The following is a 105010-nucleotide window of genomic DNA, read 5'->3' as shown; positions in this document are numbered from 1 at the left end:
AAAGGAGAGCAAGTTTAACTATTCCTAAGGTACCTACGATTTCTAAAACTGTCTTGTAAAGAGCTTTCACTCCACTTTACACAAATAAAAATTGATTTTATTATTCCTTTGTGGTATTTCTTACACAATAGTGAGTTATGTTCTGGAAAATATGTACTACTAAAATTTGTAGATATGATGATAGTTAAAGAAGCTAGATTGCAAACTTTTGTTTAATAAAACACCTGTTATTTTTTCTAGTTTTAGTCGGTCATTTGCTTAGTTTTTGAAATAATTTGATTTTTTTTTATAATACACAATTTTTTCACCAAAACTGAATAATAAAAAAAATTAGTATAGGATTTTTAGAGACGAGAAATTAATTTAAATGGAAACACTTTTTTTATTTTAAAGGAATTTGGTCTTTAGGGTAGTGAAAGTTTTATTTTCTTAATATTCTTATTTTTTTGTTAGTAAATGATTATTCTATAAAATAATTATTTTAAAATAAAACTCTGCGGACCTGTTTCGACCTAGGGTATCCTCAGACACAGCTCTGGAATAAGTCAACTTGATTTTAGTTAGTCAAACATTTTTAGATTGATTATATAAGTTATACAAGTTGTTTTTTCACTTTAACTTATTCTTATCAAAGTACTGTAAACAGAACTTAAAATAAAACTTCAAAACATAAGCTTGTTTATTTTCCAAAATTTTCTTAACACTTGTTCATAGAAAATAATTGTCCTGAAATAGTTTTTTTTGTATTATTTGTTGTATTTTTGCATTTTTTTATATTTTTTATTTTTTGTATATATTTTTTATAGTTTTTGCATTATACATTTGTAAGGGTAAAGGTACTTGTGCTGTTAAATAAATTATTATTATTATTATTATTATTATTATTATTATTATTATATTATTAGGGTAATAGTTTTTTGTGTAATACATTTGCAAAAATGACTTAAACTATCCGAAGTTTAGTTCAAAATCCTCAAGGTATGAAAAGCTACCTCCAAAAATATTTTTTTTAATTTCTCATTTTTTTGTTGGCAAATGATTAGTCGAAAAATTACTTATTTTAAAATATAAATTTGCGGACCGGTTTCGACCTAGGGTATCCTCAGACACAGCTCTGACATAAGTCAACCTGATTTCAGTTAATCAAACATTTTTAATTTAATTATATAAGTTATACAAGTTGTTTTTTCACTTTAACGTATTCTTATCAAAGTACTGTAAACCAAACTTGAAACGAAACTTTGAAAGACAAGCTTGTTCATGAAAAATAATTGTCCTGAAATAGTTTAGTAGAGTATAGAATGTTACTTCTGGGCCAGAACATTTGGCGTCTTAAAAATCAAGGCAAAATCTTACAAATTTAGCTGTTTGTCCAAAAGCAAACAACCGAATAGGGCCTAAAACCTCTCAAAAATCATGAATTTTTATCCACCCCAAAAGTTCCCAAATATGTGTAGGCCACTAAAAGTTGGGCACACGAAAAACAGGGTAGAATCCTACAAATTTACTGTTTTCCCAAAAGTAACCATCCGAAAAAGATGTAAAAAACTTACAAAATGCCTTGATTTTAGACACTCCAAAAATAGCTTTTCATTTCTGGACCAAGCCTATTGGCGCATGGAAAAAATCAATGAAATACAACTTAAAGCGACTTAAAATCCTCGACACTCCAAGTAAAATTACTTTAAAAACCAGGAAAAACCTTTATAAATTCCCTAGTTTTTAGATACGCCAAAAATATAGCTTTTCATTTCTGGACCAAGCCAATTGGCGCATGGCAAAGGTGTTAAAAATGATTACCAAATAAATTTTGCATACCCCAACTGTATTCAACTATTATACGCACATAAAAAAGATACACCTAATTGTTCGAAGTCTACTAAAATATCTGAACACTCCATTATGGATTTTCATTTAGAGATCGCTATTAAAACTTTAATGTTATCGTAAACATGTTCGGTTTGTGTCTTAATTATCAAATTCAACACCCCAATATTCGACTATGCCTTCATGATAATTCTTGGATTCAGAATATTTACAGAATTAATAAAAATAAGTGCAAAACATTCCCCGTTTTCATTCCGACTTATTTTTACAGCATCTCCTCTTTCACGACAGCTTATACCGTTTATAGGTATGTGTCTATCGAGGAGAATCATCGGCACGACCATCAATCCTGAATTCGTCTTCGACTCATGAGCCTTTGGCCTTTGGCGAATCAACAGGACAGTAAAATTAGCTGAACTTGGTGAACAAACCAAGCATTTGGAAATTTAAATAGAATTTTATTATTAACACTATAAACAAATCATTAGCAGAATAATAAAATAAGTATTAATTTTTTTAACATAATAAATTATAATAGTGTATCACTACAGACAGATTTACTTATTCCTTCAGTTCCAACTTGATATGTTATAAAAACTTTCTTCTCCTTTGTCTCGAATGTCAAACCAGCGTAAATCTTTTCTGAAATGTGTTTATAGTCAGGTTCATCAAATTTAGTGTAATATTGCTTCTCAAAAATTTGTTGTAAAGCTTCATTTGCAGACTTGGAATTCATTTTGTATTCAAAAATGATTCCAACGTTCTTACTGATTATCACCACATCTAGGGTATTGGCTATCCCTGGTCCTTTTCTTTTTTTCTTGATCTGGACCTCACTGTGTGTTTCGAAGTATCTAGAGTTATATGCCAGAGTATACAAGATGTGATGAAGTTCTTTTTCGTTCATGATCCCCTGTGATTCAGAGAGTAATACTAATACGGCGTTTGCAAGATCAACAAATGCCCTCTCACTTGTACTTTGTAATAGTAATTTCAGAGCACTTACATAATTTTTAACAGATCTAGCGGTCAAGTGGAATTCACATATAACTGCCAGTGCTTCACTATAGCAAAGGTTGCGGACATGTTGCTTAATTTCAAAATTAGGTATTTTTAAAACACAAGATGTCGAGTCATTTTCAAAATCAGCCCATTCTTCTATATCTTCATCTTCGGTGTTTGTTTCAATTTCATCTGTTTTCTTATCAATTGACAATATATTAAAGTAACCAGAATAATCAGCCAAGAATTGCAAAAATAACTCCACATTTTCCTCCGATATTTCATCAAACTCTAAAGAAATCAGTTGCTGTATACTCTTTAGATGTTGGACATTGACTGATGTAACTGTTCTTATTTTTATTTCACCAACAGAAATAAGTTTCTCAATGTTCTGTCGAATTAAGGGTTCTGCAAACAGTTGCTTCAGGTTTATTATATGACCTGTATCAATCCAGAAAGAGGAATATTTGAGCGTACCGGTTGTATAAACACTTTCCAAAAGGTTCAAGACTGACCAGCTACTGAATATTTTCAATGGGCTATTAGATACCATATATCCATCATACCATTTCGTAATTGTTTTGAATGTTACTTTCCCACAAGCAGCTTTAACTTCTGGAAGCTCAAGTAGCTGCTTTACCTCCTCATCCGTAAATCCTAAGTACGGTGCGTATCGAAGATCACTTAGGAACGGATAATATCTTATAACTCTTGCTGCATCCCCTGAGAAGGCTCCGGCCAACCGAACACAAGCAAAAATTAATGAGCGTTTTATGAAATCATTGAATTTTAGCGTATTAGCCATGAAATCTTTTAAAAAATCATTAATTAATCCAATGTCATCTTTATTCGGACAAGACTCGAATACCAGGCCTACCGCAGGAGCATCGTACTCATCGATGAGTACGAAAACATTTTCCTCATAATGTGTATGTAAAACTTTCGATAAAAATCTTAAGCTATGTTTCAAATCAGCTGCTCTTAATGTGACACACTTTTTTGTAACGTAAAAGTCTTCGAATCTTTCAACGTCAATGCTAGACATGTTCAACTTGTCGCTTGCCCAGGCTAAAGTACCATCATCAGTCTTCTTCACCAGGTATTTATGTTCTTCGAATGTACAATTTATAGCCAACGCCAGTTTGTGTTTAACTTCAGCAAAACTGCTACCACGAACAGGCCCGAGATCAATATGTATAACAGGATGAAGTTTGCAGTGCTTTGAAAAAAATCGTATTTCTTCAGTACAAACCTTAAGGTTCTCAAATAAACTTCTTTTTCCCAGTAGAAACTGCTTCAACATATCCATGAGGGTAGTTTTTCCAAAAGCTCTAGGCGCCGTTAGTAGTACTATTTTACTAGTATCACTTAAGAGACATTTGATAAACAAGGTCTTGTCCACAAAGGTAATTGTCTCTTTGATTGTGGCGAATTCATGACTTGCCAGTTCGCACAGCGACTTTTCTGAATCCTAAAAACAGAAAAAAATTACAACTCGTTACTAAATGCATTAGCATAGTTGTTATAAATAAAGTGATTAGAATTATTTTTGTGGTTTTTAAATTGAAAGTTTCTGAAAATTATATTATATGTACTTATTATTACTAATAATAAATTATTGCCACCGTTAATTTCTAATACAGGAGAGTTTTACTAATGATTGTGAATTCCACCAATAAACCTGACTGACTCACCTTAGAATTATTTAGAGAAGAACTCTCGTTCATTTTTACTTTGGTTCGGCTACAATCTGTAATACAAATAAGCATATAAATAATTAAGTCTTTTGTCAATGAGAGCAGTACACAAAAGAAAAGTATAGAAAAACCTCAACAGCAGCCTATTAAAGTGTTGTATTTTGTTCTGAAATAAACAACTGTATTATTGTAAAGTGGAATTTTTTACTCGTCCTCTGAAGTTCCCCACACCCTAAAAGATAATGAAACAAAAAGGAACAAGCAAGGTCATTGCGTATCAATCTTTTACTCGCCAATTAAATTGCACAGATGGAAAGACATCGCGCAGACCACTAGAAACAAACTGGTTGATACTAACTATGAAGTAAAACTTCCATCACCAGTGTTATTATTGCTAATTTTTTAATTCAACAAGATTAAATTAATAATCAAATTAAGAATTTTTTTCAGATTTGCTTGTAAATTTTAATTTTTAAACCTCGATGAACTTATAAATTGTGCAAAAAGTACTTTTTTTTCACATTTAAATACCTGTTTGAATTACGATTTGTTTAATTGCTATTTCTTACATTGCTTGCAACAATAAGGTTTTATATTAATTTACACAATAAACCATATATTTGTTTATTATAATCCGAGTAGTATGAAATAAACTGCACAATAATTCTTTTTTTCTATATCAACATTTTTTTAAATTACAGAAATATTCACTACTATGTTGGAAAATACAACGTTCAGTATCTAACGAGTAATACAAAAATTTCTACAATAAATTAAAAAATGACCAGTACTAGAGAAAACAAAATTGTAGCAGAATATTATACACCATTAAAAACAAGACAACCATCTGAACTCCAGCAATTTAAAAATAGTTACAAATCTTTTACTCAAGATAAAAAACTAAATATACCAAAAAATATCAATGAAGTAACTCAAATGAGAAATCGTAACTTTGCTATCGAATATCTCAATTCGACTGTAAATAAAAAACTAACAAAGACAGAATTTTGCAAATCTAAAAGTATTTCCAGAAATTCCCTTAATATGAGACTAAATTCAGTTGGAATTAAGATTGCATGTAAATGAGTGGTGCTCCTCATCGGACGCTTTACTCGCATTGGGGCTTGTGCTCGTACAACGGACAAAATATGCGGCTCCTGAAACCAAACATAACCTCACTTACCGGCAAACAACAAACCGGGCGTTGTTAACCCGTAAAATTGTAAACATATTCCAATTGATAAATATTTGCGTTAGGGCCAAAACAATTGGAAATTTCCACATGTTCTTGGACCTAACCCCACTTTCCCTCACCTGTTTTTTTACGAATGGGGCGCAAAGAAACGATAGGGGCACACGTTAGGTGCCTTCGGCCGCTCAAAAAAACACGTTGGAGGGCAATTCGGCCCAAATTTGCCATTCTAGCCTGGTTTTTTGCTGGGTATTCTAACCTAGAAATTTCTGGCAATGGTGCGACCTACCATACCGACTGTTTTTTTCCAAAATCTAAATTTTCAATTCCGGGGGTACTTAACACGAAATTGGCACAAATAGTGTCTAATTGATTGTTACGCACTTATCACTCAAAATTACGGCTTAATTGTAATTGGGTCACGTACAGTTTGCTTTTTTTGAGTTTGGTGAGGTGCTGCCCCCCGCGGACGCGGCAAAAAATATCGTTTAAATGGGTTTTTTTGTTAGGGGCTTGAAGGCGTTTCTTTTGTGAAGGGGTTGGTTGTTCTCGGGCGATTGCACTGGAATGCCCCATCGGACACCTCTTGAAAGGGTTCGCTCAGCTCACATATCAATACTTCTTTATCCATTTTGTAAAGCGGTGTTTGGGGCTTAAAAGATTTCGTCCCGTAAAGGCTTAACCAAGCACGAATTTCGCTTGGTTGCCGTCACACTTGTAGATATCCGGGGCCATCTGCGGAGCAGCCCTTGAGTTGTATCACGTTTCCGAGAATTTTAAATGGTGTTTAAGCGATAATTATCGAGGTGTTCTTGAGGGCCTATTGTCCGGCGCCAAGTGGACAGTGGCCATATCATTAATAAAATCTTAACGGCCTACAGCAAGGACTAAATATTCGGGGGTGTAGGAGCGGACAACGATCAACTTTTGTCACCGAAGGGGTTATAAATGGCCCCGTAAAAGGAAAATTTTGAAAGGGAAAGCAAAAAACACAATAGGACCGGTAGCTAAGGCATTACACGACAAAAGGCGCTCATAAATCATAAATACTGATTCCGATCGTGCAAAAAACGTTATAAGTAGATATGCTGTGCCGGTTCAAATTCACTTCGTCTGCGCATGCGCCATTTCAGGGATTCCCCCGACGCAAAATATGGGAATCCCCTGATGTTGTAGCTATTTTAGATCATGATGTCATGGCTATTTTTGGATCATGACGTCAGGATAAGAACTGTGCATGCGTCACTTTGGGGAATCCCACATTGAAAATTATGTGAATCCCCTGATGTTGTAGCTATTTTTAGATCATGATGTCATGGCTATTTTTGGATCATGACGTCAGGATAAGAACTGCCCATGGGTCACTTTGGGGAATCCCACATTGAAAATTATGTGAATCCCCTGATGTTGTAGCTATTTTTAGATCATGATGTCATGACTATTTTTGGATCATGACGTCAGGATAAGAACTGCGCATGCGACACTTTGGGGAATGCCACATTGAAAATTATGTGAATTCCCTGATGTTGTAGTTATTTTTAGATCATGATGTCATGGCTATTTTTGAATCATGACGTCAGGATAAGAATCTCCTGGGAAATCCCACATTGAAAATTATGGGAATCCCTGCGGTCATTGCTATTTTTCGAACATGACATCAGGACTAAGTTTAGATTATGATATCATAGTTATTGTTGGATCGATAAGTCATTGCTATTATTAGATTGTGACACATTAAGGTAAGCCCTAACGCTTCGTGGGAATCCCCAATGTTGATGCTATTTTTAGATGATGATGTCATAGTTTGAATTTGTATGCGCATGCACCACTTTGGATAATCCCACATTGAAAATTATATGAATCCCCGATGTCAGTGCAATTTTTGTATCATGATGTCATAGTTATTTTTGGATTATGACGTCAGTATGGGAATCCCCTTTTGGTATTACCATGATCTCATGGTTGCTTTTAGATTATGATGTCACACTTATTTCCGGATCGATGAGTCAATGTTTATATTATATTATGTATAATATTACAATTCTTGGCCTACGACATGATTAATATAAATTAAGCTTTTTTGGTTTCCTTAATTTGGTCCATTTAATGAAGAAAATATAAGAGAATGTATCAGGATCATATAAGTTGCAACAGCGTGGAGTATCCAGCAGCAGGCATGTGATAAAGGCGTAAGCGGTTATGGCGTGGGCGGCGGTGACGAGTGTCTTTCATGTTTATAGTTTTAATTGAAACCCAATCACATTTCTTTCGATAAGAAACTATAACGGCTGGATTTCAGTCTTTAATTACAATTAAATAAAAAAGCAGGTAAATCCCCCAAACTGGATCATGAGTAATCGTATATACTGATTGAATATTGTATATTGTGGTAATATGGGCTCCACGGAACTGGATATTTTTGGGATATACCAGGAAGACAAATTCGACGACGTCGTAGACAGGTATTAACACTTCAGGATCTGCGAGCTGCTCTGCAAGAAGATTGGGAAAACTTACCTCAAAAAGCGATTCAAAATTTAATTCAAAGTATGACACGCAGGCTTGCGACTGTAATAAGAGCTCGACATTAAATTGACACAAAACCAATTTTAGTTGATCCTTATTTGTCCCTTTTTTTTCCGAATTACCCACTTATATCTCTTATGCAAAAAATACGCTTAAAAGCTTTACTAGAATGACACTTTATTGTACTATTGCTTTAAAAAAGTTTAAATGTCACTTATATGACTTATGTACGCCCCAATTTAATTTCTTTCTTTTTCTTTGACGCTTTAAGCCTAGATTTTCTGCCGGTCAGTGTAGTTTACATTGGTTGGCGCTTCTACAATTCGATATCGGAGAGGTACAGTTGGAAAAATATGTACTGCTTTTCCATTTCTATATGAAGATGATACCAAATTGCAATGTATTCATAAAGCGTTTACTTTATGAATTTTAGCTGCAAAGGAGAGATGTGTTTTATATTAGGTTTTAACATAGTTGATGTAAAGCCTAATATACTAGCTTCAGTGAAATCAATCGTTATTTTTTATTTAATTTCTACTTTTAATGTGTTTGTGTTCGATTTTATTGATAAAATAAAAATACCTCTTTATTATCTTCACTTACATACAAGAATTTATTATTGGTGTGATCAATATTCAGAAATGAATTATAAGTTTGTAGGTTAGTTATTCCAATCACATAACTGCTGTCATTTTCTAAGGCTATTGATGGGCTATATTCAGATGTTAGAATTGAACTGTTTCCAGTTAAAGTAAATGTCATTGACATTTTATTGCACTGATATATAGGTCACTAGAGGTAGCACGTATTAAACAACCTTGCTGATCACAAGGTAATGAAGACTATCACTGAGTGTCTCTGATAATTTTACGTCTTTAAATACTCCGTTTACAACCGATTGTTTGTTACGTTGATACGCACATTTTTTGAAAGGTCGTTGTGAGCGTTGCAAGGTTTTAGATTATACAGCAAGTTACAACTACGTTTCACCTTGCAGAGTAATATGAGAACGAAATGTAATCAAAGAATCACTTGCATTTGTAGTTGTTATTATTATACAAGAATTGAAGGCATAGATGTCCACAATTAACCGTACCATATTTTTGAATTTGCTCATGATTGTACAGGATTTTACAAGGCCCATTGCTTTCTAAATATTTAACTAGTTCTCGTGGTGGTTGAAGATTACCATAACTATCAAAATATGTAGCTTCTCGCCTACGTTTTACGTAAGCTGTCCAATGAGTACCCCTACCACTTTCATCATCTAAATTTAATATACCACATTCATTGATTCGTACGTTTTGAGTCAACAAATCTCTAATAAAAACACCTCTAAATTTTTGAATTTTTAACATTTTACAATATTTACATAGATCTACATCAGTAAGAAAACGTCTGGGAAGCTTTATCAGTATTTCTTTTGTAAATTTTGAACGATCTAAAAAATGACCGAAGCTTGTGCACGCTTCGTCTAATTTATTAATATCACGACCTTCTCGCTCTAGTCGTTTTTTTTGATGCTCTTTCTTTCTCTTCAAAGCTCTACTACGATTGATAAGATAAGTTTTGATCATTTTTCTAACATTTATATTTCTTTACTCTCCACGGATGCATACCTAATATTTAATAACAACTACAATGTCGTGCGATTGTAGACTTTCTATTCCGATGAGTTAAAGTTGAAATATTTATACTTGTATCACATTCTTCTTCTGTTATGTTCTCTCTATGTTGCTAATTTTCAGTTCAAGAAATGGTTTTAGAATCATTTCTGCATCACGAATTCGTTTCTGAAACTACATTCTATCTCTTATTCAATAAAATTTTTTATCTTCATCAGCGTCATTCTAACTTGAAGAGTAACAACTACGTTAAATCTTACAGTGTTTGAGTTATTTATTTCTGAATGTGTAATTTGGATAGATTAGGTCAATGTAATTTGCCTAAATAGAGACCATTTTGCATATTATCTGCATAATTGTGTGAGGAAGATGAAAACCAACCGTTACTATTCCTTCTTATCAAAGAAATGTGACTCGAGTTCATTCAAACACACACACATGAGTCTGGATGCAGATACTACAACTTATGCGATCCTGATACCATCTCTTAAACTTTCTTCGCTAGATGGAACAAATTTAGGAAACTGATAGGGGTGAAAGTCTTAATTTTGCTCCAAGATCCTAAAATAGACATGATATATATCATGATCCAACAATGGGTGTAACTCATTGATCTTAAAATATCCATGACATCATAATTCAACAATATCAATTACGTCAATAATTCATCGAAAAAAGCGGTGATGTCATGATCTAAAAATAGCCATGTTCACATCAGGTGGTTCATTATACATTACATAAGGGGTTGTGGCTGCACACCAATTTTCAGATAAATATCATTATCAGAACTTTCAATACTTCTAATGGTTGTATAATTTTTACTTTTTGTTTTTGTACTTTGTGGTTTTAACATTTTAATATTCAACAATATTCAGATATTCAACAATAACTCTAGAAACATAATATAAAAAAAGATTGTTTGATTTTTGTAGTGTTTCCTATCGCTTCTTTACTGATCATAAATAATTTGTTACCATTTTTTATTTTTTCATTCAAAATATCAATTTCTTCATCGCTGAGGTGCTCAGTAAATCGAAATGGTAATATGAATGAAAATCCCTCACATTGCACCATAACCTTCATTCCATATTTTGTTGATAGTTTTTGAAATGCCTTTACGCAATGTAACATTTCATAAACTTTAATACTTTCAACACTATCAAATGATTCCATTTCTAAAATCTTGGTTTAAGCTTTCAAATGCTGCACTACTCATTTTAAATTCTTGAATAGTATTTCTGTTTTTCTTTTCTTCACAAGCACAAAGTAATAAATTTTTATTTAATTCACACTGATGTAACTAGTACTGAAGATGTGGTTAAACAGAATGAAATTTTAAGCTTATGTCGTAGTTTATATTGAATAAATGTACGGTTTGAAGGGTACGGGGTTAATTTCACTTAGAATTATTATGTCATAATCTAAAAATAACCATGGTATTATTATGCAACAAACAATAGCGGTGATTCGTCGATCCAAGAATAGACATGATATCATGGTCCTACGATGGTGGTGACTCATTGATCTTAAAATAACCATGTCATCTCATAATTCAACAAAAGCAATTACGTCAGGGATTCCCTGAAAGAAACGGTGATATCATGATCTAAAAATAGCCATGACATCATCGTAATTTTATCATGTGGTTCTCACAATTTGTATTCAGGAATTATTATTTAAATGTAACTTAAGACTGAAAGCTAGCCGGTGCTATCAAAAGGAATGCGATTGAAGTAAACATATGCCGCCACCTACGCCCACGCTGCGGCCGCTTGCATCTTCATCGCATGTCTGCTACTGGATACACCTCTATGCAGTTGCAACTTATGCGATCCTGATACCATCTCTTAAACTTTCTTCATTGAATGAATCAAATTTAGGAAACCAATAGATGTGAAGATCATGTCATAGCCCAAAATTTTAATACTATACATGATACAACAATACTGATGACTCATCAATCTGGAAATATCTATGATGTCATAATCTAAATACAGCCATGACCTCATGATCCAAAAATTGCAATGCCAGCAGGGTAATCCCATAATTTTCAATGTGTGATTCCCTACGAGATTTCCATCCTGACGTCATGATTCAAAAATAACCATGACATCATTATACAAAAATAGCACTGACATCAGGGTAATCACATAATTTTCAATGCGAGATTCTCCAAAGTGACGCACGCGCAGAAAAAAACAAGCTATGACAAAATAAAATTGACCTATGAAATAGGCGGGTTGTCATCCCTTCCATTTCAAGTTTGCGTTTACTAAATAAGTTTCAATTCTTATTGGATGAATTTTGAGAGGTGGAGCAAATTAAATGCAACAAGTGTAAATTGTAAATTCTCATCTTTTTCTAATATAGCTTCTTTGTCACAAAACTTCCTATATAAACATACGGAAACTTCTGCAGATTTTATCTTAAGTTAAATACGAGTTCTTTTCGAGTGACTTAAGTTAGACCTTTAAAAAGATGAATAGTCCAATAAGAAAACCATCAGCCAGCTTGTGCACTGGTAAGTCTAATTTAAGGTATTGTGTCATTTATAACTTAAAGGTAATTGTTTATGTTGTAGAGGATATGATGACATGTCTCTATAATAACCTACTAGCCTATGTATGGCACAGGATGGCCAAACACATTTTTAAGTGTCACAGAGAAGAGGACGCAAAAAGAAAAAGAGAGTCCGAAAATAAACAAAACGTTGAAGATCAGACAGAAAGTTGGGATAACGAAAATTATCTTAATAAAAATAAACAAAACGCCGAAGATCAGGAAGAAAGTTGGGATAACGAAAATTATCTAACTGAAAATAAACAAAACGTTAACGATCAGGATGAAAGTTGGGATAATGACGATTATCTGACTGAAAATAAACAAAATTCCGAAAATGAAGAGGAATGTTGGGATAACGAAAGTTATCTTATGTATTAATACAGTATAATTGTGGAACTTTGGTAAATGCCCTGTATAATTAAATAAAAGTAGACTCATATGAGATCTAAAACAAAAACCTGTTCCCATTTCCTCATCAAAAAGTATGTGCCCTTTCTCACTGTTTACACGCAAAGTTTCACCTGCAGTCATTACATCCTTAAATGGGGTTGGAAAATATTTGAATAGTGTACTAGCATAAATTTGTCAAAAAATTGTACAACAATTGTACTTCAAAATCATCGATACAATCTAAGCCCAAAACGGTATTACGATCATAATAATAAATTTGTATACTTGAGGTAACACTTATTATTCTTTAATCAATTTAGGAGATTGAATCTTACTTTTAACACAAGTTTCAACTGGTTCAACATCTCGACCGATATGAAGTTCCGTGGAGACCATATTACCACGATATACAATATTCAATCAGTATATACGATTACTCATGATCCAGTTTGGGGGATTTACCTGCTTTTTTATTTAATTGTAATTAAAGACTGAAATCCAGCCGTTATAGTTTCTTATCGAAAGAAATGTGATTGGGTTTCAATTAAAACTATAAACATGAAAGACACTCGTCACCGCCGCCCACGCCATAACCGCTTACGCCTTTATCACATGCCTGCTGCTGGATACTCCACGCTGTTGCAACTTATATGATCCTGATTTATTCTCTTATATTTTCTTCATTAAATGGACCAAATTAAGGAAACCAAAAAAGCTTAATTTATATTAATCATGTCGTAGGCCAAGAATTGTAATATTATACATAATATAATATAAACATTGACTCATCGATCCGGAAATAAGTGTGACATCATAATCTAAAAGCAACCATGACATCATGGTAATACCAAAAGAGGATTCCCATACTGACGTCATAATCCAAAAATAACTATGACATCATGATACAAAAATTGCACTGACATCGGGGATTCATATAATTTTCAATGTGGGATTCCCCAAAGTGGCGCATGCGCATACAAATTCAAACTATGACATCATCATCTAAAAATAGCATCAACATTGGGGATTCCCACGAAGCGTTAGGGCTTACCTTAATGAGTCACAATCTAATAATAGCAATGACTTATCGATCCAACAATAACTATGATATCATAATCTAAACTTAGTCATGATGTCATGTTCGAAAAATAGCAATGACCGCAGGGATTCCCATAATTTTCAATGTGGGATTTCCCAGGAGATTCTTATCCTGACGTCATGATTCAAAAATAGCCATGACATCATGATCTAAAAATAACTACAACATCAGGGATTCACATAATTTTCAATGTGGCATTCCCCAAAGTGTCGCATGCGCAGTTCTTATCCTGACGTCATGATCCAAAAATAGTCATGACATCATGATCTAAAAATAGCTACAACATCAGGGGATTCACATAATTTTCAATGTGGGATTCCCCAAAGTGACGCATGGGCAGTTCTTATCCTGACGTCATGATCCAAAAATAGCCATGACATCATGATCTAAAAATAGCTACAACATCAGGGGATTCACATAATTTTCAATGTGGGATTCCCCAAAGTGACGCATGCGCAGTTCTTATCCTGACGTCATGATCCAAAAATAGCCATGACATCATGATCTAAAAATAGCTACAACATCAGGGGATTCCCATATTTTGCGTCGGGGGAATCCCTGAAATGGCGCATGCGCAGACGAAGTGAATTTGAACCGGCACAGCATATCTACTGTTATAAGCATGTCGAACAGTAACAAACCCTTACCGTTCTCCATACTTAATATACTATAAGAACAATTTCTATAACGGAAAAAAAATTGATTTTACAGTAAACCCGTTTTTTAAACGAGTAGGCCGATGTGTCAGCGTATTTTTGAAGGATACCAATGCTCGACCATCGACCGTCTTCTGTTTAATAAAAACGCTCAAAACTCAAAATGCGTTATTCGTTATTAAATTTTTAGGCGCTGCACGATTGAGCGTATTCAGCGTATTACGTGCGTGCTTACCCTTAAAAAATAAACTTAATTTGGACATAATAATTGTTCTGTACACTAGTGCGTAGCATGCAAAACGAATTTCATTTTTTTAATTAATAAGAAAATTAGCATAGACAATATAATATATTCAATCCAAAAACGACTGAAAATCCATTATAGACGTGTTGGTAAGATATTCGCGTTCAATCCTAAGGGTCTCGGGTTCGAATTATGGCGAATCCAAGTTTTTTTTAATTTCGTAATATTGCGCAATTTGATGTATTATTGTAGCTGATTAGAAATTATAATGGACAAGATCTAAATAGCTCAGTTAGTAAAGAGTTAGACAGATAATTACAAGGTTTTGAGTTCGATTCGATTTCTATCGCCGCCTTTTTTTATTGAGAATGCAGTTGTTCTTAAATCTGAACTGGTGAGATCTCGAGTGGCCATAGAGATTGAGGACCCACGAAGATTGACGGGCAACTGAGTGCTGCCAAATATTCTCAAAACATTTCTCGGTTTTAGGACTCTTCCATCTATTCATGACTTACAGTAATATCGAACAACAATGACCTGTCTGTCCTGTTGATTCGCCAAAGGCTCATGAGTCGAAGACGAATTCAGGATTGATGGTCGTGCCGATGATTCTCCTCGATAGACACATACCTATAAACGGTATAAGCTGTCGTGAAAGAGGAGATGCTGTAAAAATAAGTCGGAATGAAAACGGGGAATGTTTTGCACTTATTTTTATTAATTCTGTAAATATTCTGAATCCAAGAATTATCATGAAGGCATAGTCGAATATTGGGGTGTTGAATTTGATAATTAAGACACAAACCGAACATGTTTACGATAACATTAAAGTTTTAATAGCGATCTCTAAATGAAAATCCATAATGGAGTGTTCAGATATTTTAGTAGACTTCGAACAATTAGGTGTATCTTTTTCTAGCCTGGTTTTTTGCTGGGTATTCTAACCTAGAAATTTCTGGCAATGGTGCGACCTACCATACCGACTGGTTTTTTCCAAAATCTAAATTTTCAATTCCGGGGGTACTTAACACGAAATTGGCACAAATAGTGTCTAATTGATTGTTACGCACTTATCACTCAAAATTACGGCTTAATTGTAATTGGGTCACGTACAGTTTGCTTTTTTTGGTTTGGTGTGGTGCTGCCCCCCGCGGACGCGGCAAAAAATATCGTTTAAATGGGTTTTTTTGTTAGCGGCTTGAAGGCGTTTCTTTTGTGAAGGGGTTGGTTGTTCTCGGGCGATTGCACTCGAATGCCCCATCGGACACCTCTTGAAAGGGTTCGCTCAGCTCACATATCAATACTTCTTTATCCATTTTGTAAAGCGGTGTTTGGGGCTTAAAAGATTTCGTCCCGTAAAGGCTTAACCGAGCACGAATTTCGCTTGGTTGCCGTCACACTTGTAGATATCCGGGGCCAAAGTCCCATCTGCGGAGCAGCCCTTGAGTTGCATCACGTTTCCGAGAATTTTAAATGGTGTTTAAGCGATAATTATCGAGGTGTTCTTGAGGGTCTTTTGTCCGGCGCCAAGTGGACAGTTGCCGTATCATTAATAAAATCTTGACGGCCTACAGCAAGGACTAAATATTCGGGGGTGTAGGAGCGGACAACGATCAACTTCTGTCACCGAAGGGGTTATAAATGGCCCCGTAAAAGGAAAATTTTGAAAGGGAAAGCAAAAAACACAATGCCTTGGTTAAGGAATTATTTAACCCATTGTGGGGCCGGACCTGCACATGGTTATACTCATTACTGATTTTACACGGAGATTTATGCTCTCTCTTATGTCACCAGACACCGGTCCAACAGCTCACAATACGTGACGGACATAAAGAACCTCCCGTTAGCTACACAATTGTGCAAGAGATCGCCAACATTTTTTGGGCCAAAACCACTCTTGATAGACATTCAGAAAGTTTCAACTAATTTCCCCACAGGCGGTCTAATTTAACTTTTTCAATTAATTGCAAAACTTTATATGATAAGAGGCCAAATTAAAATACGTGGAAATGAATCCAGAAATAAAATCTCCGCTTGATTTCGTTAATTGAACGCGCAGAGAGCGCCGCCGAGTCCTTTCGGCACGACTCCGAACAAAGCGGCTTTGTTGCTTTAGCCGGTAATCCCCCGAACACAACACCTACAATAACCAAATGGTGTTTGGAAACCTGATACCACTTACAGATGTATGCAGTTTATCAGACTCCCACATATGGACGAAGACTATGTGATTGGTAAGTGGTACCAGGGAGCGGCGGTACTTTCAAGGGTTTGTAGGTGAGGAGGATTGTCTTTATTTGACCGTTTACACGGCCCACTTGAATGCTAGTTTTGATGTGGTTGTGTACATTCATGGTGGGGATTTCGCGACTGGTTATGCCAGTGTTTACGAACCTGACTATTTTATAGACAAAAATATAGTTTTCGTAAACTTGAATTATAGATTAGGGCCGTTAGGTTGGTACCACCAAATCAAATGATGAGATAATACAATCGTACCACTAGGTTTTTGAGTACTGAGGATGACGTAGTACCTGGCAATAATGGGCTCAAAGACCAAATCCTGGCCTTAAAATTCATCAAAAAATATATCCGCCATTTTGGTGGTAATCCTGACTCGATCACACTTTTCGGAGATGGTACTAGTGTTAACTTCCATTACTTATCGCCACAATCCCGTGGGTTGTTCCACCGTGGTTGGTCCATGAGTGGTACCATGCTAGTACCATGGGCCCTAATGGAGCAACCATTGGCCCAAACGAAAAAACTCGCCACTGTCGTGGGTTGTGGTACCGATGGGACAATGATCAAGTGTTTGAAAAGTAGACCAGCCAGGCAAATTACGGTCACAATACCAGAGTACCAAGCTTGGTGGTACCTGCCATTTGCCCAATTTGCGCCCGTGGTTGACTCCTGGGCCACTCAACCGGTACTATCAGCCCATCCTTACCAAATGATCAAAAATCAACAAGTCTATGACGTTCTTTGGATCGTTTCTTTTACAAACTCTGAAGGCTTGTACGCAATTAACGAGATCTACGATAATGCACTTTTGGCACTTCTTGATGACTACTGGAATGAGTATATTCCACCAATTTTGTACTACAATTACACCGTGGATCGAGATTTGCAAGATGAGGTGAGTCAGAAGATTAGGAAGTACTACCTTGGAGAGAAGAAATTGTCGAAGAGGACGTTTCGGGAGTTGGTGGCGATGTTCTCAGACCGGATTTTTATCAACGATATCGTCAAAACCGCCAAACTGATGGCAAAATCAATGAAATAGCCCACCTATGCCTTGAAATTTGAATACAGGAGTGGGAATAGTTGGTTCGGGCTTGAAACAGAGACTGGGAGGAATTTTGGAGCAGCTCATGCTGATGACCTCCTCTATATTTTCAAGAGGGATCCATTTGATACAAGCGGAAGCCAACGAGATAGAGCTATGGTTAAAATTTTTGTCGATTTGTTGGCATCGTATAGTCACACGCGGTATTAAATACAGTTAGGGGTTTCAGGGGAATCAACTTTTTTTTCATGGTTGTAGCATTCCAAAAGTAAAAACAATGGAGTGGCTACAAGTACCAAAAAATGCCACAGATGACTTGACTTTCCTAAAAATTGGAGCCCCGAACGATGTGACTGTGGAAACGTCAGTCCAAGGCAGTGCCCCATTTTGGGATTCGCTACCAATCAAGGAAAATGAAAAGATTCCATAATTTTGAAATAAATTGTACATCAGTTTCTTGTTTTTTATTGATAACACACATCATGTCATTGTATAATTGTAATGTTGACATTTTAGCGAAATCTTAAAAAAATCATATCTTCCTTATTATAAAAGATACACTTTTGAAACAAAGACATCATACAGGCACTTTTTTACAGAGAATTTAATAATGTTATCAGCGATTTTTTTTTGATTATTCGTTTAGCTGTAATAACATAAAGTTGTATTTTTTTAAATGGTAATCATAGTTGGCTATGACATTTTCGAAAGGCTTATTTTTTTCTGAACTCAAAACAAGAAAAATATATTTTGATATTTTTATATTTTTTTGATAAAAAATATATTCAAATATTTGAAAATAGTTGGCCATGGAAAAATTATTTCACATAAAAGGTGTGAATAATTTAGAAATTTTGTGAACGGATTTAAAGTAAAAAATGTGAAATTATAAAAATAAGTTAAAGTTATTTTCAATTGAACAAATATACGAGCGTCGCAGATTTTAATTACATAAAAAATGTGCAGAAAATTGCAAACGATGTGTCACTACCACTTGATGCCACTTTTTTATGATTTAGTGCAATGGAGGTGACGTTGATAATGTTGTGTATTTTTTTACCGCAGATGGAATTTGATTTTGGTGTTTGGATTGACATTTTTTTGTAAAATAAAATTTTATTGATACGCAATCATACAATTAATAAGATTTTTCTTCGTCCGACATTTCATGTTTAAAATTGGAAAATAGAATGACAACGTAAGCTTGCCATTTTAAATATAAAAACAAATAATTTTTATTAATTGCAAAAATTTGATCTAATAAAAATTTATTATGCTGTTTTTGAATTATTTAGGGTTTAAAAAATCATTAAATTATAAATACTTGTTGGGTAATACAATTTTCATAGTTTTAATTAAAAATCCAAAATTTTTTCATGGCCTACTATAAAGAAAAAGCGAAATGTTTTGTTATATTAAATATTTAAATTTAATGTATTATACAAATAGACATATCAAATCAGAAAAAAATAAGCTTTTCGAAAATGTCATAGCCAACCATGATTCCTATTTAAAAAATACAACTTTGTGTTATCACAATTAAACGAATGGTTGAAAAAAATCGCTGATAACACTATTAAATTCTCTGTAAAAAATGCCTTTACAGTGTCTTTGTTTCAAACGTGTATCTTTTATAATAAGGAAGATATGAATTTTTTAATATTTCACTAAAATGAAAACTTTTGTTTATAAGTCGAAAACAAAAAACGATAGCGAGTTGCGGTTTTGACCAAAATTATTTTATTAAGAAACGGACCCGAGAATGTGTTACTTGTTTTTCTCTAAACATCTTAGGAAGATCCCCTATTCGGACATCCAAAATGCAACACCCTGTACTTGGTTTGAGAGATCTTCTTATCAATGCCAAAAATCATAAGAACGATTTTTCAAGTTTGTGTTTTTCAAACAACAGTTTATGTTTCAAAGATCTTATTTATAAAAAAATAACGATTTAATTAAGTTAAGGCCAAAAACTGCAAAGTTGTCTTTTCCTTTTTTATAAAAAGTCGGTCATTTTTGGAGATTTAATTACATAGGTTCTAAAGCTGTAAAGAAAATCCAAGAACGAGTTATAAGTTTAATATTTGCAAAATTATTTTTTGGAATGTGTTATTTTACCTATAAAAATAAATTAAATTAATTAAAAATTAATAAGACCCAAATTTTGAGTACCGCTGAACTAGAATTAGAAAAATTAGGGTAAATTATCTTCTTGGTCCACTACGTTATTGTTCTATTTCAATTTGTGTTTTGTTATAAAATTTTATGGAAAAAAAATTTTTTTGCCAAGTCCGAGATTCGAACCTCCCACACAAATGAATATGTTAGCCACAATTTTAAAAAACTTTAAAGACGCCTACGCGCCACCATCTCCATTTTGTTTATTGAAAAAATTAACTTCTAATAAAGCACAGAGGCTCTCAACGGGTGGATTAATAAAAATTTCTGAAGAAAGTACACAATGTTTTTTCAAACACTGATTTTTACGATTTTGGGTTTTAAAAATACACGTAAAATCAGTTGACAATTAGTAAAGAATAAAAAGTTTCTTAAACAGTTCAAGGTGGTGGATAATAACAATGTTTATTTATGACAAAAAAAAGAGGTCGAGGAAGTAGAATTGTGTCTAGTTTCCACCAGTGCTTGTTTTTCTTCATTAAATGAGTTAATGATCGCGAGTATAAATTCAAATGAGGCTGGAATTTTTTGCCGAAATTACAGTTGAAAGAATGTGTTCAGGTAGTAAAGTTGGTCCGGGCTTTGCGAGCTTTGAAATGTGTTGCCTCCCATTCGCTATTTCCTAGAATCCGGTGTGCTTTTTACAGTGAAATAGCAGTGTGACGTCACATCCCGTCCTGACCTGGGTCAACATGACGGAACTTGCCTCCATCCATCCACACATGTGTCACACACAACTTCCTCAACCAGCAGGCCTTGCCTCCACTTTAAACTCCCTCCGCGAATGTTCGAATATTTGCCCGTTTGCGATAATTCGACATGGAATGGACGTTGTAAAAATAAATTGGGTTATTATATGGCCGAGCGAATTTCTCCTGTTATAAATATTTAAGTGGACTGTTGGAAGTTTGGGGAAAAATGACGACGACAATAAACAACTTTGACTTGTTTATTGCGTTGTGTTGCGGCCGATTTGCATAATTTCGGCGTCTTTACGGACGATTTTTATTGTATGGCTGGCAGGTGACGCAAAATAACGACAGATGTTGTAAATTAGAAAATTTCGAAAACGAAAGCACGCCGAAGGCCGGAGCGAATCGCAAGATGCTATCGGCTTCCTAGAAAATAAATAATCAATCGGGTTTGGACTCAAATCATAATTCAGGGGGCTTTTGCTTTTAGAACACGGAAAACACAACCAAATTTAATTTTCTTAAGTTTAAAGTTAAATGTCTTTGTCATTATTTTATATAATTAATTATTTTTTCACTGAAAGGAGGATTTCTAAAAAAAATTTTTTGCGTCTTTTTTACCTCCTTGTAGAAGTTTGCTTTATAGAAATTTTACGAAATTTTCCAAAAGGAAATGTAAGTAGAATCTTTAATTTATTTTCTTAATGCACGAAACAAGAAAGGAATAATTATATTCTCGCACGTTTCTTTTATCCGTTCACGATTGTTTTAAATTCTCAGCAAGCGTAGATATATTTTGTTAGGTTGGCGTCAGGTCCTGTCAGGTACTGTCTTTATGACGCTGTCTTGTCAAAAATTCGCTGTGTTGTCAGTTCTACTGCTTATTAATTTAAAATATCGTAAATAATTTCTGTTGATAAGAAACTGTGTATCAAAAGATGCTCTGAAAGATGCAAGAAAGACAGACCCGACTTTTTTACCAAATGATAATAAGTAGAATAACAATAAAAACGTATTCAATTATTTATTTAAAAAACGAAGCAAAGTGGCAACAGTCCTTGGTTGTCATCAATTCGGAAATAAAATTAACTAAACGCCCTCTGGTGATGACTTTTGAACTATGTCGAAAACAGTAAAGAAATTTTCGTAATGCCACATTTAACTGATATTTAATGAATTGTTCAACAATTTAGCGTGTATAGTGTTAATTACTTACAATAGAAAGAATTACTTTAAAAGTACGTGGTGGTAAATACTAGCGTTGACTTTGGCTCTGTAGTTTTTCGTGGTATAAAGTGTTTATTGTTGGAACTTGAAAGTGGATAAAAAGTGAAAAATATTTAAATTTTGATTACAAAGTGTTATCAAACAGTTGTCTAATTAAAGATTATAAGTAATGGATCACAGCGAACACAAAGTTTGGCTCAAGAAACCAATAAATTAGTGAAGTGTTATGAATTTTAGGTTAGAATTTTCCACTGAAAAAATCATGAAATGCTGCGGTAAATCTACAAAACTACAATAAAGATTAACAACTGCTGATACATTTAAACGTAAATTATGCCAAAAGGTAGGCTTTTCAATGTCTTTGTAATAATTTTCCAATAAAGAAAGTGAACCAAACAGTCATTCGTTATTCGTGTTTTCCTCGTCATCTCTCATTTGTCAACATAAGTTTCTTGCATCAAAGATGCAATAATCACTCCGCATAGGCAATGTAATAATTGTGAAGCCCCAAAATTCGTACAACGCTCAAAATATCCGAATAAACATTTTCCCACCATTTATGGTTACTGTTTTCGACCTAGCTCAGTGGCGCCCCCAACGGTAATTTTATTTCCGAATAACCCAAAATAAATTTCTTATGACAACTCACAGTACTGTCAAATAAAATGTCAGATTTTCATAGATAGTCCGAATTTGAAACAATCGTGAACGGTGTACAATTTTTCTCTTATTTTATTGATTTTCTTATTCTTCTTAACTAGTTTTATTACCTACTTATTCTAATTAACTCATAGAGTAAATTTTAGCAAAAAAATACAAAATAATAAGCAATTTTTTTAACTCTTTGTGCGATTTTTATTAAAACTTTAGTCTAGATTATCTTCCTAATCTGACTTGACTGCAAAAAAAAAATTAACAACTCCTTTTCACTTAAAAAAAATATTATTAAATGTGACTAAACACTGAAAAAAGACAGTTTATATATTGACAGTTTTGACATTTATATTATAATTGAATTACTTGTAAGCATTAGAAAGATATTTCTGTATAAACCATTGGCTTACAGATACACATTATTATAGGGGTTGTTGATTACCTATTAGACATTACTCATTATTTACTGAATTAAAAAAAACCTATTTCAAAACTTCAATTTTCCTTACATTTTCGTAACGTTGAACTCAAAAAATTTCATCATATAGAAAGCGAGTTTGTAGGCAGGTTGTTTGAAGCCAACATGTAAGGGCGAAAGAAGTGAGGGGCAAGAGGAAGCATACTTCTTGTTCAATGGCAGCTCGTAGTCAAAGGGCAAACAATTAAAAAAACATTGCAAGTTTCAGAAATAATTTATGTATACGAGTTTAAAAAAATGCCTTAGTTAAAATACTTTTAATTCTACCTTAAGACATGCGCTCAGAATTATAATATTCAAAAATATTCAGTATCACAGCGGAAAATCAGAATACGTTACGACGCCACTGGTGTGTTTCCATATTTAGGTTAACACGAGTAGTTTCGTTCTTACGGATGACATTACCGATGAATAAGCCCTTGTGGATACTTTCTCCTGTATATTTCGACGTAAGAACCAAATTTTACCCATTCTCAAGAAACTTTAAGCCCAAAATTCATAATCAGAGAAGGGATACCTAAGGGTCAAATTCGCGTACCAAGCCTCATTTCCCCTTGCCCCACCTGCACATGTTGGCTTCAAAACAAATCTCACCTTGCCCAGTCTATATAATATATGGTGGAAGGATGGACTGCGCTTGAGATAAAGATTTTGTTGTCAATATAGGTAGCCAACACATCAAACTCAATGGTGGCAAAATGAAATTTTTGGATGTAAGTTTGTATTGTGCAGCCAGAGAAAAACGGGTTTTTTGGAATTGCTAATTTCTATATCTGTAGTGTTGTGAATTTATTTAATAATTTTGTTAAAAACAACAAATATTTACTTTACATTCTCACCTAAAACATTTAGGCAGGACCACATGAAACGTTTATTTCCGTGAAGCAATCAAGGCGAGGGTTTAGTAACCATCCTACTGCCGCCAAATTCGAAGGCTTACAAAAGGCTTATATTGCACGCAGAAATATTTGCCCCATCAGGAGCAAAGTCATAGTCCAAGGTAATAGTATCAGCGTTTATCAGTTTCGAGTGCACTAGAGACAGTGCACCTCAAAGTTGTTGATAATATTTAGTAGGTACACCAGTTGTTGAGAATAACGATGATTTTGTTGTTTGGGAAATTATTAACTATTATAATTTTGTAGCTGATATGGTTGAATAATTATTAATATGTAAGTGGATTTGTGTCTCGAAAAGCTGGACGAATTGTTAGTTGCAGTCATTGTTTATTTTGTAAAAGTTTAGAATCAGATTTATTAAATAAAAAAGTTCAAGAAGGTTTTTGTAAAGCTTATGCCAGTGTTGTCATCAAGTATTTTCCATTCGTTTATTGTGTTTTGTGATTTGTGTTTTGCGTTCCGTGTGTTTTTGTTTTGAGTTCCGTTAGTTTTTCTTTTGCGTTTCGTTAGGTTTTTGATTCTGCGTTTATTAGTTCTGGTTTTGTGAATTGTATTTTTTGTGATTAATTAATTATTTGTGACCAATATTCAAAAATTCCTTAGGATTAAACAAGTATTAATGTACTTATGTTGATATTAAAAACTAAAGTAATGAGGATCAGCTCTTTTATTCTACTCAAATCTAATTACAGTTGCAAAAAAATGTTGGTAGATACTTTTCATTATTCTGTCACTAGGCCAAACGCTCTATAAATGATGAAATAAACATGGAAATTACATAACCTTACATATCGTGTGTATACCACAGATATAATTTACTAACTCCTGGTGCGTATAAAGAGTCAATAAAGCCTACTTTTGTTAATAAGCATTCACACAAGAGTGATCTTCTAGTTTCTAGATAGTCAAAATTACAAGTTTGGTGTTCATACTTTTGCTTGTGGTAGTGGAATATGGACCTGCATATTCAGTTTCAGCTTTCAGATCTTGTTACTTGTCACCTGCTGAAATGCAAAAAAATCTTTACAGATTACACATTACACACGTTATTTCAGTACGAAATTTCTTGTCCATACTCTTTTTATGTTTATAGTAAATGTATTAAATAAGATACTTTCGTGTACTCCCACTTTAGATACTGTTCTTTACAAAATCCATCTTCTAAGGGTACCAAAAATTGTGAGTTTAACTTTACAAAGGTCGAACCGTTGAAAAACTTGTTAATTTTATATTGGCGTAATAAACAAGACATCTAGGAAACAATTTCTAATACATTGCACACAATTTTAATTGTATTTTAATGTATTTAAAGAAAACGACACCTTCACCACCAACTAAAAATCCAAAATTTAAACGCTATAACCTCAAAAAATATTTGAGAGTTTGTTACCGCTATGATCCTGCTATGTAAACGTAGTGACAGAAATGTCAGATGACGCACACGCAAATGAAGCTGACCGCTACCATACTAGTGAATACTATACAAAATTTTGTAAATACAAATAAAAACTATATATCCAATTTTCTAGTCGTTCCAGTTGTTAGAGGATTCGAAGCATAGAAACAACCAATGCTGGATAACCATTTATCAAAAACATTTTGTACAAATGTGTGTCTTTGCAAACCTAAAAATGACTTGCTGGTGAATTGAAATCTCTTACTGGGCCGACATGGGTCGTACTATAGAATAGAATTTTACATAGTACTACTCTGTGCCAACCCAGTACTAAATTTACTCAAAAAAAATAAAAATAGCAACATTGGACTGAAAAATTTGTAAGACAGTATAAATTTTCGTCTCTTGAATTAGGATTCGTTATTAAGCTGGCATAGGAAGTACTGTAATTATCATGGTCCATAATACCACTCCATACCAACTCAACAATAGATTCCTGCATCGTTGCCTTTTCAATAAATGCTCAAAGAAGATTTATATAGGTTTGAGAAACTACTGCAGGGTCTACTTAGCCCACTGATAAATTAATAATTAAACAAACATCAGCCAAAGCAGTGATAGACCGAACAGAGATTTAATGTTGAAATTCAAATCGATGATACTTTAATACGTTGAAAAAATCATTCAAAGACAATTTGTTTTACCTAAATACGGTCATATTGTCATTCATGATAATATCAGTATCTGCATTCTGAAGCCAGTCTTTTCTTAATTTAGATTAAATATCAGTTGTAATATAAACTATATATATCAGTTAACACTTTTGTAAAAATACAAGAAAACTTCTATTTTTCTTTCTTTTCAGATGTCTCAGAAATCGAAATTATGCAATCACTAACCGTACTGTGACAATAAAATATCATGGAAACAATCAATGCTCACTGACTTTCGAAAACATTTTACAGAAAGGTATAATTAAACAGTCAAACGAGAACTTACCGAAGTTCGACTATAATTGTCCTAGCAGCCTCATCCGAAGAGATAACTTACAGGTAGTTTCACTTGTATCTAGGAATGACCACAAATTTTAAAGAACTCTGTGTTACCGACTCCTACTGGGCTCTATCCAATCCTCTGCTGCTAATGTCATTAAGTTTGAAGAACAAGTCACAACCGACCTATATACGGGGTTTCAAATTTGGGATGGGTGGGAGTTATCTCTTCGGATGAGGCTGCTAGGACAATTATAGTCGAACTTCGGTAAGTTCTCGTTTGACTGTTTAATTGTCCAGCGCAGCCTCATCCTCAAGATAACTTACAGGTAGAAGTTTAAAGAGAAAGGTTGTGACAACGTAGAAAAGGGGCCCAATAACATCAAAAGTTTATTTGAGCGTCTACATTGTAAAATGAAAGATAAACAAAACATATATTCTTTTAATAACGAAAAGGAAAAAAGGCACATGACTCATTGCATAATTGCCTTGGCAAAATCGGTCTCTGCAGCTAGAGGCAGATTGTAGGTTTTGACAAAAGTTTGTGACTTTTCGGACCAACCTGCAGTCTTATGGATTACATCCAATGAAATGCCTTTGTGTAAAGCTGCAGATGATGACGCATGTCTAGTTGAATGAGCTGAGAAAATACTAGTATTAATTCCAGCCATAGATAATGTGGTTTTTATCCATTTACTTAATGTTTGTTTATTAGCTGCTTTATGAGGTGATTTTATTGTCAGGAACAGAGAGTCAACATCTTTACGAATCTGAGCAGTCCTCTGGATATAGTCTGATAAGGTTAGAGCAGCACAAACTCCAGGTTGTTCGTTAAAGAAAGGGATTTGAAGGCACGGTTCGTTTTTTGTCAGTAAAGACGTTTTAATGTTTTCTGTTATTCGGATCTGAATTTTGGTATCCATCTTAAGAATATTTGATAATTTAATCAAGGATAGTGTTTGAACACGATGTCCAGTGATCAGTGCTAACAGCGTGATCAATTTGTACGTGAGTTTTTGCAATGAAAGGTTGGTCTTAGGAAACAAGTTATTCAAAAAATCTAAGACCTTACTGGGATCCCAAGTAAAGTCGTATTTGCGACGTACCGGGCAAAGTCGCGCTATCCCCTTCAAAAATCGTTTTATGTAAATATTAGTTCCAATATCAGGAATGATTAAAGATAAAGCTGAGCGATGGGAATTAAACGTCCCATAACTATAATTTTTTGAGGTAAATATGTCCTGCAAAAATTGTAGTACCTCATTGGAAGTAGCAGTATAAGGACATAGATTGAACTTTGAACAGAAAAGCCACCAGCTGCTGTATGTGCAGTCATACTGCTTTAAAGTCCCGGTCGACAAAGACTGCAACATTATGGGGATTGATTGTTCGGGTATTTTTCTTCTGAGAAAAAACTTCCCTGACAAAAGTGTGGCAACCAGAGTAAGCCTCAGAGGGTGTTGTTCGTAACTATAAGGAGAAGAAAGTAGATGAGGATTTGCTTCTAAATTTAAAGGGGCTTGAACCAGCAATTTAGATAGTAAGGGATACCACGGCTGCGATGACCATTTGGGAACAATTACTATCCCCACTCCTTTATCACATATGATTTTTGTTTAAAACTCTTAAAATGAGACTGAATGGCGGAAAAGCATAAAAGTAATAATCACTCCAAGAAATAGTAAACGAATCAGTTGCAATACACATATGTGTCACATTTGGTGTTATAAAAGGAAGCAAATAGATCAATTTCAGGTTGACCAAATTTATTTACCACTTTGGTAAATGCCTCTTGTGATAGCGACCACTCTGTTTCTACAGGCAACTTTCGAGATTCCTTGTCTGCTATATCATTACATTCTGAACGAATGTACGAGGCGTGTAACCATAAGTTACGATTTTTGCATCACTGCCAAATGTCACGAGCAAGAGAACTTAATTTTGGATATTGTACACTACCCATTTTATTTATATACGACAAAGCTGTAGTGTTATCAGTACGAATAAGAATATTCAGATTCGAACAATTTCTCGCAAAACATCTTAGTCCATGAAAGATTGCTAAAAGTTCTAAAAAATTAATATGTTCCCGCTGTAAGTCCATTGGCCAGTTGCCACTAGCAGATGTGCCCTTACAGTGTGCTCCCCACCCTGTCAAAGAACTATCCGTAAATATTTCTAAATGAAATTCATCATTCCTTATTCTGTTCTTAGATGAAGGAATCGTGTTAGTCCACCAATCGAGATCCTTCAAAGACTGGATGGAAAGCTGCATATATGATTCATAGTTGCCCTTAGAGTTGCTTAAGGCAAGGAATTTATCCCGTTCGAGATGTTTGGTGTATAACCAGCCATACGTCACTGCCGGACAAGCAGATGTTAAATACCTAAAAGTTGAGCCATTTTCCTAATTTTTAATTTCTTACAAACTTTAATCTGTAAAATTGTCTGTAAAATAGCTTGCTTCTTGTCATGCGGTAATTCTACTGTTAGTTCACTTGAGTTAAACAAAAAAACCTAGAAATTTGCAATTTGTGTTTGGAAGTATACAACTTTTATCTTCATTAATAATGAATCCTAAAGATTTTAGTAAAGATAATACTAGGTGAGTATTTCTTAGACCAACTTTATAGTTTTCTGATAAAATTAAAAAATCGTCTAAATAGTTCACACAAAAAACTCCCTCCATACGTAACCAGTTTACAACTGGTTTGATAATTTTTGTGAAAACATAGGGAGCAATCGACAATGCAAAGGGCATGCACACAAACTCAAATAGGTGATTTCTAAATTCAAACCTAAGATATTTCCTAGAGTTTTCGTCAATAGAAATAAGAAAATAAGCATTTTTCAAATCAATGGATGTCATAACCCAGTTCTTTTTTATGAGTTTGATAACTGTTCGCATATCCTCCATCTTAAAATGGAGAGGATCCAGGTGTTTATTTAAAATTTTTTTTTAAATTCAAGATAAAGCGGTTCTTGCCATTCAATTTTTTGACCAAGAAATAATTTGATATAAATTGGTCAGTGCAAGGGTGACACTTACGAATCACTCCTTCACCTAAAAGTGTATCTATGGAAACCGACATTGCATCCATTTCCTCCTTGTTTAATTTCGCAGGAGATGGTGGTCGATTCTGAATTGGCTCGACTACAAAATGGATTTTAAAAGATTTAACCCATTCAAGAACTTTGTGATTATTAGTGATTTTTCGCCATTCAGTCCTGAAGTATGACAATCTACCTGCTATTACCTCTAACGTTTGTTGGAGCGTGAGGGACTGCGACTCCGGTAATTTTTGTAACTCTGATACGGTCGAGGATCTCGCCCTTTTTGTTTCAGGTCCCTCGTTGACCGAAACGAGCTCCTCGAGTTTAAAGACCTGGAGGTGGATGGGTAATTAGTTGTTCCTCCCCCCCCTCTTTTTTGACTGATTTTAGGGGATTTTACTATTAATTTATCTGGTACCGCTTTGAGGTCCTGACTTGACTTTTGTAAAGTCTTTGCAGATTTAATGCGTTCACTTAAGTCCTCTCCAAACAGAAAGTGACCTGGTGTATCTTTCTGGATTATGTCCTTCATAGACTTATTAAGATTTTGAGCAATGTTGGCTCTTCTAGATCGGGACATATTAAAGAAAAGATCTGTCAAAATTTTTCCGGAATCTATTAATAATTTCAATAATTCCTCATTTCGGGAACCACTCTCCTTCAGAAGAAGGGTCAAAGCTTCACCTAGTGAGGTGAGACCCACGCCCAATTGAGATTGACCTAAACGTTGATACTTATCCTTCTTGATTTGTATATCGGCTAATGCAGGTAGAATTTCTGGTGCTTTGAGTAATTCGCAATTGATTGGTGTTTGGTATTTCCCCAATAATGCTGTTTTTACCTGAGCATCCAAACCTCGTGTGAGGTTATAGTTCCAACGCACAGTTAGTGCTTCATGAAGGTGAATCTCCTCAGATTTTTCTGATGGGTCATCCCCTAACAAGGCTAAAACATCTTTTTCGAGGTCGGGTTCCAAGCAAACAAGTACATCAGGCTCGCCACCGTTGGTTGGCAGAGAAATAGGGGTCGGGCATCGAGAAAATGTGCCGCGATCAAACCCTTCTGACTCCTTGCTGCTGTGAAGAGGACTTGTTCTTTCCCCACGTTCATGTGTATGACGTGGAGAAAGAGATGTGGAACGACTACGCCTGGTGTGATGTTTCCGGGCGTGACGAGATTTGCGGACTTTCCGTTCCAAATGGCGTAAACGCCTTTCGAGGTCGGATTTGTCTCGATGGCTTCGTCTATGAGCGTCCGTGCTGGAGACAGAACTAGATCGAGAGGAAGATCTGTGCGATTTTCCCATTTTCACACTATGAGTGCATAACGTGATCTAACCTCCAAATTTTTTCAGTACCTATATCTATAAACCGAGTACTTACTGCAACCTAAATGTCTATGACTGTAAAAATAGACCTAAAGCAATTAGGAGAGTAAGAAATTGAACGATATTTTACCTTTTATAAGGGGAAACCGAACGAAAATTAGCAACGCGTGGTCAATTTCCAAGCACAAGGAAACGAATGACATTAGCAGCAGAGGATTGGATAGAGCCCAGTAGGAGTCGGTAACACAGAGTTCTTTAAAATTTGTGGTTATTCCTAGATACAAGTGAAACTACCTGTAAGTTATCTTGAGGATGAGGCTGCGCTGGACAATTATTTGTTTTGTTTAGAAGCTCTTCGCTTTCTCCACTTGCTGGAATTGTAATTTATTACTGAGTCGGCATGGGTCGTACTATAGATTCAAATTTTTCATGGTACTACTTATGCCAACACAGCAATAAATTCACTAAAATTTAGCTTAAAAAGAAATACCATTGGATGTAAAATCAGTTATACCTTTTAAATTACCATGATTTTAGAGTTTATTCAAATTCAAATGTAATTTTGTTTTTATGAATACCTAGTTCTGTGTAATAAATTTAAATCATACAAATGTCGGCATAACGTAAACATTCTTTTCTGTAATGGATTCCAAAATAAGGCAACTAATGTGAATTTTGGCCATATTGCTACTATTATTCGATTTTGATAACATCCATCAAGATACTCTGAAAAACTTTGTAAATACAAAAATCTTTGTTTTCCAATTCTTCATTCCCCTCAGTTGTAACAGAATTTAAAATTTTGCGAACATTGACCATGCTGTGACCACAAAATAACACAAAACAGTCAATGCTAAATACTGAAATAATTTTTTACACTAGACACAAATGATGACACAAGCAGAAAATTTTTGTCTAAGAAATGTTACTGGTAAGGTGAAACCTATTTCTGGGTGGGCATAGGTCATACTATGGGTTAAAATGCTACATGGTACCACTTCAAGCCAAACCCAACACTACATTTCTAAAATTTGAGAGTGTTACGGGAAGTACCATAATAATAAATTAGTGAATTCGAAAAAGACTTGAATGTTGCGATAAGTATGCATAACTATCGATATACCCTGGATATCGTTTCCAAAGTCTTATGCAAAAGAATACCAATCAAGTTTAAGAAGCTAACAACAAACGTGCTTTATTATTAAGAAAATCATGGAGAAATTGTTACTTGTCAATAATAATGTAGAATATCACAAACTATCATCTTTCATCCAACAATAGAGGTTGGTAACGTTTGTACTCAATGATACAAATGGGACTATATTTTTTTAATTATTTTTTTAAATATAAACAAAAAATACAATACACCTACATACTTAATTGCACCTATGTTTACCATGGGCACGAATTAAAAAAAATAACAGAAAACAAATCTTGCCTGCTTATATTGGCTTACCCCCCAGGGATAATGGAGTGTGGGGTTGGGGTGAAAGTTACTTTTCTGCCTTGCAACAACAAATTAACAAAAAGTTTTGTAATGTTTTACTATTTTTGTAGAAAATAAGTTAGAAAAAAAAACAAACTTTTAGAAATTATCTCAAAAAATACGTAAAAATGTCTTTTGTTTTTTTCAATAATTTATAAAATTATGCGGCAAAAGTGGTTTAAAATAAAGAAAAACATGTTTACAACTCGCAACATTTCAAATTTGTTGCTTTTGAAACGTCAACTTTATTATTTTAATAGTTTTTTTTTTTAATTAAATATGTAGCTTTACAAAAAAAATTATTTATGATATTTTAGTAATTTTGTAGAAAATAAGTTTAGAAAATATTAAGTTTATTTAGTTTTTATTCATTAATAATTTGTAGTTAGTAACTCCCAACTCCATATAAAATACGTAGTTTGTTATTTGATTCATTTTTTTATTTAATTATTCATGCTTAGTACAATAGTAACTAGGTACAGACACCATATTTTCATATAGTACCTGTGTTTCCAGTGTTTTCAAAATATAGTTTCAATTTTTTCTATTATACCAAATTCATCTATTTTAAATTTATATTATAAAAAATAATACTTTAAACAAAGTTTAATTTTAAAATGTTTTTAACAATTAATATCAGTAGGTATTTCTAATAACATGTTACTGGAACTTGTTTAACCAACTTCGTTTTTGGATTACTAGGTATCTGTATCCTTTTTTTAATTTTAAAATCGTATGTAGGAACATAAAAAATTATGCCTATATTATTATTATATCTTTTATTTAGTGTCTTCAAAATTGGAAAAAATACTCTCAGACTCCATAAATGATAAGTTTGAGTTTGGAGAACTTCAAATGGCCACGACTCAATATTCCAAATGGAATGCTCCAATTAATTATATTACACTAGGTAAAAAAATGTTTTGCATAGACCTGTATTTTAGAATCCCCTACACTTATGTCTGATAATTTTCAAGATGTGGTGTTTTTTTTGATATTACGTAAGATTCCTTACGTTACAGCTCTTTTTATAATAGGCTGCTTTAAAGAAATATTTTTCATTGAATAATGGACGAGTAATGATCACAATTTTACTGTTTAGTTCTGTTAAACTACATAAGTTCATTGAATTTACGTCTATAAAACAAAATTTTTCATATTTTTCTCTCGCTTTAATGACAATCTATTAAAAAAATGGCTAATGAACTTCTTAGTGTCAACAAAATACTATAACTTGAAACCTACTAAAAATTAGTAAAATTAATGTTAATGCAGATTCAAAGAGAATTAAATTCTCTATCATTTGAAATTCTGCAAATTTGGGTTTTTTACCATTTGTATCAAATAAATTTAAAAATACCAAAAAAAGCTCTACGCTTTTTCTTTTAACTACCTAAAAAACGATTTTAAAATTACAAAAAATAGATATGTTACTGATTTTCTTAGTTGAAGATCCGAATCTAAAAAATTTCAAAAAACTCAAATTACTTAGAAAATGGCTAAACCTGAATAGTTGAAATAGCTTGCTATTCTTACTTGATTTTATTTTTGTTTCTTTAATTATTTAAAGAACTTATCTCATCTCGTATAAAAAATAATATTGAGTAAAAAACAGATGTGACAATCAATTGTTTAACCTAAAGTCCTAAAACTCCCTGAAGTGAAACCACAAATACAACTTTCACTTAATCCCTATCTGTTAAGCGGATTAGCACTAAGTGAAATTTTACAGTTACCTGCGCGTTAACTTCTTCTCAGTATTTGTGTAATTTCTAAGAACAGACGTTGGAAATATTTTACGAAATAATTTTAAACAATTATTTTGGGCCTTGAAGGATAACAAGTATTAGCAGACGAATATTTAAGATTATACAGAGTGTTCCAAAAAAGTGTCACGTCGTAATATTTTTTTAATGGCATGCTTAATTTAATTGTCTTCGTTAGCTACGAGTACGTATACATCGCTATTTTTTAAAGGGTTTACAGATTATTGTTATATTTCTGTTATAAAACCTACTTCAGAAAGAATTGTTCAAATCGTTTCCGAATTCACTATTGAGTTGGCATGGAGTAGTACTGTATGGAATATGATAATTATTGTACTTCGTATGGCAGCTTACTAATGAATTCAAATTCAAGAAAATGATTCATATTTAAATACTTGAGGTATACGAGGGCAAGGTAAGAAATTCTTGACCAACCATAGACTTAATATTGTCAACAAAATTTTTATGCTGGAGCAAGTCATCATGTGTCATAATAGAATCCCTCAAGATTTTTTTCTGAGCATTTTTTAAAGTAAAAGTGCATGTCTGTTTTGAACAACGGATAAAATGGGGAATTTCGCCGTCAGTAAATTCTTTGTTTTGGGGACTTATTGCCAACAGACATTTATCGAAAGTTGGTGAAAGTTTATATAGAGTCAGCCTCTTTATATTCTAATGTAAAAAATGGCCAGCTGAATTCGAACGTGGTGGCACATCTCTCAATGATGAGTTTTGTGAAGGACGACTAAAAACAGTAACCACGGATGGAAACCTCAAAAAAATGCACAACTTGGTATTGGACTATCGGCGAATGAAACTGATTGAGATAACTAAGGTCATAGGAATATCTGAGAAAGGAGTGTAGTCTATTTTGCATCAAAAATTAGATACAAAAAAACTGTAAAATTGCAAAAGAGTGCCGCAAGGGTCCAATACACCCGCCCACAAAGGCGCTGTGGTAATGGAAACATTGAGGGATTAAAAATTTTAATTATTAGAACTATCTTCATATTCGCCTGATTTGACTTCCCCAGACTTCCAACAACCACAAATTAAAAAAATGTGGTTAGGAAAAATTATCACTCGAATGAGGAGGTGATTGTGACTGTAAACAAGTATTTTGCAGACTTACTAGAAAGCCACTTCAGGGATGGGATTAAAAACTAGAAACACATTTCACCAAGTCCGTTGAACTAAATAGAGATTACACAAAAAATAAATGCATATTTGAATCAAAAACCGAAGGCATTCGTTATTAGGCCGAGAATTTTTCATCTTGCCCTCGTAGCTTTACCGATTTTACGATCAGCTATGTTACCCTAATTTTTAGGTTAAATTCGAGAGAGTTGTCAAAACATCCATACAAAGAGAAAAAAATTAACAGTTTCGCAGAATAAAAAAAACTATTTTCAACTGTGGTGGTAAAGTATAGAACGGAGCTCGAGTTGTAAAGCAATTACGTACTCGTAGAATTACTCGCTCCTTCATTAATCTTTACTCGTATGTATCTAATTCCACCCAAAAGTAAATGCTATTTAGAAGTTAAGTATAATTACTTAATTAAGTAAGAATTAAATATAATTAATTAATTAATTAAGTATCGTTTAAAAAAACGTATTAAACGCAAAAATTGTTAATGGATAATTATTTAATGAATAATGGTTATAAATGTGATCATTTGGATCATTAACAAGTTTTGCAATATTATTGAGTTCTATCATAGCAGTTGTTATCTTTAATTAATAGATTTACGGCACGGTTTCGTAAGATTTAACAACTTTTTCATAATAATAGTGACCTGATGACAACACTGGCATAAGCTTTACAAAAACCTTCTTGACTTTTTTATTTAATAAATCTGATTCTAAACTTTCACAAAATAAACAATGACTGCAACTGACAATTCGTCCAGCTTTTCGAGACACAAATCCACTAAGATATTAATAATTATTCAACCATATCAGCTACAAAATTATAATATGTGGTTAATGATTTCCCAAACAACAAAATCATCGTTATTCTCAACAACTGATGTACCTACTAAATATTATTAACAACTTCGAGGTGCACTCTAGAGATGGTACGAAAATACTAGAACTGTTATTTTGGAAGAGGTATGCGGTGACTGTTCCACGGAACTGTTCCGTCATTCCGTAAGTAACAGTTACTGCGATACTTGGAACGACGCCTGTTCTATGCTTACACTTTCGCACTGGAACGAATACTGGTCTCGTCATATCTCGATCCTTCAAGTAATATCTGTTCCAAGCCTGTTCCCGAAATTGTTTCTATTTTTGTGTTACTCACTTACGGCAATCTCTGACAATATCGGCATCGGACAGTGGTATTGGTCTCGGTACTCTCGCTCGGTGACGCATACTTACATGTTTCATTATTTAGTATCGAATTACACCGTTTATATTTTGCTAATGCGGCATCTTATTTTAATCGTAAATTATCTTCAACGAAATTAAACACAACAAAAATGAATAAAAAACATAATCACGTATAATATAATTTTGTAATAATAAAAAATAATGTTTAATTAGGAATAGGTACATACGTGAATGCGTAAAATATTCTAAATTATATTTTGTTAATCTTGTTTATTTCTTTATTTGCTCTTAGATACGTAAATTTGCAACATAAAGCGAAATTTAAATTTAATTCAGAATGAAACTAGTTTTAAATTAAGTTGCCAATGGTTGTCATTTATCTTGCATTGACAATAGACAATAAACGTCAAGTTAATCGCGAACTTAAACTTCTGATATGAATTCGTAGAATTGCTTGGGAGGTCGGAATGGTTGGTGCGTGTGAGGGCTTTTAGTTTAGGGCGAGTGTGAAAGATGAAAAACATGTGTTAAAGATGAATGCCGAATGTCTGGATTTTTAGAAAATAAATTAGTCTGTAACTGGCCTTTGAAGAATAAAGTGGAATTAAAAGGTCCTGCTGAGAAAATCGTCGTTTAGTTATCCTAATCCTGACATAATAAATTATAAACTATAACAATTTATCAGAAGTGGGATCGTGAAAAAAAAATTATTCGTGGGGACTTATGTAACCGTTCGGAGGTCTGGCCTTGTCAAAATGTTTAGTTTTGAGGTGATCGTCTAGAGATTGTTTGGAGGACCGCTACGTTGTCGTGTAGATTTGGAGATTCGTTATTTCAAGCACTGTGTGTCTGGGAAAAGAAAACGCAAAGAGTTCGACCCAAAATGTTTATTCACTAAATTTACAGTCATTGGTGATAGTATGCAACACGTTATACAATTCAGAAGTGAGTATAGACAACAAGTTAAACAGTATACATAGGCAACCAACTAAACGAGTATTGAATCTCGGAGAACTGAGCGGGAAATTTGAATGCAAAGTTCGGACCCAACCTGGTGATTCTAGAAAGACGGTTGCAAAAGGGACTCATAGAGATTCCGACCACCGCGTGCTCTCCATTCCCTAACCTTGGGTATACATCTCTCCCCAAGCCCCGGGAGAAAAGCTAGGCTCTCTTTTAAATTGGCATGTTTTGTAGTTGGGCCATTGCACTCACTGGGACTGCCAAGGTCTTTTTCCCTAGTGTGATGGCAAGTTCCAAAGGGAGACAGAAAGATAGTTACTACTCAAACATGCAGCCAAATTAATCCTTCGTAATCAACAGTTTGTTTTAATTAAGCAAAAGAGCTCTCGTCAAATTCAACACGTACATATCACGTGCTCCTAGCTAAACTTAGGTATTTTTACGGTAAGCGAAAGTCTGGTAAAATAAAATAAATGGCATGAAAGGGTTAAGTTCGCGCTTTGTGGAAAAAAGAATAATTAACTCTCTGTAAAAGAAAAGGTCAATTAACGCTCTGTAAAAGAAAAGATTAATTAACGCCCTGAAAAAAGAAAAGAGTTAGATAAAGATCCTCCCCTGAGACTTCCAACCGTTGAAGATGGTGATCCTGGTGGTGTGACGAAGAGTTTGTCTCTTTGGGACCTGGAGGTATCTCTCGAGGTACATTTCACCGTTTGGCGCTCAACCCGTCGGAGACAAAGAAGCTGCCTAAGATTTACGTTCAACTCCAGGAGACTATTTCTTAATCAATCTTTCCAACCCGTCGGCGGGAAAGATTGATCGGCTTCGCGAGTTAGTTGGCTCAACCCGTCGCAGACAAAGAAGCTCAACAAAACTCGCGGCTGGTGCGCTCAACCCGTCGAAGACAAAGAAGCTGCCAAGGATTTACATCCAGCACCAGAGTTACTCCAAACAGTCTTTCCGACCCGTCGGTGGAAAAAATGAGTTTGGAACGCAAAGCTAGTTGGCTCAACCCGTCGGTGGAAAAAATGGGTTTGGAACGCAAAGCTAGTTGGCTCAACCCGTCGAAGACAAAGAAGCTCAACTACAGCAGTGAGACGAGTGCAAGCGTTGTCTCCGAAAAGACGTACAAACACTGTCTGCTTTTCCTCTTCCAAGCGGCAACTATTTATAGGGGTTGCGTGACGTCACTGGATCAGTGGCCTACGTGACTAACAAGAAATATTGTTTAAAGTTGGTAAACAATGCGTCACTATCTTCGAAGGATTGACAGGAAGTTTGCAAAAGTCTCTGGATGATGTCGAGATGTGATAGAATCGACGTCTTTGTTCCTCAATCGCCAATTATTTAATAAAAGCGTTTCCACGTGGAATAATGGAGCTTTCTTCGGGTTTATTCTGCTTAATTCTTGATAATTCTCTCGTATCTTATGCTGAATGAGGTTTGGGGTTGTATGTTGTATGAAGTTTTCAGGTTTGATTCAATCCGTGACGATTATGTTTGATATAAAATGGGGATGAATTGATATTTACCTCGACCGGTATCGAAGATCGGCGATTTCGAGCTTAGTGAATTTGATTTAGATTCAGTTTTTCCTGGTTGGCAATACAGGGAATAAGCGATTTAATAAGGGTAAAACAATAGAAAAGTCCGCCATCTGGAATCAGCTTTCTCCCCTTGGAATTTGAGGAATGTGGTGTTTTTCAGGCCATCGCTACCTGCTCTTTTGTTTCACATCCGGTGGCTGGGTAAAATCGTCTCTTCGTGGGTCGAAATAATTACGTAACCCAGATTTCCACCACACAGACTTTGCTTTTCATCCGATAAACATTGAAGAAATGACTGCACCTATTCGACTTTTATTTAGTTTTTTTAGTCGTTAATAAATCCGAAATAAAGCAAACATTGACTGTACCATGACCAAATATCCAAAACATTTTGTAATAATGCACAAATGCTCGTTTTTTGTGAAACCAATAAAAATTCTTACCCTTTTGGACAGGAATGTTATCACCATACCGTGCTCTGGATCAGCATAGAACCTTCCACCGTGGTCATCAAAAACCTTGCAACTCCTGCAGGAACTATTATGGGACGAGTCGAATTCGTTCGTCGTGATGTTGTTAGTCGTTATTTTCGAGCCATTCGTAATATTGTAAGTTATAATTTTAATTGATATGACACTAGTAAATACTTTGTAAATATAAAAATACCTATATATCCATATTCTTTTTGTTCTATTTGTTAGAGGATTCGAAAGAATGCGAGCGTTTATCGGTTTATGATTCCTAAAGAAGCATAGACACCATCAATGTTAACTATTTATCGAAAATATTTTGTACAAATGTGTGTCTTTTGAAAAAGACAGAAAATCTTCGCAAACCTAAAAATGACTTGCTGGTGAAATGAAATCTCTTACTAGGCCGGCATGGGTCGTACTATGAAATAGAATTTTACACAGTACTACTCTGTGCCAACCCAGTACTAAATTTACTCAAAAATAATAAAAAGGTTGGAATCTCTAAGACAGTTTATTATCTTGAACTAGGATTCGTTATTAAGCTGGCATATAAAGTACTATGATTATCATGGTCCTAAATATCATTTTATGCCAACTCAAGGATAGATTCCTGAATAGTTGCCTTTTCGATAAAAGGAACATTGGCCAAAATATTGCGAACCAAAGACCAAGTCTGTGACTCAATATATGTTAGATATCACAGACTCTCATCCGATAATTTCAATTTCAAAAAATTTGTGTTGAAATGCAAATCGATGATAGACTAAAACGTTGGAAGAATTAATCAAAGTCAATTTATTTGACCTAAATAACTGTTATATTGTCATTCGTGGTAATATCAGTATCTACATTCTGAAGCTAGTCTCTTCTTAATTTAGATTAAATATTAGTTTTGCTACTAATACTTTTGTAAAAAATACAAAAAAATCTATTTTTATTTCCTCTCAGTTGTTTCAGAAATCAAAATTAAGCAAACGTTAATCGTACTATGACAATAAAATATCATGGAAACACTCAATGCTCACTAAATCTCAAAAACATTTTATAAAAAAAATATGCTTATGGTGGTAATGACAGAGTTTTCAGGTCGCATCTGCAGCGTCTGACCTGACCGAACGATCACTAGTAGTGACCGGGACCATATGTCTCTTCCGAAAGCCGAGGCATAAAGGTTTTGTTTAGAAAGCATAAAAACTCTTACTGAGTCGGTACCACTTATGCCACCCCAGCAATAAATTTACTAAAATTTAGCTTAAAAAAATACTATTAGATATAAAATCAGCTATACCTTCATCAAATGTAGCTTTATTTTTATGGATATCCAATCCTGTGTAATAAAATTAAATAATAAAAATTGTTTTCAGTAATGTATTCCAAAATAAGGTAACTAATATAGATTTTGGGCATATTGCTAGAATTATTCTGTTTTTGAACTAAAATGAGCTCTCATCTAATAATACAGGTTGGTAACGTTTAAACTAAATCATACAAATGGGCCTATGTTTTTTTCAAATTTTAAAAATACAATCAAGATATTACAACACACCTACATACTTGATTGCGCGTATGTTTACAATGGACACGAATTAAAAAAATACCAAAAACTTCGTAACATGAGTTAATAAAAATCAACTATACAACTAAAAATTATACAAATCTTTACTCACCGTTACCGCTCCCGTGATTGAAGTTTGAAGAAATTCGCACTGTTGTTCTGATGCCTTCAGGAACCACGGACATATAATGGCCCTCATGCCAAAATTGCCTGCTTATATTGGCTTACCCCCCATGGATAATGGAGAGTGGGGTTGGAGTGAAAGTTACTTTTCTGCCTTGCAACAACAATTTTACAAAAAGTTTTGTTTTGTTTTACTATTTTTATAGTAAATAAGTTAGAAAAGAATAATTGGAGAAAAAATTCTCAGATTTCATAAATGGTAAGGCTGAGTTTTGAGAACTTCAAATGCCCATAACTCTATATTACAAATGGAATGCTCCAATTATTTATATTACACTTGATGAAAAAAAAGTTTTACATCGACCTGTACTTTACAATTCCCTGTACTTATGTGTGATAATTTGGAAGTTATGTTTTTTTGATATTACGCAGGATTCCTTACGTTACAGCTCTTTTTATAATACGCTACTTTAAAGAAATATTTCTCATTGAACAATGGACAAATAATGATCAAAATCAGTTTTGTTAAACTAAATAAATTCATTGAATTTAAGTTTATAAACCAATATTTTTCATATTTTTCCTCGGTTTTAATGACAGCTTATTAAATATATTATTAAACAAAACATGAATAATTTCTCAGTGTCAACAAAATATGATAACTTGAAACCTATTAAAACTAAGTAGAGGAATGTTTTTGCAGATTCATGCAGAATTAAAAATGAAAATTAAATATTAGTTGAAAAAACTGAGTTATAGATGTTTGAAATTCTGCAAATTTCGTGTATCTTAACATTTGTTTTAGATAAACTTAGAAATACAAAAAAAAGCTTTAAGCTTTCTCTTTAAACTGCCCAAAAAACGATTTTAAGATATAAAAAAATGGGTATGTTACTGATTTTCTTAACAAAAGGTGCGAATCCAAACAATTTCAAAAAACTCCAATTATTTAGAAAATGGCTAAACTTAGTTGAATACTTAAAATAGCATGCTATTCTTACTTGTTTTAATTTTTGTTTTTTTTTAATTATTTAAACATCTTATTTCATCTCGTATAAAAAATAATATTGGGTAAACAACAAATGTGACAATAAATTAAAATGAATTAAACCAAATTGAAATCTATCCCAGTCAAATGACATGCTATACTTCATTATCCATCCCTTATATTATGCATTTTTATAAACAAAATAAATAAGAAAATGGATAAAACGTGGGAAATTTTATTTCAAAATCCTCAAACTTCATGAAGTGAAACCACTAACCACTTTCCCGTAATCCCTAATTGTTAAGCGGATCAGCGTTAAGTAAAATTTTTCAGTCACCTGCGCGCAAACTTCTCAGTATTTGTGTAAGTCCTAAGAACAGACATGGGGAGCATTTTACGAAATAATTTTAAACAATTAGTTAGCGCCTTAAAAGATAACAAGAATTAGTAGAAAAATATTTAAGATTATACAGAGTGTTCCAGAAAAGGTTTACAGATTATTGTTGAAAAGTAAATACAAAAAACGGTTTAAAAATTAATAAAAAACACAGTGTTTTTTAAACTTTTAAAATTTTAGAGCTCTTTATTTTGCCAACTTTAATGTAAACTTCTGTTTATATCATTAAAAAACAGACATTTTTTCTTATTACAAACCTAACAGAAATTCTAATAAATTCCAGGTTATTTGTTAAAAAATTGTCTTGTAACGTATTTAATTTATTTAGTAATATGTAAGTAGCTATAAGGGCACTAATGAGCAGAAAAAAATAATAGCATGCTATTAAAGAATGTACCGATCATTATGACATCACGCATTTTGGGCCTCCCTGTATAATCAAAAATCTTTTGGTAAAATGCCTAAAATTGCAAGAGACAATAAATAACGTCTGCATCTCGTTATGTGCATAATTTTGAATAAGTATTAGTCACCCTACTTGCAGAATGTTGGAAAACGGATTACTCTGTTGTTAAATAACTTATGTTTTTAAACGTAACATTTTTTTGCAAATTAAATCCTTATGTAGTATTTTTAATGTTAAAGTTTTTGTTGTAATTTTAACATTACCTTGTTCCCCTTAGCGATTGTTTCCGGTTGATTCCCATGTTTGGTTATAAGCTCTATAATAAAATTCCATAATATCAAAATATAACTGAAATCAGAAAAATATTGTTAGGCGCTTTCATAAAAATACTTTCTAGTTCATAAGAAAACATGTTTTTCCACGTTCCGACAAACTACCTGCATAGACTTTAAAATTTACAAATCAATCATAGACTATTAGACCACCTACCTGTTTACCCTCTTAATCTTTATAAATTTAAGCTGGGTTCTGGTTAGTCTGGTAATGAAATTTTAGAAGCCATTACAGTAATATCAAAAAAATTAACAAGCGATTAGATGCTTTGATAGAGATGATACAAATTAAACCCAACTTTGCAAATATGTCTCCATTAAACTATCGTTTTCAAAATGAAGAAAAAAGCTAGTATTTTCTAAAATAATGTTTCAATTTTTGCTAACTATAGGGAGTTTTACTTTTAAAAGCATTCACCAACCTACAATTAGGTAAATTGTGCGATGACGAAATTTTTGTTTAATTTTCTATATGCCAAAAAAAAAACACAAAAAGCGTTGTTTAAAATTGCTTCAAATGCATAGATATAGGTGTAGTTTTTTCTTTTACACAAATCTAAGTTCTTTTTTCAAAATTCCCAATTAGGTTTATTTTTATTGTAGGTATTTGACTAAAAAAGAGTTTGTGGCAGAAGTTAGTCATTTAAATTGAAGCAATTTATTAGATTCTAACCTTTATTATCAGTTTTTTAAAAACAATTGTCAGTGTTATAATCGTATAAAAAGTAATTCGTATCGCTTTAAAATGGAAAATTAAGAATTTAATTTTTTATTTAATTTAATTTAATTAAGAAAATTAAGAAATTATCTCTAGATTAGGTTCCACGATTTGGGGTATATTAATAACTTTAATACAAAAGATTATTTTTTACAGTTTTTACGTTTATATTTAAGCATTACATTACTCACACATCAGTGAGTTGGTGCGCCGGTTTTTGAGTACCCGGTATAGGTAATTAGACATACAGTGTCTCCTAGATCTCGCACCCCACATGTACTATTGTACACGACAATTTTCTATTATCTTCTCAAACTTGACGTGACGTGGTGGATTTTTCTTAATATTTTTTTAACTTATTCATTCTTACAGAATGAAAACAAATCACCTGTGAATCTTTAATTCACAGAGAATCACTTAGACCAGTTGTTACTAATTATATTTCGCGCCTCGTCCTCTAGATCACTATGTAGTATACCCATTTCCGTTAGATGGTAGCACACACTTCAAAGCAAATAAATTTGCGCGCCCTGTCACCTGATACTCCCTCTCGCGGCGCATTGTCATTACTCATTTGTGTGTCGGATGGTGCACATCGTTTTCTGAAAATGGGTAGTAAAAAACGGAAACGCAGTTCGTCTTCGAGCTCATCGGACTCGTCGGAGGGCTCTGACTTGGTCGTCATTCGCAAACAACTCAAGAAGGCCCTAAAAGACGTCAAACGCCTTACCGGTAAGAAAAGGTTGAAAGAAAATCGCCGCCATTATAGTACACGTAACCAACAACGTGGAAGCGATACCAGCTCAAATCGCTCCTCAAGCAGCGAGGGGGAACGTTCCACATCTCTGGACTCGGAGAAATCAGTGCAGGGTGAGTCTCAGAAATTATTTCGAAGGTTACAGTGCCTGTTGCACGACTTCTCATTACGTAACTCAACGAGTTTTGAGTAACCTACAGAATGGAATCACATCACACTCAACGAGTTTTTGAGTGTTCAATGCGACTGTAAGTTGGACTCAACGAGTCTTGAGTACCCAATGCAATGCAAATAACTCAACGAGTTTTGAGTCTCCAATGCTATGCAATTGTCTCAACGAGATTTGAGTAACTTGCATTGACGCAGACGGGCGGGAGCCTCACTCAACGAGTTTTGAGGAGGGCGCGAATATTACCCAGTCTTGGACTCTTCCGTCCTTTTTCAAATCCAGTCAACGAGTTTTGATTGGTAACTTGTGCCCAACGAGTGTTTCCTTGGTTTTTCCCGTTATTTTTGCCCTTGGGATAACGAGAGCTAACCTTAAACCTTGTTGTCCTCTTCCAGGGAATGAGGAGGATAAAACCCTCAAGAAATTGCCGCCAGAGATCCGGAAAATGCTGGGATCTCAAAGCCCCCCATCGGAAATGATGGGAAAACCCATTCACGAAGAAGTGGCGCAAGTTTGGGAGCAAACCTTGCAGAAAGGCCTGAACACGGAAGAAATCAAAGATTTGTTACAAAAATATCCTCCAATCGCAAATTGTAAGTTGGTCCAAGCCCCAAAATTGAATGCGGAAGTGAAAAGAGCCATAACGCAGCAGCATTCCGAACGGGACGAGAGACTTGCCCACGTGCAAGCTCAATTGGGCGCCGCAATGGGGGCGGTTGGTACTGCCCTTACTTTCTGTCTTCAAGAAGAAGGAGGAACCACCTCACAGCTAATCGAGTTACTGGGTGACGCGGGGAAACTCCTGGCCTCCGTCCACTTTGCTGAGTCCCAATCCCGTAGAATCCTGGCTTCAGCAGGCATTAATAAAACCTTTAAATCAACACTGACGGAAACACCGGTCGACGGGTGGCTTTTCGGTGATAACCTTAGCGAGCGTATGAAAACGACTCGCGCCCTCGAAAAGACATCCGAGGAATTGAAGATACCTAAAGCAAAGATCAACACCGGAAAGACTCAATATAATTTAAACTCGAAGAGTCTGCCTCGCCAATACTCCCAGAGCCGAGGCAGACACAATCAATCGCGGAGCAAACAGCAACCGAAGACGGGGAGAGGAGACCAAACGCGACGCAATCCCTATTATCGGCCTCGAACGTCGAGAATCGAACCTCCGAGGAGGAAACATTAAAGGTAGGGTCGTACTGCGGTCGCTTAAAGTTTTTCACCGATCAATGGCGTCAAATAACTTCGGACCCTACCATTTTATCATGGACACAGGGGTACGCCATACCCTTCCACCAAAAACCGTATCAGGAAAGACTTCCAAAAGAACGCGACTGGTCTTTCAAGGAGAAATCTATCCTTCAAGTTCAGCTAAACAAATTACTAGATTGTGGAGCAATTCGGCAGTGCACGGCCGAGCCAAAGCAGTTTGTATCAAATGTGTTTCTTGTGCCCAAGAAAGACGGTGCTAGTAGGTTAATTCTTAACCTAAAACAGCTCAATCACTTTGTAGAAACCACCCACTTTAAAATAGAAGACCACAAGGTGGTTTGCAAATTGCCTTCTCGTAACTGCTTTATGGCGGTGATAGATCTTAAAGATGCTTATCATCTCATTCCCATCCAAAAGTGCCACAGAAAATATCTTCGCTTTACCTTCCTAGGTAAACTTTATGAATATACCTGTATGCCGTTCGGCCTCAGCACAGCACCGTATGTCTTCACCAAATTAATGAAACCCCTAGTAGCGTATTTAAGAACTCACAATCTTCTGTCGGTCTTATACCTCGACGATTTCTTGTTAATGGATAACTCATATTTGCAAAGCTTACACAACATATCAATGACCTGCAAAATGTTGGAAGGACTGGGTTTTCTTATTAACTATGAAAAGAGTCAATTGACTCCCAATCAGACAGTTCGTTATCTCGGTTTCATCTACGACAGTTCCAATATGACGGTGAGACTTCCGCTAGACAAACAACAATGTATCACTAAGCTTGCAAAGAAGGTTAAAAGACAGTCGCAATGCTCAGTTAGGGAGTTCGCAAAAATGATTGGTACGTTAGTAGCTGCATGTCCGGCTATTAGTTATGGTCAGTTGTATACAAAGTCATTAGAACGAGCTAAATATTTAGCGTTGAAGAACACTCACGGCAATTACAGTCAAATTATGTTCATTCCGCAATATGTTAGAGAGGATCTTAACTGGTGGGAGGTCCATATTTCTTCCTGCAAGTCTCTTTTGCCTCCCAATTTTGTACTAGAAATTTTTAGTGACGCCTCGCTCTCAGGCTGGGGGATCTTTTGTGGAGGGGAGTCCACACATGGTCATTGGAATGAAAAAGAAAGATCAAAACATATTAATTTTCTGGAGCTGTCGGCAGCAAGCTTTGGTCTCAAATGTTTTGCTAAAAACCTATCGGGGTGTTGCGTTCTTCTGCGGATTGACAATACTACAGCAGTTGCCTATATTAACAGAATGGGGGGTGTTAAACACCCACATCTTCATGCGTTGGCTAAAGAAATTTGGCAGTGGTGTGAAGAACGAAAATTGTGGATATTTGCATCCTATATCAAATCCTCTCACAACACCGAAGCCGATTGGGAGTCTCGGCGGTTATCTCCGGAAACAGAATTTGAATTAGCACCATACGCCTTCAGAAAGATTTGCACATTTTTCCAAATTCCCGAAGTCGATTTATTCGCGTCTCGCAATAATACTAAGTGTAGAAGATTCTTTTCCTGGTTCCGAGACCCAGAGGCAGAAGTGGTGGATGCCTTTACGGTCCCCTGGACAGACTTAAACTTTTATGCTTTTCCCCCCTTCTTCTTGGTAGCTCATTGTCTACAAAAAATTGTTTCTGACCGAGCACAAGGCATTCTAGTGGTGCCATACTGGCCAACACAGCCTTGGTTTCCAATTTTTACATCACTTCTCAGAAAAGAGCCAATTTTCTTTGAACCCGATACTAACTTACTCCTTACTTCACACAGAGTACCTCACCCTCTGCATCAGAAGCTTTCCCTGGTGGCAGGACTCTTATCGAAAAAGGTTTAAGGAAACAAGGCGTCCCTCGCGAAGCTACGAAGGTAACCCTGTCTTCCCTCGCCAAAGGCTCTCTGAAACAATACACCTGCGAGCTAAAGTTATGGTGGGAGTTCTGCCAAAGGAATGGTCACAACTGCTTGGACTTCACTGTTGAAAACATTTTAACGTTCCTATCCTGTCGTTTTAATCAAGGAGCTTCGTACAATACGCTAAACACGTGGCGCTCTGCACTGGCCTTGCTGTTATCACCCGAAGTGGGGAAGGATCATCGTATAAAGCGTTTTCTGAGAGGGGTCTACAGAATAAAACCCTCGAAACCCAAATATGACGTAACGTGGGACCCCGCAGTGGTCTTAGATTATTTCGAACGCTTGGGGACCAACCAAGAGTTGAGTTTGGAGCTCATAACACGGAAATTGGCTACTCTTATGGCACTTGTCACTGCCCACCGAGTACAAACATTGGCTGCTATCAGAATTAATAATATCTTTTTCTCTGCGGAGGGAGCAGAAATTAGAATTCCTGATGTTATTAAAACATCTGGTCCCCATAAATTTCAACCACTGCTAAGACTCCCGAAATTTAAGGAAAAACCGCTGCTCTGTGTCGTTAGTACTCTTTCATGTTATCTCGAAAGAACCGAGTTGTTCCGGTCGTCTGGTGAGACTCGACTGTTTTTGACCCACCGGAAGCCATTTCATCCAGCATCAACGCAGTCTCTGAGTCGATGGATTAAAATGGTGCTAGCAGAAAGTGGAGTGGATACCTTAATATACACGGCGCACAGCACCAGACACGCAGCCACTTCAGCTGCTGCGCGAAAAGGGATAAGCCTAGATTTAATTAGAAAAACAGCCGGGTGGTCAGCAACCTCGAGAGTTTTTGCGACATTTTATAATAAACCTCTCATTCATAAAGAGATTTTCGCCAATGCAGTTCTCACGTGAACCCTATGAATATTCTTTTACGTTCTATACTTAAGGATTGTTCTTTTTGTTGTAATGCTACCTTTACCAATCTTGTAATTTCTTTGTAACAATATAGAAAATTATTGAGAAAACGAGGTGTGCTTGTTGCAACAGCTTTAAATATCTACATAGTGATTTAGAGGACGAGGCGCGAAATATAGTTATAAAATTAAACGAACTTACCCAAGTGAAGTTCAATTTTAATTATATGAAGCGCCTCGTCCGAATAGATCACTCCCTCCCGATCCATACAGACCCATCTTTTTCCCGTGATCTATTCAGTGTTGTAACATCACCGACAGCTTTGAAATAATGACAATGCGCCGCGAGAGGGAGTATCAGGTGACAGGGCGCGCAAATTTATTTGCTTTGAAGTGTGTGCTACCATCTAACGGAAATGGGTATACTACATAGTGATCTATTCGGACGAGGCGCTTCATATAATTAAAATTGAACTTCACTTGGGTAAGTTCGTTTAATTTTATAATTTTATGACATGGAGAATTATTTAGCAAGGGTAGGTATTCCGTGAAAAACTCTTGTTAATGTCGGTAATTATAAATGTCAAAAATACCGAGAAAATGCTCTGTGAAAAATTTCACAGAAAGAAAAATTTCACTCTTAGGTCAAATCCACTTAATTAGAGATTAAGGGAAAGTTCCAGCGAGCTCCTACAGGAGATTTGCTTTGGAAATTCCCAGACCGTCTGTGTAAAAGTTTTGAGTCCCCATGCACTCCAACCTGTGATGTGATGTCTATTTAGGAACATGCTAGGTATATGTTAACAATAAACTTTAAAGATTTTGCCATAACAGAGTGGAAAATTTGAAGAGTACAGCATACCTCAAATATTGTTACATCAGATTTCCTTAAGAAATGTTTTTAATTTCTTCATGATTTTTCCAGGTTTTCTTTGGATTTTTCTTCATTTTTTAAATGAGCTCCAGTGATATTCTAAAGATTTACCTTGATTTGCACAATATAATAGGTTTAAACTTTAAATCTAATGAACAGTTAAAAACAATAATAGTTAACATTTGTTTCTGTTAATTTATTCTGATCCAAAAAAAACGTTTTTCTCTGGCTGCACAAAACAAACTCACATCTAAAAATTTTGTTTTGTCACCATTGAGTTTGATGTGTTGTCTACCTATGTTGACAACAAAATTTTTAGCTCAAGCGCAGTCCATCAGAGTAAGAAGTCAATGGGTGGTATTGATGAATGTTTTTATTTGAGTAATTTGATTTATCATTTCATCAAATTTTTCGCAAATATGAAGATCCATGGATACAACCACTTCGGCCAAATTCGAAAAACCTTCGTAACGTGTTCGAAATGCAACTATAATAATTTATTTTCAGACAACTACTGATTTAAATACAATATTATTAAATTAGAAGTAATTTCTGGAGCATAGTCTCTTACCAAAAAAATCACTGTAGTGAGGTGCCATTTGAAAAAAAAATTTTAATAATAGGAATTTCGAAAAAAATATATTAAAAATAATAACATTTTTAAATTACTTGATGATGGATTAATTGTTTTTTTCTGTAAGGCACATAGTTTAGGCACAAATCGCTAGGTTCCTTACGTTTGCTCAACGCCGTATAAGGCATGACTAGAATTAGTCTAGTTTATATTCTCACTTGACGAAGAGCACTTCGTGGATGAAACGCGTTGTGTTTCAAATGAAAATTCGGTGTGTTACGCTTTTGTTAATCATTCCAATGCCAAGAAGATCCAACAAGAAGTTGATATCTTGCTTTTAAACGAGTAAAATATTACGGAAAAGCTGGGATTGATGTAGAGTCAATACTTATTTTGTCACAATTTTTTTGAAAAATGTTAAAATTATTTTAGTAATTTGTCTCCATTTTGATGCTTTAATAGTATAAGGGTGTACAGAATTGAATTGATGGATAATTTAGAACAAATGATGTAAAACCGAACAAGAATTAGAACTCTAGACCCAGAACCACAATTTTTGTTTGATACTTGACACATATCTAAATTCTTTCAAACTTTTTTCTCAGAGCACTTAGAATCCTATCTGTGAAAATTGAATCTTTAATGTCCAAAGTAATCGAGTAAAAGGAAATGCAATGGCAAACGTAATTTAGTAGGTGAACTGAGGACGGTCAGAGCAAAATGAGCTTATTTGCAGAACATTTTACGAAATTTACAGACAGCTTTAGGCTTAAAAAATAACATTTTCCTTTTTTTATAACCAGTTAGCCACAAATAAATGAAATTTGTTGTTGGATATCGTCCCAAGAAAATAATTATTATAATACTTCTGCTAGCTTTAAATCTAAAATATAAACATATCAGTGACTTAATCCTTTCTATCTACCTGCTCATGCGGGAGCCAATTCGACCCTCACTTGGAAACTAATTCGACTATCATCTTTTACAGATTTATAATTACAAAGATTAACGGGAACCAATTCGACCACGACCGGCAGAATCTGGTCCCAATATTATGCCTGTTACGTCATAACTTTGTTTGTTATGATTTTACTCTACGTCAGACTCAACTTTGGAATTTATCCTTAATTTTTGGTCATTAATGTAATCTTGGATTACCTGGCTTTCTGTTCGTATTGTGGCTAACAACACTGCAAAGCATTAGCTTATACTACACTGAAAGCCATCTACGTATTATTTGTTTCTGAAATCTAACCATAAATACAAATTTAAGAGCATGTCCGTTTTCTAAAAATCACTCTGTTTTTTATATATTCCCGTAAACCAAATAAATAAGAAATAAATTGTAATGTCAGAATTTTAATTCCATGCCCCTCAAGTGAAACCATAAACTAAACCTTTCCTTAATCCGTAATTAGGTGGATTTGAACTAAAAGTGAAATTTTTCACAACTACCTGGGTTAATCTTTTCACAGCATTTTTCTCGGTATTTCTGAAATTTCTAAATTTCTAATAACCCACATTAACAAGAGCTGTTCACAGAATACCAACCTTTACTAAATAATTCTTCATGTCATAAAATTAGTAACAACTGGGTTAAGTGATTTTCTGTGAATTAAAGATTCACAAGTGATTTGTTTTGATTCTGCTTTACAGTTTAATTAAAACAATGTAAAGGAATCGAAGCTGTCTGTGATGGAAACTAAAATTCAGTTGTTCAAGTAAAACTGGCCATGTGTCAGCATCGCACCCTGCGATAACTTTGCTTCTGATCAAATATCTTTTTAATTTCTTGATTTCTATCAAACAGCCAATTCGTTTTAACGCAAGGGACACTTTGCAGAAATGTTTAGATTTTATTTTCAGTTTTTACAAACAATATCAGTAGAACTGAATTTTTCTTTATATGAATTTAGTACCTATAAAATTGTTTGCAACCTACAATTAGAGCCACATTTTTAAAATTTAAAATACGAGCAGGTAAAAGAAATACAAATTGAAGACGGACGGGACAAAAAAAACACCCCACATTTTTATGGTTGAATAATCTTTAAAATATTCTGTTAATTTAAGAGGCATTAATTGCAAAAACTACTTTTTAAGTAATAGGTGGAATCTGTTGAAACTTTTGAATTCACAAAACCGAAAAATAAGGCAATTGATAACGGCTTCTCATTAATTTACTTTTTTTTTCACATGACGGACGAGACAAAATTTAAATTCCAAAGTCTTCTGTCTGATCACTTCTACCGAAATCGTTTTGAACAAGTTTGATTTGTGTTTTGTAAAAGTTTTTCATTAAATTTATGTCCAATACTAGCATTTTTCTTCGTCTTAGAAACGAATGTTTAATGGAGACATATTTGCAAAGTTGGATTCAATTTGTATCAACTGTATCATAGCATCTAATCGCTTGTTATTTTTTTTTTGACATTACTATAATGGCTTCTAAAATTTCATTACTATTTTACCAATTTCATTACTAATTTCAGCACCCAGCTTAACGTTATAGGATTTAGAGGGTAAACAGGTAGGTATACTAATAGCTTATGATTAATTTGCAAATTTTAAATTGAATTTAGGTAGTTTGTCGGTACTTTGAAAAACATGTTTTCTAAAAAACTAGAAAGTATTCTTATGAGAGCGCCTAACAATGTTTTTCTGATTTGAGTTATATTTTGATATTATGGATTTTATTATTGAACATGGGAATCAACCTAAAACAATCACTAAGAGGAACAAGATAATATTAAAATTACAACAAAAATTTTAACATTAGAAGAACTGTACAATGATTTAATTTTCTAGAAAACTATTTAAGCGTTTCAAAAAATAACTTATTTAACAGAACAATAATTCGTTCTCCAACATTCTGCAATTAGGGTGACCAATACGTATTTAAAATTATGCACACAATGGAAATTTGGACGTATTTCAGGAAAATATTTTTGATTATACAGACGGCCCAAAAAGCGTGTGTCATAATAATCGGTACATTTTTTAATGGCATGCTATTATTTTTTCTACTCATAAGTGCTTATAGCTTCTTATATATTACTCAAAAAAATAAATAGGTAACAAGACGAGTTTTTAACAAATAACTCGAAATTTGTTAAAATTTACGTTAGGGTTTAATAAAAAAAATATGTTCGTTTTTTAATGATATAAAAATAAGTAAATTGTAAACACCCCGTAGTAAGTCTGTTAAACCTTGTTCAAAACCTACCTAATAATAATATAGTGTCAAAAAAAGCACTGTTTGTGTTTTTTATTAATTTTAAAAAATAAAGGTGTTAAACCGTTTCTTGTATTAATTTTTTTAACAATAATCTGTAAATCGATTTAAAAAATAGCTATATACACGTACTCGTAGCTAATGAGGACAATTATTGGTATCTTTCAAGACCCTAACTAATTGTTTAAAATTATTTCGTAAAGTGTTTCCAATGTCTGTTCTTAGAAATTAGATAAATATTGGGAAGAAGTTAACGCGCAGGTGACTGAAAAATTTCACTTAGCGCTAATCCGCTTAACAATTAGGGATTAAAGGAAAGTTCGGTTTGTGGTTTCACTTCAGGGAGTTTGAGAACTTTGAGATAACATTTTCGACCATTTTATTATTTATTTTGCTTATAAAAATGTATGAAATATGCGATGAATAATGAAGTATAGCATGTCATTTGAGTAGGGTAGATTTCAGTTTGGTTTAGTTCATTCTAATTGATTGTCACATCCGTTTTTCACCCAATATAATTTTTTATACGAGATTAAATAAGGTGTTTAAATAATTAAAGAAACAAAAATAAAAACAGAAAAAAATAGCAAGCTATTTCAACTATTGGACTGACTAAGTTCAGCGATTTTCTAATAATTGAAGTTTTTTGAAATTTTTTGAATTCGTATCTTCAATTAAAAAAATCAGTAACATATCCATTTGTTAAGATTTTAAAATCGTTTTTTGGGCAAATGAAAGAGAAAACTTAAAGCTTTTTTTAGTATTCCCAAGTTTATCGAAAACAAATGTTAAAAAATCCAAATTTGCAAAAGTTCAAACATTCATCATAACTCAGTTTTTTTAAATAAAATTTAATTTTCATTTCACAAAATGATAGAGAATTTAATTCTGCATGAATCTGCATTAACATTCCTCTACTTATTTTTAGTAGGTTTCACGTTATAATATTTTGTTGACACTGAGAGATTCATTAGCCATATTTTTTTGAATAGATTGATGTTAAAACGAGAGAAAAATATAAAAAAATTTGTTTTATATTCCCAAATTTATTGAATTTATTTATGGTCCTATTTCCTAACTTCTGTTACTGTTATTGCTCTAATACTGTAAAAATTACAGCTGTTATTTAAATTCGTATTTCGTAAACTCTGTTACCCTTTGTTAGCAACATTTCTACAGTAACATTTTCTGTTAAACAACAGCGGCAAAAATCTCGCCATAAAGTAACAGTGACAGTGACAGATCGTGAATTTTTGCGATGATTTACCAAATTAACAAGAAATTGTATTAAAAATGTGATAAGTAGATAACACTAGAAGCTTAGAATCATGCAAACAATTCGACCTTTAGTTTTTGAAGTAATAGAAAATGAAGAAAGAGGATAAGATCGATCTTAGAAAAAATCAACTGGTATAATTATACATAATGTTACAAAGGTAATCTTTGGCAACCCTAAGGAGCAATGAACACAACTTAAAATTCGTCAGGAACCAAAATTTTTATAAATAAAAAAATTAACACTGTGTACTCTTCATTTTGGAAACAGTATTCCGTGAAAATAAAACATAGATTTTTAAATTTGTGTTATTTACTTAAAATAACATTTTTTGTTTTTCAATAGTTATTTCGTTTCTTGAAAATTTTGTTTCTCCCTTTTATTTTGCATATAATTTTTGTACAGCACAGAATAAAATAATTTGATTTCAATTTGATTACCTAATCCGACACGAGATGCCACAGAAATTGTCTCAAAACAAAAAAGGTATTTTTTTTTCAATAAACAAGGATATTCTTTACCTTGATTTGCACTGCCCTTCTGCATTCACTTTTCGTTAACACTCTAGTGGAACTTTTTGCGATACCAAGGTCAAAATGATAATTTTCAGAAAATTTCTTGACATTTTTGAATACAATATTTAGATCAAGTAGTAAGCCATACGTCAAAATCGACTTCCATTATCTCAAAAATTACATTTTCGAACAAATGGGAACTCTGTTACCCTTATTTTAACAGAAAGGGTGAGAGAATCGCGAATTAGATAGCTCTGTTAGACGGTGTCATAACTGCTAACATTCTATCAACGTAACAGTGTAACAGAGATAGAGAATACCACCATTAGTTTAACAAAACTGATTGTAAAATTTTGATCATTACTTGTCCATTATTTAATGAAAAACATTTCTTTAAAGTAGCCTATTATAAAAAGAGTTGTAACATTAAGAAAACAACATAACTTGAAAATTATCACACATAGATATAGAGAATTCTAAAATACAGGCAATGCAAAACTTTTTTTTTATCTAGTGTAATATAATTAATTGAGGCATTCCATTTGGAATATTGAGTTATGGGCATTTGAAGTATGAGAATATTTTTTCGAATTTAGAAGACACTAAAGGAAAGATATAATATAAGCATTTGATTTTCTACAAAATTACCACAATAACATAAATAATTATTTTGTAAAATTACATACTTAATTTTAGAAATATTGTGAAGAATACTATTAAAACAGTAAAGTTGACGTTTCAAATTGCAACGAATTTGGAATTTTGCGAGTAGTAAACATATTTTTCTTTATTTTAAACACTTTTGCCGCATAATTTTATAAATTATTAAAAGAAACAAAATACATTTTTAGATATTCTTTGAGATAATTTCTAAAATTTTGTCCTTTTCTAACTTATTTCCTATAAAAATAGTAAAACATTACAAAACTTTTTGTAAATTTGTTGTTGCAAGGCTGAAATGTAACTTTCACCTCAACCCCACTCTCCATTCTCCCTGGGGAGTAAGCCAATATAAGCAAGCAATTTTAGCCTAAGGGCCATTATGTGTCCGTGATTCCTGAAGGCAACAAGTGCAACAGTGCGAAGTTCTTCGATCATCAATCACGGGAGCGGTACCGGTAAGTAAAGATTTGAATTTAAGATTATGTTGCTAAAAGTGTCAAAAAGCTAAAGCCAAAATAGTTAGGGCAATTTTAACCTTACCCCTTTCTCAGTTTGGGATGTCCTTGATAAAAATTTTGTCCATTTGGTCTTCGAATTCGATTAGGCGAGTCAAATTCACAAATTATTATTGTAGATTTCACTTCACCAGTAGCCTTTATAAGCAAGAATTTTCATGCACATTTGTGTCTTGTGTAAGAATTGATTTCTATACTTAGTTAGCATTGACACGTGGTCACAGCATGGTCACTGTTCGCTAAATTTTGAATTCTGATACAACTGTGGAGAATAAACCTAAAGATTTTTGTATTTAATAAGTTTTCCAGAGTAGCTTGAATGTTAATTGTCAGAACCGAATATTAGAAGCAAAACTATGTTTTTCATTTACTAATTTTTATCAGAAATTTGTTTACACTTCGGTAATCGTGTTTGGATTTCTGCTACAAAATGGGATGCAATTAGTGAGATAAAAATTTAAAGTGTCTTACTGGTTTTTCAGTCCAACGTTGCTGTTTTTATTTTTTTAATAAATTTAGTACTGGGTTGGCACAGAGTAGTACTATGTAAAATTCTATTTCATAGTACGACCCGTGTCGGCCCAGTAAGAGACTTCAATTTACCAGCATGTCATTTTTAGGTTTGTGAAGATTTTTTGTTTCCATGCTTCTTCATGGTCATTGATCGACCAATGTTCGCTTTATTTCGAATTCTCTAACAACGGGAACAAATAAAAAAATAGATATGTAGGTATTTTGGTATAGTATGGTATCCCAAACTAATTTGTCTGTATTAAAAAAAAGAATGTACAATTATGACTCAAAGCACACATTTTTTTTTAATTTCTGCAGGTCCTCTTTTTGCTTTTGTTGATATTTATTTTACTATCTCTGGGAGAGATAGACCTTGCAGTTGTTTCTTGAATTTTCAATTAATATTAACCAAAATTATCAAATGAGAGATGAGAGTTTGCGATCATTTTCATTTTAGAATTTAACAAATGAGGAGTCACAGGCTTGATCTTTCACTCGATTGCTCGACACCGCTTTGATCAACTTTCCTTAAAAATAAAGCACATTTATCGTTGTAAACAAAATTCCAGTTTCAGACATTTCTATGTCTATCTTGAGGAAATCTGGTGTAAACAATTTGGGGTGTGCTTTACTCTTTGGTTAAATTTAGTGCTGGTACCGTGTAAAATTTAATCCATAGTACGACCTATGCCGAAGCCAGTAATAAATTGCAATTCTCCGACAAAGTGTTTGGTTTTCAGATATTTAGATAAGTTTAGGTAAGATTTTCCATTTCGTTATTTAGTTATCATTGTTCATTTGATAATCATAGAAGATTAAAAAATTATAAATCTTGTAATAAGTTAAAACAATGTAAAAATAATATTCTAGATAATCGAGACAAATCGCCCTTTTTGGTATTTATTGGTGAAATAAGTTATATGATTCGATTTTTCGAATTTTCTGCGCGGTCGATCCATGCTTTTGTTGTTATTTATTTAATTATCACTGGGCAAAGTAGATCTTGCAGTAGTTTCTTCAATCTCCAGTTAATGCCAGAAATTTTTAGATTAAAGATGTTGTTCAAGTTAGCCTAATTCGAATTCACTTTTGACAGTGGGTGGCACTCAATTTACTTAATGAGTTTTTTATCAAAATTAGCAGTTATAAAGTATTCATGCACAAAAAAATAGCTAATCTAATTTATTACTTTCAATGAGATTTAATCATTAGTAGTTATTTTACAATTTTATCAATTTTATTTAAAAAATAATTTGGTAAAATGCGCGTTCTTTTACTTTTGAATCATCTAATAGGGCTCCAGACATTTCTATGTCTATCTTGAGAAAATATGGTGTGAACAATTTTATGCTTTTATATGTTAATATTTTAGATTTAAAGCTGGTAGAAATGTGCAAATAATTATTTTCTTGGCACAAAATCCAACAACAAATTTCATTTATTCATGGCTAACTGGTTATTTAAAAAAAGGAGAATGTAATTTTTTAAGCCCAATGCTCTCCTGTAAATTTCGTAAAATGTTTCGTCAGGTAATGACGATTAAGGCATCTCACATGATGACGTTGCGTTCGTTAATATGTCTATTAATACTATTAAAGCGTCAAAATGGAGACAAATTACAAATATAATTTTAACATTTTTCGACATAGTACCCATTAAGTTCTATGCGCCTTCTCCATTGTTTTGGAAGTATTTGAATACTCGAAGAAATATTTATCCACAGCCTTCAAATTGTTAAAATACGATTTGTTTTTGAACATTTTAGAACTTGTAAATTTGTTCATACACTTACAAACGCCATTTCTGTTATCATAATACTTTAATCTGTTTATCTGACTTACCTGACCGACGGGATTCAATTCGACTATAATTAGTGAGGATTACAGAATTTGGGAACCAATTCGACTCGTCCCCTCAACCAAAGCACGGGACGAGTCGAATTGGTTCCCAAATTCTGTAATCCTCTCTAATTATAGTCGAATTGGTTCCCGGAGATGGTCGAATTGGTTCCCGTCGGTCAGGTAGGTCAGATAAACAGATTAAAGTATTATGATAACAGAAATGGCGTTTGCAAGTGTTTGAACAAATTTACAAGTTCCAAAACGTTCGAAAACAAATCGTGTTTTAACAATTTAAAGGCTGTGGATAAATATTTCTTCGAGTATTCAAGTACTTCCAAAACGATGGAGAAGGCGCATAGAACTTAATGGGTACTATGTCGAAAAATGTTAAAATTATATTTGTAATTTGTCTCCATTTTGATGCTTTAATAGTATTAATAGACATATTAACGAACGCAACGTCATCATGTGAAATGTCTTAATAGTCATTACTTGACGAAACATTTTAAGAAATTTACAGGAGAGCATTGGACTTAAAAAATTACATTCTCCTTTTTTTTTAATAACCAGTTAGCCATGAATAAATGAAATTTGTTGTTGGATTTTGTGCCAAGAAAATAATTATTTGAACATTTCTACCAGCTTTAAAACTAAAATATTAACATATATTTGGCTTAATCCTTTTTACCTACCTGCTCATGCGGGAGCCAATTCGACCATCACCCGGGAACCAATTCGACCATCACCTCTTACAGAATTATACTTATAGACATTATTGGGAACCAATTCGACCACGACCCAAAGCACGACCTATGCCGAAACCAGAAATAAATTGCATTCTCCGACAAAGTATTTTGTTTTCAGATATTTAAATAAGTTTAGGAAAGATTTTCCTTTATGTTCTTTATGTGATTTAGTTATCACAGTGGGTGACACTCAATTTACTTAATTAGGGGGTCATTCACGAAACTTATCTGCAAATCGTTACTATAACTGCAACTTGCAATTCCGTTACCGAGGCTTATCGAGATATTTGCAACCTCATTCACAAAAAAATTGCAAGCTATCGGTACCTTACCGGATAGTTAACGAGTTGTTTATAGCAACGCAAGCTGAATTGCAAATCCATTGCAAATCTAAATGTCACTTAGCAAATTGTCAAAACGAAAATTAAATTAATTATCAAAATATGTTAAAAGTAATGGTGAAAACCTCAAAAGGCCAAAGAGAATCTAATTATTTTAGCCATTGGGACCGAGGTATTGACTGGAAAAATAGAAAGAAGCTGTTTCTAACTATTTTTTTTATCTAGTTTAAGGAACGGAACGTACACACGTCATGAAAGGCCGTTCGAATTTCACAGGTCTTGAAACGTATAACGTATGATCCTGTGGTGTCTCCTTTTGGAAGTTTCACAAAAGGGTTACATCGACAGAAAAAAATTATATTATTATATTGGTGGTTGTGACTGTGATGGAAATAAAATGAACGAGACAGTTACTTTTTTTTAGAGATAATCTAAACTACCGCCGTATACAATGTATTTAAATTTTGAATAAAATATGTATACTCGTAACAAAATTTTGATTATACGTTATTCTTCAGTTAACGATTTTTTTTGTGACTACTGACCGAGTCCGTGAAACACTTGTAGCATTTTTTATCAAACATTGAAGAAACCACCCATCTACCCAATCAGTCCAAATTTAAAATAAAAGCTATTATAAAAAAATTGCACCCTAATATTTCAGCTACAAATTTATCAAAAACCATTATTTCACTAAAAATTAAAGTAGTAGATTTATTTTCAAGTTCCTCTTACTTGCAATCTAGTAAAAAGTTGATAAAAAATTCGACTTGCAATTACTTTGCGGCAGGAAACGAGGTACCGCAAAATACAAATGCTTATCTGACATTTGCAAGTGTTTGCAAGTTTTGATGGATTACTTTAACGAGTGCTAATGGTTGCTGTGGCTAGTAATTTGCAACTTTTTCGTGAATTACTTTAACGACGATTGCAAGTTATCTGACACTATCGAGCGTTATCGAGTTTCGTGAATGACCCCCTTAGTAGGTAAATTTATTGCAATTAGCTGTTTCAAAACTATATCAACGCCAACGTTGCATTTTTTCTCAAAATTAGCTGTTCATACACTTCAAAAAAATAATAGCTAATCTAATTTATTACTTTCAATGAGATCTAATCATTAGTAGTTATTTTACGATTTTAGCAATTTTATTTAAAAAATAATCTGATAAAATGCGCGTTTTTATACTTTTGAAACAGCTAATAGGGTATTCATAATACCAGACAGTCTTGTGCAGTAATAATTATTTCACCACCAAGAATTTTTAAGGTATGGGAAGAGTTTTCATTGCTTTTACAAAATAAACGAACCTTTGTGCAGTACTACAAAATGTTTTCGATACTTAGTTAGTATTGGCTGTTTCTATGCTAATTTATAGCCAATGCTCACTTCATTTCAGATTCAATAACGACTAAGACGAATAAAAGTTGAATGGGTGTTCTTGTTCCAAATTACTGTTCAATCTAAATAATGAAGAAGCTCACTTCGAAATGAGTAGTACCTTTAGTGGCAGTATGGTCGAAATTTACACAAATTGACTTATTTTGGAGGTATTTCCGTGAAAATGAAATAAGTTAACTTTGTTTGTTTCCTTGCTCATAATCGAGCAAAATGGTGTAGGTGTTCAAAGTCTGGGTTATGGTAATTATGTTGTAGTACTTCCTATGGCAGCTTATTAATGAATTTCAATTTAGATAATTTCTTTTACAGCAAACAATGTTTATTTTTAAGTTTATTTTTTATTTTTAATTTGAATAAATTTAGTGCTGGGTTGGCATAAGGTGGTACCATGTAACATTTTAACCCATAGTACGATCCATGCCGACTCAGTAATGGATTACAATTCGCCAGCAAGTGAAATAAGCGAAGATATTTTATGTTTCCATAAAAACGTATACATTTGTGCCGTCATATAAAATATTTCGATATATATCGAACGTTTATGGTCCTAGTATGGTTATTATTTGGTATTCTTGTACTTTCGATGGATGCTTTGAATCTGTAGATTTATTGTTGGTAAACATGTAAAATTTTATAGAAATGTTGAATAAATGTGGTCTACACTCGCATTCCATTACAATGTTTTTGAAATTTCTGCCCGGTCTATCTTTGTTTAGACTGATATTTATTTAATTATCACTGGGTAAAGTGGACCTTGTAGTCGTTTCTCCAGTCCATATTTTGTCGGGTGTGACTCAAGGTCTATGATATTCTTCATTCTACAGGGTGTCTCAGCTACGACTTTCAAGCCTGATATCTCATATATTTATTTGTCAACGGATTTTTATGAAATTTAAAATGCAGATATTTTAAAAGATAAAGATTAAAAACCAACCAAGTCTTAAGGATGTAATTTTTGCATGTTTTTTTAAATGTCAGTGAAAAATGCTGTCAGAAAAACTCATTCGTGGAAGACGTCTGTTTCGCGAGAAAAATGAGAAACAAACTGTTAAACTTGGGTACAGATGCAAAAGCGTAGATCTTTATGAGACAAATGACCATTGAATTTTGGTCAATCCTACTCGCAGAAACGTAACTGTCACGCAAGGGACATTTCACAATTATCTCTCACCCTTACAAAGTTAAAAAACAATATTTTTGACTTACTTTTGGTACTGGATGCTTTAATCCTTTCAAAAAAGACTAAAAGACTGAACAACAACTGAAAAATTCTAGACACTTGAACATTCAGGACTTTGGAAATGTTTCATACACTGCTCATTGGATTCTCTTCAAAAGCTTGAATTACATCCCAACTATTGCTTCGTTTCCAGTGACATATTTTGTCCTCACTCGATTTAGTTCAGGTACGCTTCCTGTGTCTTTAAATTGTTGACGATTCTTTGAACTTTAAATTTTTATAAATACACAAAATGTCGCATAGAAATGCTTCATCAATTGTTTCAAAAGGTGACTGCCCAAATTACTATCAAAATTTGGATTAAGTATTTAACAACAAAATGTAATTTTTTTCTTGGTTTAGCCGAGCAATTTTTTGGGGTTTAATGATCCAACGGTAATTTGGCTTCATATTAAATAAAAGAAATGTGCTTTAAAATTTCATCTCTTAACTTGAGGTCATTTTTTTGTCCCTAATTGAAAGGCCACCTCCTAAAATATGTGCATTCTAAATTTCACAACAATCCGTTGACTAATAACTAAGGGGGTCATTTACGAAACTTATCTGCAAATCGTTACTATAACTGCAACTTGCAATTCCGTTACCGAGGCTTATCGAGATATTTGCAACCAAATTCACAAAAAAATTGCAAGCTATCGGTGCCTTACCGGATAGTTAACGAGTTGTTTATAGCAACGCAAGCTGAATTGCAGATCCATTACAAATCTAAATGTCACTTAGCAAATTGTCAAAACGAAAATTAAATTTATTATCAAAAGATGTTAAAACTAATGGTGAAAACCTCAAAAGGCCAAAGAGAATCCAATTATTTCAGCCATTGGGACCGAGGTATTGACTGGAAAAATAGAAAGAAGCTGTTTGTAACTATTTTTTTATCTAGTTTAAGGAACGGAACGTACACACGTCATGAAAGGCCGTTCGAATTTTACAGGTCTTGAAACGTATAACGTATGATCCTGTGGTGTCTCCTTTTGGAAGTTTCACAAAAGGGTTACATCGACAGAAAAAAATTATATTATTATATTAGTGGTTGCAACTGCGATGAAAATAAAATGAACGAGACAGTTGCTTTTTTTAGAGATAATCTAAACTACCACCGTATACAATGTATTTAAATTTTGAATAAAATATGTATACTCGTAATAAAATTTTGATTATACGTTATTCTTCAGTTAACGATTTTTTTTTGACTACTGACCGAGTCCATGAAACACTTGTAGCATTTTTTATCAAACATTGAAGAAACCACCCATCTACCCGATCAGTCCAAATTTAAAATAAAAGCTATTATAAAAAAATTGCACCCTAATATTTTAGCTACAAATTTAGCAAAAACCATAATTTAAAAAAATTAAAGTAGTAGATTTATTTTCAAGTTCCTTTTACTTGCAATCAAGTAAAAAGTTGATAAAAAATTCAACTTGCAATGACTTTGTGGCAGGGAACGAGCTACCGCAAAATACAAATGCTTATCTGACATTTGCAAGTGTTTGCAAGTTTTGATGAATTACTTTAACGAGTGCTAACGGTTGCTATGGATAGTAATTTGCAACTTTTTCGTGAATTACTTTAACGACGATTGCAAGTTATCTAACACTACCGAGCGTTATCGAGTTTAGTGAAAGACCCCCTGAGATATTAAGCTCGAAAGTCTTAGCTGAGACATCTTGTATAATTGACCAAATGAAGGGTTAGAGATTTTGTCTTCGAAGACAATTCGTCGGCCAACATTTCTTGAAAGTCGCACTTTTTATTAATGTCAGTACTATCAGATTTTGAATAATCATTTCATTGTATTTTTTTCGAAATTTCTGGCCCGATATATACTTGCTTCGATTGATGTTAGTTTAATAATAATCAATTTATTACTAGACATACTAGATCCTACAGTAGTTTCTTCAATCTCCAATTAATATGAATGATAAATTATCGGATGAGAGAATTGAAGATAGATAATCTGAGATTTTTTGCATTTTATAATAAAACAAATTTCATGAGTTTGATGTTCGACTCAACTTTAACAAACTTTCCTTGATAATAAAGCGCATTTGTCGTTGCATCCTTAATATAAAGGCAACGATTTAGGTGCTTTTTTTTTCAATCAAAGTTAATACTACCAGATTTTGAATAAAATTTCGAGAAATTGTATTCATTTTTATTATCGAAAGTAAACTTTCTCAAGTTCACTAGTAAGTTGGCGTGGGTGGTACTATATGAATTATAGTAATTATAGTACTTTCTATGGCACTTTATTAGTAAATTAAAGTTCACGATTAACGATAAAAATAGTTATTCTTTAAACTGGAAGGCAGTAAAATGCGATATGACTAATTGAAAATAAGTATTTATATAACCAGTTCGCAAAATAAAGTTTTAGCGGATGAATCGGATTAAGGACGAGGTCACGATGGAATCGAGTTCTTAATAAGAAGAGTCTACTAAAACTATGTTGCGGAGTCAAAGTAGTTCCCAAAGTAACCAGAGCGTGTACCAAAAAATATAGTAATTCTTTATTCATCTTACAACCTACAGTGTTAATTTTATGTTACAACCTACAGTGTTAATTTTATGTTAAATTTAACTAAATTTAGTGCTTGGTTGGCGTAGAGTGGTACCCTGTAAAATTTTAATCCATAATACGACCTATTCCGGCCCAGTAATAAATTAAAATGCACCCACAAAGAGTGTTTCAGGTAAGCGAAAGTTTTTCATTATATTGGACCAATGTTCCTTGACCATTTATCGACAATTCAGGAATTCACTGTTGGCACGGAGTGATACTATTAAGTACGAATTCTAATTTAAGTGATGAAAATTTTATTGATTGTTCAGTCCACCATTGCTATTTTTAAATTTGTGAGTACATTTAGTTCTGAGTTGGCATAGAGTAGTACTATGTAAAATTTTTCTCCATAGTACGACCCATGCCGGCCCAGTGAAAGATTTCAATTCACCAGCAAGCAATTTTTAAGTCAGCGAAGAATTTTCTGTTTTTTTTTTTACAAAATGTTTTCGATGTATAGTTAGCATTGGTCGTTTCTATGCTTTTTATGATCATATACCGATCGATGCTCGCTTTATTTCGAATCACATAACTGGAACGAATAAAAAATTGGATATGTAGGTATTCTAGTATTCACAAAGTATTGTATAATTTACTAGTGTCTTATAGTTTTCTAAGCTAATTTATCAACAATAGTTCCTTTCGGAATGTAAAATTATGCTACACTTTTTTTCGAAATTCCTGCCAGGTCCACCTTTTGCTTTTGTTGATATTTATTTAACTATCACTGGGCAAGGTAGACCCTGGAGTGGTTTCTTAAATCGCCAATTAATATCAAACAAAACTATCGGATGAGAGATAATAGTCTGCGATATTCTTCATTTTATCATTGAAAATGAAGAGTCCCAGACTTTTTAAACTGTGTTTTAGTTAATCATTCCCATGCCAAAAGGATCCAACAAAAGTTGCTGTCTTTCTTATAAACGAGTGAAATTTTACGCAAGTGTTTAAAAGCTGGGATTGATGTAGAACCAACAGTTAGAACTTATCACATTTTTTTTTAAATGTCTGCCAGGTCCACCTCTGCTTAAGTTGATATTTATTATTTATTTTGATATTTCATTATTTATATTGATATTTGATTTCTGCAACAAGCCCATTTTAGATAAAAGAAGCTTTTTTATGTTTTTCAAAAGACGTACCTTTGTTTTTGCTAATTAGTAAAAAAATTTAGTAAACCGTACAGATATTACTTCAGTCTACAACCACAATATCAAACAAAATTTAACGAATGAGAGATGATAGTCTGCGATGTTCCTCATTTTATAATGTAAATAAAAATAAATACGCGTACCAATGGTGGTGCTATCAGTTACCCAAGTGTCAGAGTTTTCACAGTATCTGACCTGACCTAACGACCAGAGTAGTGACCGGGACCGACGAGTTAAGGGTCTAATCAGTGTCTGAAATATAGAAAAATCTCCAAATTTCAGATAGACAGGTGTAAAATCTGTATACTTTAGTTCTACTAAAGAAAACGTATTTTTTTCAAATACTATTATTGTAAAAATTTGGAAAGGACTTTCATTGCAACGGTGTAAGATTTTAACACAAAAGTCTTAAAAAAAGTCGCGCACCGCCGTGACACTACATCATCGGACGATGACCTAGACAACAAGAAAAATGTTACAAAAAATCTTTTATTACTAAAGATATTGTCACATACGCTTTTATTCTTTTATTACTGAAGATATGATGAAAGAAAAATTAAAAATTCTTTGCCAAAAATGAAGGTGTTTGCACAACTATTTCAGATCCAAATTCATTTGTGGTATAAATGATATTGCAATAAAGGTTTTAACAACATAAAAACTAAAGAAACTTTACCAAATTCTGTTAGAAATGTTAACAAAATTTTTGAATCAACAATGATGATAAAACTGGCTCACTTGGCACATACCATTGTTGTTCAGATGACACTATGGTTACGGTGATTGCTTATAATGTCATAAAAATTTTTCTTTCGTCTATCAACGGTAGTTTTTCAGTTTCAAAAAGTGTCAGTGAAGGATTAAAATGTTTTCGTAGAATGAATATTGTGACTTGTGTTTGCTGTTTGGTGAATACGCTGAAAATACAAGTGAAGCCGCTCGTCAGTATAGCGTACCATACCCCAAACTAAAGCATCCAGACGAAAACTCTGTTTTGGTCTGTCTGTTGGTGAACCGAATTCATGCCGCTAGTATAAATACGTCAACAGAGATTAAATCACTTAGTCTACATCGTAGACTAAAACGATTAACATCGAATAAGAAGAACTTTCTTAAATCTCTCGGTTTTGCTGTATTAGTGTAAACTAAGGGTGCGTCTATTGTTACGTTGTGTATTTGAATAAATTTCCATAATAAATTTTGAAATATTAAATATAAATGATAAAGCTGTTTTTGATACATCAATAAGTTATGCTGAAAAACCTACGCATCAACCATACGCACCCACATCTTTCAATTTGAATGATGAAATACGATTACCAATCGAACATCAAGATGTATATACACTGCTTTGGTTGAGTTTATTGTATATTGAAGGAAAAGTAATCGCAACAAATGATAAACATGAAACCATAATTTCATCAAACGTTAAATTTGCTAATAATGGTATAATGTTAATGTTTGATGAAGTAAGATATGAGATTGCTGGTAATGTAGTTGATAGAGTACGAAATCATGGTTTAGCATCAATTATGAAAGGTTATGCAACGTACAATACTAATGAAAGTATTGCTCTTCAAAATGCTGGATGGTTTCCCAAATCTCCATCAACAATAATTGATCCAGATTCTGGATACTTTAATGTATTTATTCCATTGAGACTAATATTGGGTTTGTGTGAAGATTTTCGAAAAATAATATTGAATGTTCGCCAAGAACTTGTTCTTGTTCGAAGCAATACTGATCTAAATGCTCTAGTTGTTAACGATGACACAGTACATAACGTGAAAGTTAACATTTCAAAAATCTTTTGGAAAATGCTTCATATAACAGTTTCGGATGCAGAATGATTACGTCTAATTGATGCGTTATCAAAGAATTGTGAACTAGATGTTCCCTTTAACTCAGCGACATACATGGTCTATTAAAACATCAATTGAAAAACCACAATATATATTTTTTGGACTTCAAACCGATAGAAAAAATTAACTTTCCAAAGATTACAGTCAATTCGATCACTGCAATTTGAGAAACGTTAAAGTTTATCTCAACGATAAAATGTATCCATATGATAACCTAAACTTGAATTTCAACAATAATTCTTTTGCCGCATTATATGAAATGTTTATTGAATTCCAAGCATCATTTTTGGATAAAGTTGGGGAACCAATCTTCACGCCTGAAGAATTCAAGATTATTGCACCAATAGTAGTTGTTGATTGCACCAAGCAGAGTGAAATGCTCAAAAGAAGTCCTGTTTCCATCCGACTCGAGTTTGAGACCAGAACCAACATACCAGGGAAGACGACAGCTCATTGTCTAACTCTACATGATAGAGTAGCGAAATATATTCCAGCTCAAGGTGTTATTCGTGTTGTGTAGTGTGCTAATTTAAAATGTATTCATTTATTTTTATTGTTATTTATTTTTGTGTTTTGTTTTCTCTAATGTATGCTTATCTTCGATATCTCAAGACTCTCTCAAGATCGACACCTCAAGATATTGTTAATATTTATGTATGATAAAGTTGTTTAATAAAACACATACAAAACTTATACATGTTAAGTGAAGGGGGCGCTGCTGGTGAAATTGGCGGGGAATGATGACGCGTGAGGCGCGTACGGGCAACGCCTAGTTAGTTGGAAGGACACTGTGGAAGTGTCAATGTCGTTGTTGAATCTAATTTGCTAATAAATTAGTTTTTGGGTGAATTCCGAGTTTCATTTACAGAGCAGCGGTGGGATATTGCTCAAATAATCGTTTCCGATAGAGAGTGGTGAAATGTGGTGATTTTGTGAGGAATTTGTGGGTTGCCAAGGCAAGGGCCAAAAATTTAATTTTTGGGAATCTGTACCGCTTCATTCGTAACAAAATTGTGTTTTACGACTTGAAATCGAACAAATCAATCGGGTGCTAGCCGAATTTATCTGGTTTTTCTGATTTCTGACGAGTTCTAGGAGTTACGCAATCACACGCTGTCAATTTTCAAAAGGCGCGAAAAGTTTTCTGGTGAGATTTTCGCAATGGGGCGTCACAGGTACCGAGGAAATGTGGACTCGGACGACTCGGACTCAAGTGACGATGAGCCACGGCCGAAAGGTCCGCGCCAGGGGTCTCCACTACAGTAAATTCACCCCCAGTTTCGGCCGAGTCCGCTAGAATCGCGAGACTTGAAAACTTGAATCGACGTTTGCTAAACCGCAATTTTGAGCACACATCAGGACAAGTTGGCATTAAAAGTGACCTGATTCCTGAATTCGCTCCAGGAAACCCCAATTTTAGTACCACTAAGTGGTTGCATAAAATTGACCAGTTGGCTCTCGTGAACGGTTGGGACGAACGTACAACGATTTCCGGCATGATAAGTCGACTCAAGGGGCTGGCCAAGGAGTGGTACGACAATCTCGATCCCTCAGCATACGACCGGAGCTGGGATGAATGGAAACGTTTGTTACAAGCCACTTTCCCCGATCACCACGATTATGCTTCCACACTTCGTAAGGGTGAAGGAAGATGGTGAAACCTGGGCACAATATTATTTTGGGAAATTAAATCTGTTGCAGGCTTGTGACATAGCAGGAACGAATGCAGTCTCCTGTCTTATTGATGGAATCACTGATGTGACTCTCAGAAATGGGGCAAGAGCAGGGCGTTACGTTACACCCGAAAGCTTGTACGCTGAGTATTTGTCGACTTTGAGATCCGAAGGTGACAAGCGGGATACGCTCGCAAAGCAGGCGCCTCGGGAAAGGAGGAGGTTCCTTCCAAGTCGAGTCAAGGCACAAGAACTGTATTCGTCAGTTCGGTGTTACAATTGTCGTAATCGAGGACATGTTGCGACAAAGTGCCCGAAACCATGTATTGAGTGCAAGAAATGTGGTCGCATTGGACATGTGGATGCTGAGTGCCGACGTAGTAACGTAGTAAAAGAAAACATGTCTAAGCAGGCACTAACGACAAGTGTAGCTGACGCAAGTAATAATAAGAATTATTACATAGATATTAAGGTCAATGGTAAGCTGACGCGAGCTTACATTGACTCAGGAGCTGAACCGGTCCTTGTCAAGCAAAGTGTTGCTAAAGAATTGGGACTGATGTGGCAGCCAAGTTTACATTTGATTCGTGGTTATGGCCAGGGAATCACCAAAGTGCATGGGGAAGTCGAAGTAGAGCTAGAAGTGGATCTTGTCAAGGCAAACGTAAAAGCTTTGATCGTCGAAGACAGTGCACAACGTGTGCCTGTCATAGTGGGACAGACCTTCCTGAATGCGGGTGCTAATACGATTACAGCAAATGAGGAAGCTGTGAGAGTAGTTGACGGAAACAACGAATCGATCCAAGCATTTCTAGGCCAACTTCCGACACGAAAAGTTGTACTTTGGGCGGAAGAGGAAACAGTGAATCCTCCTCAATCCATTGGTTGCATACGAATCAAGGCAAAAGACGATGGGTGGAAAGGAGCTTATTACGTTGAAGGGTGTCAACGTCCGAGACCAGGGTTTGAACACGTTGTTCATCGGTGTGTCACATGTGATGGAGGTCTAGTGACCGTTCGCAATCTATCGCACCAAGATGTGGTTTATCGAAAAGCGCAAATCGTTGCGAGAGCTGAGCCTTGCGAGCAGGAAAGGTCAGCTACGACGGTGAGTGTGTTTTCTGTGGGGAAGGTTGAGGTAAAGAGTTTTCAACGGTGGGAACTCCTTACACAAGTCAATAAGAATCTAGACCCGGCTCAGTTCGAGCAATTGTTAAGACTCGTTAACGAATTTCGAGATTGTTTTGCACGAAATGTAGCGGAAATAGGTGCTACAACTGCGGCAAAAAAGTTAACTTTGACTGATGATAAACCGGTAGTTTATCGTCCTTATCGGTTATCGCATCACGAAAGAAGAATTGTTCGAGACCTAGTGAATGACTTGTTAGGTAGCGGAGTCATACGAGAATCAGAATCGCCATATTCGAGTCCCATACTGTTGGTGCGGAAAAAAGATGGGCAACACCGTATGTGCGTTGACTATCGGCAATTAAATTCGAAAACAATCAAAGATCGCTTTCCGTTACCACGAGTAGACGAACATTTGGATAAACTAAGCGGTGCAAAGTTTTTCGAGTGGGTACTATCAAATCCCAATGGCCACCAAATCGATTCCAAAGACAGCATTTGCTACGCCTGATGGGCATTACGAGTTTGTCCGCATGCCTTTTGGTTTAGCCAACGCTCCGGCAGTGTTTCAGCGAGCTATGAATAAGGTGTTGGGTCCATTACGGTTTCAGACCGCTTTTTGTTACATAGATGATCTTCTGATACCTTCCAAAGACTTTGAAACAGGTCTTAACAATTTACGAACGGTGTTTCAATTGCTTTGACAGTTCGGATTGACTCTAAAGCTGAGTAAATGTTGCTTCTTTGGAAGTCAAATATTGTATTTAGGGCATGAGATCAGTGCGGAAGGCATTAAGCCAGGCGAGACAAAAATCAAAGCGGTGACAGCTTTTCCCAAACCAACAGACGTACACCAACTTAGGTAATTCGTAGGTTTCTGTGGGTACTTTCGAAAGTACGTGAAAGATTACGCAACAATAGCAAACAGTTTGACAAGTCTTCAAAAGAATGGCAGTGCATTTGTTTGGGAAGAAGCACAAGAGTGGGCTTTTCAGACTTTAAAAGACATCTTGACGAGCAGACCAGTTCTTGCAATTTACGACGCGGAAGCTGAAACGGAGTTACACACTGACGCTTCTAAAATTGGAATTGGTGGCATTCTGTTGCAACGACAAGGTGTTGGATCTTTGTGTCCAGTTATGTTTTTCAGCCGACAGACGACCAAAGAGGAACAAAGGTACCACTCGTACGAGCTAGAAACGCTAGCAGTGACTGTAATGCTTTACGAACAACCCTTACCAAGTGAGATTTGATTCCACGAATTGGGAGATGGTGGTTGCTGACTTCTGAGTTCGACTTTACTGTAGAATACAGACCTGGCTGTAAAATGAGTCACGTTGACGCTTTGAGTAGAAATCTGGTATTAGATCCTTCGGAGCCTTCAGTGGAAGTCTTGCATATTAATGTTAACGATGATGATTGGATTTTAGCTGTTCAAATAAAGGATGCGAGATGCGCATTGTTGAAGGAAATATTGGAAAAATCACCGACGAACGCTGAAGAGCGTGCCATTCACAAAGAGTATAAACTAAAGGATGGTCGAGTATTCAAACAGACTGAGTCAGGATTAAAATGGGTCGTACCAAAAGCGGTAAGACGCCAGATTTTATTAGCACACCACGATGGAATTGGCCATTTATCGAATGAGAAAACTTTGGCATCTGTGTCGAAATCTTATTGGTTTCCTTCAATGCGGAGGTAACCACTGAATACAATCTTGATTACGATATAATTGAAATTTTGAAAGCGAGTCATCATATGAACACTTTAAGTAATAAGCTATACTACAAGCAATATGATTTTGGTAAGGGATAGTTTTACTGTGAATATTATTATCAATTTGAGAACATTTTGCCAAAATACTTTCGAGATCAGCATAAATTACAAATGGCACATTTTCCTTATAAAGATGATTTTTAAATTTCAAAGATGTATCGCGAGGTAATGACACTGAATACTGATTAAGCTTATGACAGTAAATTTTATGTTTGGTTAGAATGTCTTCGGTTGTAAAATAATTTAAACATCGTTCACAAATAAATGTTTTATGTTAATGAGTAGACAACTGATGTGATAAAAGGCGAGATAAATGTTTAATCCATACAAAATGGTAATATAATTTTTTATTATGATGCGTTTCTTCTTCATCCATATTATTTGTTGATAGCATGAGTAAATTGATTGTAGGAATATTCTTATCATTATTTTTATTATAAGTGCTTAAACGTGCCGGAAATATTTTATTTTTTTCTTCAATACAATATAAATTATTTGATAAATTGTTCATTATTTCAAATTTTTCAATATCTCTAATTGTTATTGGAAAACTTATATTATCATACCTTAAAACGTTTTCAAAATTTGGATATGATGATGTTCTGTGGGGATTATTTTTTACAGGATATAATGCACACACAACTGACCAAAGAAAACAAAATTGATCATTATTCTGTACATTTATTATACAATGTTTTTTTTAATAAAGTTCGGTACTTCCACAAAACTTGAATTATTTCCAAATTTTATTGGATCATATTGATTAATATTTACTTTTAATAAATATAATGAATATAATATAATAATAATATAATAATAATAATATAAATAAATATAATATATAATAAATATTTAATAATAAATTTTAATAAATTACTTTTAATTTTAATTAAAATTTCATATAACGCCCAACCACTATCTTTTTCAGCAAATGATTCTAATTTATTTAATATTACATTAACTACATTTTCTTGATACCATTCTCTAATAGTAGTTGTTGAATCTATGTGATTATTTCTAGTTGCAAATGTTTTTAAATCTATTTCCAACGTAGATGGTTGTATAAGGTTACCTGAAAACACAACATTTACTTTAAGCATTGACTTTGCTAATTCTTTTTTAATTTTTAATACAAAACTTTTATATGCTCGTGTTAAAAATATTGCTGGATTTTTTATATGAATATTTGAAATAAAACCTGAACGAATTCTTCCTTTAAAACAAGAATTTAAATTCTCCCATAAAACCTTTTGACCGAATGTTTTTTTCGGTACATTTGTTAATCCCTGACCAACTTTACTGCTTTTATTGTTGAGTAAGTCTTTTTTAATTTTTTTTAATTTGAGTCGATAGTATTTCAAATGAGCAAGACTGGCTTCCAAAGAATGTGGATTTTCATGAATGTTTGTTTCATGAATTTTATTTATCAAAGCTTTGCTAACTATTTTAACACTCCTATTAATATATTTCGAAAACGAATTAATTTCATCTAAAGTTTCAATTTTACTAATGTATTCACGAATTAAATTTATAGAACGTTTAGCTAAAGAGCTCACTGTGTCAGACATACCTACGTTTTTTCACTTTAGTCACAATAATTATACCTATGAATTATCCACAACTTGTATTTTCACTGTATGAAGACTGTTAAAATTCACGCTTTCACCCTCATATTTATACTGATTAAATATTGCATCATGATCTAAAAATAAAAGTGACCTCATGAACTTAAAATAACCATGACATCATGAACTAAAAATAGCAATGGAATTAGGGAATTATTTCCGATAGGGGATTTACCCTGTTGTGATATTAAATGAAATAAAGATATGAGCATTCGTCTTTTGTAACACTATACACATTTCCGCTGATAAAGGGATACAAAATCAAATATACCTACGTTTGTTCGCACAGGCATCAGATTACACTTGCTGCAAATTTGCAAAATTTTTGCAAAATCAGCTTTTTTTGATATCGGATTACATTTTGTGCAAAGTCAGCATTTTTGGTATCAGATTACATTTTGTGCAAAATCAGCATTTTTTGGTATCAGATTACATTTTTTGCTGATGTCAACAAAATTTTTGCAAATTTAGCAAATTTTGGTATCAGATTACATTTTTTGCTGATGTCAACAAAATTTTTGCAAATTCAGCAAATTTTGGTGTCAGATTACATTTTTTGCTGATGTCAACAAAATTTTTGCAAATTCAGCCATTTTTTGTGATATCGGATTACAATTTTTACTGATGTCAGCAACAATTTTTTTTGTATAATCAGCATTCCCCATTCTATTTTACCCCCAAAATGGCGGATTTGTTTTTCTTAAGGCCTTATAAAAGCTCTAGGGGCACTCAAAGTTAACAGTAAAGCTTCATTGTGTGTACATTGTGTTTTTCAATATGAGTTATTTTGAAGCCTCTACTTCGGCAAATGCCACCACTTCCGAAAATAAAGTAAGTTTTTGAAATTGATTTTAATTACTTTTAACAATTTTTTTAAATCAAATTTACTTCAATAAAATATTTATTATTTTTTACTTTAGTCTAATAGTTTTTTATATTTTACAGCTAAAGAGGAAAAATTTACTATCGCTTAACAAAAACCAACCTCCACCACCACTACGAAAAAACGTAAGTTTTTAAAATTACCTTTAATTAATTTGAAGAAATGCAATTAATATGAATTGTTTTTATTTAATATTATTTTCCTTTTAACTTTATTGAATATTTTTTAATTTTTTATAGATGAAAATAAATGTGCAAGGAAACGAGCTTCCACCACCACCGCAAGAGAGTGTAAGTTTTTTTAAATTTAAAGTAGCCAAAAGTAAAAAGTACCTTTTTTCGCAGTCACAAAGTTAGCTCAAGCTTTGTTTCATCTTAGTTTTGAAATATACACAAATAAAGCAATTTAATTTTTTCTTGAAGTTTTATTTATCTCTTCTACCAAATAGGTGCTTTTAAATATTGAACCAGACATTACTGAATAATATGATTTTTTAGGGATAGGGATTTTTTATCAAAAATAAAAATACGAAACTGTTCGTACTATACACTTGAGTGCAGAAAAATCGCAAATTGTCAAACAATTTTTACTGTAAATTTCAATGTTAACATCACCCTCAAAGTAATAAAAGGATCTGGAAAGTGAGATTTATTATGGTTTAGTTTTGGATTACCTTTAAAATCAGCCATGTTACCGGTTGAAAATTCTTTAAGATACTGTAATAAGTTGGAAAAATGTATACGCAGTCATTTTAGAAATTATAATAATAAATATTTAAAAGCATAATTCAGCTCATAGTATATTTGCATCTACAACGTGAAATTGAATTAAGTTGTGTAAAGTTAGTAAAGAAAACAAACAGCGAACGTTATACGAACATTATTGCAAACAGAATAAATCAATAAACTATCAATATAATGATACTTTATTCATTGTACCTCATTTGTCAGCTCACAGACATATTTTATAGACAAACATATTATTTCATTCTTCTAGACAAGCTATAATAAAACTAATAACAATGTTTAGTTTTAGAATTTTTTACTAGACAATAATAAATTAGAATTTTTTCAACAAATGCGAAAAGTCATGAATATCTGGAAGCTATAATTATTGATCTTAAGTGATTAAAAAAAAGTAAACGCATTTTTGGTGTAATTGATTAAAAACATAAAAGTAGTATATTATATTGTACGTGAAATGAAATATTTTTGTGCAAACAAACCACGAACTGCAAAAATAGCTATAAAGAGTAACAGTCAGTAGGAATCTAAAGTGTATTAAAAATAATGATACGAAATCTAACTTTCTCCAATACAGTTCAAAGAGTATTTTTAATTTATCACTCTTTCAGTCACTAAAATTTACAGAATTGAAATCCTATATTTTCTATTTTATCACATTTTTAGTCTCTCTGTGTTCACATCAAGTGTCTTGTTCTACGATTTTGAACATTTTTGATAATTTTGTAATCTTACGGTTTTTTAATTTTTTAGCTTTTCAGTCTCTTATTGTATTGTTTTTTATTCACTTTATTAGTGTTTCTCTTCTTGAATATATATGATTATGACTTGATAAGTTTAAAATCTTATAAATATTTCATTTTTTAAACGATCACTAATGACTTTTCAATATTTCTGCGTAACCATTTTTCCCACTAATTGCAGTATCGTGAAGCCTTTTCAACCAGCAACATGGTCTATTTGAAAGGTAGGTAATTCCGACCTGGAAACATAATTTACTCAATCCCACTTTACAGATCCTTTTATTACTTTGCGAGTGATGTTTTTAAACTTCAACAAGTATAAAATAGTCAAATGTTGCGACTTTTCTTTTATTATATTTTATTCGTTAGTTTTTTGTTTACAAATATATTACTTGATCAGTTATTTCAGCGCAAATCCTTTAATCAGGTACGCCACAACAATCCTACTTGTCCTGTGGGTAAGTTACATTTGAATTAATTTTTATTGGTATTTTTTATTTTCGAGGGGATAGTCGGAGCAATTTTATCTGTAACTTTGGAAAAACAAATCTTGGAAGCGACTGCTTTTTTAGACGAAATGTGCTGGCCTTTGAACATGGTCAGAAAAGAGGCTCAAACAAAGCTTGAGCGAAGTTGTCGAATCATAAATATTTACATAACTTGCTCGCTCCTGCTCATTTTGATTACGGTAGTGTTCAACATGTTGTGTTTTAGTAGTCAGAGGGACTTCTTTATTAATATCCAAATTTTTGAGGAGTATTTTGGCGAATTGTCGCACGTTTTTAATGGTTTATATTTCACTGGTTTCCCGTATTTGTGCTACCACGGCGCAAGACTTTGTTATGTTTTTGTTTACGCAATACTACAAATACAGTTGCAGTTCTCACTAATTGAAGAATATTTGTTACAAGTGTATGAGATTGATTGTCTGAAGAGTTGGAGGTATTTACGGGACACTCGCTACCAGCAAGAAATGGGAAAATCGTTACGCCTTTGTATCACACACCACAATGCTTTAAAAAAGTAACAACTTGGCAAGTTAACAAAATCATTATTTTTAATTAATTGGTTATAACAGGTTCGTTAAAATGATTAATGATATGTCACTGATATGCATGCCGTTCTGTTTAGTACTTGGCGTTTTAATTCTTATTAGCTGTTTAGCGTTCGTCATAAACGTAAGATTGCGAAAATTGATTTTTGAGAAAATTGAAAAATTAAGTTTTAGTTTGGGGACACTTTAACTATCTTTGTCAAACTACGGATACTCATATTTGTCGTTTCTTGTTTGTGCGTCTTGAGTGTGTTTTGCTGGAGTGGACAACAACTGACAGATGTGGTTTGTAATAAAAAACAATGGCGAATGTAATGCTAAAAGACTTTTTTTACAAATTGGCGCAGTCGGTAGGATTTGTTGAATTATTTTGTGGCCTCACTTTCTTTTCAAATTTTGTAATAAGGTTTTAAAGCCTTTAATGTGTTCACAGAACAATCATTTTTATTTTCTTGGTCTTTCTTTAACGAATAGAAATGAAATAAAATTAATACAGGGTGACCCAAGAATTTGTAATCGGTCTATAACTTTTTTGCTGTTTGAAATATTGCCACAAACTAAAATTATTTTTATTAAACACAGGGTGTTGTATCAAAGCTACATTTTTTTAAATGGAACAATAACTGGATTTTACGCAAAAAAATTATTCATTATATTATAAAATCGATTAAAAAAACATTATAATTACATTTTATGGTTTTGTTTGATTTTAGAGCAGCTACATTTTTTTGACTTTGGCCCGAGCTCCCTGGTATTACTGGAGACTCGAAAACATTAAAATTCTTTTGACGTTTTCAACGAATTGTACCAAAAATGATAGTATTGTTTTGGCTGGTATTCGTTTAGAATACATGTTATTTGTTTCGGTGTGTACGATTTGAGTTGTGCTTACTTAGTTTAATAAGTTTTATTTTAGATGTTACGAATTTCGTGTTCATATGCTCTAGTTTTGTTCAATCTACGCAAATGAACGTAAAATAACATAAACAATTACGTTAAAATTCTTCTCTCAAAATGTAATTTTCTCGATTAATTAAATTTTTGCACGTTTGAACTTCGTCTCTCTCCAAAACCTTGAACAACTTCTTCGGTCAAAATGGAAACAAACGACTGGAAGTCATGTTGTAAGCTTAACTTTTAACCAAAACAAGAAGAAATTCTATTACGAAGTATTGTATTTTTCAGAATGACACATTTTCAACTTTGATATTTATTCTTTTTCGTAAAGTGAATAGCTTAGGCAAACAACGCTTCGTCCTGTGTATACAGTGTATACTTTCATTAGATCTTGTCCTGTCTATAAATTGCTATTATTTTTATTCCTATTTTTATTATCTATAAAAAACTATTGACTGGAGACTGAAGACGACTAATTGAAGTTTCCAGATCTTAATGACAACGATTAATGTTTATTTTATGAATATTTAATTCTAAAGACTTTTCAATATTTCTGCATAATCATATTCTGTAATAGTTTTCAAACAAACAGCATGACTGATTTTATTATTATTTATTATTATTATTAGCATCAACAATTATAAATTTACAAAAATTTGCGACATTTTGCTTATTTTACTTTATGCGCACGTTCATTGTTTACAAACACTGAGTACATAACAATAATTTCAACATAAATCTATTAATTAGATTGTCTTATTGATGAATTGCAGCTGTTGAATGCTGATCTCAAAACTACCAACAATTTTTTTATTAGCTCTGATTTCTTAGAAGCCATGTTACATGTGTGGCAACTGACGTAAAGTAAAAATTTGTAAACCGCAGTGACTGTTAAAAAATTATTCCGGCGCATCCACCATTTTTGCAACAACTATATAATTATTGATTATTGAGACACTTATTTATTCAGAATGGTTTAGTTAATGCACTTATCAGATGAGCTTGAAAAAAATGAAAAAAATATAAGTTAGTAATACTGTACTTTTAATAATAATAAGTTTATTCGTACATAAAAAACAGAATATTATACTAGGAGTTTTTCATAGTCAATTTAAATCTGTTGAGTCTAAGTTTTTTCATTTCATTTAGCAATATGTTGAAAAGTTTAATCCCATCTAACTTTTCACTAATTTCAGATTTTTTTAGTCTAATTTTTTTCCGACGTAAGTCCATCTTCATAAAGTAGCGAATGAAGTTTTACAATTTAATAGTTCAACATTCAACCAAATGATAAATTACAAGAAAAAACCTGCATTATTTTAATATAAACAACATGGTAATGAGTTCAAAACAAAATGTTGTTAGATGCGTATTTCGAGAATAAAGTAAATGGAAGTAAATGTCCCAGCGAAATGGTAAAGTCCATTAGTCACCTCTAAATGTTAGAAAAGTACTAACTTTTTCTTTCTAAGCCATAGATACTAATCCCCTGCCTTGCCTAAAATTATTTTCAAATATACAGAGTGTTTCGGAAATAAGCTACAATACAAACTTACGTTTTTCTAAATGGAGCACCCTACAATTTTTTACATTTTTAGATGTATCTTTTAAAACTAATGATTTTGACCCAAACTTTTATTGGTTGATTTTGCTTAATTTTTTTAACAAAAACAAGCTCTTTTTAAAAATGGGTATCACTTTTGAGACAACTTGAAATAAAACACCTGAAGTATTTTTTTTTGTTTATTTATTTTCTTAACTTGGCTAGTTTGTAAGAATCTTGGCTAATTTACGTGACAGTTAAAATACTTGGATAGTTTATAAATTTTCCAAGACTTTCTCTGGTTAATATTAAAACCATACTTTCTGGGGCTCGTTTCATAAAACTTACGAGTAGATTTCAACGGGCGACAAATTTATTATTTACATTACATTACCACAGAAAAAGTTTTATATTGGCCGCTGGCAACACAAAATCTAATTTTTTTTAGAAACTATAAACTGATTGAAACAATGGGTTATTTATCTTGTTTATGAACCAACCAACTTATCAACCTTCTGACAACTTGGACTTACAATTATTAAAATGCATATATAAATTTCCATTCTATCTTTTAAGTACTGTATGATATCTCGTTTATAATACTTTTGTCGCACTTACTCTATCATGGCTAAATTCGTGCGTGCGACAAAATGCGTCTTATAAAACTCATATCATAATATACTATAATGTAAAATTAGAGTAAGCATATTTTCAAAAATTAAACGTACAGACACTGACAAAAAACAAAAAACTAAAAAATATTTAGACTAAAATTCTGAAGAACTAAGCGAATGAAAAACTCAGAAATTGAAAAAACTATAGAACTGGAAAAGAGTAACAATAATAAATTTAAATAATCATTAGATTCTTAATAAAAAAACAGTAGGTACACTAAGAGACTGAAAAGCTAAAAAACTTAAAAACTGGATCACAGAAGAAAACAAAAAACATGAAGATAAAAATTCTGTAGATCTAAGTGACTGAAAGAGTGATTAGAAAACTATGAAACTGAAAAGTAACAACATTAATAAGATAAGATAGTAAAATCACAAAAAACTAAAAAATTGAGGAAATAAATAAGATGAAATACTATGGGAAAATTGAGAAACTAAAAAGCTGAAATACTGGAAGTCCGAGAAACAAGAAATCCTTAGATGTAAAATAAAATAATTATGAAATTTGAAAATAATGGTAAAGATTTCAAACTAAACATTAAAAAAATGTTATTTTAAATTAGGAAGGTTAAACAAAACTGTAGATTGTTTAAAACTCATTTAGGATACAACAATTTAATTTTGGAAGTTAGGAAAAATAAAAGGGAGTCAAACATTTCCATTTTTAACAAAACAAATTTATTTCGAGTTTTAAGAAAAGCCCTTAAAAATTGAATGTTAGGAAAGTTTCCTAAAATCCATACGTATTTTTTGCACAAAGTATTATTCAACCATCGTTTGTTTTAGAATTTTGATTAATAAATATTTTAATTAAAGCAATAAATTGATAACTCTGTTCAAACGACGATGTTCGAACTATGAAGTGACGTTTTTTATTCTTATTTGTTGCAACAATTATATTTTATCGTAAAATTAATTTTTATCGTAACTAAAATTTTTAATAAGAACATTCAACATTCCAAGAAAAGTAAGTTTGAACATCAAAAAAATTCAAATTTGATACCTTACATAATAATATTAAATATTTACCTAAAAACTACAACAAATGCATATTTAAAAGAATTGTGGTACTTCAATATTTTCCTTCCTGTTGTTTTACCCGAAACTGCGTTTGCGAAAATTGAACAAAACTAGTGCATATGAGATGGAGGTTCGAAAGACCTAAAATAAAAATTAAATTAAAAAGTTACAAGTCAGGGTGTACACACCGAAACAAACATTTTGTAATCTAAACAAATCCCGGCCAGAATAATACTGTCATTTTTGGTACAATTTGTAATAAACATTAAAAGAATTTTAATGTTTTCAAGATTCCAAAAGTACCAAGGAGCTCTGCCCAAAGTAAAAAAAATATTGCTCCTCTTAAATAGAAGAAATAATTTGAAAGTAAACGAAAGATTAATTTTTTACAAACCACATTTTTCAGTTGCTGACCATTCCAACAAAACAGTATAGTGATGCCCAAAGTACTTGCGACAAACATGAATACTTGTATTTTTATAATGTTAGTCGTAGTCTCCGCAAACTGAAATTTGTTTTGTTAGTATTTTTACAAAAATTTTGCGCTTAGCTTACATTTATGATAAACGCAAAACAGGTAATCAAAAGGAACAAACCCAGTACAAAAATAAACGGCATGTATATCAGTACAACATCAACCATCATTTTAACAAACCTATACAGAATTATTAACAAAAATATTTTCGTAATTTGAGCAATTAAAACTGTTTCAAAGCAATGTGGTGTTGTATGCAACGACGTAAGGAATTTCCTATTTCTTGTTGATAGCGGGCGTCTTGTAAATACTTCCAACTTTTCAAATGATCCACCTCATATGTTTGAAACAAATACTCTTCAATGAGGGAGAATTGCAGCTGTATTTGTAATATGGCGTAAACAAAAATAAAACATGGTTTAACTCCATGGTAGCTCAAAATTGGCAACACGGTGAAATATAATACATTTAACAAATACGACCACGTGCCAAAGTAAGTCTCAAAAACTTGAATACACATGAAAACATCTTTGTGGTACCCAAAAAAGGGCAAGTTGATAACTAAAGTACTTGACAAAAGCAGCAAAATGGCTGATATAGTGACATTAATCATTTCTCTCGAGCTTCATTCGAGCATTTTTTCCTATTACATCAAGCGACCAACAAATTTTCTGAGAAAATCCTAGTGTTGTGCCAATGTCATTTTCCAAAGCCCCAGAAAGAACTGCTGACACAATCATCTCAAAAAAACGTTAAGTCAACACATATCACAACAGTTCTATTTCATTTACAAGCAGGAAAAGTGCAGTCGTCGGGCCGTATCTGATCAACAGATTTACGTTGAAATTTCTAATCATGTATAATATTTGTAAGCAAAGAACCAGCAAATGAAATGTAACAACAGAAAAGTCGCAAAGTTTCGTTATCTTGTAACTGTTGACGTTAATAAATATTCTTCTCAACATAATAAACGGGTCTAAAAGTTGATGAGTTAATAACAAAAAGTGAAATGGTTTTGTTTTTACCTCTAAAATCAGCCATGGTGTACTATTATTCCGAAAACTCTCTTTACTCTACCGTTATCATGTAATTATGCGCAAATATGATAAATAAATTAATAATTAACTAATTCATGGAGCACTATATATTTCTATTTATCCGAAACTAAATTACTAGTAATTTTAGTAAAGTTAAGTTTAATGTCAATAATATGTTATTTAATACATAAGCACATAATGTAGCTACAATACACTAGGTTGAAGTTTGTCAGGGTAATTTGTAGCGTTTATGACTATGAACACAAATGCCTAAATATGTGTAAACTAAGAACATATTTTTATGAAACAACAATCAAGAAAAATGGTACAGTTAATAACGATTTTATTGATCGGAATTAATTTTTGTACAAAACTAACTTTAAAAATGAAAATATGTCAAATCTGCTTAAACTTTTTGTACTTGTAGAAGTTGAGGTAAACCTTTGTCACTCTATTTTTTTTTTTTTTTTTTTTTTATTGAATGGGTACACCGTCTCCGGACTCAGAGGTGGTTCAGGAGAGCCGGAGTCGTGGGTCTAGTTAAGGGCGCCAAGTAGCTTTTTTTTGTCAGCTAGCTACTGAATGCTGATTATAAAAAAAGTTCATAAAGTGTAACAAAAAATTTAATTAAGATTAGTTGAAATTAAATTAATGTGTCGGTTTCCAACAAAATTAAATTTATATTGAAGTCAAATATTAAATAAAACGAAAACAGAATTGTCTTGAATGGCCATTTCACAGCTGTGATATGTTCACATGAAACTTAGCAATTAATAAAATAAAAAATTCAAGATTCAAATTAAAACAAGGAGAGACAGAGTAAACTAGAGAGAAAATAAGCTTGAAATCCCGCACTATGGACCAACGCAACGCGACTTCAAGGAAATCGTAACAAAAAAATACGAGGTACTTATCGTCGATGGTTTCTTATCAAGGTCGGACGGGTACGAGCGATCCAGGCGTTTCTACTGGTTGCCGAAGTGCTGGTGCAAGGGAAGGCTCAACGGCTCGCTTTGAAGCTTGTATAGATCCGGGTTATCCGATAGCTACAGGTGCAGAAACGCTCCGGAACTAGTTCGACCCCAGCGTAGATCCCTAATTTTAAGATAGTAAAGATACGAACGAATGAAGAAACTTTGCATTACCTCTGTGAGGGCGACGAAGGAAATTGATGTGGTATTTAAATACGGACGGTACGAAAATGTGTAAGTCGATAGTCCCGAGATCGGGAAAGGTAAATTTAGACAAGGTAGATTTTCACACAATTCTCACTAGAGCATCCGTACTCGACCAGTACCACAGCGGAAAAGGAAGGTTGTTGGAAAGTCAGACGACTTCTCCCTGCCCGTTTTCGTGGCGCGAACCGTGGCCCATATCGGTCTATGTAAAAGAAAATGAAAAATTTTGAATTTATCGCAAAGATCCTCCGAGAGCGCGCACTTGGTTCTTGAAAGCCGCATACGAAATTGGTGTTTAACGACAGGTGGAAAAGGTTAAGTTTGTTTACATTTTGAAAATGTGGCTTTGTGCAAATGGACCTTTATTGTGTCGATGGTTAGTTAATAGAGAGGTAAGTGAAAACAATTTACTAATTAATTGAGATGGAAGTTACAGAGTGTGTGCTCTTAAGACAATTTGCACGACTTAAATAAAGGGACAAAAAGGGCATTTAAAACGTACCAAGGAGCCCTACAACTCGGTACGACGATACAAGAGGAACATGAGCACTAAAATTAACCCGGAGGAGATGCTCAGGCTTCTCCGGAGGGACGGCTTGAAATGCTCCGGGACTACCCACTCCTTATAGCCCCATCACGGCTAGACGATACAACTAAATAAGGAAAACAGAGAGGAAACAAGTCTTATCCAACTCCCTCTAAAGTTGGGACTAACGATACGAAAGGAAAACAAAAGGAAACAGAAACCAGTGATCAAATACCAGAAGCAGGTAACATGAACAGACAGGGTATGGTAATTCTAAATGTTTTCGTCAGTTTTTTTAGTTGAACAAAGATGTTATGTCAACGGTGTTCAAGTGCCCAAGCATCTACGGGACTCCAAAACGCCTCCCGTACCAGCGAAACTATGTTGGATTGATTGTAATTGATTATACGATGTATTAGTGACTATTGCTAAGAGTTTAACAAAATAAGACCGTTACACTGTCCCTTTCCCACAAAAAAAAAAAAAATTAAGGCGTAAGCCTTGTTTTTTTTTTTTAACAAAATTTTTGAAATAAACTTGGAATTTATTGGAATAAGTAATTTTTTTTTTTTTAATGGTACGAATATTAAGTTATTCATGTTCGGGATTGTTGTCGTTCTCGTCAATCTCGTCTTGAGTTTCGCTTCCGGACGAATCTGAGTCATCTACGTGGTACTGTTTTAAATCCTGGATATGCCAGTTTCCGGCGTTAGAACCATCTTCATTCCGAATTCGATACACGAGATTTGAAAGTTTTTCTGTAACCGTGCCGGGGACGTATTTAGGGCTTAATTTTGCAGTGAATTTGTGTCCGGCGGAAGACAATACTTTATTTTTACGCCAAATTCGATCACCCACGTTAAATGACAGATCCCTGCGAGAGGCGTTATAACGACGGGAATTTTTGTTATAGGCGTTATGCAGATTATCCCGCACGATTTGAAACACTTCCGTTAATTTGTTAATCTCTCTTGCATAATCGTGACGATCCGCAACTGCAAAGTCGAAGTTATTTCCGTTGATTGGTATATTTCGGTAATAATTTCCAGACAACGGTACATGTCTTCCAAAATTAAGAAACGCTGGGGTATAACGAGTGCTTTCGTGACGGGCAGTGTTTATAGCAGCTTGAATTTTTGCTAATTCTAGGTCCCATGTATCGTGCGTATTTATATAGGATCGAATAGCGGTACCGATAGTGCGGTTTGTTCTCTCGACAAAATTCGCTTGTGGGTGGTACTTCGCGTTATACCAAATTTTTTCCACATTATATGAATTTACAAATCGCTTAAACGCGTTCCCTATGAACTGTTTGCCATTATCCGCGATAATAAATTGGGGTACACCATATACCAAGAAGACACGTTCTTCCAAAAACTTAATGACTGGTGTAGACGTTGCTTTTTTAATAGGTAATAGAAGAGTGTATTTGGAGAACCAATCCGATACCGCAAGGAGATATTTGTGACCCTTACTTGTGCGAGGAAAAGGGCCCATAAAGTCCAAGGCAATAACCTGCCATGGGAATCGTACGATTTTTTCGCAGCCCATTAGTCCAAGTGGGCCACCGTTAGGAACTTTTTGGGCGGCACACGTACGACAGGTTCTTACATAGCGGTGAACGTCAGATCTCATTCCAGGCCAGAAATAGTTTTCTTTAATTCGAGAGAGTGTTTTGAACGTACCGAAATGAGCAGCAGTTGGGGGATTATGGCATGATTGAATTACCGTGGGCCGTTTCGATTTGGGGACAACAAATTTCCACTCTCGTTCGTTGTTTTGTAGAGGGGCGCGACTGGGACAAAATTTCATTAGTTTATCGTCCTCAACTAACCAACCAGGATAGGTATCAGGTGACTCTGTAATCCTTTGTGTCATTCTATTGTACCACTTATCATTTTCGGCTGGTTCGAGATCAACTATCGCGATTTCTAGTTCGGAACTTACAAAGGGCGGTATGCGTGAAAGGGCGTCCGGGACCACATTAATATTTCCTTTACGGTGAATAATATTGAACGAAAATTGCTGGAGCCGTAAGATCCATCGCGCCAAACGGCCAGTAGGATTTTTCATACGGAAAAGGTATAGAAGAGAGTGGTGGTCCGTGATAACTGTAAAATTGGTCCCCTCAATGTAGGGTCGAAATTTTTCTATGGAAAAGATTACTGCCAAGCATTCGCGCTCCGTTACGGAGTAGTTCCGCTCGCTTTTAGAAAGACCTCGGCTGGCAAAGCAAATAACTTTTTCGAAGCCTTCTTCTCCTTGGGTAAGTACGCCACCTAAGCCCACGTCGCTGGCGTCGCATTGTACATAAAAAGGTTTTGAGAAATCCGGTGTGGTTAAAACTGGCGCAGAAACTAGCGCGTTTTTAATCGCGTGAAAAGCGGTTTCAGTTTTCTCATCCCACTTTACTTCCTGTTTCTTTTTCTTGCCCTTTAAGAGATCGTTTATCGGGGCTACTAAAGAAGAGAAATTTTTAATGAACCGCCGATACCAGCTACAGAGGCCAATAAATCTTTTAATTTCGGTTGCGTTCTTAGGTCGAGGATATTCGACCATGGAGGAGATTTTTTCCGGGTCCGTACGAAGACCTTCTGCATCAATTATATATCCGAGATATTTAAGAGAAGTACGGAAGAATTTACTTTTATCTAGATTAATTGTCAAATTAGCTGCTTTGAGGTGGTTAAGGACTATTTCCAGTAATTCGACGTGCTCCTCAAATGTGGCGGTCACGATAATAAGATCATCCAGGTACACGAAAATCTTGGGTTCGAATTGGGGTCCAAAGATAGCATCCATCAGTCGTTGCTGTGTTTGTGCAGAGTTTCGAAGGCCAAATGGCATGACAGTAAACTGAAATAGTCCACGTCCCTGAACTGCAAATGCCGTTTTTTCTTTGGAGGGTTCGGAAAGGGGAATTTGCCAGAATGCTCTGCGAAGATCTAAAGAGCTAATAAATTTGGCATCTCTTAATAGAGAGAGAATTCTGTCGATGCGGGGAAGTGGGTATGAGTCATGCTTCGTAATTTCGTTTAATTTTCGACCGTCAAAACAAAAGCGGTATTCTCCCGACGATTTCTTAACAAGAAGTACTGGGGAACACCACGGGCTTTGTGACGGTTCTATGACTCCTAAACGTAACATCTCGTCCACTTCGCTATTTAGAATCTTTTGCATATACGGGGACATCGGGTACTGATATTGTCGGAACGGGACTGCATCTCCGGTTTCGATATTCAGGGACAGTTTGTGAGTTCGGCCTAACGCCTCGCCGCTTATTTCATAAAATTTCTCCGTTATTCTTTTGGCGACGAAAGACTGTTCAGCAGAAAGGGAGTTCTCAGAATGTAGAGAGTCAATAGGGGTTTGGATTTGCGGTTTGCAGGTACGAGAAAGATAATCGAGACAAATTGAAAAGGTATCGCAAAAGTCGCTACCCAGAATTAACGTATGGTTTAGAGAAGGTATGACCAAAATCGATAATTTATGTTTAACATTGTCCAGTGTTATTTCTATTTGAACTTCGTATTCGACTGGGTGTTGACTGCCGTCTGCGGTGCGGGCAACTTTAAACGCGGAGGCATTTTTGTTTAAATTTAGCTCCTTTATTAAATATAATCCCCTGAGTCCTAAAACAGATTTTGAGGCACCTGAATCAATAAGGGCCTTAATTTTAACTTGATTTATTTTAATTTCGAGGTACGGACGATTATCATTTGGTTTAGTTAAAATAATTGAGTTAAGTGTTACTACCGGTGACGGTACTGGATTGTGACGTAAAAATTTTCGTACATGATTGACCCAGTTAGTCCATTCCGGTGACGTTTTGCTGATCTGAAAAGTGGGTTGTCGGCAACGATCAGCGGTAGCCGATTTCCTAATTAGTTTTTTGATGTACAATTCGGGCAAGTAAACACGGTAACGTCTCGAGTTCCGCAACGATAACAAAATCGTCCCCGTTTTTCCGGGCAGTTGGAATAGAAATGAGTCGCACTGCCACAATTAAAACATTTTCGCGACGTCGATGCGGCCTGAATTCTGGTGTTATTGGAATTTACAGAGGACGTTTTTTGCTGGGGGCTCCGTGGAACATGTTTCATTTGAGGCATATTTGGATCGTCCTTAAATGCAATAGGTGCGCTAGCTAGTAATGAAAGCTCTGGTTCGACTAAGTGCCAATTAGTTTTGGCGGGTGGTTGACAAAATGCCAGAGATTTCTCTACCTTTTTACACAGTTCTTGAAGTTCTTTAACGGACGAGATATCGTGTAGTGCGAGAGCGGTAATAAACTCGGGGCGGATTAGTTTGCGTAAATAGTAGAGTTTTGTTTTTTCACGCGGTTCTTCCGAAAGACGTTTGAATAGGGTTTGCATAGTGGCGATATAGATAGCGATTGGTTCGTCTTTATGTTGCAATCTGGTTTTGATCTCCTGCCACAAGAGATCGTCATAGTCTAGAGGAAGAAATTCTTCCTTTAACGCAGTTATCAGAGAGTGCCAATCATTGTACTGGCCTCTAACGGAGCGAAACCAAATTAACGCACGTCCTTTAAATAAGTCAATCCCTGATAGGAATAATTCTTGTGGGCTAACTCTACGCGCGATAGATAATTCTTCGACATTCTCGAGAAAGGAAATTAAGTTGTCGGTAGGTTCTCCGGAGAACGAAATTCCCCACTTATATACTGGAACCTGCTTTGGTTCCGTTACGGGGAAGGAAGTAGAATTGTGGAAGTGGAATTGAGTGGTATCTTGACCAAGAGGAGTCATCATAGGGGAGTGGAGAACGCGGTCTCTCAGATCGGCCTCAAGGGTCAAACAAGTAGCATGCAGTTCGTCACGGATGGCTTTAGACTCTTCATTGGATTCGGATGGAATAGGCATTCTTAGAATACGTTCACGGACATGATTCAGTCTGGTCTGTATACGCTGGCACAGTGTATCGGTCAAAAGTCCGGAGTCAAAATCTAATATTAGGGTCGTGATCGATTGTAATGTCTCGGTAATTTCCTGTCTGTCTGTTACAAAATTTAGGTGTTTCGTAGTAAAATTCACGGGTCGTGTATGTTCCTTAAGTTGCTCATGTTCTAAGAGACGGCATTTTTCTTCCTTAGTACGTCGGGTTTTAATGCGACGTATAAGCAGTTCATAGGTAAGCTCGTGCTCTGATAAATATTTGGGTAAGATAATATTTGACTCGGACGCCATGACAAGAGCGTGTCTAAAATAAAGGGATGCTAGCCTGTTTTCTCTCTTATTATTTTAGTACAATTATAATAAGTAATTAAAATTAGTTTTTGTGGTGTTTTTTTTTTTGAAAACTAGCCCCACGTTGGGCGCCAAATTAGTGTCACTCTATTTTTTTTTTTTTTTTTTTTATTGAATGGGTACACCGTCTCCGGACTCAGAGGTGGTTCAGGAGAGCCGGAGTCGTGGGTCTAGTTAAGGGCGCCAAGTAGCTTTTTTTTGTCAGCTAGCTACTGAATGCTGATTATAAAAAAAGTTCATAAAGTGTAACAAAAAATTTAATTAAGATTAGTTGAAATTAAATTAATGTGTCGGTTTCCAACAAAATTAAATTTATATTGAAGTCAAATATTAAATAAAACGAAAACAGAATTGTCTTGAATGGCCATTTCACAGCTGTGATATGTTCACATGAAACTTAGCAATTAATAAAATAAAAAATTCAAGATTCAAATTAAAACAAGGAGAGACAGAGTAAACTAGAGAGAAAATAAGCTTGAAATCCCGCACTATGGACCAACGCAACGCGACTTCAAGGAAATCGTAACAAAAAAATACGAGGTACTTATCGTCGATGGTTTCTTATCAAGGTCGGACGGGTACGAGCGATCCAGGCGTTTCTACTGGTTGCCGAAGTGCTGGTGCAAGGGAAGGCTCAACGGCTCGCTTTGAAGCTTGTATAGATCCGGGTTATCCGATAGCTACAGGTGCAGAAACGCTCCGGAACTAGTTCGACCCCAGCGTAGATCCCTAATTTTAAGATAGTAAAGATACGAACGAATGAAGAAACTTTGCATTACCTCTGTGAGGGCGACGAAGGAAATTGATGTGGTATTTAAATACGGACGGTACGAAAATGTGTAAGTCGATAGTCCCGAGATCGGGAAAGGTAAATTTAGACAAGGTAGATTTTCACACAATTCTCACTAGAGCATCCGTACTCGACCAGTACCACAGCGGAAAAGGAAGGTTGTTGGAAAGTCAGACGACTTCTCCCTGCCCGTTTTCGTGGCGCGAACCGTGGCCCATATCGGTCTATGTAAAAGAAAATGAAAAATTTTGAATTTATCGCAAAGATCCTCCGAGAGCGCGCACTTGGTTCTTGAAAGCCGCATACGAAATTGGTGTTTAACGACAGGTGGAAAAGGTTAAGTTTGTTTACATTTTGAAAATGTGGCTTTGTGCAAATGGACCTTTATTGTGTCGATGGTTAGTTAATAGAGAGGTAAGTGAAAACAATTTACTAATTAATTGAGATGGAAGTTACAGAGTGTGTGCTCTTAAGACAATTTGCACGACTTAAATAAAGGGACAAAAAGGGCATTTAAAACGTACCAAGGAGCCCTACAACTCGGTACGACGATACAAGAGGAACATGAGCACTAAAATTAACCCGGAGGAGATGCTCAGGCTTCTCCGGAGGGACGGCTTGAAATGCTCCGGGACTACCCACTCCTTATAGCCCCATCACGGCTAGACGATACAACTAAATAAGGAAAACAGAGAGGAAACAAGTCTTATCCAACTCCCTCTAAAGTTGGGACTAACGATACGAAAGGAAAACAAAAGGAAACAGAAACCAGTGATCAAATACCAGAAGCAGGTAACATGAACAGACAGGGTATGGTAATTCTAAATGTTTTCGTCAGTTTTTTTAGTTGAACAAAGATGTTATGTCAACGGTGTTCAAGTGCCCAAGCATCTACGGGACTCCAAAACGCCTCCCGTACCAGCGAAACTATGTTGGATTGATTGTAATTGATTATACGATGTATTAGTGACTATTGCTAAGAGTTTAACAAAATAAGACCGTTACACCTTACATAATTTTAATAAGTATGAAATATACCGGGTGATCAGTTCCAGTCTCAAACACCACATATCCTTTCTAAGATAACGTTAAATATGCAAATTTATAGTCCATTATTGATCTTTAACTGTTAGAAAATTAATCTTTTTTTTTTCAAAAGCCGTACATACTAACCCCCTGACTCACCTAAAATTATTTTTAAGTATACAGGATGTTTCCAAAATTAGCTACAACACAAACTTATGTGTTTTTAAATAAAACAACCTATATTTTTCTGTATTTCTGGATGTAGCTTTTAACACTGATGTTATTAAGTTAAATTCTTATTACTCGATTTTGCTTTGTTTCTGAAATAATTTGATTTTTTTGACGAAAACACGCTTTTTAAAAAAATCATTACATAAGAACTAAGAAACTCAGAAAAGTAGTACTTTTACAACTTTAAAAAAGAGAGTTCAAACTTAAAGAACCTATTATTTTTTTAGACTACTGCAATCATAAAAAATAAAAACTAAAGAGGTTTGTTGCAAGTTGAATAACTTCAAAATTTCAAATAGAACACCCAATTTTTTATTTTTTCATCTAAAAGACCTTTAAATTATCACTCTAAAAACATAAACAGCTTAGTGTCTTTTGCTGATTGCTGAAAAGATATTTAACTTTAAACACAAAACAATAACTAATGTTTCAGTAGTCTAAAAGTGAAATTTTTAGCTAATAATAACTTTAATATTACCCTTAAAGCATTATTCGTCATTTATTACCGTGAAATAACTAAAATTTCAAAATTTTTGACGAATTTTTAAATCCCATATTAATTTCAATAAATGGTCCTTGGTGGAGTTACCATGGTTATGGTATGGTTTACTGTGGTAACAACAATGCTAATGAATAATGTGCATTGTTGCTGAAACAGCTATAATTTATTATTATTTTGCCCACTTTACGTTATTTTGTTTATTTATTCATACTACAATCATTAATCAATTTATTCTTTAAAATAAATTTAAAAATGTTCATTCAAAAAGGAAATCAATAGTGTTGATAAACCAAAACTACGTCATTCTGTGATTACTCAAATATTGTATTAATACTGATGGATATTTGTACATGAAAACATTTATTTTAAAAAGCCACAGCATGTTGGATGAACTCAGTGGTAATAACTAATAAATGAAGTTGAATTATAACTAAAATAATAATATTTACAAATTTTCAGACCCTTTTATCATGTTATTAAAGACAAAAGTTACAAAATAGCAAAATTTTGTGATATTTTCCTTATTGTATTTTACTCATTCGCTTTGGACATATACTACATGTATCAACATTTCAATTTAAACCTTTTGATTAGATATAGCCCAGCTACAGTATCTTTCCTGTTGGTACGTGAAATAGATCTGTTATCGTCATTGTGTTGATTTGTCTTTTCAAGGTAATTGTTACAGCGGTTATTTCTGTGGGTTTAGAAAAGGAAACTTTTGAGGCGTATACAGTTTGTTGCAAAATATGTTGATCACACCACAATTCAGCATTTAGGGATGACCCAGAAGATTTGATAGAATGAACTGTTGGACTCAATGCTTCCAGTTTATTATAAGTTTTATTCAAAACATCTATATTAAATCATCTATCTATTAATATTGTACTGAACAAGACTGTAATTCAGTTTTCAATGTTTGAGATGACTCACATAGCACAAACATTTCCATTAGAAATGCAATGAATATAGTTTATTCGAATGGATACACATATATTCCGAGTTTTGCAGAAATGGATATTCTATGGATCATACGATTGTCGTTTTTTCACGTTCATATACGAAATCTATTCAACATTCAAAAGTGCACCAAATGTTCACTCCAGAACATAGCCATATAAATAAAGTAGTAATAACAATAAATCAAAAATTTTCTCATTTTTTAAGGATTTATTATATTATTCCTACATATTCTACAATACTATCCTCGATACCAACCAAAAGAATTGACTTACCTTATGCTTGTTTTTTATACGTGTGTAAGTTAAAGCTGTATTGTAATAAATAATACAAGCGAATATTCTGTGTTCAAAAACTTTATATGATAAAAACCTTAATATTAAGCTTAAATAAAACTAAATAACAAACCCTAAAATGAACGTTAATTCCAAAAGCCAACTCTTAGTAATAATAATAAAACTAAATATTTACTGATTGCTCTAATTGGTCAAATTAATAACTAATTTGTCCAGCAAGAACCACGTGGAGGTTTAGAGCATTCTTGCCAGGGAAAAAGGAAATAAGGATGAGGTAAACAATGATTATTACAAAATGAAGGAAATAAAGAAATTATTGGTTTGTGAAATAACACAAAAATCGATTTTTTAACTTGGCGTTAAATAAGATGCACCTACCTTTATATGGCATCACCTGTAAAACATTGAAAATAAATTAAAAACAAAAAAAAAAACAATAAAAAATCTTTATTTGCATGAAAGTTACAACAAGCGACTTTTGTTAACATTATACAAAGTAAATAATACACAATACGTTACAATATATGGCACTCAATTTATTAAATTCAACACCTCACAAAATGAGTAGAAAAAATGCACCTACCTTCATATGGCTTCTGCGTGGGCTACTGTTTGTAGCAAAACATTAAAAAGAAATGAAAAACAACACCATTAAAAAATCTTTATTTGCATGATTGTTACAATTTCATCGATTGAAATTAAAGACAAAATCAGTACATCGTGTCAATAAATTATTTGAGTGTTTTATTTTATTTAAACTTGTTGTGCTTAAAATGTGTCACTCAAACTGTCACTTTTCAACACCTTACTTAACAAATTAAAAGGCACTTGTGCTACAGTTTGTAGCAAGACATTAAAAATAAATTAAATAGAGATGAAAAGAAAAAATGCACTAACATTTACGACGTCTTCTGCTCCCATCGCATCAACTTCTTAAACGGACCTACTGAAATAGAAAACAATGAAATTAGAACAATGTGCCCTTAAATTAGTTGAAAATATTACAGATTTGATGTAATTTCTTAAAAATATTTCACTGCAAACTTACCCTTTAATCCGGATTGTTGTTTCCATTCCATTGGCACTATAACACACACATAAACCGCGATCACTAGCCACCGAATTTAAAACTAAAATCGGAAAATTTAGATTTGATTGATGACACGTCCGTTCGCGACAACAGCAAGGAACAAACTGAATAAATTAAACGGCACAATAATTACACTTTAAATAAACCGCCTCTCGCTCCCGATGTGACCCGTGCCCACAGCTTCCTTGATTAATGAAGGGACTTTCCCTTCACACGGCTGGCCGCATTGCTTAGTTCCTTGGCCTATTTTTGTTTCTGTTTCTATAAATGGTGTTTTTTCTGGAAGTCGTAGAGCGGTTAATGGAGTACCCCAAAGTTCAATTTTAGGACCAATACTTTTTCTTATACAGCGTGCTCAAAAACTAGCGCACCAACTCAATGGTGTATGGTAGAGAAGTGGTTACATATAAAGGTAAAAATAGTAAAATAATTCTTTGTATTAAAGTTATTGATAAATAACTAATTTTAGGTAAATGATATGTGGCAACGTTGTCCAACAGTCATGATTGCAATAGAATTTGATCAACAATAAAAATAAATTATTTTTGAAACGGTTTCCTAGGAAATAATTCCCAGTGTTGGCACATCTACACATTGTGATTTTTTGAATGAATTTTAATTTTTTTAAATTAAAAAAACTGCTAAAATCTAATAGTAAATTTTAAAATAATAATTCATCGTTTTGTTACAGAACGATTACCTGATATGAAACATAAAAACATAAAAAAATAATGAAAACTAAAGAAGTTAACACAATAAGTTTGTAGCTTCAGATTTTTTAAAATATAACTTTAGGAATTTTTTCAACATTTTTCCCGTAATCTGCACTTGCTTCTCAATAACGTACCACTGAGTTGGTGCGCCAGTTTTTGAGCAGCCTGTATATAAATGATCTTCCTTATTTTATAGCCGAATCCGATACAACTTTATATGCAGACGACAGTGCTATTGGCGTGATTAGAACTAAAAACTAAAAATATATGAACTTAGTTGAAAAATGGTTCCCTAGTAATAAACTAAGATTAAATAAAGAAAAAACTGTAATAATGCAATTTTCACTAAAAAAGCGCGTTTTTTGTTTTACTTATTTATTTTCATTGTTGTAGGTGTTTGTGTTTTGTTGAACTCCATGTCAAAAAAAATGCTTCTTTTTAATTCCAGCGTAAAAGAATCAAATGTCAAGACATGTTAAAGCTCGCGCAAACTGTGTAGGAATTGAGCTTTTCGGTTGATTGTAAACAAAATTTTAATTTCGGTGATTTGGTATTACGGCCTGGCTTGTTTTCCTACAGATTTACTCAGGAAGCGAAACTAAATTATATGTTTATTTATTTACTTAAATCAGTCCAGTACAGCTTGTCCTAATTTTGTGTATCTAAAAATATGGCCATTATTGTTTTGATAAATCGAAAACTGCATTATCTTGTAATTATGTCAGATATTGGTGATTCAGTGAGTTTTGCTTAATCTCAAATATTTTATTCATAAGACGTTCTTTAATTACAGTTCGATAGATTTACATTAAGATATATAAAAGTTCAGTTTAGTGAAGAGTTTCAAAACAACATGATGAATGAACGCAAGGGTAAAAATCATTGAACAAAATTATAATTAAAATAATAACTTACAAATTTTCAGACCCGTTTATCATGTTGCGAAAGATGATTTTCATTGAAGCCAGAAATTGCAAACTAGCCAGATTTTGTGAAGTTATGCTTATTGTATTGTACTCACTCGCTCAGTGTTTACAGATATACTACATGTGTCGAAATTTCAATTTAAACCTTTTGATCAAATATAGCCCAGCTATATTATGTTTTCTTTTGGTAAGTGAAATAGAACTGTAATCGTCAGTGTGTTGATTTGTCTTTCTAAAGGAAATTGGTACATCGGTTATTTCTGTCGGTTTGGAAAAGAAAATTTTCGATGCGTATACAGTTTGTTGTAACATTGGTTGGCCTTTAGATTTCCTGAAGAAAGATGCTCAAAGTAAACTTACTCGAAAATGTCAGATCATAAAGCGCTGTATATCGTGTAGTCTGCTACTTGTGTTAATTACAGAGATTAGCATTTTTCCATGTTTCGGAAGTCAGAGAGACTTTTTCATTTGTGTTGAAGTTTTTAAGGAATATTTTGGGGAATGGTCGTTTATTCCTTACTATTTTTATTTCGCCGCATCGCCATTTCTATGTTATCATTTGTCTAGAATTACTTTTGTTTTTGTGTATGCATTTCAACATGTACAGTTATAATACCTCCTCATTGAAGAATATTTGTTTGAAACATATCAAACCGATGATATGAAAGGGTGGAGACATTTAAAGGACACTCGATACCAACAAAAAATAGGAAAATCACTACTTTTGTGTATTACTCACCACATTGCCTTAAAAAAGTATCAAATTTTACATATTTATAAAATTAAAATTCTCAATAATTTTTTTATAGGTTTGTGAAAATGACTGTTGATCTTGTATTGATAGCCATGCCGTTTTTTCTGGTAATTGGGGTTTTACTTCTCATTAGTTCGTTCGCATTTATCATAAATGTAAGTTTCTTAAGCAAAACTTAAAAGATAAAGTTCTAAAAAATAAATTGTAGTTTGCGGGCACTATGTCCACCATTTTAAAAATACGGATACTCTTGTTTGCCGCTACTTGTGTATGTATTACTATGACATTTTGTTGGACTGGTCAGCAACTTATAAATGTGGTTTGTAAAAAGAAGAATGTTTAATTAACTTTTGATGATTTGATTTTATTTTAGACGAAAGAAATTTTTTGGTCTCTGGCTGGAGCTCCTTTTTATTTTTGGAATCGTGAAAATTCTGTAATTCTTTTGATGTTTTTAACGAATTGTACCAACAATGACAGCGTTGTTTTGGACGGAATTTGTTTAGATTACAAACTATTTCTGTCGGTGCGAACACTTCGACTTTAATTTTTTAGTCTAATTTTGATTACAGGTGGTAAAATTTGCCGTTTCATATTCTCTAGTTTTATTCAACCTTCGCAAAAGTAGCCTAGTTTAAAACACCAGAAATAAAACACCTGAAGTTTCTTCGTAGTTTTATTTGTTATTTCTAATGTTCCTGGGGTAGAAGTAAGGAACTGCAAACTACTTCTTCAAGCAGCACTAAAATAATTTACAAGAAAAATAAAATAATTACTATACAGACTGCTCAAAAACTGGCTCACCAACTCAGTGGTACGTTATTGAGAAGCATGTGCAGATTACGAGAAAAATGTTGAAAAAATTTCCTAAAGTCATATTTTAAAAAATCTAGAGCTACAAACTTATTGTGTTAACTTTTTAATGTTTTTATGTTTCACACTAAGTAATCGTTCCCTAATAAAACGATGAATAATTATTTTTAAATTTACTATCAGATTTTAGCACTTTTTACTGTTAGGCAACGTTGCCACATATCATTTATCTAAAATTCGTTATTTATCAATAACTTTAATACAAAGAATTTTTTTACTATTTTTACTTATACAGGCTGTCCCACCGAAAAGGGCACCCCCCTCATAACTTTTTTATTTATTAATGAATTTAAACGAAATTTAAATTATACCTTTTAGAACCAAAGGTCCACATTTTAGCGCTACAAGTTTTTTTTTGAACGTATCATTTATGAAATAATTGATTTAAAATTAAGAAAAAAAATTGGAAAATTGTTTAACTGCATATTATTAGAAGAAGCAAGTTTACATTAACGTATTAGCAAACTTCGTTTTAACAGAAGTAATGCAGATTCTTTAAAACCTTTTTTTAAAAATCGTAAAAAAATGTTTCTTTTTGAGTGAAATATCGTCATCCATGAAGCGTTGTTGACATAAAAATGTCGAAAAATATCCAATCAAGAAAAGCGAGAATTCATTTTAGTCTACGGTGAAAGCGGGCGAAATTTACCTACAACAACAACCCGAGTCCTTCAAGAGTGCTTTCCAGAGTTCCGTTACTCTTTGAAAAAGGTCCGCAGAGTTGTTAGATTATTTGAAAGCACTGAGTGATTCCACCTAAACGTGTCTTATTTTCTTGTGATATAATCGCGCTTCGGCAGAAGTTGCGAGAGATGCGATACAAGAAAGATTGAAATAATTTATTTAACTGTGCCGCTGAAGGGAAACAAAAGGGATACTGAAAAATAGGTGTTTGTTTTAGTTGAAGCTGGCTGAAGACAGTTACCTCCTAGTTCAGTGGCACAGTGTACAACCTAGGCATTAATTAATATTTTATGTCACATGTTTAGAGGGACTTAAATTATTATACAATAATAAATGCATTGGCGTTGCTTGAGCAGGTTTGAACCTAAATAAGCCTAATATTATATCTAGTTCGAAAATGTTTGAGGTAACGTTTAAATAAACCACAAAAATCAAAAGCATTACCGAAAAAATGTATTGGTAAAACAACAATAATAAATAGCAGCAACCAGCAACAAGAAAGTCGTGTTAAAAACAAAAAACTGCGTGCAACCATAAAAAACTGTCTCGAATTATCTTCTTTAGAAGAATTACGAATTTTTCTGAAAAATAGATAATAATAAAGCATTTTCTACGTGGAACTAATGCTTACACATTAAATGCTCAAACACATTGCCATTTGCTTGCAAGCAGAGCAACAACCGGTCTCTAAAACTTCGTTTCACTCGTATGAGGGTTTCGGGTGTTATCTCAGCAAAAGCAGCTCTGATTCGGTCCTTCATGTCGTCTACAGTTGTGGGTGCCGTTTTATAAATTTTTCTTTAACCACACCCCAGAGAAAAAAATCACATGGTGTCATTCTACCGCATTTCTCACAACTTGCACCAAAGCGTCATTGTGTCGCACAGGAAAATAGACACGTTTAGGTTTAACAACTGAGCTGGTGTCTTCAAATAATCTAACAATTTTGCTGATCTTTTTCAAGGAATAACGGACCTGTGGAAAGTGCTCTTGCAGGACTCGAGTTGTTAGTTGTAAATTTCTGCCGCTTTCACCGTAGACCAAAATGATTTCTCGCTTTTCTTGATTACATAACATTTTTGGTTTTTGTTCAACGTTCACTGCACAGTGAAATTATTTCAAGTCAAATTTTCGGGTATCAATGTCAATGTGAATTCACAGGTAGCTGTTTACAATCTCACAACACCGCTCCATGGATGATAATATTTCACTCAAAAAAAAAAAAACTTTTTTTTCACGATTTTTTAAAAAAGATTTTAAGGAATGTACATTACTTTTGTTAAAACGAAGTTTGCTAATACATTAATGTAACCTTCCTTCTTCTAATAATATGCATTTTAACGTTTTTACATCTTTTTTCTTAATTTTTAATTGATTATTTCAGAAACGATAAGCTTAAAAAAAAACTTGTAGCACCAAAATATGGACCTTTGGTTGTAACAGGTGCAATTTAAATTTTGTTTGAATTGATTAATAAATAAAAAAGTTACGAGGGGGGTGCCCTTTTCGGTGGGACACCCTGTATATGTATGCAGTTCTCTACCACACACCATTGAGTTGGTGCGCCAGTTTTTGAGCAATTTGTATGATTTATACTTAAATAGAAAAAAAAAACAGAAAAAGAAAGTAGTGTTGATGAGTATAATTGCAACAAAGTTATTAGTGAAAACAATTTTCTAAAATCTAGCAATGTTTTAAGATTATAATTAAGTAAGTCGAGTTACTGATTTTACAATTAATATTAAAAAATTTTAAAACACTAATTGATGATTCTTGGTGATTGCTAATTAGTTCATAATCATAAGTCAAAAACTAAAAGTAGAGCAGAACGGTTTGTTTTGGTGAATTCTGTGGCTAATTTTGCCTGTTATACCAGCCTTTTTACAACACTACTACTGGAAAACTTATTTTTTAAAAATATTATGAAAAATTGAAAAATGATGGATGCGCCGGGTTATTTATGAAAACTCCTAATTCAGTTTGTTTGTTTCAGTAAATTTATTTGAAAAAATAAATAAATGTTTTACTTTCTCGTTCTGTTTCTTGTCAATAAAAATAACAGTAAAAATATTTTGTTTAGATAACAAAATGTGTCTTGACTTGTGACTTTTATTCTAATATTTATTTTGGTTTGTATGTTATGTAGTTTCATAAATTTTTTTTCACCATAACCTCGTTCCTGTTCTTGTGTACTTTTTTTTTGAAAAAATACGTACACATCGTCACCTTAATTATCAAACTTTTTAACTCAAAAATCAAAAATTTTACATGAAATTCCTGTAAACTTTGTGATTTTTGAGTTAAGAGGTTTTATTATTATATTAATGTGACGATATTTTGATGCTTTTAAATTTATAAATTGATTTTGGTTTTAATATTTTTAGTGGATTAATAGTTTTTAGGCTTAAACGTAAACATCAAATTGTACCAAAAATTATATAGATAAAAAGCCAGAATATTTTTTTACAGAATCCGCTGTTGGTTTTTCGACAATTTTCCTAGAAGTAATTCCTTCCAGACTTAAATAAAACGGACATTTCATTTTATTTGCTTTTATATGGAACAAGTTAAATGGATAGCAGTTATTTTGATTGGCGACAGCGTCTTAGCTTGGATAGTCTCATTTTAGACTTGATGACTCTAATCTTAAGCAATTTATTCTCAGGAAAATTTTTAATGACTTGTTGATATTTGTACTTAAAGAAAATGGGGGCTTGAGAGTCGACATTTTTAGTTGAATAGTGACTATTTTTCAAGACACTGCATGATGGGCCAATTTTTTGGTAAAACAAGGTTTTTTTCTTATTTTTGCATAAATTGAGCAATTTTTTATTAACGACAGCAGTCCTTGTTAAAAATAAGTTAAGTCTAGGAAACTACATAGAAAATACAAATTTATTTGAGCTTCTTTTGTGATTTTTTGCATCAACATAGAATCTTTGAAATAAGATAATTTTGATCTAATAACAAACTGGCCTATTTGGCGATTTGGTATATAATATAATTTACTAGTAACAAATATAAGAAACCAATAATAAAAAAAAACGAAATTGTTAAACGAAACAAGTCAAAGTAACTCCTTTCTGTATAAATTGAACATTTTGTTTAAATTTTCAGCTAAACGTCCTGTGGCCCCTGGACTAATCTAACCTTTATTCCATAAATTTTTCAAAAACAATATAATTTGCCAGAAAAAAAAATTGTTTAAGCTTTATTTTTTATTCAAGCACTAATGATGAATATCCGAAAAAAAGTGATTTTTCTAACTTGTTGTTTGTGCACCTATTGGAAATTGAAAAAGTCGGCATCCAGGACCCTTATTAAAAGGAACTCGAGAAGTCAAAAACATTTTTTTTAGAATCAGATACCAACAGTTGTTGAAGCTTGTGCAAACAGCGTAGGAATTATTATTTTGTTGTTTACACAAACCCGTTCGGTGCTGCTTGTTCTAAATTTGTGTTTCCAAAAATCTGTCATTATTGTTTGTTGTGTTACATTCAACCACATTTATCTTAATAATTTCAGTTTGAGGTAAATGGGAAATTGCGTCACCTTGAAATAATGTCAGGTATTAATCGTTCAGTAAGTTTTGTTGAGACTCAAATATTTTATTCATAGGACGTTATTAGATTATGAAAAAAAATATTTCAAGTTACAATTTAGTGAAGAGTTTGTTTTCAGTACCTACACGTCATGACGGATAAACTCAGTTATGGTAAAAACTGAAATTAGATTCTTATTAAAATAATAATTTACAAACTTTCAGCCCCTTTAACCTTGCTGAGAAAACTTTCATTGAAGGCAAACATTGCAAACTAGCCAGATTTTGTGATGTTTTGCTTATCGTATTGTACTCACTCGCTCAGTGTTTAAACATTTACTACATGTTTCAGCATTTTAATCTAGGCCTTTTAATCAGATATGGCCCAGTATTAGTATTTTCCCTTTTGGCAAGTGAAATAAAACTGTCAGCGTCAACTAGTTGATTTGTTTTTTTTAAGGTAATTGCCACATCGCTCATTTCTGTGGCTTTGGAAAAAGAAATTTTCGAACTGCATATGGTTTATCGTTAAATGTTTTGGCCACTGAATTTCGTGGGAAAAAATGCTCAAGCTAAACTTACTCGAAAATGTCAGTTCATAAATCGCTGTATATCATGCAGTTTGCTACTTTTTTGGAAGTCAGAGAGACTTGTTCATTTGTGTTGAAGTTTTTGAGGAATATTTTGGGTAATGGTCGCTGTTTCCTTACTACTTGTATTTCGCAGCAACGCCATTTCTTAATTATCATTTCTTTAGAATTTGTTTATGCAATTCTGGACGCGCAGATTCAGTACTTTCTCATTGAAGCGTATTTGTTTGAAACATTTCAAACTAATGATTTGAAAGGTTGGAAATATTTACAGGACGCTTGCTATCAACAAGGAATAGGACAATCGTTACGCTTGTGCATTGAAAACCACATTGCTTTAAAAAAGTCTCTCTGTCCATTTTAATGATATCACTATTTTTTAATAAACTAACTATAGGTTCATGAAAATGAGTCTGGAGTTTGTATTGATAGGAATCCCGTTTTTTCTGGTGTTTGGGGTTTTACTTCTTATCAGTTCATTCGCATTTATCACAAATGTAAGTTGATTAAAAATAGTTAACAGTCTGTTAAAATATAAGTTTGTAGTTTGCGGACACCATGAGTAATATTTTAAAAATACGAATGCTCATATTTGCCACTTCCAGTGTGTGTATCACAATGGTGTTGTGTTGGACTGGTCAGCAACTCATAAATTTGGTTTGTAAAAAGAGTAATAATATTAATAAAAAAATAAGGATTTGAGTTCATTTCAGACGAGCGAAATCTTTTTGTCTTTGGGCGGAGCTCCTTAGTACTTTTGGAATCGTGATAACATGAAAATTCTTCTGATGTTTCTAACCAATTGTACCATAAATGAAAGCGTTGTTTTGGCTGGAATTTGTATAAACTACGAATTTTTTCTTTCGGTGCGAGCAGTTTGACTTGTGATTTTTTACTCCAGTTTTTTTCCAGCTCGTACAACTTATCGTTTCATATACTCTAGTTTTGTACAACTTTCACAAAAGTGGAATCGTTTAAAACAACCACAAATAAACCACTTTGTTTGTTTTAAACAACTCTTTGAACTTCAAACTCTTGTTTCAAGAGATACATCCTGCAACTATCTATTCGGTGTTATCAAATCTGTATCATACGTGTGGTACAATTTGTAATTTATTGCACCAGAACTTTTAGGTAAAAAATACTTGGTGAATTGCTAAGGTATAATAAAATGTTAATGTTGAAAAATAAATAAATACTTTACCTTCCGATTGTGTTTCTTTCGTGATTTGTGACTATTTACTCTAATATTTCTGTTTAGTATATTCTATAGTTTTTTCTGTCACAACCAAAAAAAAATTTGAAGTTTTTTTTGGGTTTTGTTCATTCTTATTGTCATGGGTGTTTGTAAAAATAAGTAGAGTCTTGATTGGTGTTCTGAGAGAAGCTTTATTGAAAGCAACTCCATCAGATGTCAAAAAAAAACATTTTTTTTCTTTTTAATTCCAGTATA

General features: G+C 33.6%; 3 protein-coding genes, 3 long non-coding RNA genes and 8 other non-coding genes across 16 annotated transcripts; 8 read left to right on the top strand and 6 right to left on the bottom strand.

The window, feature by feature from the left end:
* Positions 1-2264: 2264 nt before the first annotated feature.
* Positions 2265-6581, bottom strand: LOC135265839 (uncharacterized). 2 transcript variants are annotated; one of them, XM_064356097.1, is made up of 3 exons: positions 5841-6084; positions 4524-4579; positions 2265-4300 (listed from the first exon to the last, which is right to left on the bottom strand). In XM_064356097.1, the coding sequence occupies exons 1-3, from the start codon at positions 5944-5946 to the stop codon at positions 2357-2359; spliced, it is 2106 nt and encodes a 701-aa protein (XP_064212167.1). In that variant the 5' UTR covers positions 5947-6084; the 3' UTR covers positions 2265-2356. The 2 variants fall into 2 exon arrangements, 1 of the variants encoding a protein (XP_064212167.1); XR_010333673.1 differs by lacking the exons at positions 2265-4300; positions 4524-4579 and adding an exon at positions 4586-5683 and having other exon boundaries at positions 5841-6581.
* Positions 6582-17081: 10500 nt separating this feature from the next.
* LOC655322 (venom carboxylesterase-6-like) lies at positions 17082-18564 on the top strand. Its single transcript, XM_064356369.1, has 2 exons — positions 17082-18312; positions 18368-18564. The coding sequence occupies exon 1, from the start codon at positions 17525-17527 to the stop codon at positions 18104-18106; it is 582 nt and encodes a 193-aa protein (XP_064212439.1). The 5' UTR covers positions 17082-17524; the 3' UTR covers positions 18107-18312; positions 18368-18564.
* A 7311-nt stretch (positions 18565-25875) lies between these two features.
* On the bottom strand, positions 25876-25981 carry Mir3851m-1 (microRNA mir-3851m-1). The gene has a single exon (NR_161794.1). It is a non-coding gene; the product is annotated as a microRNA mir-3851m-1 (primary transcript).
* A 1021-nt stretch (positions 25982-27002) lies between these two features.
* On the bottom strand, positions 27003-30643 carry LOC135265957 (uncharacterized). 2 transcript variants are annotated; one of them, XR_010333855.1, is made up of 3 exons: positions 29883-30643; positions 27323-28095; positions 27003-27265 (listed from the first exon to the last, which is right to left on the bottom strand). It is a non-coding gene; the product is annotated as an uncharacterized LOC135265957 (long non-coding RNA). The 2 variants fall into 2 exon arrangements; XR_010333854.1 differs by having other exon boundaries at positions 27003-28095.
* Positions 30644-31371: 728 nt separating this feature from the next.
* Mir3851l-3 (microRNA mir-3851l-3) lies at positions 31372-31487 on the bottom strand. The gene has a single exon (NR_161849.1). It is a non-coding gene; the product is annotated as a microRNA mir-3851l-3 (primary transcript).
* Positions 31488-39953: 8466 nt separating this feature from the next.
* Positions 39954-40059, bottom strand: Mir3851n-2 (microRNA mir-3851n-2). The gene has a single exon (NR_161848.1). It is a non-coding gene; the product is annotated as a microRNA mir-3851n-2 (primary transcript).
* A 4486-nt stretch (positions 40060-44545) lies between these two features.
* LOC135265979 (uncharacterized) lies at positions 44546-46211 on the top strand. Its single transcript, XM_064356404.1, has 2 exons — positions 44546-44966; positions 45418-46211. Exons 1-2 carry the CDS (start codon positions 44588-44590, stop codon positions 46209-46211), a joined length of 1173 nt encoding a protein of 390 aa, XP_064212474.1. The 5' UTR covers positions 44546-44587.
* Positions 46212-57192: 10981 nt separating this feature from the next.
* Positions 57193-57268, top strand: Mir3851m-4 (microRNA mir-3851m-4). Its single transcript, NR_161875.1, has one exon. It is a non-coding gene; the product is annotated as a microRNA mir-3851m-4 (primary transcript).
* Positions 57269-65627: 8359 nt separating this feature from the next.
* Positions 65628-65701, top strand: Mir3851r (microRNA mir-3851r). Its single transcript, NR_161876.1, has one exon. It is a non-coding gene; the product is annotated as a microRNA mir-3851r (primary transcript).
* Positions 65702-65761: 60 nt separating this feature from the next.
* Mir11618a-2 (microRNA mir-11618a-2) lies at positions 65762-65858 on the top strand. The gene has a single exon (NR_161861.1). It is a non-coding gene; the product is annotated as a microRNA mir-11618a-2 (primary transcript).
* Positions 65859-66009: 151 nt separating this feature from the next.
* Mir3836c-5 (microRNA mir-3836c-5) lies at positions 66010-66070 on the top strand. Its single transcript, NR_161879.1, has one exon. It is a non-coding gene; the product is annotated as a microRNA mir-3836c-5 (primary transcript).
* Positions 66071-77485: 11415 nt separating this feature from the next.
* On the top strand, positions 77486-78789 carry LOC107398956 (uncharacterized). The gene is made up of 4 exons (XR_010333813.1): positions 77486-77930; positions 77986-78085; positions 78136-78246; positions 78675-78789. It is a non-coding gene; the product is annotated as an uncharacterized LOC107398956 (transcript).
* Positions 78790-81756: 2967 nt separating this feature from the next.
* Positions 81757-83535, bottom strand: LOC135265938 (uncharacterized). The gene is made up of 4 exons (XR_010333815.1): positions 82651-83535; positions 82490-82600; positions 82284-82436; positions 81757-82236 (listed from the first exon to the last, which is right to left on the bottom strand). It is a non-coding gene; the product is annotated as an uncharacterized LOC135265938 (long non-coding RNA).
* A 19602-nt stretch (positions 83536-103137) lies between these two features.
* LOC135265947 (uncharacterized) lies at positions 103138-104424 on the top strand. The gene is made up of 2 exons (XR_010333834.1): positions 103138-104214; positions 104271-104424. It is a non-coding gene; the product is annotated as an uncharacterized LOC135265947 (long non-coding RNA).
* Positions 104425-105010: the final 586 nt, after the last annotated feature.

This window comes from Tribolium castaneum, chromosome 4 (genome assembly GCF_031307605.1).
Source record: "Tribolium castaneum strain GA2 chromosome 4, icTriCast1.1, whole genome shotgun sequence".
NCBI classification, from domain to species: domain Eukaryota; kingdom Metazoa; phylum Arthropoda; class Insecta; order Coleoptera; family Tenebrionidae; genus Tribolium; species Tribolium castaneum.
Note: the sequence above shows the minus strand (reverse complement) of the source record. Positions and strands in the feature narration are given on the sequence as shown.

Bases quoted from the DNA above. Each gene is read 5' to 3' on its own strand.
- LOC135265839 (XM_064356097.1), bottom strand. From the start codon at position 5,946: ATGGCAAATTTGGGCCGAATTGCCCTCCAACGTGTTTTTTTGAGCGGC. The intron at 4,580-5,840 runs GTGAGGGAAAGT...TTTGTATTACAG, and splicing joins CCCCATTCGTAAAAAAACAG to ATTGTAGCCGAACCAAAGTA. The intron at 4,301-4,523 runs GTGAGTCAGTCA...TTCTGTTTTTAG, and splicing joins CTTCTCTAAATAATTCTAAG to GATTCAGAAAAGTCGCTGTG.
- LOC655322 (XM_064356369.1), top strand. From the start codon at position 17,525: ATGAGTGGTACCATGCTAGTACCATGGGCCCTAATGGAGCAACCATTG.
- LOC135265979 (XM_064356404.1), top strand. From the start codon at position 44,588: ATGGTAGCACACACTTCAAAGCAAATAAATTTGCGCGCCCTGTCACCT. The intron at 44,967-45,417 runs GTGAGTCTCAGA...GTCCTCTTCCAG, and splicing joins CTCGGAGAAATCAGTGCAGG to GGAATGAGGAGGATAAAACC.